A 144,179-nucleotide genomic window follows, 5' to 3' on the forward strand; every position below is an offset into this window, starting at 1 on the left:
TGCTTGGTTGACTTCTTCTCTCAATAGAAGCCTCTGGTTGGTCGTCCAGGTCTGAACGAGCCCCCCAAGGCTTTGAATGTTGACAAAGAACTGTAGGGCCATATCGGATAGCATTGGACTTAAATGAACTGATGAACACATTTGTACTTGAACCATCTGATATCCCATATACTTTTTTATTTCTCCCTTATCTTTCTTTCTCCCCTTTTTTCATCTTTCACACTCCCACTCATTTACCCCATTACCTCAATTCCTTCCCGTTCCACCACCTCTATTTCATTATTACCTCTCTCCCCCTATCGTTGTGGCTGTTTCCATCTGTTGAGCCCATACAGACCATGGTTAGGATTTGCGCCGTACGGTCATCATATCATGTTCCAAGGGGAGGGCCCTAAATAACAAGTATGTAGCTAGTGATCAATGCGCCTCGTTAGTAGGATATTTGCAGTTGGCAATCTGTTTATGTTGAATGTAGCTCTTAAAACACACTGCCTCCCTGCACTCCCCATTTTGGGAAAAGTGACGTAAACATCTTCTCTTAGGACCAGGGGCACCGCTTCATGGGTGATGTGTGGGGGTTACACACTCCTAATAAATGTATTCTCTGATGAATAGCTGGGTACAAGCGCTTTCAGTCGGGTATGGTGATGTGTCTGTTGGATTTCACAAGAGTTGTTTGCATGCACAAACTGACCAATCAACAAACACTTTCATCTTTGTTTTGAAAGTCCTCAAATGTTGGTTTGTTTTACAAAATGTTGTGTTTCTTTTACTTAGCACACCTACCAATCTGCATTCATCTCTCCTTTCCACTTCCCCTTAAGCCCCTCTCATGCTCCCTGTTTGTCATATAACTTATTTTCACATTACATGTCTGCGTGATTGTTGGGAAACCTGAAGTTCACCCCTCCTAAATCTTACTGACCAAGCTACGCCCTTGTTTAGGACATTTTAATGACATTACAGGAGTCAAGAAGGTACGACTAATTGACACCTTTATATAACAATCTGGTTTATTACATTTGAGGGGGGTACAAATCACTGCAACATCCACAGCATTAGTTAGCCACTAACCTGATGTGAAATACCAATTGACATTGATCAGTTGGTTGTCTGTTACAACCTTTTCACCATGACATATACATCCTCGTGTTCAGAGGTGTTCCATTTCCGCCATTATTGAGGACTTTTGATAGTCTGTTTACTATGTCGATGCAAAATATATCTTATAGTTTCATGTGAAACTCTTATACTGACATAACATATTATACAAACACTTCTCTATCAAGATTACCCCCATAATTATCCAAATAATAAGGAACATATTAATTCATTTATCTGATACAAAACAATGTTACCGACTTCCGCACATTAATCTATATTCTATCCCCCACATGCGTACATGTTTAAAATGAAATAACTTTCTTTGTTAATGAATTGCATGTACGTCTTAATTAATAACTGCTACAAAGAATGAGAAATATGAGAAATATGCTGTTGATGTGACACAAAGACATACCCGTTTCGGGTAGTCCACTGAAAATTGTAAGGGTCTGATTTAAAGTATGGCGGGGGGGGTTAAACCGTCACAAATGTGACGGATATCCTGTCCGCCATGTTATAATCCCATTATAGCCTATGGGATTCGTATTACAGCTGATGGGATATCCATCACATCTGTGACGGAGTAACCCCTCTGTCAAACTCTAAATCAGGCCCTAAGTCTGTTGACTATGTATTTATATTTAGTAGTTATAGTTAGGGCTTAGTTTACATAAGAAAGGCATTTTTTAGTTTGTCAATAACTTTGGCGCTGTTTGACAAATCATCATGACATTTTCAAAACTAGTTTGCCACTCACTTCAGCTACTGTCTTGAAAGTTTCAGGGTGATTCATCAAGCCGGGGCTGACAACGAGGGAGGTTCCAAAACACTTTTACCCTTTGCAATTTCCCATAGGGATTTTGAATACGACTACAGTCCAAACAGCTGGAGGGATTTACAGCAAATTTGGCAGAAAGGTAGCTCTTGGTCCAGAAAGTGCCCCTTTTGTTATCTGGTGTAAAATTAGTTTTATAGTTTGAGAGTACTTAACAGAAAATCAAGTTTGTATATCTAGGTTCCCAGAGGCTCCGTTGATCCAAGAGATCTCATGCTGAGATATGATTGGTTATCAACACTTCAACCAGGAAGTGTTGGCAGCTATTTTGGGACTCAGGCTCAGCTGTGTCCCCCAGAAAAAGTGATAAAACAGGAGAAAATAAGCAGGGTAGGAATACCCTGACCTCCTAGCGCTGGTGCCCCCAGGGACACAGCCAGAGCAAAAAAGCAGAGGATCAGCAAATCCGGCAAAAAATAAATAAAAAAGCAATTACAGTCTCCTACGCTTGTTTACAGTTCAGCCCCTGGGTGGGCCACGTCCCAGGAGGATTGCAGAAATAAATAAAAAGGAGGGGACCGTGCAGATCCACCTCTACAGGCTCTTTTGAGCCCTAGGGACAACCACCTCCCGGATCTTTAACTCTATTAAGAAGGGGGTGTTCAGACCCCCCACCTGCAGCTCTTTAGAGCCCTGGGGACCACCACCTTCCTCAGGACTTAATTAAGTGATTTGTAAGGGGCCGCATGGACCCCACAGGCCCTGGGTAGTACCACGTCCCCTGGGCCTACAATAATATAACTCAAAGTGGGAGGCAGGCTGCATGGCCCCCTCCTGGACAATATACGGCCCTGGGGACCACCACCTCCAGTGGGCCAGCCTGTTGAAACTAAAGGAGGAGAGCCGCTTGGTCCCCCCTCCTGGAGATATTAATGCTTCTGGGGACTGCCACCCCCCAAGGCCAGCTCTCTATCTCCTGAGGTGCCCACCCTCGGGAGATATCAGTGTGCTGTTGCTTGGCTGGAGCTTTCACAGTTCCCGCCAAGCAAGAGCAAACTGCAAGTCTGCTCCCAGCGGGCAGGAGCAGGAAAACTGCTCCTGCTAGCTGGGAGTAGACTTTTCATCTGTTTTCCACTGTCAAGCGGGAAGAAAACAGATGAAAGGATTGCTCCTGTAGCAGGGAGCTGTATTTTATGCAGCTCTTTGTGAGAAGGAGCAATGCCAGCTCCCACAGGAGGAGGAGAGCCAGCAGGGGCCACAAGGGCCTTGAGGCTCCCCCAGCAGTCCCTAGACCATGAACTTCAATGGGGAGCACTTACAAATATAAACATGCCATCATTAAAGTTCAGCTTCTGAAAGGACAAATCCTCCCAACTTCTTGAACTCATCCAATGCAAAGCAAAGGTGTTTTCTTGCTCTGTTTGGACGCAATCTCCTCTGTCGTGACTGTGACGAGTAGGATCTTTCTTCCTGATCTTGCCTGGTGAGAGCAGAGTGTAACATCTTCCTTTTCATTACTACCTGCATGCAAATGTGCAAACCCACCTTGAAGGTCCGCCCATTTGGCCCTACCTATATAAGTTAGTGATATGCATCGGTCTTCCCACCTTTTTGCAGCTTGATGGTCAACTTACCAAAAGGCCCTCCTAGCATTTAGGATGCAGCAAAATATAAGCACATCTCCAGCAAAAAAAGAAGCACTTACTTCACATAATTAAAAGGAAGTGCCCTCGATTGGGGAGATTCAACTCTTTGTAGTCCCCCTGTCTTCTCTCAACAAGGATTCATGTTGGCACAGATTTCAGTATGAAGACACAATTATATTGCAAGAATTACACCACGTATGGTTACTGGAGACATTACCTCTTGGTCCTTTATGCAGCAGTAGTATTGAATGTCACTATACAATTACCCAACGAGATAGCACTCACTAATTAGCTAGTAGAATTTACTCCACTTGGGTGGACATTTTAGCCTAATTGGGACTCATTTTGGATAAATAAGCAGTGGAAGATTTATTCTGACACCAGTGATCATTTCACAGAAATTAAACCTCAACGGAAGATCTTGTCATTATAAACATAGCAGGTGCCTCAGTTGAAGATCCGCACTGGTAAAGGACAAATCCTCCTCGCTTCTAGAACTCATCCAAGGCAAAGCAAGGGTGTTTTAACTGCATTCCGAGTTAAATGCCTACAGAGTGTTGGCTGCATGGCCTGCAGCTAACCCCCTTGCTGTGCATGGCCAAAGGCTGTGTGTGGTGTAGGGTTGGATGCCTATAGGGAGCTGGCAGCAGGGCCTGGCAGGAAAACATGCTTGGCATGGGATTGGATGCCTACAGGTGGGTTGGCCTAACTACACCGTCCCTAACTATAATGTTCCCTCACCATCGGTTTATTCAGTGAACATCTGAGGTTTTTAAAATTCTATTTCCTAACTATAACGTACCTGTAACCTTTGATTTTTTCAGTGAATTTCCTAACTAGAGAATCCATTTAACGTTTGGGTTTTTTCAGTGAATTTCAGTTTTTTTAAAGTAAACTCATTTTCATTACTATACATTAATGCAACCACCGCCGCACGCGCGTATTTATGATTCTGGCATTGACTGACTCAGAGTTTGAGTGAGTCTGTGAGTGGCTGTGTGAGGGCCTGAGTGGGTCTGTGAGTGGTTGCATCAGTGTCTGAGTGGGTCTGTGAGTGGGTGCAGGAGGATCTGAAAGGTTCTGTGGGTGCATGAGTGTCCGAAGGGGTCTGTGAGTGGGTGTGTGAGGGTCTGAATGGATCTGTGAGTCGGTGTGTGAGGGTCTGAGTGGCTCTGAGTGGGTGCGTGAGGGGCTGAGTCGGTCTGTGAGTGGATGCATGAGTGTCTGAGTGGGTCGGTGAGTGGATTCATCAATGTCTGCGTTGGTCTGAGTAGATGTGTGAGGGTCTGAGTGGATCTGTGAGTGGGTGCATGACTGCCTTAGTGGCTCTGTAAGTGGGTGCGTGATGGTCGGAGTGGGTATGTGAGTGGGTGCGTCAGTGTCTGAGTGGCTTTGTGAGTATTTGCACAATGGTCTGAGTGGGTCTTTGAGCGGGTCTGTCAGTGTCTGAGTGGCTCTGTGAGTGGCTGCATGAGGGTCTCAGTGGGTTTGTGAGTGGGTGCATCAGTCTCTGTGTGGGTCTGTAAGTGGGTGTGTGAGGGTCTCAGTGGGTCTCTGAATGGGTGCATGACTGTCAGAGTGGGTCTGTTAGTGAGGGTCTGAGTGTACCTGTGAGTGGGTGCGTCAGTGTTTGAGTGGGTCTGTGAGTGGGTGCATGAGGATCTGACTGGGCCTGTAAGTGGGTGCATTAGTGTCTGAGGGGCTCTGTGAGCGGGTGCATGACAGTCTGACTGGGTCTGTGAGTGGGTGCATTAGTGTCTGAGGGGCTCTGTGAGCGGGTGCATGACAGTCTGACTGGGTCTGTGAGTGGGTGCATGAAGGTCTCAGTGGGTCTGTGACTGGGTGCATTAGTGTCTGAATCAGTCTGTGAGTGGGTGCATGAGGGTCTGAGTGGGTCTGTGACCGGGTGCCGTGAGGGTCTGAGTGGATCTGTGAGTGGGTGCAGCGGTGTCTGAGTGTGCCTGTGAGTGGGTGCGTAAGGATCTGAGTGGGTCTGTGAGTGGGTCTGTGAGGGTCTGAGTGGGTCTGTGAGTGGGTGTGTGAGGGTCTGACTGGGTCTGTGAGTGAGTGCCTGAGAGTCTAAGTGGATATGTGAGTGGGTGCATGAGTCTCTGAGTGGGTCTGTGACTGTGTGCGTCAGTGTCTAAGTGGCTATGTGAGTGTAGTGTTGTTGTGACCTGTTAGTATGTTGTATGGGAATGTGTGAGGCTGGACCTGTGCTGTGTTGCCCTGTGTAACTATGTGTTATTGACATGTGGTGTGTGTGTGTGCTGGCTGCAGTATGTGTGCTGTGTATGTGTGGGTGTCTTTGCTGCACTATGTGAGTGTTTTTGTCACTGTACTGTTACATGTGTGTGCAGCCCTTGCCCCCGACCCTATGGTATGTTATGCAACTGTACAGATTTTGACAATTTACAGAGTGAGTGTGTGTACTTACCATTGTTGTCGGTGGTGGCGATGATTCTGTTGTCTTTCTGGAGCAGGAGCAGTGGGATGACATCTAGTTGTGGTTCCATGCCAGCTCCGGACATACATGGCTTCCTGGAGGTGAGTGTTTCCTTTTATACTGTTCGTTTCCACCTAGTGTTCTGTGGTGGTTCGACCGCAGCGGGTATGTTGGCAGTGTGCAATCTCGTAATGAGTCTGGTGGAAGCATAGCCTCCGCCAGACTGCTGGTGCATCCATTGGACCTCAGCGGTCTATTCTGCCTGGAGGTGCCAGTGGTGCTTTGATGGTCTTCTGTATGCACCGACGCCAAAGTCATAATTTGGGGGTCTTGTCTGCCAGCCTGTTGGTGGTCTTACCGCCACCACCAACATGGCGGACACAGGACTGCCAAAGTCGTAATGAGGCCCTTAGTCTAAGGTCCCAGTGCCAAAATTAATGAATTCACTGTGGAAAAAGTTACTAATGTAATTTACCTTTGAAAGACACCATTTTTTTTAAAAATAGTATTCACAATGTTCCATTAGCCATCTTCTTTCTATAAAAAAAAATATTGGAAACAAAAACGGAGCCCCTGATTATGACCTTGGCGGATGGGATACTCTGTCACAAACGTGACGGATGTCCCATCCGCTGTATTACAAGTTCCATTATGTCTTATGGGACTTGTAAAATAGCGGATGGGATACTCCGTCATGTTTGTGATGAAGTATCCAATCCACCAAGGTCGTAAACAAGCCCTAAATCTCTAACAAGTTCCAAAATTCAAACAAGCTCTGAGCTCTTCAAAAATGTATCTTCAGTACTTCTGTTCTCAAAATGGGTTGATGTAAGTAGACACAGGCATATAATTCAAGAGTTCAGTCAATAAATTCCAGGTAGACATGCCATGCAACTATCTTCAGCAGAATACTTAAGGTACAAAATCTTATTCAAAACAGGAATAAACTACTAATAATCTCTAGTTCAAATTATAATCTAAAGGAGCACTGCAGGCATGCATAGGAAAAAAATCCAAAGGTCGAAAAGCAAAAATGCTTGCTTTATCAGTTCAAAACTCCAACTTCATTACTCCATCAGGAATGTGTTCAAGGTAGATCATTGTCATCATTCACAGTTCATGACTATTCTACCAACAGAAACCAATAGTCTCTCAGGTCAATGTCTCTTTCTTTTGGATCAATAGTTGTAGATATATTCATATTCAGGAGCAGTATACTTCCCTTTTGGCACTCTTACTCTCATTAATCTTCCGAATTTTGGCATTTCAGAATCTTCTTAATTCAGATCTGTTACTGTCAGCAGTGCCTTCCTTCTATTTCCACCATCTCCAAATTAATCATCTTGAATCAATCTTTTTTCGTCAGTCAGATTTGTCTCAATTTGATCTTCAAAACTTGCACAACTTGTAACTGGAACACTGTGAACTGCTCTTCAGCTTTTCAGAGATTAATGTTTAGAGGTTTGATTTTCTTGTTGTTGTTCTTTTTGTTGTCCAATCAATATTGTTTATTTTGGATAAAAGCACCCTTCGAAACACCACATAATAAAATACAATCAGGTTAAAAACCAAATCAGAAATCACCTGCAATTAATATCAATCCAAAGTCAGCCTTCATTCATTATTATAAATCATGAATAGTAGCTCTACAATCAATTAATCAAATCTGCATTCAGTTTTTGTGGGACTGCATCACAGAACTTCCTTCTCATTATCCACATGTTGGTCAAAATATTTAGCCACACTATGGACAATTACTGCATCCATATAAGTTCTTGAAATTCTGAGAGCTCCTAAGTGCTGTCTGGTCCCTAACCATATGACTAATGGGTAGGATCCGCCAGACATATATCATTGTTACAAAAAAATGGGGTAACCCAACAAGAGACATGGGTATACTGTGGTACATGCGGCAAAACTGTCTCACGAATCAAACACAGAATATGCACAAGTGAATCTACGCACTTTGACCCATGAAAGTGGTCAATGAGTTCATAAAATGGCAACAAGAGAGAAACAAATAAAAGAGACAATTCACTGCAAAATCACTTTCAAAATGTATTAGGAATCAGACATTTATACATAACATTTGAAAAGCAATGGTTGCTCTTCAGTGCTCCAACAGGATGCTCGTGAAAAGATAGAAAAGAAATTAAGAAAACATCACTGAGTAAACTGCTTCAATAAAATCGCCATTGTTCCAAACACATTACATAAAACCTGTCCATAATCATAATGAAGTAATCAATAGTTCATCCATAAGGGAAGGGTGACCACTTGTGTCGATGAACCCTTCCCGAGGATTATACATTCAGTACAGGCTAGGACAAGACGTTGTCGACGTTTTGACCCCAAGATAGGAAGCCAATTGAAATCTTAAATGCGGCCTTCACCATGACCAAAAACCATGAGTAAAAGGGGCAACCTTTAAGAAAAGAAAGTAATTCTACATAAGAAGAACTAGAGCATAAATCTAAAGATTAAAAAATAAAAAATAATTTGTGTGTTCTCTCCTGCGCACCACCCCTCCCCTGGAGACTGTGCACGAAAACCTCCTTGATCCTGGGCAGAACATTAAATGGAGCGAAGGCAATGCAGCTTTCCAGGATCTAAGTATGCAGATTCACTTGGCCATCTATCATTGTCACAGAAGTTGTTGCTCGATCTTATTCAAAACCTATTAGTAGGTGAGATCTCATTTCTTAATTTGGCATGTAATTGCTTAGCTGTTGAACACACTAAGGCCCAAATTTAAGAAAGACCTAGCGCCAATTATCGCCACATTAGCGTCATTTTTTTTACGTTTAGTGTGGCAAAAACGCTTTGCCATATTTACAAAGTGGTGCAATACACGCATTGCACCACTTTGTAAACCCTTGTGCCACATTATGTCTGCGCCAGGCATAATGTATGCAAGGAGAGGTGTTCCTCTGTGAGGGGGCCAACAGAAATGGCACAGTGGAATCCACTGTGGCATTTTTAGTGCCATTTTTATCGCCTGAACAGAGCAGGTGTTAAAAGGAGGTGCACCATTATCTTTAATGGGCCTCTTTGTACTTTGCAGGATTAGCTCCAAAATGTTTGGCGCTAATCCTGCAAAGTACAACAATAGCGTAAAAAAATGACGCTATTGTCCCTAACCTGCACCATGGCGCACCATATGTTAAATACGGCATACATATGGTGGCATTAGGGGGTGCAATGGGCCACAAGAAAATTGGTGCTTCATGACATGACCCCACTTTTCTTAAATCTGGGCCTAAGTTTCAGGGAAGAGCTAAATGGGTGGTGTGCATTGGTGGTCCAGAAACCTGTCTGAAGTATTTCCGAGCATACACTTATTAACTCTCCCTCACATACAACTAGAAAAATATTTAAAAACTGTCTTTTTGACCCAGTGTGCCTCTGTTGGAGAACCCCACAGAGCCGCTAAGTCTAATTGGTATAGCATATTTTACGTATGCTAACCATGAGATGTTTAAATGGCTTTTTAATTGCAATATTACTTCAAGAGCTATCCTATATTGACCAAGCTCATCGGTATTCCACAGTCTATGCAATACAGCAAAGGTCTTAGTTTTACAGTGTGAGCAATTGGGTGCTCCTCAAAGGCACTTCACAATGGAAGAAGGGGGCACTCTATGGTAAGTTTACTAATTATTTGAACATTTGTTTTCCACAACAGTTAGTTCAGTGTCCTTTACATATGCCCTCAGTTCCACCCCTTATAAGACTTTCCCGAACGTTTTTAAGTTATATATTTTTAAGGTTGGTGAAATAGGTCTTTTTTTAGTATTGGCAAAGGATGGTGTTGCAACTTTAGCGTACTTTTATTGATTTGAGGTAATGAAGACATATTATTGGACAGCCTTGTGCTAAACGATTCAAAGTATGTGACAAACTTAATCATTTTCTTGCCAGCTTTTCCTGAATCCTTGTGCAATTTATAAGGTTTGAATAACATATATTTTGTTCTAGATGTATTTTACTCAAATTCTCAATCATTGCAGAATATCATGAACTAATCAACTCAGATCTGTAGTTCGGAAGTTGTTTTGGAAATTTCGAGCATTTAATCCGCAAATGAATGCACCTATTTTTGGTGCACGGCTGCAGAGAATGTCTAGATATTTTCCCACTTTGTTCATATTTAATGAGAAGCGGTTCAGGGCCGACGCGCATCCCCGCTGGACCACTTTTTCAATTGTATTACAGTTTGCCACTTTGCCATTACTTCCCCATCTTACTTGGGCGCATTCTTATTATGTAGCCTTTTTAAAATTGATAGGTTGTTATTTGGAAACCCATACTTTTCAGCACAAGCCAAAGTTTGTGGCTGGGGGTCAAAAGCTGACGAAGATCAACAAACGACACATAAAGGAGGCTCTTGCCCACCGTACCAGTTTTTCAGTGTATTGAGCAGAACTGAATTGTTTGATCAATAGTACTGGTTCTGTTACAAAGCCTGCTTGTAGGTCCCATAATATTCTGTTTTCCTTGACCCACTCTAGAAGTTTCCTCAGTATCTTATGGCAGGCCATCAATTAAACTTATAGGCCTGTAATTGCGGAGGACATCACTGGTCCCATTTATGTAGATCGGGACAATCTCAGTACCACACCAAGATTTTGGTATCTCGGTGTCATTCAAAATGCTACTGGCAACTTTATTAATTTAAGGTGCACGTACACGGGGTTCTAACACATTTAGGTCACCAAGTATTTTGTCAGGCCCTGGGGCCTTACTACATTTAATCCCATAACATCATAGGTTTCTTCTAGCATTATCACTAGTGAACTTGATATTTCCTGTATCTCATTTGATCTTCCCATATCTATTGTTGAATATGGTAGGCAACCTTAGCTGTCAGAAACGTTTATTATTCCCCGCACTTGCAGCTGCAGTTAACTCCTGTCAAGGTGCGTTCTCCTAGTCTGACCTCACTATCACCTGTGTACATCTATCAATTTTCCTAGATAGTTTTATTTTTTGTTTTTGATAGATGCTATAAGGGCAGGCTTAGCCTCTTTGCACTGTTTAGTGCACCAGGCGGGATAAACTCGCTGGTTAGCTGTGGACTGAGCTTCCCAATTGAACATTTCTCTTAGGGAATTATAGAGTTCCCCTTGAACTGTTAGAGTGCCAATAGGGTCACCAGCTGTTTTAGTACTATTTATCAAATTATCTAATGCCTCTGCAACTTTGGTGTACATTTGGGACATTAGCTGTGGATAGCTCTTGACATGGGGCCATTTTAAAAAGTGTTTATTATTCGAGAGGCATAATTCCTGGTATTGTACAGATGTTGGTCCACTAGGCCCTGGGATTTAAATACCCTTGCATCGTGAGGTGAAGGACGTAGTGGTCACTATCTTCCCTCTTTAGTGTCACCATGTCCTTCATATATGGCTAATGTTGGAGACCTAACATTATATAATCTATTCTGCTGGTCTTTTTAGCCCGGATAAAAGTATGAACACCACTTTAGTCAGAGGGGAGACCTGTCATTACATGCTTAAAGACCTATATTAATGGTCATCTTCAAATAATTTTGCGGATACAACTGACCATTTATTAATATATAGTAGGTCTAATCTTGTAATTCTCCACTTTGCATCTTCATCCTCTCGTGTGGCATACTTTGAATTGTCTAGGAGCTCATTAGTGAGGTTAAAGTACCTTGCAACCTTCAAGGATCCATTTTCTAAGATCTGTGTTCTATGAATGACTCAAGCTGAGATAGTGTTTCGGATTCCGTATTCCTACCAACATTTAAATTATAGAACCCCTCTATTTTAGAATGTTTAAGGGGCAGACTATCATGGCAATTCATAAGCATCAACTTAATTCTGCTGATAAAAGCTGTTCTCACCCATTTCACTAACACACGAGATGGTCTGTCTTAGCCCAGAGAAACAGCAGCCCCACAATAAGTAGTGGGACCTGTTCTATGGACCAGGCTGGTACACCAAGCCTTTTGGAATAGATACATACCAAAACAATTTTAAAAAATCCCCAAACGGGGCCAGTCAGTTTCGATTCTAACCCTGCATTGTTTCATGAGAATATATTCCAGTCACCAATCAATGACCACAAATGTCATGTTTTGCTTAGTCAGTCCACTCTGTCTACCACATGGGAGAGATCCTCTGTCGGTGCTGAATGGCATGCAATCTGGGAAATAGGAATTCGCTCTCTTGGCAGAGGAGCATTATACTTAAGGCGGATTGAAAAAGTTAAGGAAAACGCAGAGCGCATATCCCTGGCCTTAAGGTCATCTGCCAGGTCTTGAGATTTTTATAGAATTTCAGTGTGATCACACGGTTCACCTGGAATTGAATGGGTGTGACCTTCAAAACATCAAAGAGTATCACCGTCCAAAATTTGTGGGTGCTCTTTATGTAGAAGAATGCTTATTAAGTAGGGAATCACCATACTCTTTTTCAACACAGTTAAGTTGATCACGTTGTGCATTCAAACAACTCCCTTTGAAGGATTGAAAGGCCCGTGTTGTACTGGCCTGCCCTCAGCTTACCCAATGCCAGCGTGGGCCTGACCACAGCTTAACCTTGTACAGGTCACCTGGCCAATGTACAAAAGATGACGAGTAGGGATTGCACAAGTTCCAAGTTTGTTGGTGAATCATCCTCCCATTAGGCCAGGTGCCACATTTCCCCAGCTCAATATTCTGTCTCTCCAGGATGTCTGCTCCCCCTCAGCCTGGTTACATCTAAGCACATCACCCTGGGGGATTGGGGAAACATGAATCCGGAGATCCTAACCTCCCAGGAGATGGGGGATGACGACAGGCTATACTGCTAGCAACTGAAACTGTTTCACTTTGTATAGCCACATCTACACACATTTTGGCGCTATTCCTCTTTTGAATAAGAGCAGGAGGCCTTCATCAAAGCTTTAACCTCCATATTCTGAGCTTTAAGATCATTCATGATGTGAACAACATCATTGACCTTAGAGACCTGAGGAGTACTGGGGGTGGAATGTTCGCCTCCTCTATCAACAGTGGGCAAAGAGTTGGGCTTTGCAGATGCCAATATATCAAACCTATGTTACATACCACTGTTGTTATTGATGGTAAAAAAGGGGTGGATTTGGTTGGGATTGTTAATCACTGCCATTTCCATTCATGGTGGCTGTGGAGATGTACCCCATGTGTTTGTTGTTATGCATGGCTTTTTGGCAAATAATTAAGTAATGGTTTATTGGCAGGAAATAGGTGCTGAGCTTACTCTGGGTCACAATTGTCACGACTTCCTCAATTAAAATGCCAATTTCCCTCAGGGTCCAGTTCTTCAAAGAGGGTTTTGCAGGTTTTAAGGCATTGCTGCACCTGCGGTCATTAGCTGCCTTTCTTTTCTTTTCTTTTGCAGTTCTTGACTATAATAGAGAACAGCACAAAGTTTGTTGTTGATCTTCTTGTTCTTCTTATAGTGCGTATTCTCTCTGCTCCACGAGTCCTTACATCTGGCTCCAGGTAACAAACTTGAGCTTGACTCTGCAAATTAGTGGCTTGTGTCGCCACTTCTTCACGTGTAGTTGTCGTGCGAGGTGTGCTGGTCCACTATGACAAACCACCACACTTAAGAGCAGTGTTCTCCTGTCACCAGTTACCTATGTGCCAGATATACACCTTTTTTCTACAATAAGTCTAACATGAGGATTGAACCAATTTGTTTAAAGTCCTGACCACTGCACCAAGCCCAGCATGTGTATGTCGATGTAAACACATTGCCATTCTTAACAACATTGAATCAGGCAACAAAATATCTTATCTGTAGATGTCCAAATCTTATTAGCATTTTTTTAACCACCCGCTTTTCTTCCTTTTCTCCTTTTCATCATCTGGCGCCTCATTCTGCAGTTCCCTCAACACCTCAAGTGACTGAGCCCACACAGACAAGAAATGCCTAATTCACATTCTGATGTGCCATTGATTCCTAGGGTACCAGACACAAGAACACCGTATTTTTCAACTCCATCTGCATAATGTTTTTCTGCTAAAATCACATCATCTCCACTCTTGTGTGCAGCACATTTCACAGCTTCAATTGTCTTCCTGAACTGCAAAGCATGTAGTAGAGCCAACGTGTGTAGTCCATTTGTAATTTGGGTGCCAGTGTATGTATAAAAACACCATTGGACCATAACCGACCAAATCGTAGGCTATCTGTATAAATTATAACACTCAATTTATTGGCCAAAAATTACACTCTAATGATTGCAATTCGTTCTGCCACTTGTGCAGAAGTTACATTATACAAGTATGATGCTTCCACAATACATTTTATTGCTACTCAAAAGGTCTGTCAGACAAGAACCATCAATAAATAAAATTAAATCAGCTAATTTGAGTGCTACATCTTGATCATCCGGTCTTGCTTTGGTGAACTATGTCACTTCAATAAAGCCATGGTTACTTTTCTCAATCTCGCTGTCCACTTCCTCCTCAGGCAACAGCATATGTGTTTCAGGGTTCAGGGTATTGCAGCATTTGATTGAAATGGTTTCTGATGCAAGTATTATCTGCTCATATTTAGTCAATCAACTGTTTATAAGATGCTGAGTTTGTATATAAGTCAGCAATGTCTCAAATGTATGAGAAATCCGCAGAATAAACATGTATTCCTTCACAATCATTTCACAATTTACAATTGCCAGGGAAACAGCTGCAACACTTTCAGGAACACAGGGGACATGCCATTGTGTTTAGTGTAGCCAAAAGTAAGCTTTTGGCCGTTTTGCCTCCATGTGCTTCTGTGTGAGAAGTGACACTTCTCTTTCATGATAGAATAAAATAACATTGTTCTCATAATTTGGCATTCCTAGAGCAGGGGCACTACATACTGTGTCTGAGCTCCAGGAAGGCTTGTAAACATTCATTGTCCACAGGCATTGGATTCTCAGATCGCTGTGAGGCAGCCTTTGTAAAGACTTTGACATTACGGAAAAGTTTGGAGTCTCCCAACATTAGTAGCCAACCATCCCTAAGAACATTCTCACTTATTGCTGTGTTGTAGGGGAGTTCATTTTAAGTCTGCACAGTTCTTTGAATCTTCCTTATTGCTTTCTCAATCTAGTATCCCAAATAAATCACCTTCTCTTGACAGTAATGTAATTTAGCAGGGAACACTAAATGCCCATTTTCAGTCTGAGGTTTACAAGGCAATTATGTCAAGACTAGAGTCCTCTCTCGTTTTACCTGCAGCTAGCAGATCATCTTTGTACTGCACTAGCACCGAGTTGCAAGGCAGGTTTAGAGTTTGCAGATCCTTCTTCATGGCCCTATCTTTCCAAGATGTGGCAAGGGCCATTCCTCGTTTGCATTTTGTTGACATTCTGATTAGACATGCAGTTAACACAACTCCTACCTCTTCCGTGAGAACTGACATTTCTACCTTGCACAGACTGCACACTGTTACATTGTATGATACCTTACATACTATCACCCTCACCAGGACCAAAATCAGGACCAACATCAGGGCCAGACACCTTAAAACCACGTCAACCATGACTACCATTCTTGAAAAACTAGATCTGAGTCATCATCAATTTCTCCTTAGTCGATTTCTTCTTAGCATCACAACCATCACTACAACACTTTGCAAAGACCAAGATCTCATCCAGAGTTTTAGGCTGCCTACACATTACACTTTGTTGAATAAGGAAACTAATTTTCAGAATCATCCCAACCAATGTTCCCTCTAATTTTTTTCCACTGTGTGCGGCAGTGTGCGGTCTCTGTGCGCTGCAGCCAAGGATACGTGCGCCAAGAAATTGACCATTCACGCTCGCGCAGCGCATAACTAGCCAAGATCTTTGGCATTAGCCTCTCCATACCACTAAAGCAAAAAAGGGATATCATTTCTCCATGCAATAGGGCATCAAGGCAGTTTTGTGACCTGGTTGCACACCCCAAGGACATGACCTGTTAAGTGCCACCTACACCCCAGTTAGAGAAAACAGAGGAACATTGCCTGCGGCCTTTAAACGCTGTTTTCATTGACTTCAATCCAGATTCAAATATGAGCATTTTCTGCAATAGGAGAGCACGACTATCGCTCTAAAAGGCTTATTTGAGCTGAGAAAGTGATAATGCATATAAACAACTATGAAGTATGACAATGATGGAAAAGTTGATAACAGCACATTTCCTACTGTTCTGAAGCATTTCCTAGCTCATTAACCATTAATTTTCAACATAAATATCACTTGCTCGCTTGTATGCTAAAGTACGCCAAATGATGTTTAAAACACTCCCCGCGGCCTTTAAACGCTGTTTTCATTGACTTCAATCCAGATTCAAATATGAGCATTTTCTGCAATAGGAGAGCACGACTATCGCTCTAAAAGGCTTATTTGAGCTGAGAAAGTGATAATGCATATAAACAACTATGAAGTATGACAATGATGGAAAAGTTGATAACAGCACATTTCCTACTGTTCTGAAGCATTTCCTAGCTCATTAACCATTAATTTTCAACATAAATATCACTTGCTCGCTTGTATGCTAAAGTACGCCAAATGATGTTTAAAACACTCCCCACGGCCTTTAAACGCTGTTTTCATTGACTTCAATCCAGATTCAAATATGAGCATTTTCTGCAATAGGAGAGCACGACTATCGCTCTAAAAAGCTTATTTGAGCTGAGAAAGTGGTAATGCATATAAACAACTATGAAGTATGACAATGATGGAAAAGTTGATAACAGCACATTTCCTACTGTTCTGAAGCATTTCCTAGCTCAGTGGTTCCCAACCTTTTGACTTCTGTGGACCCCCATTTTATCAATACTGGAGCCCGGGGACCCCCAATGACTCATTAATGGACTCCGTGGACCCCCACTGAGCCATTACTGATAGTTGGAACCTAATATTATTACATTTTCTAAGCAGTCGCAGACCCCCTAAGGAGGCTTCGCGGACCCCCAGGGGTCCCGGGCCCACAGGTTGGGAACCACTGTCCTAGCTCATTAACCATTAATTTTCAACAAAAATATCACTTGCTCACTTGTATGCTAAAGTACGCCAAATGATGTTTAATACACTCCCCGCGGCATTTAAACGTTGTTTTCATTCACTTCAATCCAGATTCAAATATGAGCATTATCTGCCTTAGGGGAGCACATATATCGCTCTAAAAGGCTTATTTATTAACGTGCACGCTTGCCGAAGGGGCCTGCGCGATGGGGGAAGGAAAGGTGCGCACGCGCTCACGAGCGCGCCTTACAGGGAACATTGATCCCAACACAAAATCCAAAATGAATAAAGAAATGCCCTCTTTTGTAGGGTCTTCTACTCCGTTATACAGACTGTATACCAATAATTCACTCATAGTCAACCACATTTTATGTGATTCCTAAATTCTCCTTTGTGCCAATTTCACTTTAATACTTCTGGCCAATTATTGAACCTTTGCAAATGCTTGATGAACATGTTTCCCTGCACCTGTGCCCAAATATGGCAATTTAACTTTATTATATATTGCAATTTTGTCTCTGTTGACTCCCATTTCTGCCATTAATTCCAAATCTCCTTTAAGATCAAAATTATTAATTCCCACCACTCTCATACTTTGTGATCTTGAATCAGGCATTTTTTGCATCTTTCCTTAAGCTCGGATCTCTTTCCCCTGCTTCCTGCACGTGTGTTTGCACATGACCCTCGTTATACGGAGGTGGTCTCGCTTTAGACAGCAATCTCTTTATCAGCTAATCTTCTTCAGAATAAATCCCATTGTGTTCTATCTCTTTCTTGTCCTCCTTTGTCATGTTTGTTTTCTTCATGTCTCATTCATCAGTAATCACTGGGAAAGCACCTATAATTTCCAGCACTTCTTGCCTCCATGCTTTCTTCTGTAAATACAACCTCACAGCAATACAATGGTTGACACCCTTATCAATCTGTCCTTTTATCATTTACTTGTGTACTCTCTCAAAAGCTATATAGTCCGGCTCATTCAAGGCTTCAAACTGGGCAGGTCTAGGCAGCGGCTGCATCACAAACATGGCATACCTCAAGTTACCAATCCTTTTTCATCTCAAATAAACCATACACTGGAAACTATAGTTTTTTCCATCAGCAGCAATTCTATTCCATTCTTTGGCCCATAATAATGTACGTAATCTGAAATTCAGCAGCATTTTGTGAGAGGGGGTATCAGTCAGGGGTGTAACATCTGCTTTATTAGCAGAAATTGCTGGTTTATTCATATGCTCGCCCTTTGCATTCTCAACCTAACCTTACAATACACTAGACTAATTCAGCCAATCACAATTAGGCCAGGGTAAAAACAAAAATCATACTGGATTCATTGGAGTAATTTTGTGTTACTCTTGTGATGCGAAATCACTGAAAATTATGAGATTACATCCGTTTGTGTAATTTGCTTAATGTTGAACCAAAAACCTTTTGGAGGAGCACAGGAACAGCCAATTTAGTGCGTGCAAGCGGCTGCTGGCTGCTGCTGTTCATGTTCTCAGCATTATTTTCTTAGCACAAAATGCATCCTTGGGTATAATTTGGAACAAGGGTGCATTTTGCACTAAGGACATAGCGCTAAATACTGAGTTATGCTCCTCGCTCAATTCTACATAATCTTGTGTAATTTTGCTCTAATTTAAAAAAACATTACACTACACTTCATGATTGTTGGACCTGGCTTTTTGACAGGGACATCCCCAAACTTTTTGCCTCCTTCCTCCTATTTTTTCTGACCTGTTGTTGTTGGCTTTTGACCTCTGAGCACTTTACCACTGCTAACCAGTGCTAAAGTGCATATGCTCTCTGTGTAAATTGTACTATTGATTGGTTTATCCATGATTGACTATTTAATTTACCTGTAAGTCCCTAGTAGAGTGCACTACATGTGCCTAGGGCATGTAGATTAAATGCTACTAGTGGGCCTGCAGCACTGGTTGTGCCACCCACCTCCGTAGCCCCTTAACCTTGTCTCAGGCCTGCCATTGCAAGGCCTGTGTGTGCAGTTTCACTGCCACTTCGACTTGGCATTTAAAAGTACTTGCCAAGCCTAGAACTCCCCTTTTTCTACATATAAGTCATCCCTAATGTGTGCCCTAGGTAACCCCTAGAGCAGGGTGCTGTGTAGGTAAAAGGCAGGACATGTACCTGTGTAGTTATATGTCCTGGTAGTGTAAAACTCCTAAATTCGTTTTTACACTACTGTGAGGCCTGCTCCCTTCATAGGCTAACATTGGGGCTGCCCTCATACACTGTTGAAGTGGCAGCTGCTGATCTGAAAGGAGCAGGAAGGTCATATTTAGTATGGCCAGAATGGTAATACAAAATCCTGCTGACTGGTGAAGTCGGATTTAATATTACTATTCTAGAAATGCCACTTTTAGAAAGTGAGCATTTCTTTGCACTAAAATCTTGTTGTGCCCTTCAATCCACGTCTGGCTAGGTTTAGTTGACAGCTCCTTGTGCATTCACTCAGACACACCCCAAACACAGGGTACTCAGCCTCACTTGCATACATCTGCATTTTGAATGGGTCTTCCTGGGCTGGGAGGGTGGAGGGCCTGCCCTCACACAAAGGACTGCCACACCCCCTACTGGGACTCTGGCAGACAGGATTGAGCTGAAAGGGAACTGGGTGCATTTCTTAGAGACTCTTTGAAGTCACCCCCACTTCAAAGGCACAACTTAGTATAAAACAGGGCCTCTGCCCTACCTCATCAGACACTTGCTGGAGAAGAAACCTGAACCAGAAACTACATCCTGCCAAGAAGAACTGCCTGGTTGCTCAAAGGACTCACCTGTCTGCTTTCTCCAAAGGACTGCTGTCTTGCTGTTGCCCTGCTGCCTTGCTGAACTCTTGTCTGGCTGTGAAAGTGCTCTCCAAGGGCTTGGATAGAGCTTGCCTCCTGTTCCTTGAAGTCTCAGGACCAAAAAGACTTCTTCCTTTCACGTGGACACTCCGTGCGCCGAAAATTTCGACGCACAGCTTGTTTCGCGGCGAGAAAAACGCCGCACACCGACGCTGATCAACGCAACGCCCTCGGGACGATCGAGACTTCGACGCACAACCTCGCAAGGACAAAGCCGCCCGACTTCCAAGGAGAAATCGACGCGACGCCTACCGTGAGTGCGAAACTTTGACGCACGGCCTCGCAAGGACAACGCCGCCCGACTTCCAAGGAGAAATCGACGCGACGCCTGCCGTGAGACCAAAATTTCAACGCACGGCCTCGCAAGGACAACGCCGCCCGACTTCCAAGGAGAAATCGACGCGACGCCTACCGTGAGGTCGAAACTTCGACGCGCAGCCCCGCAGAACGACGCGCAGCCGGAAAATAAGCAGGAGAATCCACGCACAGACCCGGGACATCTGGTAATCCTCGCGATCCACAAAAAGAGACTGTCTGCGCGCCGGAAAACGACGCCCGACTTCCCCGCGTGGAAAAGAACGACGCAAGTCTGTGTGTGCTGAGCGGAAAACGACGCACACACCCCTTTTTCCACGCATCTCTTCTCCTGTGGCCCTCTGAGGAGATTTCCCACCAGAAACCAGGTACTCTGTGCTTGAAAGACACTGTATTGCTTTTTAAAGACTTAAAGACTCTTAATATCACTTTTCAGTGATATCTTTACAAATTCGTATTGCAACTTTGATCGTTTTGACCTACAATTATCCAGATAAATATTCTATATTTTTCTAAACACTGTGTGGTGTATTTTTGTGGTGTTATACTATGGTGTTGTATGATTTATTGCACAAATGCTTTACACATTGCCTTCTAAGTTAAGCCTGACTGCTCGTGCCAAGCTACCGGAGGGTGAGCACAGGCTGATTTTGGATTGTGTGTGACTTACCCTGACTAGAGTGAGGGTTCTTGCTTGGACAGAGGGCAACCTATCTGCCAACCAAAAACCCCATTTCTAACATTGGTGATCAGCGGTGAGGATAGGACTTGTGTTTGTGCAGTGACATACAGTAGCTAAGTATTTCACTACCTACCCACAGTTGAAGGTCAACTTGATTTTTTATCTCTTTTTTGACTTTTGGTCTCTGATGTCCTCCTGGATATACTATTGATATTTTGGACTTTGGATTTTGTTTTTTGCTGGTAAGATCCTATCAGAATGGGATCGCTTACCTACTTATTCTTTTTGCCTACTGACCACCTCACTAAGGCTGACCTAAGGAAGCTTTGCAGAGAATGTGGCCTTCCTGTAGCAAAGAGATCTACTAAAGCAGAGATGCTACATGCCTACATAGTCTGGGAGGAAGACAGATGGGCAGAGAGAGAGGCAGCAAGAAACCAAATGACTAAGTACCCCTCAGAGGAGGAGGAGGACGACTCAGATGAGGAAAGAGACCCAGTGAAAAAAGAATGGCTCATGGCTCAAGCACGGTGGATGGAAGAGCTAGATGAGTTAATTGAAAGGGCTGAGGCAGCAAGTCTCTTAGCCCTGGAAGAAGAAAAGATTGCAGCTCAAGAGCTGAGCTGTAAAGAGCTGAAACTGGAGGCCGGAAGGGCTGAGTCCAGTTCAGATGGTGGCAGCAAAAATCTTGCATCTAGTACTGCTGAAGAAGGGCACAAGCCCAGAGATGTGGTACCCAACTTGAAGAAGAGAGTTGACACACCCCAGGCGGTTCAAGGGTATGAGGTAGTTCCCGTTATGCACAGGGTCCCTGAGAAGGATTGGGGAACTGGCACAGGGAGTCATATTCCTACTGGGGGGAGGGACACTTTACTGACTCTAGCAGAGAGTGACAGAGAAAAGGGTTCCCCCCTGGTGGACGTCCTGGATATAGAGTGTAGAGACATCCCAGAAGAGTTTGGGTTGAGTGTCAGGGACAGACAGATACTGTCTCACCAGTCTCAGGAGGGTGAAGTAGAGTGCTTTTCCAAGGTTGAGTTACTGGGTGGTTGGGTGAAGGGTACTGTGGTTAATACATGTGAAGGGCAGAGTGATGTAATTGCTGGAGAGCATATGTCTGGTCCTTATTTTCCAGAGCTACGCCAACACCAGGTGGAGTGTGAGTTCTCTGACCCCAGGGAACTTACAGTGGAGGCAGACTTTTGGGTGAGTACCAGAGAGTCTGAAGAGGCATTTGGGGGTGCTCCTGAAGGGAGTGGTCTAGGTGGTTCCCGACCAAGTGAGGTGGGAGAGGATTGTAGTGTCCCAGGTAGGTCTCAGAGCCTAACCTGTACCGTAGGGCTACCTTTTGAGGGAAGCCCCGCAGTGTCAGAAGAACTTGGGGGGATGACTGTAGACAGCATCCCAACAGTTCTGGTGTCTGGCAGTACCACTCCTAGTGAGGGGGTGCAGAAGTCCAGACATAGGGTTGAGAGGGGGTGGCCGACCCCAGTGGAGGATCTTGAAAGTCAGGGGGAGCTCTGAGAGCAGAGCCCCCCAGGAATGACCCAGGTGAAACCGTTTCTGGTTTGGGGGAAACCCAGACTCTGCCGGATGGGCAGAGGTCGGGAGACCTGCGCCAACCAGACTCTTGTGTGGGCCTTGGGGACGGCGTGTCCCTTGTGGGGGGTGAGAGTGCCCCCCAGGAAGTCCTGGCATGCCAGGCAAAGATTCAACCTCAGGGTGGTGACTCTGGGTTGGATAACCGGGTTCAGAGGTTAAACTTTGACCTGGTGGGGGGTAGATGTGCCCCCCAGAAAGTCCTGGAATGCCAGGCAATGGTTCAACCTCAGGGTGTTGACTCTGGGTTGGATGGTCAGGTTCAGAGGTTAAACTCTGACCTGGTGGGGGGTAGGTGTGCCCCCCAGAAAGTCCTGGCGTGCCAGGCAGTTGTCCAACCTCAGGGTGTCGACTCCGGGTTGGATGGCCAGGTTCAGAGGTTAAACTCTGACCTGGTGGGAGGTAGGTGTGCCTCCCAGAAAGTCCTGGGGTGCCAGGCAATTGCCCAACCTCAGGGTGGTGACTCTGGGTTGGCTAACCAGGTTCAGAGGTCAAACTCTGACCTGGTGGGGGGTAGGTGTGCCCCCCAGAAAGTCCTGGTATACCAGGCAATGGTTCAACCTCAGGGTGGTGACCCTGGGTTGGAGAACCAGGCTCAGAGGTTAAACTCTGACCTGGTGGGAGGTAGGTGTGCCTCCCTGAAAGTCCTGGCCTGCCAGGCAATGGTTCAACCTCAGGGTGGTGACTCTGGGTTGGATATCCCGGTTCAGAGGTTAACCTCTGACCTGGTGGGGGGTAGGTGTGCCCCCCAGAAAGCCCTGGTGTACCAGGCAGTTGTCCAACCTCAGGATGGTGACCCTAGGTTGGAGAACCAGGTTCAGAGGTTAAACTCTGACCTGGTGGAGGGTCAGTGTGCCCTCCAGGAAGTCCTGGCATGCCAGGCGATTGTTCAACTTCAGGGTGGTGACTCTGAGTTGAATGGCCCAGTTCAGAGGTTAAACTCTGACCTGGTGGAGGGTCAGGGTGCCCTCCAGAAAGTCCTGGCGTGCCAGGCAATTGTTCAACCTCAGAGTGCTGACTCTGGGTTGGATAACCGGGTTCAGAGGTTAAACTCTGACCTGGTGGGGGGTAGGTGTGCCCCCCAGAAAGTCCTGGCGTGCCAGGCAATTGTTCAACCTCAGGGCGGTGACTCTGGGTTGGATACCCAGGTTCAGAGGTTAAACTCTGACCTGGTGGGAGGTAGGTGTGCCTCCCAAGAAGCCCTGCTGTGCCAGGCAATTGTCCAACCTCAGGGTGTTGATTCTGGGTTGGATGACCAGGTTCAGAGGTTAAACTCTGACCTGGTGGGGGGTAGGTGTGCCCCCCAGAAAGTCCTGGCGTGCCAGGCAATTGCCCAACCTCAGGGTGGTGACCCTGGGTTGGGGAACCAGGCTCAGAGGTTAAACTCTGACCTGGTGGGAGGTAGGTGTGCCTCCCAGAAAGTCCTGGTGCGCCAGGCAATTGTTCAACTTCAGGGTGGTGACTCTGAGTTGAATGGTCAGGTGCAGAGGTTAAACTCTGACCTGGTGGAGGGTCAGTGTGCCCTCCAGGAAGTCCTGGTGTGCCAGGCAATTGTTCAACTTCAGGGTGGGGACTCTGAGTTGAATGGTCAGGTGCAGAGGTTAAACTCTGACCTGGTGGAGGGTCAGGGTGCCCTCCAGGAAGTCCTGGCGTGCCAGGCAATTGTTCAACTTCAGGGTGGTGACTCTGAGTTGAATGGGCAGGTGCAGAGGTTAAACTCTGACCTGGTGGGGGGTAGGTGTGCCTCCCAGGAAGTCCTGGTTTGCCAGGCAGTGATCCAGTCTGAGGGTACAGACCCTGGGCTGGAAGACCAGGTTCAGGGTGTCCCCCCGGACCTGGAGGGAGGGGCTACTGATAACAGTGCCCCTACCATGTTGTCTTCTGAGGAGGCCACTCCTAGTTGGAGGGTGCTGGACCCCAGAAGGGAGGGCAGGGGGAGGGAAGCCTCACCCCGGGCCCTAGTCCAACCTGAAGGTACAGGCCCCAGGTTGGAGGGCCAGTGGCAGGTTAACAGCCCTGCACTGGTGGAGGAATGGTACAGGGTGACTTCTGTAAGCACCCTGACCATGTTGGACCCTGGGGGTACCGCTCCAGGAGGGAGGGTACAAAGCCCCAGAGGGGAGGACCAGGTTCAGGCTGTCATCCCTGACCTGGTGGAAGGGAGAGTGGTTAAAGGGTGCCCAGCACCTGGGGCTACCGCCCCCCACTCTCCACAGCCACAGTGGTTGGAGAGCTTTGAGAGGCCTGGGGCCTGGCTCTCATCCCTGGCAGCTGTCAGTAATCACTGTGGCTTGCTGTCCGGGTGGACAGAGTTATCCCTGGGGAGGGGACAAGTGTCACACCCCAGGGGTAGAGTGGGCAACACCACTATGTTGGTCATGGGGGTACTATCCTGCCCCTGGGATACATCTGTGAGCAAAGTAAGGTTAGGTGCTGCACAGATGGGATCCGCAGGAAAGGAGAAAGGTTCCCCATGGATGGGCTTAGTGGGCCCTGAGAGTATGGACAGAGGGATCCAATGGGAGTCAGGAAGGCGAAGAACTGGAGCATGCCCCTGCTGTTGTGGGCCTGGGTCCTTGTTCTGTCGCCTCAAACAGGGAAGTACATCAGGATAGTGATTGTTCTCCCCTGGCTTTAGGCTGGTGGGGGGTCATGTTGGACCTGGCTTTTTGACAGGGACATCCCCAAACTTTTTGCCTCCTTCCTCCTATTTTTTCTGACCTGTTGTTGTTGGCTTTTGACCTCTGAGCACTTTACCACTGCTAACCAGTGCTAAAGTGCATATGCTCTCTGTGTAAATTGTACTATTGATTGGTTTATCCATGATTGACTATTTAATTTACCTGTAAGTCCCTAGTAGAGTGCACTACATGTGCCTAGGGCATGTAGATTAAATGCTACTAGTGGGCCTGCAGCACTGGTTGTGCCACCCACCTCCGTAGCCCCTTAACCTTGTCTCAGGCCTGCCATTGCAAGGCCTGTGTGTGCAGTTTCACTGCCACTTCGACTTGGCATTTAAAAGTACTTGCCAAGCCTAGAACTCCCCTTTTTCTACATATAAGTCATCCCTAATGTGTGCCCTAGGTAACCCCTAGAGCAGGGTGCTGTGTAGGTAAAAGGCAGGACATGTACCTGTGTAGTTATATGTCCTGGTAGTGTAAAACTCCTAAATTCGTTTTTACACTACTGTGACGCCTGCTCCCTTCATAGGCTAACATTGGGGCTGCCCTCATACACTGTTGAAGTGGCAGCTGCTGATCTGAAAGGAGCAGGAAGGTCATATTTAGTATGGCCAGAATGGTAATACAAAATCCTGCTGACTGGTGAAGTCGGATTTAATATTACTATTCTAGAAATGCCACTTTTAGAAAGTGAGCATTTCTTTGCACTAAAATCTTGTTGTGCCCTTCAATCCACGTCTGGCTAGGTTTAGTTGACAGCTCCTTGTGCATTCACTCAGACACACCCCAAACACAGGGTACTCAGCCTCACTTGCATACATCTGCATTTTGAATGGGTCTTCCTGGGCTGGGAGGGTGGAGGGCCTGCCCTCACACAAAGGACTGCCACACCCCCTACTGGGACTCTGGCAGACAGGATTGAGCTGAAAGGGAACTGGGTGCATTTCTTAGAGACTCTTTGAAGTCACCCCCACTTCAAAGGCACAACTTAGTATAAAACAGGGCCTCTGCCCTACCTCATCAGACACTTGCTGGAGAAGAAACCTGAACCAGAAACTACATCCTGCCAAGAAGAACTGCCTGGTTGCTCAAAGGACTCACCTGTCTGCTTTCTCCAAAGGACTGCTGTCTTGCTGTTGCCCTGCTGCCTTGCTGAACTCTTGTCTGGCTGTGAAAGTGCTCTCCAAGGGCTTGGATAGAGCTTGCCTCCTGTTCCTTGAAGCCTCAGGACCAAAAAGACTTCTTCCTTTCACGTGGACACTCCGTGCGCCGAAAATTTCGACGCACAGCTTGTTTCGCGGCGAGAAAAACGCCGCACACCGACGCTGATCAACGCGACGCCCTCGGGACGATCGAGACTTCGACGCACAACCTCGCAAGGACAAAGCCGCCCGACTTCCAAGGAGAAATCGACGCGACGCCTACCGTGAGTGCGAAACTTTGACGCACGGCCTCGCAAGGACAACGCCGCCCGACTTCCAAGGAGAAATCGACGCGACGCCTGCCGTGAGACCAAAATTTCGACGCACGGCCTCGCAAGGACAACGCCGCCCGACTTCCAAGGAGAAATCGACGCGACGCCTACCGTGAGGTCGAAACTTCGACGCGCAGCCCCGCAGAACGACGCGCAGCCGGAAAATAAGCAGGAGAATCCACGCACAGACCCGGGACATCTGGTAATCCTCGCGATCCACAAAAAGAGACTGTCTGCGCGCCGGAAAACGACGCCCGACTTCCCCGCGTGGAAAAGAACGACGCAAGTCTGTGTGTGCTGAGCGGAAAACGACGCACACACCCCTTTTTCCACGCATCTCTTCTCCTGTGGCCCTCTGAGGAGATTTCCCACCAGAAACCAGGTACTCTGTGCTTGAAAGACACTGTATTGCTTTTTAAAGACTTAAAGACTCTTAATATCACTTTTCAGTGATATCTTTACAAATTCGTATTGCAACTTTGATCGTTTTGACCTACAATTATCCAGATAAATATTCTATATTTTTCTAAACACTGTGTGGTGTATTTTTGTGGTGTTATACTATGGTGTTGTATGATTTATTGCACAAATGCTTTACACATTGCCTTCTAAGTTAAGCCTGACTGCTCGTGCCAAGCTACCGGAGGGTGAGCACAGGCTGATTTTGGATTGTGTGTGACTTACCCTGACTAGAGTGAGGGTTCTTGCTTGGACAGAGGGCAACCTATCTGCCAACCAAAAACCCCATTTCTAACAATGATGTGTTATGCCCACCTTTAATCACAATATGATTTCAAAATTGTGACTTCAAATGCAAACTGAAATAAATCAAATACCTTGTCTGTCTGCTGGAATACGGGATGGAAAGTCAAATTCACCAGAGAATAGGGAACATTCAGCACTTAAAATTTCTTCAATCATACCAAGATAGGTGCTCGACCAGCAGAAATCCAACTTCCAGTCTTGTCCAGCGAACAAGAAATGAAGAACAATACCCTGATTAGTTCATGCACAGATAGACTATTAAGCCACTGCATAAGACTTTGACCTAAGGGACTATAGTCCACGCTCCTTTTCAGCAGACAGCCTTAAAATTTTAGTTTAAGATCTTGGGTTTCCATGAATCAGCTAACCTTAGGTGTGAAACCCTACGATTTTTTAATCATAAGCCCAATTTGAAACATGTTTAGCAATGTGTGAAAAATATTACAATCCAGTGCAGATTACGAAGCCTGTTGCACACACTATTGACATAACTCTACCATGCGATTTGCTCCACGCCACAGAAGAATGAACTCAATCAAACCACATGCTGCAAGACAACAAGGGTACACCATCACAATTTGCATAACAATCCACGCAATGCAGGCAAGACAACTCACTTCAGTAAGCCCTATTTCTACTCACATAATGCCACTCCGGACAACTTCAACAGGTCAGGTACAGGTACATCAGCATAAGTCACATGATTCCAGAATTCCCTATCTTTGACAATTTTGGAGTGCAAATTTCAATTGAGATTTGTCCTAAAGTTTGAACCAGATTCCCTCAATATGTTAGAGCCACACTCTGCTACCAAAATCTGTCGGCACTTTTCACTGATAAAATAGCTGATTAGACAGGTCATGGTGTGTGAGGAGGGCCCTAGGCAAATAAAGAAAAAACTTTACAGGAAAACCATAGCAGGGCATGATCAGGGGTGTAGCTTCAGAGGGATGTTTGGGGTGTTACACCCCCTTAATAAATTATTTATTTAGCAAATAGTTGGCTACAGGAGCTTTCAGTTAAGTGTGGTAAGGTGTCTTTCAGCTTTCATCTGGGATTTTTAAATACTCACTCAGACAAAAACACACACACAACTCTTGTCTCTGGTTTTAAGGTCTTGAAATATGGTTATTCATAATCCAAACTCCTTTCTCTGTCCACTGGCCTTTCAGCCCCACTCACGCACTGCTCATGCACTGCTTCTCATACAATGATTAACATGATATGCCAGTGTGATTTTTGGAAAATCTGTCTTAACGAGCAAGCTACGCCCCTAGACATGATCCAAAGTCCAAAACACAAGGTCTAACTTAAATGTAAGAATCATTACAGAAAGTAAAAAGGGAAATTGGTTAGTCAATTTAAACCAGCATCAATATCATAAATCAAGTGAAAAGTCTAAATGTAAATGAATAGGAGGACTGACACAAAGTCTGCCTTTAGAGATTAGATGAAAAAGCTCTTGAAACAAAAATATTTTAAATACGGAATTGAATGGCAAACTGTCATAGAGTCTGCTCTATATGAATGCAAGGAAAGGTCTTGAATATATACTAAAAATAGCACATTGTATACTTTTACAGGAGCAGAGAATATTGCCCTTTGCATGGTGTGAAGGGGCACCATAGTCTGTATTAATAACAATACTTTCACAGAAAATAATCAATATTTAAAATTGTGTTTATGCAAAACAAGCTTATTTTATACCTCCGAGAATTAATAATTTATTAAAACAATTGCCCTACATACAAGGGAAATGACATCAAAAATTGAAAAACACAGAATGTGAGAGAGAGAAATCATGCACGCTGTGCAACTTTTTAAAAGCCATGCTTTTTCGGTTGCCTGTGCAACCAGACCAGGGCCAAGTAAATTAATTTTTGGGGCCTACCTATGCTAACTTAAACACATGAATATAATCATTATTGCATATTACTAAAATGCTCTAACAAAAGCGTAAGTTCATAATGAGAGTGAAGAGGAGATGGAGACATGCAGGTGTGAGGGAGGTGTTGAAGAGTTAGTTGGGGTATATTCTAGTACAATGTGTCAGGGTTTCTTTACCTCACTATACACAGTAAGGGCTGATGTGATGGACTCGTAGGGTCTTAAGCAAAACTGAGGCACCTGGACAAGAAGCCAACCTTTACCTCAGACATTCCTTAACTGGAGGATGCCCCATAGGAATGGAAGAAAAAAATCCCTTGACTTGTCACCCCTCCCTGAGTGAGTTTTTCACAATAATTCAGGGGGCAAAAATGGCCCCTCCTGTTTGCCACAGTAATGTGACTAAGTTGTTCAATTGAGGAACTAGTTAACAGGTTTGGAGGAGTAGAGAATGATAACAAAAGGCCAAAAGGTGAGAAGAGCAGCTAAGGACAGATAAGGAAAGAGACAATTGTTTGCAAGGTCTCAATGTATAAAGCATATTCACAGGACAAATGTGTGTACATCACTTTACCAAGCACTGTCACTGCCTCGACAGGGATGACAGGAACTTTGTCATCTCTTTTGAAAGTCCTAAGTATGTGATTCATGTAATGAGTGAGATGCTGTTAAAGAAGCCAACTCCTTGGACCAACCCGTGCAGTGGCACCTGCTTGGTACATGAGGAAACAAGGAAACAAGGAATGCCAAAGGGCTGAGCAGGGTGGATCCACGTGCAGGAACATATTTGGACACTCCCAGAGGATATTAACAAGGGCTGTGGCTGCAATTGGACTCAAACGGTCTGACATCTCTGGGATCTCACATCAAACACTGCCGGAGGAAGCATCATCCACCGGTGGCTCTGCAAGATACACCTGAGACTCTATCAAGACCCAAAAAGGAATACCTGAGGTGAGGGCTATGGGTGAGAATAAATGCTCAGGGCAAATGTACATGCATGAAAGTTGTAATGCAGTCTCTCCTGCCTGCTCAGTTACTGTACTTTATGTAGGAAATGTTGGGGGGGATCAATCCTAATTTCGGAGAGCAGCTAATACTTTATCCTCCATATACTTGCTTCCCTATGTTGTCTTGGCCTTGTTCTGGATTCTGTTGGGGCTGGAGCACACAGTGGGTTTACTTCTTCTGCTCCTCCAGTTTTTACCCATTATTCCAGAGCTAGGACTACACATTTTGTTGTCCCTCTGCCATATTTATCTTCCTTACCTCACAGCACATGCTCCCTTCTCTGCCTCCTCTACCTTTCCTGGTTCCTCATCTCCACTCTCTACCGGCCACCTGCTCTGATGTGGTCTCACTCTATGCACTCCTCCGGCTTCAGCCTCACCTCAAGATACTGCACCATGCCTTCTTCTTCTCTCCACTTTCTTCAATTTCTTATCCACATTCCCACCCCCAAAAACAACGAGGCCACTGATCTTCGCTTTTGTAACAGCTGTACTTGTAGCACCTGTTAAATTCTGCTGACCATCATGTTGTCAGGTTCCATCCATGTTTCTGTGATCAACCTTCTGTCCTAGTAACCAACCCATGATCTGAGTGGAGATAAGCCTCTACATCAGCCTACGGCCTCCCCACTCTTAAGATGATCGGCTGATCACCATGGGGCCAGCTCCCAAGCATACCTATTCTGTATGGGCATCTTGTGACAACACCTCTGATTCTACTCCCCCACTCTACGTCCTGAAGTCGTGGAGACCTCGCAGGGTCAGTGCAAGGATTTTGTTAAACTTTACAAGTGATATTTTGTGTCCCTTTCAATGGGTCATATTTCCTACTTCTCAGGGAAATATTTGCTCAGACAGTGGTGTCAAACGTAGTTACCTAGCATTCATTGCCTTAGTGCCTTTATGTACCAGCATCCCTGTGACTTTCTTCGGGGTATAACAAACTAAATATTAAGATGTAAAGATTATACTACAAAAATATTGTAGCAAAAATATCAACAACAAAAATATTGGAAGGTAAATATGCTTAATTAAGTACAGATGTAGCATACATAACCCTCTCTCTATATATATATATATATATATATATATATATATATATGTATATATATGGATTCATAAATGTATATATATTTTCAAGGTAAGTAAAAAAGAAAAGTAAGTTCAGAAAAGTACACCTATTTTTGCTTCTGCATATATTTACTTTCACGAAATGTTTTTCAAAAAATTTATGATCAATATTCTGCCATACAATCGCTGTCTGACCCATCGATTCTATTTAGACTACTACCTTCAATTTTGCTTTGCTGTGCCACTACTAGCTTGGAAACAATGTCATCACTGTTTTTTTGACAGGCACTGTCTTTGGGCGTTGCAAAAGACGTTCAGATGCAGAACCGGTCATTTCTATTACTCATGGCAAAAAGTATAGTACAACAGAAGACTACGGGTATTAACTCACAACACATTTCCTTGAAACTCAGCTATGGATGTTCTGAGGCATGTTGAATCTGTGCTTTGGGAAGCATGCCAAATCTGGGTAAAATATTGTTAGTGCCCTAAAAACAGCCAGAGGGAAAAAGCTAAAGACAAAATAGCTATTAGTCTGCAAATTGTGAGTTGGACTCAGGAAGGTTAGTGTGTAGGTTTACGTGTAGAAATATTGTGGTGTTAACACAAACAAGGCGAATTTCAACTATTCATTGTTTTCCAAACACACAAGTGTAACCAGTTCAGGAGAGTTATTTTGTGTTTTTAAAAGACATACCCCTCATCATATGGGCTATGATGGGACCAAACAAGAACAAGCAGAATGGCCCTCTGGACTGGCTGAAAGTAATCTTTGGATGTAGAGAGTGACTACTGGCCTGATTTGAGGCAGAAGGGCAGCAAGTGGTGGTGGCCTACCATTGAACAGACGTACTAAAGATGCCCAACTCTTGATTGAATCATAATGGGTTCCCCATATAGCACATTTACACATTGAGGCGTGGGTGGAATTGTTAGGGACTGGTGCTGGGGCAATATGTGGTGTAAGGTGGGGAGATAAAAGAAAAGATACCATCCGGAGTATTACCTGCTGTCATTAGTTGACTAGTGTGTGGCATTTGCTCCATCTCAAGCAAGGCAGCGGGCAATCTTTTGGGGTTAAGAAAAAGAGGAGGCAGAAATGCGTAAGGGAATGTAAGAGGTCTCGACTAGGACTAGGGAGAGATGGAGTGATGGACTGTGGCCAATAACAGTGGGCATACTGATAAAAGTACAGGGAAGTTGGAAGGACTATGGGGGTCATTCTGACCCTGGCGGTCATTGACCGCCAGGGTCAACGACCGCGGGAGCACCGCCAACAGGCTGGCGGTGCTCCCAAGGGCATTCTGACTGCGGCGGTATGGCCGCGGTCAGAAACGGAAAACCGGCGGTCTCCCACCGGTTTTCCGCTGCCCTGAGGAATCCTCCATGGCGGCGCAGCTTGCTGCACCGCCATGTGGATTCCGACCCCCCTCACCGCCATCCTGTTCCTGGCGGTTGTGACCGCCAGGAACAGGATGGCGGTGAGGGGTGTCGTGGGGCCCCTGGGGGCCCCTGCAGTGCCCATGCCAATGGCATGGGCACTGCAGGGGCCCCCGGAAGAGGGCCCCTAAAAGATTTTCAGTGTCTGCCATGCAGACACTGAAAATAGCGACGGGTGCTACTGCACCCGTCGCACCCTTCCCACTCCGCCGGCTCCATTCGGAGCCGGCTTCCTCGTGGGAAGGGGTTTCCCGCTGGGCTGGCGGGCGGCCTTCTGGCGGTCGCCCGCCAGCCCAGCGGGAAACACAGAATAACCGCAGCGGTCTTCTGACCGCGTAGCGGTATTCTGTTGGGGGAACTTTGGCGGGCGGCCTCCGCCGCCCGCCAAGGTTAGAATCACCCCCTATGTGTTAATGGGTGAAAACAGATTTGTTCAGACTATTATTTGCTGTCTTGTTCTAGGGAGCTTTCAGTGTGTCTTAAATGATGGGAGGGACTGGACTGCTAGGTTTCAAATTGGTGCACACAGATGTTCTATCAGACGGTGTATGTTTGTGCTTTGGGGAGAGAAAAACAGACCAAAAAGGAAAAAGTCCGGAGGTGTGGATGAGAATGTCTGGACACAGAGGAGTGTAGTGAGATGTAAAGAAAGAAGGTTGAAAGAGGGACTGTATTTCGTACACAGGAGACAGGAAGGTTTAAAAGACAGGGCAGGTGGTGCTGTTTAAAGACAATGCTTGGACACCTCTTGGTTACTGCCACAGTGCTTCACCACATAATCATTCTGTGTGAGACAGAGATAGAAGGTATAAGGATTTGCATGGGTGACAGAAAGAAAAGTGATGGAATTGGCGAGGAGGGCAACAACTAGGACCCACTCACACATTTCAGAAAATGGAGGGCAGTGTTAGTGAACAGCACCTTTCCATTTCATTGTTTTCTATTGGTTACTTACTTGGACTTGATTATGAACATGAGCAGAACTGAAAATCAGACGCAAAGTCCTGTTTGCGCAGGGACTGGAATTACAAACTCTGGGATCCTTTGCGTGGGGTAGCTATCTTTATAAACATTGTATCACCGTCATTTTTCCCCAGCGTCTCATGGAAGGTATTTTCCAGGTCCCATAAATATTTCAACCCCAGCTGGAGCATTGATTATCATCTCCTTTGGAGAAAAGAATTGCAGGCTATTTGAGATTTAGGTTTGTGGTCACTCAGCTGTGAGATGGTAATTATGTGAAGGAATATATTTATAGCACACAACCGGGTGCTCCTCCAGTCAACCATCATAAGCTTTGGTAGAGGAACATGAGGTGGCTGAAGTTATTGTTGATGGTGCACACACTAGTTCATTTAAAGATAAGGAAGAATTTGGTGACAATTAATCTTGGGGAAATAATGTAAGACAGGACAATTGACTTAAAGTGATTGCAGTGATTAAAAAATAACTACTAATGATCATAGCGGATTGGAATGGGTGTGTCAGATACGATATGGAAGGCTGTTACTCGTAAGAATTCAGGGAGGAGCTAGGAAACTGACAGCAATAAACTAAGCGAGAAAATAAATGAAACATTTCCAGGTTTCTCAAAAAAGGGCGGCCTATATGGCAATCAGGCCATGCCCAATGTGCTGGTCTGATAGCAGCAGCGGCTCCTCTGTTAGAGTGGAGGAGCATCCCAACCCCCGCCAGCAGCAGCTGATGCAAATCCCTTAACAAAAGAAACGATAATAAACCATGTTTATTATCGTTTCGTTTGTTAGAGGGACAGGGCACTGGGGATGACGAGGATGAGGGGAGTGCACTGTGTCCTCCCCTCAGTGCGCATGCGTTTGACCAGCCGTCTCGGGCCAGCCAAACACACATGTGCAGTAGGCTCTCTCCAGCCCAGCAACACAGTTGCCGGGCTTGAGAGAGCAGGCACAGGCTCCCAGTCTGCCTGTGAGTGCCCTGGCTGGGCACTCTCATCCAATCCTGATGCTGCTCTGAGCAGCGTCAGGATTGGCCGCAGGGCAGGCTGGGAGCCCTTTGCTGCCTGCAGCAGAGGAGATGGCGGAGTGGCGCAGCCGCGTGCATGTACGTTTTTTTAAAATTTATTTTTTTATTGAATTTTACCCCCGCCACCCCCGTATGCCGCACCCGCCCCACCCCGTGTGAGCGACTGATAAATAGGTGTGTGTGCCATTTTTTTTAACAGTTTGTAGGCCTGTTTATGATATCCTTGAACGTTTTTTAGGTTTTGCCTAGACAGCACGTGCGCTGTCTCTGCAAGACGTGTTGTTTACACACAGTGGGCTACCAGTCTGCCCATAGCTTACTTACCATGCTGTCTTCAACGCCCCTCTTGTTTCCTTTGGCCCCATTTTTCCCAGCATGCGAACGTTGTGTCTTCATTTTACTAAGTACTTGTGTCCATCCATTGCTCCCGTTTTTGGAGCTACTTTTTTCTTTGTGTTAAAGAGCGCCATATGAGTGCTTGTGTTTTCAGTCTTTCTCCCATATCCCCATATATGTAGCTTCTTTTCACTACTACCCCCAGCCCTGTGCTCTATGCTACTGCACTCTACTCTGCACCACTCTGCTCTATGCCACTGCGCCCTACTCTGCACCACTGTACTCAATGCCACCGCACTCAACACCACTCTACTCTAAGCCTCTGCACTCTACTCTGCACAACTCTACTCAATGCCACTGCACTCACCACCACTCTACTGTACACCACTGCATTCTACTCTGCGCCCTTGCAATCTACACTGCTGTACTCTACTCGATGCTGGTGCACTATATAACACTCTATTCTATTCTATGCCACTGCACGGTACCTTGCAGCACTCTATGCGAATGCATTCTACACCACTGCACTGTACTTTGTACCATGCCACAGCAGTGCACTTTACGCCACTCTACTCCACACCACTGCACTCTATGCCAGTCTACTCAATGCCACTGCACTCAATGCCATTGCACTCTATTCTGCTCCACTTTATGCCCCTCTACTCTATGCCACTGCTCTCGACACCACTGCACTTTATGCCACTGTACTCTTCTCCATACCACTCAATGCCACTGCACTACACAACACTGCACTCTATGCCACTGCACTCTATCCCATTTCCATCTACTCTGCACCACTCTACGCCACTGCACTTTATGCTGCTCTAACCAATCTACTCTTTGTGACTCTACTTTACTCCACTGCATTCTTTGTCACTCTACTCTACGTCACTGCACTCTATGCCACTAGGCACCACTCTATACCACTGCACTTGATACCACACTGCTCTTCTCTGCACCACTCAATGCCACTGCACTCTATGCCTCTGCACCCCTCTTTGTCTTTGCACCACTCTGCTCTGCACCACTCTACTTCACTCTACTCTGCTCCACTTTACTCTATCACACTCTACTGTATGGCACTGCTATCTATGCCACTGAACTCTATGTCACAGCACTCAACACCACTGCACTATATGCCAATCTACTTTTCTCTGCACCATATTATGCCACTGCACTCCACGCCACTGTTCTCATGCGACTCTTCTCTTCTCTGCACCACTGCATTCTACACTTCTGCACAACTCTATGCCTCTGCACCACTCAACTCTGCTCCACTCTACACCACTCTACTTTACTCCACCACACTCTACGCCACTCCTCTACACCACTGCACTCCACGCCACTCTGCTCTTCGCTGCACCACTCCATGCCACTGCACCCTATGCCTCTGCACCACTCTACTCTGTACCACTTTACACCACTCTGCCCTGCACCACTTTACTGTAGGCTACTCTACTCTATGACATTCTACTTTATGCCACTGCTTTTTACGTCACTGTACTCTAGGCCACTGCACTTGATTCTATGCCACTGCACTCTACTCTGCACCACTCTACGCCATGGCACTCCACTCTACACCACTCTACATTACTGCACTGTACACCACTCTACTTCACACCACTCTACTCTACACCACTCCAATGGGGCCACTCTTCTCTACACCGCTGCACTCTATGCCACTCTGCTCTTCTCTCCACCACTGTACACCACTAAATCCACTCCACTCTGCTCTGTTCTGCACCACTCTATGACACTGCACTCTAAGCCACTGCACTCTAAGCTGCTGCACAATTTTATGCCTCTATACCATTCTACTCTGCACCACTCAACTCTGCACCATTGCATTAAATGCCACTCTACTCTACACCCCTCTACTCTATGCCACTGCACTCTATTCCAGTCCACTCTTCTCTGCACCACTCTATGCCACTGCACTCTACACCACTCTACTCGGCACCACTCTACACCAATGCACTCTACTCTGCATCACTACCCTGTAAACCACTTTACTCTTCTCTAGTCTACTCTGCGCCACTCTACTCTATGCAATTGCAATTGACTCTACTTTACTCTCCACCACTCCACTTTATGCCAATGTACTGTATGCCACTCCACTCTATGCCACACCACTCCTCTCTGCATCACTTTACTCTACAGCACTCTACTCTACTATGCACTTCTCTACTCTATGTCAGTGCACTCAAGGTGACTGCACTCTACTCTGCCTCAGTATGCACCACTGTACTCTACTCTACATCATTGTACTCTATGTATCTGCAGTCTAGGTCATTCTAATCTACTCTGCATCATTCTATTCTATGCCACTCCATTCTCCACCACTCTTCTCTGCTCCACTGCACTCTACACCACTGCTCTCTATGCCAATCTGCTCTTCTCTGCACCACTCTATGCCACTGCACATCACTCTATGCACTCCACACCACTCTGCTCTTCTCTGCACCACTCTAAGCCACTGGCTATGTCACTGCACTCTACACCTCTCTATCACGCTACACCTCTGCACCATTCTACTCTGCACCACTCTACACCTTTCTACTCTGTGCCAATTTACTTTATGACACTCTTTTCTATGCCACTCTACTGTATCCCACAGCTTTGTACACCACTGCACTACATGCCACTGCACTCTACTCTGCACTGGTCTAGTCCACTGCACTCTACGCCACTGTACTCTAAAACCCTCTATGCTTCTGCACTTTATGCCACTTTACTCTATGCCCTCTACTCCATGCCACTCTTCTCTATGCCTCTCCACTCAAGGCCACCCTACTCTATGTTACTGCACTCTATGCCACTTTTCTCTTCTCTGCACCACTCTACGCCACTGAACTCCACACTACTCTGGTCTTTTCTGCACCACTCTACGGCACTGCACTCTATGCCACTGAACTCTATGCTGCTGCACCACTCTATGCCTCTGTACCACTCTTCACCAAACAACTCTGCCACATTGGACTCTATACCACTGTGCTCTGCACCATTCTACTCTACAACACTGCACTCTACACCAATCCACTCTTCTCTGCACCACTCTACCCTATGCCCCTGCACCCTACACAACTGCACTCCACATCCCTCTACACTGCACTTCTCTACGTCTCTGCACTCTACTCTGAACTACTGCACTCAGTGCCATTATTCCACACCAGTCTTGTCCACTGCACTGTATTCTGCACCACTTCACTCTACGCCACTTTTTGCCTCTCTAATCTACTCTCCGCCACTCATCTCTACACCACTGTACTCTACACCACTCCACTCTACACTACACCACTCCACTCTGTACCACTTTACTCTACACCACTATACTCTACTCTGCACTACTCTATGCCACTGAACCCTAGGCCACTACCCTCTACTCCCTACCACTACACACCACAGTACTCTAGGTCACTCTAATCTACTCTGCATCACTCTACTCTGTGCCACTGCACTCTATGCCACTGCACTCTAGGCCAGTCTGCTCTTCTCTGCACTACTATATGCCACTGCAGTCTATATCAATGCACTCTACATCTCTGTACCACTCGATGCCTCTGCACCACTTTACTCTGCACCAATCAACACCACTCTACTCTGTGCCACTTGACTCTATGCCACTCCACTCTATGCCACACTACTCTATACAACTCAACTGTATGACATTGCTTTGTATGCTTCTGCACTCTACACCACTGCACTCTGTTCTACACCACTGCACTACACGCCATTGCACTCTGTGCCACTGCACTTTGCTCTGCACGACTCTATGCTTCTGCACTTTACGCCACTCTACTCTACACCACTCTTCTCTTGGCCACTCTACTCTGTGCCACTGCACTCTATGTTCTCTGCACTACTCTACACCACTGCAATCCATGCCACTCTGTTCTCTCCTGCACCACTCTATGGCACTGCACTCTACTCTGCACCACTATGCGCCACTGTACTGTACTTTACACTATTGTACTCTATGCCTCTGCACTCTAAATCACTCTAATCTATTCTACATCATTCCACTCTATGTCACTGCACTCTGCACCACTCTACTCTGTCCCATTGCACTCCACGCCATTGCACTCCACACCACTTTGCTCTTCTCTGTACCACTCTACGCCACTGCACTCTATGCCAGGCCACTGCATTATACACCTTTGCACCACTCTACACCTCTCCACCTCTCTGCTCCACTCTACACTTCTCTACTCTGTGGCACATTATTCCATGCCACTCTACTCTATGCCACACTACTGTATTTGACTGCTTTGTTTTCCTCTGCACTCTATGCCACTGCACTCTCTTCTACACCACTGCACTTCACACCACTGTACTCTACTCTGAACCTCCCTAGCCCACTGTACTCTACACCACTGCACTCTACTCTGCACCATTCTATACATCTGCACTTTATGCCACTCTACTCAAAGCCACTCTTCTCTATGCCACTCTACTTGAGGCCACCCTACTCTATGCCACAGCATTCTATACCACTTTGCTCTTCTCTGTACTGCTCTATGCCAGTACACTCCATGCCACTCTGTACTTTTCTGTACCACTCTAAGACACTGCACTTTATGCCAGTGCACTCTATGCTACTGCACCACTCTATGTCTCTGCAACTATACTACACTGCCCCATTTAACTCTGTGCCACTGTACTCTGCACCACCCTACTCTATGCCACTGCACTGTAGACCAGTCCAATCTTCTCTGCACCAATCTACTTTATACCACTACACGTTACACCACTGCACTCCACACCACTCTACTGTACTCCGCACCTCTCTCCATCTCTGCACTCTATGCCACTACTCTTCATCATTCTACTTCACTGCACTGCTTTCTGCACCACTGCTCTATATGCAACTTTTCACCTCTCTAATCTACTCAGCACCACTCTATTCTATACAATTGCATTCTGCGCCACTCTACTTTACTCTCCACCACTCCACTCTACACCTCGCCACTCCACTCCACTCTGCACTACTTTATTCTTCACCACTACACTCTACTCTGCACTACTCTATGCCACTGCAGTCCAGGCCACTGCCCTCTTCTCTGCACTACTATATGCCAATATACTCTACTCTACATCATTGTACTTTACGCCTCTGCACTCTAGGTCACTCTAATCTACTCTGCATCATTCTACTCTATGCCACTGCACTCTATGCCAATCTGCTCTTCTCTGTACCACTCTTTGCCACTGCACTCCAAACCATTGCACTCCACACCACTCTGCCCTTCTCTGCACCACTCTAAGCCACTGAACCCTATGCCACTGCACTGTACATCTCTGCACCACTCGACACCTCTGCACTCCATGCCACTCTGTTCTTTTCTGCACCACTCTAAGGCACTGCACTCTTTGCTGCTGCATCACTCCATGCCTCTGAACCACTCTACTTTTCACCACTCTAATCTGCCCCATTGCGCTCTATACCACTATGCTCTGCACCACTCTACTCTACGTCACTACACTCTAAACCAGGCCACTCTTCTCTGCACCACTCTACTCTATGTCACTGCACTCTACGCCACTGCACTCCACACCACTCTATTCTCCACCTCTCTATGTCTCTGCACAATACTCTGCACCAATGCACTCTACTCAACTACTCCACACCAGTCTACTCCGCTGCACTGTATTCTGCACCACTGCACTCTATGTCACTTTTCGCCTCTCTAAGCCACTCTGCACCACTCTATAACAGGGGTCTTCCAGCTGGGAAGCGGGACCCCCTAGTGGTGCTTCAAATGATACCAGGGTAGGTGCCAGGCTTTGGCCAAAAGAAGTATGCTAATAACATGGCTTTGTTTTCAGATGAAGAAAATGAGCAGCAGTAAACTGCTCTATAACGGGCCATCACTTACATGCTTTGTCATTTATATCCAAGCTGGGAGTATGTGTCAAAAGGGGATTGACTTTAAATACTCTTCAAAACCCCGCCCTTACTTCTAATAATCACACTGTTGATACTTTACTACAATCGGAAGGTTTGCCTGACCAGAATAGTATGTTTGGCATCATATATTTGGATGCATTTTAAAATAAGTAATAGAGCTTAACTGCAATGTTTCAATAAGTGTAGATACATTTAAACATTTAAACATTGGCAATTTAATAGAATAATTTTGAACAAGTTGGAGGGGGCCAGATGATTTTTTTCCACTGGAGGGGCGGGTGACATTGAAACCTCTGAAGACCTCTGCTCTACTCTATGCAACTGCACTCTACACCACTCTTCTTTACTCTGCCCCACTCCAATCAATGCCACTGTACTCTACGCCACACCACTTTACTCTGTACCACTCTCCTCTACACCACTCTACTCTACTCTGCTCTACACCACTGCACTCTAGACCACTGTGCTGTACTCTGCACCACTGTGCACCACCTTACACTACTCTACAACATTGTACTTTATACCACTGCAGTCTACGTCACTCTAATATACTCTACATCACTCTACTCTATGCCACTGCACTCTATACTGCTACTGCAGTCTATTCCATTCTACTCTACACCACTCTACTCTATGTCACTGCACTCCACGACACAGGACTTTACACCACTTTACCCTACACCCTTTGTATTCTATGCCACTCTACTCTGAACCACTCTACTCTGCACTACTGTACTCTATGCCACTGCACTGTACCTCACTCTATCCCACTGCACTGTATCCCACTCTACTCTACACCACTCTACTCCACTGCACTCTTCCCCCATGCACAATATGGCCACTACACCACTGCATTCTATGCCACTCTATTCTACGCCACTCCAGTCCACTCTACACCACTGCACTCTACACCACTCTAATCCATGCAGTCCACCCCACTCTGCACTACTCCACTATACGCCACGCCAAGCTACTCCACTCCACTCCACTCCATAGCACTCCACCCCATTCCTCTACTCTACTTCACTGCTGTACAACATGGTGAAATGACAGTGACAAAGTCAAGCTTTGCCAACGCTTGCTACTGTTGATTTCGCTGCTATTACCACAAGCATTGCCTGTGGCAAACACAAATGTATGCAGTCTCCCATACCTTGCAAAATACCATCAGTGCAAGTCTTTACAAGTTCAAAACTGGCCGGATATTCAAATGTGGGCCACTTTTGTTTCCATCTGGTTCGCTATGGTGGGGGGGCACTTTTATTTTGGTGCCCTGGCCTATTTTTGGTGCCAGTTCGACCCTGGTTTTTAGCAAAACAGATTTATTTGGCTAGGGCACGGCATGTTTGTTGTTTGTGGAGACGAAAACTTATTCCATTTTAGTGAGGGAGGAAGCATAAAGTATGAGACAACAAGTGAGTGAGAGAGGGTGCAAATTAACTCTTTCTGGGAAGGGTTCTTTCCGGCTGCAGAAAAGACCAAGATAAAGGGAGCTTGTAAAGATAAGCTAAGGTTATTTAGTCAGGGAAGTTAAATATTATAGAACGAAAGAGAAGGTTTCCGGGAAGGTTGCACTGGGCTGAGGGATGGGCAGGCAGGCAAGAAAATAATTTCTTGTCAGAATATAGTACACAAAACACTGTCTGAGGCATAAATACTGTGTCCTACAACATCGTTTACAAAAATATTATCCAAGTGGGTGTACATTTTCTACTATTAGCTACAGTGGGTTGGTACTTTTGCAAACAATACTTGGGATACGATATTCATGTTAGATAACATTCTAACAATGTATTCTGGTGCTACACCTTGAAAATAATTCTAGTATTAGAAAGCCCTTACCATGCAATAAGTCTTATTCCCCTTGACATGACAGTAAAGGAGTGCGATGGGGTGAAGAATGGATAACTTGAGCACCAACTCAAAAGTAGGGTGAACCACAATCCTAAAAGTAGGAAGTTGAAATACAAAGATATAAAAGACCATTGGAGTTCAATAATTATCAATTATTGTTTTCGGGGTTATTGTGAATCCTGACCCCCTACTCAGTAAGGTAACCCTTTTACAAAAGGCTGCCTGTCTTTGTGTTTTTCACCATACCTCCTAAGAAGTCCCCAGGAGCGAGGAGCAGCTGCCGCGTCCTCAATCTGGGGCTTTTTGGAATAGGCGGATGACACCGCTACGCCTTATGTTGGCGCATAGCCAGATGTGTGACGGACAAAGGGCTGGTGCAGTCTTCACCAGCAGCCTAAGCGAGAAGAAGTATTCACCACCGCTGCTGACAATTGATCCCACCTGCTCCTCCCACCATTTAAGGGGTAAGAAAGATCCAATTTGGACTGGCTCAAAGGAAAAAGTGAAAGAGGCCGATAGGATTGGGGTTGGGTTTAAGGCATATTTTCAGTTTATAACAAGGATAAATTGTAATGCTGTTGTGTTTTATTGTATGTGGTTATATAGAGTTGGTTGTCTTAAAGAGGGAGGGGTGGGGCAGAAAAATGACAGATAAGGCAAACTAATAAAGATAAGTTGAGGCCACTGAGTTAGGGATGTTAAATATTATTGAACAAACAAAAATGCTGCAGTGAAGGCTGCACTGTGATGAAGGATTAGCAGACTGGTTGCATTTGAAAGAAGTTACAATACAATGACTAATTCAGGTTGAAGAGGGACGCATGTGCTGACCAGATAGGTCGAGCTCCTACTCAGAAGCATGGAAGCCGAAGGTTGTCTTCTCAGCAAGGCATGAGAATCGAAGACTATCTCCTTAATGAAGTGTGGGTGTTTCCTCGCTGGGCTTGAGGTTTTAAGAACTTCTGCATAGGGTCTTACGGCCAGCTCTTCATTTGCCATGGAGTAGTGGTGTAGAAAGGACGTCATGGGCCCTAGTGCAAGGAAAATAGACCCCTGACCACTGGTATGGTACTACAATACAGCAATGCTTAGGGTTCACTGAGTCCCTCGGTCTTCTGGGCCCAGTGCCATTGCCCCTTCTGCACCATTGAAAGCTATGCCCCTAGCACTGGGTCCAAAGGTCGTTTCCAGACTGAGGGATAGTTGGGTGGGTCATATCTCTGTTAGCCATTGTGTTACTGACATACTAGTTCATGTATCCATTTATTCAGTGAGGCATATCTGCCTCTAAATGGCTGAAGGTCTTTTACCAGCTCCTCACAAAGGTCTGTAGCCCCCAGAGCATCCTTTCACTGAGACAGGTGGTGAGGTACCACTCTCGTTACTGAAGGATTAGGTACTAAAGTTGTATCCTCAATGAGGTGTGGATTGATGATATTGAGGTATGTGTGGTCCTACTACCACTGACTCCATGAGACATGGTTGGTTCCTCATTGAGGCATGGTTTCCATAAGTTATAGCTTAACAATGCTATATCTTGACTAAAACAGGAGTGTTAAAGACATCTCCAATAAAGTATATGGTCCAAAGGGTATCTTCCTACTCAGATATGGGGTGCTTGCCATTTTATGGGGTTCAAATCCTCTTTCCTGTCTGAGGCACCGGAACGAACGACCCATGCTGACTGGGACATGTAGTGTGAAGGCCAACCCTTGCTAAGGTGGGGTGCAAAGCAAGCCCTTAACTCAGATGTGGGATCCACTAACTGTCATCTTACTGAGTCATGGCATTATAGGGGCATCTCACTGAGGTGTTGATTTTAAGGGCTGTCTCCTCACTGATGTGTGGGACTGTATGGTCTTTACTTTGTGTATCACTATGGCAACTATTCAATGTTGTCTGCTTTGTGGATGTGCTCCATACACTCTCTCTTATTGAGGGAGGGGGTCTAAATGCATTAACCCCCGAGCTCCCTTACTGGTTTTGAATTCTCGGACTTGCATGTTACACACAAAGATCGGAGGTAATTGAATTAACTCTAAACTCTTTTACTGGGATTGGAATCTCCCTCCACCTGCAGGTCACACATGCATCTCAGAATAAGTGAACTGCTCGTTACAACTAGATCTCAGGGGTAGGTGCACTAATCCACTGAGCTGTCACCCTGAAAGTAAGAAGCATGACAAGGCAGTCAGTCCCAACACTCATTGTAATTTGCGACCCGAAGGGCAGGGTTAAATTGTAATTTTGCTAAATTGTTTGGCTTCATTATAGGGTGACCAGCGTCCCAGGTGGCAACAATTATCAGTAAATTAAAAAAATATTCTAAATTTCTGAGTGTGAACTGAACACAAGGGCGGGTAACCTTTTTCATGTGTCCCAGAAAACTATAACTAACTGAAGAATTAAGAACTCAAGAACTAAGTAGCATTGCCCAGCAGAACCCGATTCAACACAGAAAATACATAAAAGTTGAATTTCATTCAAATTATTTCCTTTGCTTTTTATGTTGGTGAGTACAGCCAGTGCCCCACGGTCGATTTAAAATTGTGGTTCTACTTTCCTGTTTGTGGAGTGCCGCTGTTTTGGTTTACAAAACCTGGTCACCCTACCTCACTCACCAGGGCATCGAAATAAAGTCTGTCCCTCAGAAGCCGGATTCAGACAGGCTAGGATAGGAGATATTGGCTTTTAAGTGCAGCGCATGACCTGGGGAGAGTTCTCTTTCCATAAAGGCGTTTGAAGCCTCCCAGCTTCTGCTACCCAGACTCTCCCTCTCTGAGGCTCTAACTTCGCCAGGCACCTTCAGGCGAACTTTCAGAGGATGCAGGGGCGTAGCTTGGTCAGTAAGACTTGTAGGGGGGGGTGAGCTTCATTTTTTCCAACAACCATTCTGGCACATAATGTCAAAATACATTATAGGGGAAGCAGGACACGTGAGAGGCTAAATGGGCAGTGGAAAGTGAGACCAATGCGAATTGGTAGGGGTACTAACTGAGAAAAAAGACAATGTTTTATAAAATAACCAACATATTCAAATACTTTCAAAGCAGAGAGGGAGAGAGTGTGCGTGCGTTTTTGTCTGTGTTTGTGTATAAACGCTTTGTAAAATCCGACGGACACCTCACTATGCCTGGCTGAAAGCACTTGCACCCAACTATTTTCCAGAAAATACATTTATTAGGTGGGTGTAACACCCCAAACACGCCCCTGCCAGTGACACCTCTCAGTATAGCCAAGAGATGGGCACGCAGCAAACTCCGCAGGTGGCACATGCCACACAGGCATCTCTCTCATGCAATTAAAAGTTGCCACTAGGTAATTAAAATTATTCATGTGTTTAACAGGGGTGGCCTGAAGCTTGAAGGCTGGTCTTGGGTCCGTCCTATAACCCAGGACGTTACACAGGATTTGGTGGTGTTAATCCTCATGTCAAGCGACTAAGTAAAGGATGCAAAGGTACCCCAAAGATGCTGCAACGCTACAGGTGTGTGGCCCATGATGACAGTGTCATCAGCATACAATCGGGCTGGTATTGGGTGCTTTCCAATCTGGGTCATGTCCCCACACCTTAATACTAACTCTATCTCCATGTGATTAATATAGAGGGGGAATAAAAAAGTCACGAGGACACACCCTTGCCTAAAACCCCTGTGTTCCCCAAGTGTCTCAAAGCACTCATCCCCCAGCCAGAACCATACTGCAGCACTTTAGTCACAGTAGATTTAACTGATGGTATTGATAACGAGTCTGTCAATGTCCAGGCCTTCCATGATACCCCACAGTTTGGAGTGAGACACACGTTCAAAGGCACTGAACAGATCCATGAAACCAGGTGCAGCGCCCACGCTTTGCAGTTGTATATTTCCTCAAAAAAAGGCAGAGGTTGATGCACTTATCTTCCATCCCCATCCCTCTCCTGAACCAATACTGGATGCTCTCCTCTGCCCAAGTCTCCAGATGGGAGAATAAGACACAACCCAACACCTTTACAGTGGAGTCCAGGAGGGAACTTGGGCGATAACAACTGGGGCCCTCTTGACTGTCTTTCTTGAAGATCAGGACAATAAGTGGGTTGGACCAAGACAGAATCTTGGTGGAGAAACTCACTGCTCTAAGGACATTGGCTACCAAAGGTGCCCACAGGTCTAAATTGCTCTTAAATCAGTCCAGGGGGACCCCATCTAGGCTGAGGGCTTTTCCACTAGGTCTGGCTTTGATAGCAGCTGTCACCTCTTCCAGTGAGTTGCAATACTTCTGGGGGAAACACTCCTTTGCTGTGGTAGAGGAGTCACTGTTGTTGCCTGGTCCATCACTAGCAGAGGAGACCCCCCAAAGAAAGTACCCTATTCATGGCCGGATATGGCAGATTCAATCAGTGTTTCGTTGTTATCTTTAAGAATGGTTGATTTATGATGGTCCAGAAGTCCTTCTGGCCATTCCTAATGCATGCGTCCTAAAGCTCTTCCTGGGCTTTTAGTATGAGGGCATTTTTTCTTGCTGGTAGTAAGTCCCTACTACAGCGGGTGCCATCAGTAGCAGACCTAGGCTGCTTGTGGAGTGATGCCATGAACTTTTTATGGGACTTGGAGCATGCTGCATCAAAACAACCCTTTTTTTCAATCTGGCCACACACAGGCTGCCCTTTCTAGTGCACATGACAATGCTTCTGAGAGGGTAATAAACACGTTGTTATTACTGGCTTCATCAACCACATCATCTAAGCTGACTTTTAACAAGGCATGATTACCCTTGGCCAGTTGGGATGCAAATGTTTCAACAGTGGCAATTTCCCACTTGATGTGAGTGCCCTTTCTCTTATGGGTGGAGACACCAGTAATTCTTCTGTTGAAACCAACCATCTCCTGCCAACTACTATCTATCACAAGACTATGTGGAAGATGGTCGCTCAAAGCAAGATTATAAACTAGCTGTTCCCTCACACTGGCAACTGAATTGGGAGATAGCAGGATAAAATAATTTCCAGAACCTGGTCCCTTGCCTATAAAGGTCACAGGGAAGAAACCATTAAAAGAACTATGTTAATTCACAAAGCACATGTAGAATCTCATCGTCAAATAGTTAATATTGTTGCCAAAAGTGTTGTGGGAAAAATGAAGAAAAGAATTCCCTTCACAGTCAGTTATGCCACAAGGATGAAATCGCCTCCTCAAACCCTGCCCAGCTCACTGCCACCTCTGTAGTTAAGGGAGTCCAAGTCGTGATCTATTTTCAACAAAATACACCAACTACTGGCATATTATTGTAAAAGTTAACTATGCCTAATCATGGACCAGAAGAAAATTACAGGCCCAGAACCTAATAAAACAGTGTATCTTCTGCATAGTTTGACATTGACGACGGTCAAGATCTAAGTCACCAGGCCCCCTTTTGGGCAACCAGTTGAAGGTGGAATGTCTGGTAGATGGAACGTTTTGAATCATTGATATGAGCAGGCGATAGAGCCCATGTTCCATGTAGGCATAAAATTGTAAAGGAGCTCACAAAGTCTGACCACATGTGGCTGTCAATTTTACCTTTGATTCAGGCCACGTTCTAAACCAAAAAAGTGAAACTGGGGATATTTATGATTTCATTGTTGCAAACAAGTAATTGATTGCCTTCATCTGTCGTTATGATTGGGGTGATGTAGGCTATCTGTCTGACAGTTCTAGTGAAAATTTCCTTTTTCCCCTGGATATCATCAAGGCCAGAGTCTTGTTGTGGTGGGGTAGGGGTGCTATGGAAAAACCACATATGGTTTCAAATGCTGGAGTTAGAGATGAGTGCGAGAATGGGCAAGGGCCAAGGACGAGAGATTGTGTTCCTTTGAAATAAGTGAGGGAGCTCTGATTGTATGCCAGGGGAGGACTTTTGCAGTCCCCATTCTGGCTTCACGTGCAAATTAATGGATGTAAGCTTGAGATGTGGTTTATGGCTTGCTGGAATTGGGAAGTGATTTTTCGAAGTTGTGCCACTGTATTCATGCTAATAGCTGTAACTAAAACAGTCTGTTATTGGCCAGAAGTAAGAAGGAACTCTTGTTTCAACGTGTGTTTGTTTTAGTGTGGGTTTATGTAAGACATTTAGAGTTCCTTTAGGAAGATACCTGTATTCAAGGAGTTGTTGATAGATCTGGCTGGATTGGCTTCTGAGCTTTTAAAGAGGACATTGGTCTGCTGGTGATTCTTCTGGTCTACAAGTGTTTGCAGCGCTGATGAAGTCTGCAGATAGGAATGGTGCAAGATTCTCAGCACTAGCGACCAGCTGTACGTACCATTTTTCTTGGTTCTGCGAATGCGGCTGTTTGTGACAATAAAAAAGCATTTTGCTATGTACAGACCCTATTTTGCGATTTGGTAATTGTAGGAAACTGGCTCTGTATATACTATATCAAAATGAGATATAGTGTACACAGATTCCAGGGGTTCCCCAGAGGCTTGACAGAGGCAATAATAGATAATACTAATGCTCTATTTGTGGTAGTGTGGTCGAGCAGTTAGGCTTATCAGAGGGTAGTGTTAAGCATTTGTTGTACAGACACAATCAATAGAAGGAACACACACTCAATGATTGAACTCCAGACCAATAGGTTTTTGAAAGAAAAAAATATTTTGTTAATTTATTTCTAGAGCCACAAGATTCAGTTTGCAGGTAAGTACCTAAAATGAAAGGTACTTTGCATAGGTATACTTAGAACTTTGAATGAAATCAACAATGTATACACTTTTCCTTAAAATAGCAAAAAGTTATTTTAAAAGTGGACACTGCAATTTTCAACAGTTCCTGGGGGAAGAAAAGATTGAATAGTTTTACAGGTAAGTATTCAACTCACATTTCTGATCTCCAGGTTTTAGGAAGTCCGTCGTTGGGGGTTCAAGTTAACCCCAAACAACCACCACCAGCAACACGGGGCCGGTTGGGTGCAGAGGTCAAAGAGGAACCAAATTAAAGTTGGCTCCTATAGAGACTGGGGGTACTCGGAATCCGGTCAGCATGCAGGTAAGTACCTGCGACTAGCAGGGCAGACCAGGGAAGCTTAGAAGAGCACTGGAGGGGCCACAAGTAGGCACCAAACACACACCCTCAGCGGCACAGGGCGGTCAGGTGCAGGGTGCCAACAGGACAGCGGGTTTCCAATGCAGGTCTATGGGGGGAACCCGGGGGTCACTCAGAGGCTGCAGGCGAGGTCCGGGGGGGTGTCTCAGGCACACCACTGGTCGGACAGGGCCGAGGGCCAACTACTGGTCGATGCTGCACCGGGGGTCAGGTTCTCCAAGGCCTGGGGGCTGCGGGTGCAGTGTGTCCTTGAGGCGTTGGATATCTTTGTCCGGAGCTCGCAGTCAGGTGGGTCCTCTGGATTTTCTCTGCAGGCGTCGTCATGGGGCCTTGAAGGGGTCAACCCAGAGTGGGCTCTTGCTACCAATCACCTGGGGACACTTTAATGCTGGGTGGACCACCTGGACACAGGCCGTGGGCTTCAGGTGCACAGGGGTCAGGACTCAAGCATCCGGAGTGAGGTGGAAGTCCTTGACAGAAGGTTTCTTTGGGACAGAGCCGCTGTCCTCTGGAGTTATTGGTCCTTTTTGGGTGCAGGGCAGTCCTCTGAAGTTGGGCTGGATGCGTCGCTGTTCTTTTTTCCAGTTCTTTGATGCAGGAGACAGTCCAGTAGGGCTGTGGCCAAAGCAGTTGTCGTCTTCCTTCTTCTCTGCGGGGGGTTCAGCTTAGCAGTCCTCCTTCTTTGTAGGTCACCAGGAATCTGGGAACTGGTTTCAGGGAGGCCTTTAAATCCTAGATTTAGGGGCGTCTTAGGGTCAGGGGGCAGTAGCCAATAGCTACTGTCCCTGAGGGTGGCTACACCCTCCTTGTGCTCACTCCCTTTGGGGAGGGAGGGCAAATTCCTATCCCTATTGGTCCCTGTCCTCCAAACCAAGTTGGAGGATTCTGCAGGGAGGGGGTCACCTCAGCTCTGGACACCCTAGGGGTGGTCCTGGCTGGGGGGTCACTCCTCCCTGTTTTCCCTAATTTTCCTGCCAACTTGCCACCAAAAGTGGGGCTTTGTCCGGGGGGTGGGCATCTCCACTAGCTGGAGTGCCCTGGGGCACTGTAATCTGAGGCTTGAGCCTTTGAGGCTCACTGCCAGGTGTTACAGTTCCTGCAGCGGGAGGTGTGAAGCAGTTGGACTAACATACAGGAGGCATCTCTAAGATGCCCTCTGTGTGCATTTTTCAATAAATCCCACACTGGCATCCATGTGGGTTTATTGTGCTGAGAAGTTTAATACCAAACTTCCCAGTATTCAGTGAAGCCATTATGGTGCTGTGGCATTCGTAATGACAAACTCCCAGACCATATACTCAATATGGCTACACTGCACTTACAATGTCTAAGAATGGACTTAGACACTGTAGGGACATATTGCTCATGCAGCTATGCCTTCAACTGTGGTATAGTGCACCCTGCCTTAGGGCTCTAAGGTCTGCTAGAGGGGTGACTTATCTATGCCACAGGCAGTGGTTTGTGGGCATGGCACCCTCAGAGGGGTGCCATGTCAACTTCGTCTTTTTCTCACCACTGGCACACACAAGCTTGAAGGCAGGGTGTATGTGCCGAGTGAGGGGTCCCCAGGGTGGCATAATACATGCTGCAGCCCTTAGAGACCTTCCCTGGCCACAGGGCCCTTGGTACTTTTTACAAGGGACTTAACTGTGTGAGGGCTATGCCAATTGTGGAAATAATGTTACATTTTTAGGGAAAGAACACTGGTGCTGGGGCCTGGTTAGAAGGATTCCCAGTACACTCTCAATCAAGTCAGCATCAATATAAGGCAAGAAGTGTTTTTTTTGGGGGGGAGTAACTGCAACAAGTGCCAGTTTCCTACAGTAAGCAATTTTCCGAATCACAAAATAGGTTTGCGAATCGCAATTGGGAAGGGGCGTTTCCTTCCTAATTGCGAGTCGCAGTGCGATGTAGCATTGTTTTGTGACCGTGAATGCAATCACAAAACAATCGCAGTTAGCACCAGTTCTAAAATGGTGCTAACCTATTAGCAAACGGGAAAGGGTCCCCTTGACACCCCTCCCCCTTTGTGAATGGTAGCGAAAAGGTTTTGGACCACTGTCTGCTCTGAAAAAATGAAAAGAAAACTTTTCATTTTTGTTTTTGAAATGCAGGCCGTTTTCCTTTAAGGAAAACAGGCTGCATTGTGTTTTTTAAAAACTACTTTATTTAAAAGCAGTCACAGACATGTTGGTCTGCTGTCCCCAGTAGGCCACCATCCCTGTGAGAGCGGCCATTCCCAATGGGTCACAAATTGCAACCTACCTCATGAATATTTATGAGGTAGGTCATTTGCGACTCCATTGGGAATCGCAAACAGTGTCATTGACATTGTTGTACATCAGGTTTTGCGACTCGCATATTGCGAGTGCTAAGACTCACAATTTGCGAGTCACAAAACCTAATATTCGTACATGTGGCCCTAAATGCATTAAAACACTGAACTGAAAACAGGGTGATTTTAAATAAAACTAATATTGTTATTAAAACCAGTTCACTGATTCTGGATAATCACCAGTATTCCACACCACATGACATAACTCCATGTGTTATTCGTGAAGATATAATGTACTTGTATAGTGCTTTGAATAGTATTTTTGAACACCTTTGTAGTTGTGTTTCAGCACTTCTGAGACTTACATTTTAGATCTGGCTTGACAGTGCAGTTGTCGCCAGAACTTGTATGATCAACAGAAAAACACCTTTGATGGCCACAACTGGGTGAGGACATTGGCTCTGCCCATGTTATTTACTTTGAGTAAAGCACACGATTGAGCAGAAGTTGTGTTCTGCTGCCAAGAAAGAGTGCTTGTTGAATTCCCATTGGATTCTGAGGGGTGTTCTCTTGTCTAACATGAAAGCCTATTAAAACACAATGACATGGCATTGTGCAATGGTTGATCCCTCAATCATGATTTAACAGTATTAGCTATGAGCATTGCTCTGTAAGCCAGCAGCAGTATGACTGGAGAAGTATTGGTGAATAGACCTTGCTGATAAGGGTTCATCCAGGGGAGGATCTTGGCCAGAAAGATTGACCATCAGATATTCCAGCAACCACACTGGCATCCTAGTTAAAATACAATAAGCAGGGCATGTGTGGGAGCTTAAGGGACAGTAGAGATGGAGAGGAATGTAGTTGTTAGGGGTTGTAAGTGGTGGGAAACAATATTTTGTAAAGCAACCAGTAGTGTGTGTTTTCCTCTGTATGTATGTATAAAAATCCATGTGAAATCCAACAGAGAACATACCATACCTGATGGAGAGCACCTGTACTCAATGATTTACTTCAAACTACATTTATTAGGGGGGTGTAACACCCCAAACACCCCCTTGAACCTACGTCCCTGGGTTTGTCCCTCATCCAAAATGGCTGCTGCTTACAGCATGATGACACATTGGTGTCTCAGTCTCTTCATGTTTTTCCCATTTGTGTTTGTGGCATGCAGAAAACATACTCACTCTTTCAGGCACTCCAACTGATATGCTGTTTGCTACAGTCATAGCCTGTGATCCAGTGCCTCAAAAAGCCTCCTACCTAATACCACTGCTAAGTCTCAGTTCATTCATCTCAACTACACCAACTCCTCCACAACCAGCTTCCTTGTCCCATACTAGTCCACGAGTCCAAGCAGCCTCAGGTCACTCTCCCCTCCACCAGCAGCCCTTGCAGTGCACTACCACTGTGCGGGCCAATGGGGCACAGATGTTAGCCTACATTGTGGCTTCAAAAGCAGCAAAAAGAGGTCCGATCACCAGTAACCCCCAATTCCTTCTTTCATAGCAGCCAGTATGAAGTACAAAACGGCTTAAGTGCAGGACCAACAAGTACATCTGCAGCCTGTGGTCACTCAGCCTGCAGTCCCTACTCAATTCTCAGACCAGCCCGTGGCCTCAGGATGCAGTGCTCCACCCTTAGCCTATTATGCTTTCTCCCCCTCCACCAGATCTCACATGCTTTACCCCCCTGTATCACATGCCGACTCCCTCCCAGCACAAAGTGTGAGCGGTTTGAGCCCTGGACGATGCATCTCAAGACGCTCTAAGGATCTCACCATGTCATTGATGGTTAGCAAATGGGGTTTCAGGTGTAATTTAAATTACGGTTATCATGATGCCAATCAGGGACTTAGAGTGGAAAAAATAAATTATTAGCTGATCCTGCAACAAAATGTCAACTGTTTAGACAAATTCACTTTTCTAGAGGTGTGCGAGCCACTAAAGGCCAGAGCTAAATCCAGAGCTCTGACTCAAAAAGATGCAGTTTTAGAACCTCAAGCTAAAAATGAGCCAAGTAATCATGTGGCTTCTGCCACCCACACCCCTTTGTCAATCTCCAAGCCCCCTGTCCCTTCATCTAGTGGCTAAATTGTGCAACATGAAACCAGGATTCTAACATCAAATGGCTTACCTGCTTGTCTAAATCGTGTGATGCTAGACAATTGCCTTACTTCATTGTGCCATCCTTTTCGATTGTCATCTCATTTGAGTGTACCTTTAAAACACCTCAGTTTAGGATGTGTGCTCTCAAAAACCTTCCTTGTATATGTTTGATAGATTTTATTGTTGCTCCGTATGTTATTATAACTCGTCACATGATAATTTACCATGAACTTAGTTCACTAACTGCATCATTATTTGAGGCATTAATATATCTAGGTTTATGTTTATAAACTATGGGGTACATTTACTAAAACCCATGCAACCCAGCACAGGAACCAAAGTTCCTGCACTGCATTGTGTGAGAGGAAAGAGCAAGACACCACCATATCTATTAATTTAGCACTGATGTACAATCGGGCTACCTAGCACAGTAAGGCTGTGTGCATGATGTCTAGCATAGGTTTTGCACTGTAGGGATACCATTCCAGTACAAAATACTATACCTAGGCAAACTTTAAAAAATGTCCCACTTTGGGTGTACACTGTACAGTGCAGCACAGATGCAAAATTGGAAAACATAGAGTAGTAATAGTATTTTCACCTTTTTTAAACACCTACCTCAAAGAGGCGATATTTTTGTCATAAAGCCCTCTGTACTATTGTTGATAGACAGGGTTTAGCATTAAAAACCATGGAAAATTTGAACATTCATGCACTGCCCTTGGAACACCCTCTTTGTAAAGTAAGCAGAACAAAGGCACTCATTATGAGTTTGGCGGGCAGTGGAGGCCGCCTGCAAAACTTATTCGCACGGAAATCCACCACGCCGGTCTTCCGCCTGCCGGCCCTATTATGAGTTCTCCGCTAGGCCAGTGGGTGGAAATGGGGTTTCCACCCGCTGGGCCAGCAGCGAACAGGGCCTTAACATTGACACCGGCTCATAATCGAGCTGACGGCAATGTGGAGGTGCGTCAGGTGCGACAGCACCCGTGGCACTTTTTACCGCCCGTAAATCAGGCAGTGAAAAGCGCAACAGGGCTGTCCATGGGGACCCCCGACACCCCTTTTCTGCCAGCCCTTGCATGGCAGTGGGACCGCCATGCAAAGGCTGGTGGAAAAGAGACTCATAATCCGGAGGGCAGCGCTGCCTGCAGTGCTTCCCTGGAGGATTGAGACTGCCGGCGGTTGGACCGTGGCGGCTCCACCACGGTTATAATAGGGCGGTCAGACCGCCCCTCTCGGCGGCAGACCGAGCGCCACCGCGAGTCTGGCAGTCCATGAACCGCCAGCCTCGTAAGGAGGCCCAAAGTGCTGCTTCGCATTACCTTCAGGCAATTTGCAATGCAAAACAGGTCTTGCGCTCAAACATAAATTCCAAATAAATATTTGCAAACCCATTGCATAATGTTAGTAAATGTGCTACAAGACATCTGATGAACGTTACTTAATGCGGCAGTTCATTCTGGTGTTCTGAAGTAAAACGCTTTCACATTAAAGAAATATACTTTTTGAATTTGGAAGTCTTTAGCACATTTTTACATGACAGCAGGGGGCACAGGATAAAGTGAAAGCAGACAGACAACTCATTAACTGTTAACGTGGTCTTTTGAAGACTTGCAAAATACTTCAAATGGTCTCAGACATCAGCCCCTGCCCAGTCCACAACCACTCAAGAACTCCGTGGGTCCTTGCAGCTGAGGCTACTCAGCCAGGCCTACGGCAGATGACCGGGGAGGGAGGGGGTAGAGGGGGGCTAAAGCCCTTCAGCCCGATGGGCGTTGCAGACCTGGGTCACTGTCTGCCTAGTAAGAATTCTCACTCACGTCTTCCGAGCCACTCACTTCGAGGGATTCTCAGTCGCAAATGCTGAGTTCCAATATATGATCAGGTTTTCAATCTACACCTTCATCCATATCTAATCTCTAAGAGCCACTCACATTGAAGAATTCATATTCACGTGGGGTGAGACTCTCATTGCCATATTTACACTTTTTTAGCGCCGCATTTGCTCCGCTTTTTGACGCAAAAACGGCGCAAACTTGCAAAATCCAATTGTATTTTGCAAGTTTGCGCCGTTTTTGCTTCAAAAAGCAGCGCAAATGCGGCGCTAAAAAAGTATAAATATGGGCTCCAGTGCTTTGTTAGTTCCAAGTACCTGTGAATAGCACTTGTTCTGATGCTACCTGTGCTATAACTGCTCTGTGTGTGAGGGAAGCTTGCAGTGCTATTGTTTCTGCACCCATTGTGTGTGGGAGGGATGTTTGTATTGCTGCAGCCTGGCTACAAAGGCTTTGTGCTTGTCTGTGTGTGCGCACTTGTAAAAGAGAGCTTGTGCTACTATAATCTGTCCTTCACATGTTAGGTATGTAAGGGAACCGGGGCCAACTATTGACTATGCTTCATCTGTTACGTGCGTGAGGAACACAGGTACTGCTGTTGCCTGTAGTTTACCTGTGTGTGTAAGAAAACTTGCACTGCTCTTGCTTACGTTGTAAATCTTCTGTGTATCTGTGGGTGTCTGTACGGAACCATGTACTGTTGCTGTGTTATAACTGTTCTGTACGTGCGTGTGTGTGCATGTGTATGTGTGTGTGTGTGTGGCAACTCGCACCACTACTGATTTATCTGTGCTGTGTGTGAGGGAAGCAGGCACTGCCGTTGCCTGTGCCTGTTTGTGTGTGTGTGTAACCAGCACTTAATTTGAGCCAGTAGTGGCCTGCATGGTGCAAGGGAGGGAAAACACACGAAGGGAAAAGAAACAGGAAGAGAAACATGGAAAAATCTCACAAACGGGAAAAACAGGAACCTGAAATAAATAGGCAGGGAGTGTCTGGTAGAGGATTAAAGAGGGGCAGCGTATGGAGCTTCATAACCAGTGTGTAGACATTTAATAGCACCTGGCTCCCGAGCTGAGCTTAAGGCACTGGCTCTCACTGTTTTACGAATCAAACACTAAAAATGCATTAAAAAGGGTGCCCATGCTGCTATTCATTTTGTTTACCGGTTGCTTGTGGGTGGAAGGGAGCTCGTTCTGCTTTTGCACGTGGTTTACCTGTGCTTTATGTGAAAGAAGCAGGTAATGCTGTTTATCATGATGTAAGTATTCTGTGTGTTTGTATGGTGGTGTATCTGTAGGGAAGTGTGCCCTGCTGTTGCTCGTGCGTGTATGTCTGTGTCAATCGTGATGCTTGTACTACAGCTGCCTAATTTGTAACGGATGCATGTGTGTGTGTGTCTGTGAAGTTGGTACTGATGCTCCCCTTTCTGTGTGGGCCTTGCGTTTGCTCTCTGTTTGCTTGTGTTTGCCAAAGCTATATGCGGCAGCAGCTCTTTAAGGAAGGGAATTGATGATTCCCCTAGCCAGGTGGTGTGGGATAGTCTGAGATTTCATTAAAGAAAAAGGAGTGAATATATGCACTCTACTACCTGCTGTTAATTGAATAGAACTCTTAATGTACACTAATTTCACATAATCATACTCCCCTGGGCAGCAAGTGTACCAGAGAGAAAATACACACTGCAAATAGGGGCAGTCCATTTAGCATTCCTCTTTTCTTAATGATTGAAGTTCATAGTCCATGAAAAAACTAAAACAGTGCAAAAAGTAACAGAAATCTCTGAAGTAACCAAACAATTGCCTTGATAAACTTCTACACGGAACGTGCATTCTGTTTGAAAGGGCTGCCTTCCTTCCAACAATTCAGTACTTGGCAACTTAGAACGTTGTCTGGTTAGTCGCGACTGCCACAAGAAACAAACACAAACAGTATATTACCACAATTGCCAGAGCAGGTATACACATTAGCGGTGGGATAATATTCACCTTATCTGTCTCTCCCCAATCGGCTCTGAGAATCTGCAAATTTATTACAAGACATGAGGCTCATATTATGCCTCTGTAAAGATATCAGCAACTGTCATTGCTGCATGCTGTAATGAAAAGAAAACACATTTACAAAGTGCAGTAAACCCAAAGGTATCAAAGTGCTGAGCCAAAAAGGTAACAATTCCAACAGACCCGGAGAAGCACTTAGGGCAAAGATCACAAGGAGAAGAGCTAAGTTTTAAGAAGTTTCCTAAACAGAGAGAAAGACTCTGCCTACTGAAGTGGCTTACAGTAAAAGGTCTTAAACATTGATACCCGGGTCCAATATGCTGACTTACACAAACCCTCTCAACTAGTTCCTGCCCAAAATGCTTTTGATGCCTTGGTTTCCCAAGCTGGATGAACTCCAAAACACCCTGTGTCTACCTCCTTCAGGGCCACCACCCCTTTAGCTTGTTTACTTAGGGTAGTTGTGGATACTGGAGTGAATAGTTTATATAATCAAATTAATAACTGGGGGCTGAGATTATGAAGGCCTCTGTCATCTTCTCATAATGCTTAAGGTACCCCACCATGCACAACCTAGGGTGTGAGGAGAATGAAGGAAGATCTATAGAGATAGATGCATTCTTTGTATACCTCGTAATGGTATAATGCACACCTACTGGTAAAAAGTGCATGGTAGAAATAGCCAGGTGTCTAATATCTTTTACCCTGGTACATAATACCAAGCACAATAGCATAACTAGGCTATCCTCTTTTTAGTTTTGAACATATAATAACAGATAAAACCCAACAGAGCGAGAAATAGTCCTCATCAGTGTAAACCTATAAACACCGAACAACCACAAACTTGAATGCCAATCAAAGAAAGGAAAGTGAGGGTGAAGGAGTACTTTAATTAGTTTCTAAAACAGCAAACACATTGTAACTTTTGTATACAAATTAGCAGTAAGAAAGTCTAATCTAGCATTATTCTGTTTGGGCTTTGTTGCTTAGGGTTGTTACTAAAATATTGTTTCTCCTTTTTTTGTGTGTTTAGATTAAAAGTGCAGGGTGTAGAAGCACGTTTAGGTCTGGTTTAACTATGTTATATACTGTACAGATTATGGACATATTAAAATAATTTTTGATCTTTTGGTAGTGTTTAATCCTTGTAATGATTTATGAAATGACTAGGTCATAAGAATTTTGGCCAATATGTGCTATCGCATTTACTCACAGACACAAAATGAGCAGACCTTTCTTATACATCAGACCCCTTTTCAAATAAGTCACTTTTGATGGCAGGTCACCTGCCAAACACCCCAGGCTTTACATTTTCAATGCAAAATGTAGTGACAGGTACTTGTGGAAATGTTGTCATTGTGCACACAGTATAGTAGTGAAAACATTACCGTACATTTTTTCCACATACCAACATAATTCATAGCAGCAAGGTGCCCCATTGTTATGTGTGATACCTTCAGCTAATTTTGCTTTTTTACCTAACTGCACTTTACTGTTGTGGTTTTTGAGCAAGTAGTTATAATGTTAACAACACATTTCAAGTCCCAGAATGCAATGTGGTGTCTGTTAAAAGATCAGGACTAATGCAAAGTGAGACATTTGCCATGGGGACACTTGGCAGCTATAAATATACACACAACACCAGCATTAACTTAATGTAGTCAGGCAAATAGTGCAAAAAGCCAGCGGTGAGCATGCTTATAACATGAAGTTCCAGGTGCCTCAGAATGTACGGCTACAAATTAATTTGGTGTAATTCAAACATGTAAAGGTTTTACAATATACTATGCTGTTGTCAGTGTTGACCACACCTGCAATGTCATCATATTCAGTAAAACGTAGGTGAATGATGCCCTACTGTTTCTAGGAATGTGTCTATTAAAACAAAAATCCATTAATAGCCCTGTAAACCAGACAGAGTCCTGACAGACTGAGTGTAAGAGGAAATGACATGTGAGCCAGAGTACTGAGATTTGAGTGTGAGTGATTGTGCAATACACAGACTTTTTATGCTGAAAATAATCTAACATAAGTCCATCATACACACTCTCAATGGAAAGACCCTACATACCCTGCATTACTTTCCCTTTGAATTAAATATGTGCTTTAAAACAATAACTGGAAATGTATATGTTTTGTAAACACAGGAAAGCATTTTTTGTCTATTTTGGGGGCTGGGCAACTGAATAAACACTGTTTTGAAAAACACTGAGGAAACACCACTGAAATCCAACTTGGTGGATAATAACTTAGGAGAAACGTTATCATTATCCACCCGTGGTTGAAGCACTTGTAACACTAAATTTACAACCCTTAGAGTCTCTAGGTTTAGGAAGATTCACATATAATTCCCTGCATCAGCCTGCAAACCAAAGGGTGTTTCCCAACAGATTTCCCATAACTTTTCTGATATCCTTTTGACTTGTACCCAATAATAGCCCTATGGGATTTCAGACCAGTCGCCGAAAAGGCTAAGAAATTTAAAACTCCTGTGACATCTGATGAGATGGGATCTATACCCCTTTCCATATACCAGCATTTCAAACTTTCCAGGCTGTTAAATGCCCTAACTGGGCCCTGCCCCAAAGAGGCTCTGATATACCCTGAAGAAAACTACAAAAGTCCTGGCATGCCTGCAACCAACCAGAGAAGTTTGATGCTACCATGCTCAGGTTGCTGTCCAAAGCAAGTGTGTGACTGTGGCCTTAAGGGCCCCTCAACAACTGTGAGAAGACTGGTAGATGGATTGGACAATACACCAATAGCTCCAAGAATGAGGGATACCAAGGCTGCGCTGTCCAAAGTGGTTCTATCAATATCACTCTCACTGACTGCAGGTGCATTTGCATCATACATTTGAGTATCTTCATAAAAGGTAGAAATGGAAGTGATTTCCATTGGACCAATCCTGATAAAAAGCATCCGTCACTAAAGATTCTGAATCTGGTTTCCAGCTAAAATATCTCTGTAACTGAGCTGTTAATCAGGAGCAAACAGATTTATGTTGAATGGATCTCAAACCATGATCAGTGTCTTCAAAGCCCGACCATCCAGACACCTGTCACTGGCATCATAGAGGTTCCCTGAGTACAGTCCATCACCCAATTGCGTGGTCCCAGACGATATTCTGCTTCAGCGAGAACCCTTGACAGAGACAAAGCACCCACAATGCCCTGGCCAATACTGTTAAGGGTCTCAACTTTGTTACCTCCAATCTCCTTATGTACCTGACTCCTGTCAGATTGACCATGTGTAGGAGTGAACATCTGACTTTGTCTTTATCAGACTCTGAACTGCAAAGGAGCCTGCAAGAACCTCTAAACAATTTAAGCACATTGACAATTCCCTCATGGACCATCATTTTCTCCATGCCTGGCACCCTAACAACAGAGACTTTCCAATAGCAGATCTGAGAAAGTTGGAAAGACAGCCCTTCTGTTTAGTACCGCTACATGGCATAAGCACCAGCTCATTACATTCTTTGCCTCTATGTCTAATGTAACTATCTCTGAGTATTCTAAAGCTCGTTGCCAGTGACTTTTCTTAAACCATTGGAGAGTCCTCTAGCAAAGGAGTCTAAGAAAGATCGCTTGAATTGAGGATGAAAGAAAGCCCACCAGTCAGAGAGAAATCTGTTGCTGAGCCCACGTCACCCCAAACTCTTTCTTGAAAACCTTCAGTTTTGCAAATAGCAATTACAGCATCTATCTGAATCTACCAAACCCCCCAAAAATGTAATTCTTTCTGAGAATTCGAGCTCCATCTTCTCTACATTTATGATGAAGCCCAGTGACAATCAAATATATGGCCATCTGCCTCAGCAAGAGATTCTTCTCTTGATCTTGTAATATCACATAATCCAAGTACATACTTAGTTCCTTGAACCAGAAAGCTGCAGCAAACGGTTTTATTAGCTTGTAAACACCAATAAGTGGTAGATAAGCCAAATGCCAGGGATTTAAACTGTACATCAGCGACTGCCAAAGAAGTGCAGATGCTTCTTGTGACTGTGGCAAATTGGCACAGTCAGATAAGCTTTCTTCAAATCTAGACATATTATCCAGTTGCCTGGGAGAAGAATATCTATGACCGTGACTAGTCTCCATTTTGAGATGTCGAGAACAAACTGGTTGAGATCTTTTAATTTAATCACTGGTGTAACATTCTTGTTCTTGTGTACTAAAATATATTGCTAACAAACCCCTCTGAATGTAACCAATAAGTTTCCATAGTCCCCTTCTGGAGCAACTCCAGCACCTCCAATGAAATTAACTCTATCCCCTCCCAGAAAACCTCCTGGGAAAGCTGGATTGGAGTAGGAAAGACATTGTGCGCTGGAGTGGCATAAAATCCTGAATGAGAACCCAAGGATCACTTCAAAGTATCATCCTTTTTTTGTTCCAAAGGGCCAAACCTGCCTACTACTTTCACAAGGAGAGAGGAGAGAGTTCTTACCTTGAACTCCCAGTCTCCTTTCCTATCGTGCACTGAAGTCAAAACGTTCTTCCCTCTTTTTCTGTGGGACGAACATCTGCCTTTTTTTCTGTATTGCTGGTGATGTAATGGAGTCTGGACTAATAGAAACGGCAAAAGAAATGTGCCTTAAATCCACAGGCCCTGGGAGAGACCCAACGCAACACCCTCATCAATGAGGAGCGTTAGCCTTATCCAGTGAAACAAAGGCCAGCAATTAACGTTCAATTTCCTTATTAAAGTCATCACCAAATTAGAGAGTTTCCCCAGTTTTGGATCAATTCTGAGCAAAAGTCCTTTAAGCCTCCAACAGGATCGTCCAGCATTTGCATTCCCCAAAAAACATACTGGCCTCTGGGCCAATGTAAATATTACTTCCGAGTCCAGCATCTATGCTGTATTTTTAGCTTGCTCAGCCAGGCACAAACTCTTTGTCAATTGACCCAAGATTTCCAACCTTTTATTCTTTCATGAAGACCAGGCTCTATCCCCACAGCTTCTGAGAACCCTAGCAACCCTAATAAAGAAAGTGAAGATTGTAGAGTCCAAAATTGCTGCCTTGTCTGAAATAAATGGCCTCGGGCGTTCTGCCCTATTTTTAGACCCTGTGACCCCGTCATTGGGAGTTCTGGACTTTACCACTCATTTACAAGAGGCAGCGAAAATCATTCAGTAGAATTCGGGTGTTACAACAACCCCGACACAAACATGGGGTTACCTTCTGCATCAAACTACTGCCTCCGCGTTAGTAGCTGCTTCTAATTTTTTTAGGAGAAGTGGTGTATTATCGTTAGCATAATATGCTGTATTATTCGTCATCAATATTTACCTCCAGAAGGCGCAGGTAAGATGTCTGAGGCTGTTGCAGATGATTTATCAATATAATTAGCCACATTTTTGAAAGAGGAGGAGACCACCCTCTGCATTGGTTTGGCTACAGAGGTCTCTAGAAAATCACACACATTCCCTTAAATAATTCACTTTTTATGCTTCTCTGTTAGTGCTTCCATTATTCTTATTCATAATGAAATAGGGAAACGAACCCTGACCAAATATAGTTATGATGATAAGCAGTATTTCTTCCCTTAAACACAAAACAGAGTCAAGATTTCTTTGCAATCAATACAGTTTATGTTTCTAACATTCACTATTATTATATTTTCTCATATTATTTCTGATCAGTTTTTGCCATCAGGCTACAAGGGACCTCTTCTATTTTAACAGAAAAGTAAAACACGCGGCTTGCTGATCCAAAAAGTAGGTTTTACAAGGTAACTGTTTAAGGACTGAAATTGATCAGGCGCCTGAACAGCCACACCTGCTTCCCAGTTATAAAACAAACTCTTGACGCCACGAGGAAAGGTACAAGATCAACAATGTTTCACAGGATAACACGCCCAGTTTCTATGCGCTAAACAAACTCAATTACTCCACCCAAACAGGCCGCCAGCACATTGTAACTGTCATAGCCAGACATTTCAGTTCCCCAAAATGTCGTGCAATATATATTACATAGGTGCAACATGTACTTAATTCAAGCAACAAGAAAAAAAGAGGAGCTGCTGGATGGACTGCCCTCATTATAGCTTGTTTTTGCATATTGTCTGTGTTGTTACTTCCTGCGCAGGAGAGCAGTCTTATGGGAAATCTAGTGTACGTTAAAGGTGCTACTCAACTGACAATAGGAAAAGGGACTGCATAATAGCAGCAGCTTGTCTTGTAATAAAATCTAGAGAGCCAAGACATTAACAAAACACACAGATTTCCAGAGGTGTAAATTATGTTTTCTAAAGATGCAAAGTCGCCTTAAAGTGCATTTTTACTAGCTTTTCTCATTGTTTCCTTGTACTACCCGCAGGCCTAGCATCATGTCGCTGGCTATCCTGTATCTTCTATCCGTGGTCTTCCTATTCAGCGTGGGCTCTGCTTTCAAAATTGGAGCTTTTAACATCCAAATATTTGGTGACACAAAGATGAATAAAGACAGCTGCAGCGATGTCATAGTGCAAGTAAGTACAATCTCAGGTGGTCCTACGAGGATGCAGCTTTCAGCATTTGGAAACCACGCCTACTTCAAAACCGCATTCATGAAAACATTTATGAAATTCTGCTATTGCACTAACATTTATTTTTTGATGAACAGTTATACCCCACTATTCACATATCTACCAGTCGTTAGTAACATGTATCACCGGTATTCAATTTTACAATCTTAGAAAGCTGAGAGGTGAAGCCAGCTTTGCGGGATTTCAATTCAGAATGTTCAGATCACTACATTTCAAAGCGTGAGTGTTCAATGCGCAAAGTCATCAACATCGTCAATCACAAAAAAAACTATTGCTGAGGATATCCATTAGGACTAGAAAGGCTTTAAATATATTTACACTTGCAAGCTGTACATTCTTCCACAACCCATCTGTTCTCTCATCTAAGCTTTCTCTAAAAATGTTTCCAATGACTTTAAAACAGGCCAACTTTTGATCTGACCCTGCTATGGAGAATAGTTTTGGGGGTCTAACTGTTTTTCTCGTTTGCTCTTTGTATAGCTTTGTTATACCATTTGGTACAGTGGTGCAATGGAAACAATATCAATGAAATAAAACAATGCCCATTTTATTGCATGATGCATAGTACTGAGCCTAGTATAGAAAAATGATGGGTTTACAGAGATCACAACATTTGGTGAAGGGGAAGCTGTGATTAAAAAGAGGTTGTCTTCTGGTAGCCGTGTTCTCAATTGTGCCTCTAGGCCGCCACAACTTTTCACCTAGAGGCATGGATTTGATTCTACTAATGTAGGATGAATTCTTCATAGTATGGAACATAAAAGAACAAGGGCCTGATTACGATCTTGGCGGATGGAATTACAGTTTCCATTGGATATGATGGAATCGTAATATGGTGGACGGGATATCCATCATGTTTGTGATGGAGTAACCCTGTATGCCAAGATCGTAGTGAAGCCCCTAGTTGTGTCCATTGACAAAGGGAGGTTTCTTTCTAATAACCAAACTGGAAAATGAAAAGGTGAAATACTTATCCTATAGAAGAATCATTCCTTTACATTGTTCAAACATTTGGGGTGATATTTCAAAGTTCCAGTACTTACATAACAGGATACTATAGCCACTTTTTAAAGTGTGCATGGTGATAGATATCCACAGCTTCTTGGTACCTAAGGTTTTAAAGTCATCATACGAGTAGCTATTACTTTGTCACCACATACATGTGTGAATTCATTAAGTGACATTCAATCACTTTGGTGTTAGAGCGTTGGTATAACCTGGGGGTCATGGGCCCTAGTGCAAGCAAAGAAACAAGGCCCCCTAGCCGGTATTAAGATACTGCTATAAATGAGGGGCAGCGTGCCCAACACAGTTCTGGATCCCATAGTCATTGCTCCTGCTACTCTAATGCAATTTGCTAGTTTCCAATGGCCAGATTTAGCAAAGGTTTTTACCCATTCTGTGTCTATGGGAAAAAGTGTTCGTACATATGGCCCTAAGTTCCTCATTCTACTCATCTTTCCTTCTCCTCCGTATCTCCACCACACACTCCTCTCATCTTCGTCATCCATTTAATGCCGTTTTCTCTGTCTTTTTCATCGGTCTCTCTTTACTCCTGCTTTTGTTTCCCACTCATCCTCAAATTCTTCCTCCCTTCTCTCCTTAAATCTGGTTCTTTTTCCCTTGCCCACTTTGCTCATTCTTATATCCTTTCTTTTTCCTGCTCGACCTTATATCTTACTCCTATTCTGTCACTTTATCCTGCCCTCCTCCCTGATCTTGCATCCTCTCTTTTTCTTTCATCTCTTTCTTCATTCTTTTTTCATTGTTCCATTATCCTTTAGTCTCTCTGAACCCATTCACCCTGAAAAGTAAACACAGCCAACCCCCTTGCATCCACTGTGTCTAAAAAAAAAAGAGAACAGGTAGCCCCTGAAATAACATCAACTGGTGCAGGACAGAATGGCCCCCCTTCCACCTGAGTGCCCTGGTGCATTGCACCCATTGCACCAATGGTAGCTATGCTCCCGGGTTGGAGCATATGTCCGGATGCCCACAAACGTTCCTTCACAACACAAATTACTCCCCAAAGGTGTCTGTCTTTGGATCCGTCCAAATTTGAACTCAGCCTACACAGAATTCTTATTGTCTTATTTATCTTTAGATTTATCTATAACGCAAACCTGTCCCAAGGGGATTACGTTACATCACTTTACAGTACAGTCCTGATTTAGAGTGGGTCAGTCCTGCATCCTATACACTCTATACAGGACGATGGCATATCCAACAGTGTTGGCAGATGTTCCACATTTACAAAATTCTAAATCAGGGCCCAAGTATCAGAGTAAAGCACAAAAGGCCAGTGGTAATCATTTATGATTACAAATGAAAAATACAAAGCAACAGGCAAGACATTTAAAACGGAAAGGCAAGCCAGTGAGGTATAGGAGCAGATCCTTATAGAAGTCACTAGTACAGACGTAAGTTACACCATGGTGCCATTATAAGCAGACAGTGCCAGAGGTAATAATAACAGGCGCAAAGGTATCATGGGTAAGAAGGGCTGGTCCTAAACATGGCGAGAGGGTGATTTCGAATTAGGATACCCTAGGCTCGGTCACTGGAAATATGTGGCAAAGAAGGACACAAATATGCAGCTAGGTTGACTAAATTTTGTGGTTAATGCACCGCATTCTGTGGCAGAATTATTTTGCAATTTTATCAGTTTAAAACTTTTCAATAATGCTTGCTCAAAAATGTCACCGCTTTAGATCCAGTTTCACACCCGAATTCAGCAATCAGCAACCTAAAGGTGACTAATTCATCCTTGTAAAGGGCTTGCCACTATGTGGCACCACGTTTGCACTATACTTTCACTAATGTTTGGTCCATTTGAACTAGAAACAATTGTTGGTTCTTGAGATCTGCAAATTATGCACAACACGATGGTCTAAGTTGCATTTGTGGTAAATCATTAATTATGCAGAAAATACTGTATCTGCAGAATTGCATAAATCCAGTGGTAATGGCCATAGGCAACAAGGTAGTAGTGAAACAGGAGTGAGCAGAAGAATGTAGAGAAAGTAACAGAGGACAGGAAGGCTAAGAAGCAAAGAAAGAAAAAAGCACAGGAGAAGTAGGTCAAAGTGAGAACAACCGCATTAAAATTCAAAGGAGGGACGCACCTGTCGGAGGACAACTAGCAGAATCTTGTTTGGAAATAACATTAAAAAACTCTAAGATCCTTCTTGAACATAAAAGTAGAGAAGGTAGTGCAGAGAGTAAAAGGAAGTGAATTGTACATTTTTGGTGAACAGTCAGAATAGGGTTCACCAAAGTGTGCTGTGTTGTGTTAATGCTGAAGGTTTCAGTAGCAGTGATTCTACTGTTCATAATGACTCTGGCCTCTAGAAACCTTCTGCTTTTCTGAAAGGATGAAGAGTGGTAAGTCTCTAAGAGCCTTGGGTCCTGAAAATCAGAGCCCTAGAATGGGGCCGTGTGTTTACCACATCCAGTAAATGCCATTATCTGGGTGACGAATTTACTGCAGTGGATAACAAATTCCAGCTAATTCGAGTATTCCCCAGAAAACGTGACAAAACTGTGGAGTTCCACACAAAATTAGTGCGGTCTACACCAAATTCTATAAGTATCGAAATTCACCCTGCATTTTATTCCTGGTAAATTTCAGCAGGTTTGATTCAGAACTTCTATATGTGCCATAACATGAGTTACATGCTGAAATTCAGACCCATATTAGAGATCATTGAGTGAGAAAGTTAGTCTTGTAAATTGATTTATGCTTTGGGTTCGAGGGCCTGAAATCATTTCCTATTCTAAGGAACGGCTGAAAGCAGTGTGTGGAAACTCTGGGCTAAGATGTCTCTGTCAGCACATGCAGCAGTGACTCACCTCATGCACATCTGGGAAGCTGGCACCTTGTTGATGCTGTTACTGCTCTACGATACTGAAATGTTTGGACTCTGAGCATCCACCCACGCCACATCTTCTTTTGTGTGCCAGATCTATGTGACCTACTTCTTCCAAGATGTGGATCAATTATACTTAGGATAATGTATTAAAATAATGGACCTTTAACATGTCTGAAGTTCTTACACATCAGTATGCTCCTTTCCATGGCGCCAATCACATGGTATTAATGGCATCTCTCCAGGCATGCATAAACGATGATGTTACAATAAAAGGCTTGGCATTTGATGAATCCTGTAGTTTGAATTACCTAAACCAGAATGCTGCACAACAGAGTGTGCAGAGATGCGGTAGTTTTGCCACTGTGTTCCTGCTTTACACAAAGGCTAGGATATTTAGGTCCACGTTTACAAGCGTTTGAGCAGGAGTTCATGTGACAGTGCACAGGTGGGTCATTACAGCGGTAAGTAATTAGACACCATTGTTTCCGTCTCATTGTGGCACACAATACTGCAGGAAATCTGACCCTTAGAAAACCAAAATGAAAAATAGGTTGGCCATGTCTTTGAGTCCACTTCACCAGTGTCTATATATCAAATCTTGTTTCAGGTTTTCGGCTTTTGAGCATCATTGAGACATGAATAAAGCTCTTTGACTTGTTTTCATTGATGTCTCTGCTTGGCGGAAGCACATCAGTGGGGTCCAAAAGAATCAGCAGCAGAGCTGGAATATGAGGATCCAGCCAAATTTTTGGTCCGGACGCTATTCTTGGGAAAGATCCACAATCCGAGCCTGCCGCAATGCTTCAGCCAGTTTCTGTCCCAGTACAGTATGCAAACACTAGGATACATAATAACTGGGAACTTTAAAACACACATTACAAACCTAATAGTAGTGTTGAGTACTATCCAACAGAAACAACTTGCCAGACTTATAACACCAAAAGATTGAGGTAAAAAATTGGAAGCATCCACTATTATGCCTTGGAGGTTACATGGGGCAGTTTGGAGTGTCTGGGTAATACATTTATTGCAGTGAATAGAAAGACCAGCTAATCTGAGTATTCCCCAGAAAAATGTGATAAAATGTGGTTTGCATGCAAAATTATTGTGATCCACACCAAAGTCTATATGCATCAGAATTTACCCTGCATTTTATTGCTGGTAAATTTCAGCAAGTTTGATTCAGAATTCCTATATGTGCCATAAAAGGAGTTACATGCTGAAATTCAGACCCTTATTATAGATTATTAGTAAGAAAGTCAGTCTTGTAAATTGATCTATGCTTAGGGTTCGAGGGCTTGAAATCATTTCCTATTCTAAGGAACAGCTGAAAGCAGTGTGTGGAAACTCTGGGCTAAGAGTCTCTGTTAGCACATGCAGCAGTGACTCACCTCATGCACATCTGGGACACTGGCACCTTGTTGATGCTGTTACTGCTCTACGATGCTGAAATGTTTGGATTCTGAGCATCCACCCACGCCACATCTTCTTTTGTGTGCCAGATCTATGTGACCTACTTCTTCCAAGATGTGGATCAATTATACTTAGGATAATATATTAAAATGCTGGACCTTCGCGGTGGGAAACAGGGCGCAGATACACCAGGTCAAATCAAACCTAAAATTGGGAACATATTGCGATAGATCTCCGGGGGTCGGTCCGTCCTTCCTTTTTCCTCCTCTCCCCCCCCTCCTCCCCTCGCAGCCTGCGTGCCACCTGTGAGCCCCTCGCGCTCCAAAAACTGTGGGAAACACACAGCACGCTACACCCCCTCCTGGCGAGGGGCACCTATAATAGGAAACGCAGACACCCCCGAGCAGCTCCCCCGAACATGATCTCTTCTCTCCTCTTTCTTCTTTCCCCTATTCTTTCTTCCTTTATATTTTTTTTTGTTAACAATGTTTCTAAATAATTTCAGTCGAATGTACAAGTAGCAATCACACTGCCGTGTGTGCAAAAGATATGTGAGTGTAATCAGATCCAGAGCACAAAAAATAAGTGTGTAACTGTTTATTTATGGGAACACAATTGTATTTTCTTATTGACTGAAACAATAAAATAGATTTAAAAAAAAAAAAAAAAAAAAAAAGGCTGGACCTTTAACATGTCTGCAGTTCTTACACATCACTATGCTTCTTTCAATGGTGCCAACCACATGGTAACCTCTCCAGGCATGCATAAAAGCTGGTGATGTTAAAATGAATGCCTTGGCTTGTCATTTTGCATTACTCGTAGGTTGCAAGGATTCTAACTTGCAACCTAAGGGTAATGCAAAGATCTCTGGATGCTGATCATTAATCCAATGAGCTTTCTTACATAAAACATACATCTGTGGCATATATGTTACACCCTATACTCAGAAACATGCAGTGTAACTTTAAGCGCTTGTACTGTTTTGTGATGCTTTTAAACCTGTAACCAAAGATGGCATTTAAATATCTTCATTTCATTAACCACCAGATTTAACTTACCACTGTTAATCATTGAAATCTGTGGGATATGCTTATATCTCTGCAGCAAGTGCCTTAACTCAGTTCATTATTTGGACAGGTCCTGTTGAAACACAGCACCAGCTTGAGGCTGTACTGGGGTATTTTGTCTGTCCTTCACACCCCATGTGCAGAATAGTCCATTCAACGAAAACAAACATTAGCAAAGTCAATCAGTCTGGCAGTTCAATGGCTACAGTTATCTCAATAACTCACTAAATGTCCTTCTTGAGTCATAAAAAAACAGTATGAAGTCTTTAATAAGACTGGAGCCCTTCAGAACTTCCCTTTCAAGCCAGAAGCAACTGCTTAACAAGTCTGTCACAAAGCTGCAGTAGCTCACATTGGTACTAAATGTACCTCCTGAGTAAGATTCAGCTGCTTAAACTATCCTTCAAAAGTTGAGGGTGTGTGGCTTCAGCACAAAAATCTACATATCCACATTTACTACTCTAGTAAATTGTGCTTGATTTCAAGAGGATAAGTAAATATGCCAATGCTGGTTTATGCTGATGAATCAGTATTGCAACTTTTAACAAATGTCTTGATTACTATTGAACATTTATAAAGACAGCATAGTATATATAGGTGCTAGCAATCACTGATTAAGTCAAGTCGCTTCTATCATATTCTTCGGAAACTGTTTTTCTTAATGCCACTGGGTAGTTATGGTTAGGATTTTGTTTTCATAGGAAATGATTTTTTTGTGTTGCTAATAACTTTGGCCCCATTTGATGAATCTCCATTAAACTTTCCAAAAAAGTGCTACCTTTTGATTAGTTTTCACATGGAAAGTTTTGGGGTGAGCCCTCCAGTGAGGAAGGGTGAGGGGATACAAAAACACGATTTTCCTGTTAATTTTTCCATGTTAGTTTTCGATACTGCTACAACCCAAACACCTGAATGGATCTACACCACTTTTGGCAGAGAGCTAGATCTTGGTCCAGAAAGAGTATGTTTTTTGTATTTTGGTGTGAATCTGTTCAGTAGTTTTGTAGAAATGAAAGTTAAAAATATTGTATATATCACTCCAGGGAGCATCTGTGGAGCTGACAGATGTCAAACTGAAATCCGATAGGCTGCCAACACCTCAACCAGGAAGTGGTGGCAGCCATTTTAGGACTATGGACTTAGTTCTGAGTCCTAAAACACATGAAAAAAACATAAGGGGACAGGTCGGCAATAGCCTGAACCCCTAGGCATGGTTGTGGTGTCTGGGGGTCTTGATCTGGTGCCAAAAACATTATTTTCTGAAAGTGTTGCTGCAAGTATGTGGAGGATCCGCAAATCAGGGTCAACATTTTTTTTAAAACAAAAAGAAGCACAGGCTCCCACACTTCTTTTTTTAAAACCACCTGGGGTGCGCAAGAGCCCAGGGGTATGAAATAATGATTATTTTTATTGGGGAGGGGGTGCGGGCACGCAGCCACCCCCCCCCAAGGCCAATTGTGGCCCCAGAGACCCCACCCGTGGGTCTGCAGATATATTTAAGGGGAGAAGGGACATGCGGTCCTTCTCTCCAGGCTGTTTTTAGAAACCAGTGACCCCCATCTTCTGGGACTCACTGTATTTTTTAAGGGGAGGGGAGCTGCCCACTGGCTTCGGCCGTCCGTGGCCAGGGATTGAGATTTTGCCACACACATACATCATACATACATATATACATCATAGGATTGCCCTTTGTGCCCTGGGAATCCCATACCCTGGGGCTAAATACAATTAATAGGAGAGGGGGAGTGTACAGCCTTTACCCAAGCCATCTTGGTCTGCATGGCCCTTTCCCATTTTGTTCTTATATTTAGACCCAGGGATAGGGACTATGGAGCCCAGGAAGGCTGGAAAGGATGAAGCGCACGCCACCTCCACTGTTTAATTGTATTTGGCCCTGGTGGATGTTGTCTCCAAGGCCCAAAGGCCAATCCTACACCTCATGGCAAAGCCTTAGCACCCTGCCAGGGATGGCCAAAGACTGTGTGTGGTGTGCGGTTGGCTAACAGTGGAGGGCTTTCCCTCTCCATGCACTTCTAATTACCCTATATACTACTATACTACATCACTCAAGGCATCTTCTATGGTGGCATCATTGATGATATCACTGCATCATTTGCAATGAAATTATTGATGAGAAAAGTGTGCACGAGGCACACAAGTTCTAGTTACCTTAGGGCACAAGTATGTATACATATATATATATATGTACATACATATATATACATATACATATATATATATATATATATATATATATATATATATATATATATATATATATATATATATATATATTAATTACCTACTGCTCCGGTAGCCAGTAGGTAGTTGCTGTTAGGACCTAATTCTCATAGACAAAGCGTTTTTTGATTTCTTAATAACTTTTGGTGCTGTGTTTGACAAAACTTTCCAAAAAAGTGCCCTACTTTGCTTAGATCTGTGTGGAAAGTTCTGGGATAATCCATCAAGCAGGGATAAAGATAAGGGGGGAGGCGGTCAAAAGATGTGTTTTCCTCATGCAATTTCCCATAGGGATTTTGAACACAACCACAGCCTGAGCTGCTGGACAGAATTACACCACATTTGGCAGAAATCTAGCTCTTGATTGAGAAAGAGCCCTTTTTATCATTTAGTGTAAATCCATTCAGCAGTTTTGGAGATATTAAAGGAAAAAGAAATATAGATATCTAGGGACACAGACCCTTTGCGGCTCCACTCGCAGAGGATCTGCAGATCTGGGGGAAAAGCAAGGCCCTAATTGGCTGGCTGCAATCTGAGAGGAAAGTTGCGGCCAGCATCTTTCTTTCTTGCATCAGGCTGCAGGGAGGAAAAACACACATAAAACTTATATAAAAGGTCAGGATACAGATATCCTGACCCTACGTGAGAGACGGAATGGTCACTCAGGGACCCCTCATGGGGAATGATTGCCCAATTCTTTTTTTTTTGCTCCAATCCATGGATCCACGCGGTCCCCCTGTAAACTCGCGAATGATCAGAGGAGCCAAAAAACAATGAAAACAAAACCTAATCACACACCTTAAAATCTGAAGCACATGGCCAGAGGCTATGTGCGGCGTGGGGTTGGGTGCATGCGGGCGGTTGGCTGTAGGGCCTGGCGTCAGGTCAGCAACAAAATCTCCCCACGTGGGCCAATCTGTGACATCTCCTCACCATAATAAATGGGCACCGTGAGCAAAGATTGACTTATATTGGATTTATTTCCTGGGAGTGTGTGATTCTCCGGTGGTAGTAGATGATATATATATGTATATATATATATATATATACACTAAAAAAACAGTGTAAAGTGAAATTATAGTTAAGAATTGTAATTATACCTTAAGTTAAATTTAAAAAAACCTTGCAAATTCACTGAAAAACAAAGGTTAAAGGGGTGTTATAGTTAGGTGAAAATTTCAGTTAAAACATACCATTTTAAACTAACACAACCACTGAAATTAACCAGTTGTAGTTACTTGAAGTCATCATAACTGGCACCCTAAAGTAACTTCAACTCTTGACCCGCCATGCACAGTGTTGTCATCAATGACGTCATTTCAGATTCAACAGTGATGTTATCAACGATGTCATAGAACTTTTCATGAGTAATGTAATATGGGAGGCAATTTGCAGTGCATGGCAAGGGCATGAGTTATAATTATTTTGCGGTCAGGCCCTACACCCCATGGGCAGCCAATCAACCACCCCGTGGACAGCAACCTTCCCCCGCCCCAGCCAGGTAAGCTTTTAGGGACAGTGTGGGGCTGGCCACTCTAAGTCACCTCAGACACAGAATCCCCATTTTTATGTTTTTTTTTTATCCTGCACACTTCCCGGGGAACCAGTGAAGTCCCTGCTTGTCCGTGGGATTCACTTCGGGAGTCCAGGAGCCTCGCTGGCTCCCATGAGATATCCACAGGGTTGGGAAGAAACCCACATTTCTTTTTAATTTGGGCCTGGGTGACCCTCCATATGGTCCGGAGGGTGAGGGCACCCTTTACCCTGCCATTTTATACTTTATTGTTTTTTTCAATTTTCTGGGCACGTTGACCTAATCCCTATGTCCTGAAATGGTGGCAGCAACATTACTCTTCATGTTGTGGCCAGACAGTCTCATCACAAGTATCCTCAGGTCTCCCATTCCATCGGAAACAAGACAACCAACAGGAAAAGAAGCACCCTTGGCCAATCAGATTGCTCCATTATCCAATTTCGCATGCAGGAATCACTGATTCTAGTTGAGAATTCCTTCTCTGCACCATGTTATCATGAGTTAATCCAGCTGCATAGGAAATAACATGGGGGACCCAGATATACCAGGTTAAATCCCAGTTTCCCAATTCTGGATACATTTTCATGCACAGATAACTATCAGCAGGAGGAATCTGTCAGGGAATCACCAAGGGAGGAATGAGGTGTAGATCTATACATGGTGCAACCCATAGGTGGGGAGGACAAGATCTACCACCGACTCGTAATCAGGCCCAAAGTCTTGTGCAGCACTTCAGTTCCAGTCAAGGCCCAGAAAGGCCATATTCTTGCAACATATCAATATTTTATGGATGACTACTGGCTATATAAATAAATTCCAAACACCCTAGCTAAAAGAACGTTTATCTTATGTGAAAATTCTGAAAATCTGGATTGGATGTAGTCTTCGTGCACACGTGTTGGACATCTCTTCCTTAAAAAAATCTGCACTCACTAATAGTATAAACTATTATTTTGCAATCTGGACTGTTAATATGAGCCCCTTGAGTCTTACTTGAAAAGCTTTTCTTACTTGGAATACGTTAATCTGCATATTCGTAGTATGATAAATTGAAAAGCATGACTGATTATAATTATAGTCTACATTTCTTGAAATAAATTACCTCAGGTTTTGTTATGGGGTGAGCAGTGGCTACCACTTTATGTGACCATTTTACCCATTTACCAGGCAGACTGTACTCGCTTCCACATGACCCAATGTCTGCTGCGCCTTAGCTCAATCTTTGGGGGTCACCTCCCCAGCACATGATGTTTTACTGCAATATAGGTTTCTATTAAGATTGTTTGCATCCAACATACTCATCCATGACATTATAAATACAAATTGACTGGACCACTATATCAACAAAACTGTTGGCCACCAAAAATAAGAGCATACCTTGTGACTCTGTGGTCTCCTGTCTTGTCTGTTTTTCAGTTTTTTTTGTTTTTGTTAAAGACACATCCTCTGGTTAGCAACAGAGGATGTGTAGTTGGTGGAAGGATGGGAAGGTGATAAGTAGCTAATGGGCATTCAGGTGAGCTGGCAATGATTTTTCATTTATGGCTCCTACAGATTCTGGCGAGGTATGATATTGTGGTCGTGCAAGAGGTCAGAGATGCTGATCTGAGTGCAGTATCACCCCTGATGGAGAAACTCAACAGGTACATTTTTAGACCTTTTTCATTTCTGTTTGTTGTTAGCTGGACTCTTAAAGGTCACCAGAGAGAGAACAATGTCCCAAACAAGTCAGGCCTCCTAACAGAATCCTGCTTCATAAATGATTCCTTTATTAAAATGTGTTTTCCAGAGAACTGGTTTATGGAAGCAAGTTAATAGGGCACCCAGGGTCTCTATAGTTGAGCTCCAGGAAGTGAACCTCACGTCTCCCTCCCTTTGACTCTCACACCCCATCCCCTCTCTCTATAAGGTCTGGCTGACCGTTAACTCATCGATGGAATGATATGCATTAAAGGCTTTGGGACTCTAACCTGTTGATGGGCACCTCCCTGCTGTTGCTCTCACTGCTCCAATCAGCATCTCAAAAGGAAGATATTGTATAGTGTTTCTATAAGTGTGGTTTGTATGACACCTCCTGTACTATAGCCAAGGCCTATTTGTTTTTGTAAAAAGTTAAGCACTGAGGCTCAGATATCTACTTAGAAGGTCGCTGCTGGCAACGCCCACTGGTATCACTACACAGTGCCCCCATCTTTTTGTTCCCTATTCTGACACAAATGCTGTGTCAGCCCTTTTTAGGGTCGAGCGCGCAAGCGCTATGGCCTGTTGTAATCACTCTGTGGGCTTTTAACCACACCCACTCTTGCTATTCATTCTTTGTTGTGCTTGTCTTAATTAAATGCTTCATTTTTATTGGTGCATTTTGTGAAAGGTCCCTCCTTTATGTGTTGATTTCCCTCCCTGCTGATTTCACTAAGTGAACATTTTTGTTGGCCATCACACTACGTCACACTTCCTCCTGTTACAGCATGTGATGGCCCCTCCTCCGGTTTGCCTTCCATCCCAGCCGCAATCCTTTCAAGACATTCACGCAGGGAGCCAATAACTCTTGAGCTCATCGCTCCTGGTGGCCGTGGCTCTGTGAAATGACTTGCTTATGTCAACTGTTTTACTTTTCCTTTTCAATTTCTGTGGCAATAAAAGTTCAGTTAGGAATTTACAATGCTAATAGCTCTAACTCAAACAAACATGAGACCCATTGCATTGCAAATGGGTATTCTATGTGCAGCTCTGCATCGACCATCACCGAGATGTGTGCTGTGCTATAAAATACCAAAACATACAGGCCCATATTTATACTTTTTGACGCTAAACTGCGCTAACGCAGTTTAGCGTCAAAAAATTTAGCGCCGTCTAACGCCATTCCGAAGCGCCATGCGGGCGCCGTATTTATGGAATGGCGTTAGCCGGCGCAAGCAGACCGGCGCTGCCTGGTGTGCGTGGAAAAAAACCACGTAGACCAGGCAGCGCCGGCGTAGGGGGGAAATGGCGCTAGGGCATCTTAAAATGGCGCAAGTCGGGTTGACGCTAAAAAATCGTCTTAACCCGATTTGCGCCATTTTTTTAGTAAAGACAGGAGTCATGCCCCCTTGCCCAATGGCCATGCCCAGGGGACTTATGTCCCCTGGGCATGGTCATTGGGCATAGTGGCATGTAGGGGGGCACAAATAAGGCCCCCCTATGCCACCCAAAAAAATTTGAAAAATATAAAAAATTATACTTACGTGAACTTACCTGAATGTCCCTGGGGTGGGTCCCTCCATCCTTGGGTGTCCTCCTGGGGTGGGCAGGGGTGGCAGGGGGGGTCCCTGGGGGCAGGGGAGGGCACCTGTGGGCTCATTTTGAGCCCACAGGCCCCTTAACGCCTACCCTGACCCAGGCGTTAAAAAGTGGCGCAAATGCGGGGTTTTTTGACCCGCCACCTCCCGGGCGTGATTTTTGCCCGGGAGTATAAATACGACGCATTTGCGTCGCCGTCATTTTTTTAGACGGGAACGCCTTCCTTGCATCTCATTAACGCAAGGAAGGCGTTCACGAAGGATTCGGGACATCGTTCCAGAGGGTAGGTCCACAGTTTGGACCTAACGACATAATCTGTCAATCTGAGTCCTAGGAACGATGTCCCGAAGGGTTCGGGACATCGTTCCAGAGGGTAGGTCCACAGTTTGGACCTAATGACATAATCTGTCAATCTGAGTCCTAGGAACGTGCTTCCCAAGGGGCCGGTTCTCAAATTGGGGGTGGGTGACCTGACGTAACCAGTGTACTTAAATGTAAGTGACCGGTTTCTCTACCCTAATAGAGGTGGTTTTTCTTTTCTTTTTTGTTTGTGAAGAGGTGATTTATTGATTGGTCCTGATGAAGCGTCAATGGATCCGGTTGGACCGATAGACGCGAAACATGTTGACCCGCTCTTAAAGGCCCTATAAAAATTTGGAGTCCTTAGAGATTGTATTTTGTGAAAGTAACATGAGCATTACACTCTACATATGACTTTCAATCTTTGTTTTTAATCTTGGTCTTCATCTTCATTACACTGATTAAATTATGATGTTGACTGTGAGATGAATAACCAATTTTAACTATTTTTTTACCTCTCTTTTTGTACTGGTGCTTGAATGTAAGCATCTTTGACTGCACAGTAGATTTCACCAGTCATGGTTAGATGAATATGGTCTAGAGCCACCCGTTTGGGGTGCCCACCTGGCATTGCAATACCAGCCTGGTGTGGAGCATTTCCCGATGATGATACTAGTCATCCATTGTGATGCTTGAGGGCTCTCGTTCCTGAGACCAGTGGTCCCCTAGGACGATAGTTTAATTTTTGGAACAGTGTACCTTAAATATTTGACTACAGTTTGAGAGATCGTACACTGGACCATATAACCTCCCGGTCCCTCCCCCTGTTTTTTTCTGCGGTCACTGCAGCTTACACCAGCGGATGTGATACAATTGAAGCCCTGCTTCTACCTGGAAGTGGTCTCTGATTGGGCTGCGGTCAGGTCATCCCTTTTCCCCTGCACTCTTTGTAGATGTATCTTAACATAGATAACTTTAGTTTAAGACTTGTGATTATGTGTGCTTCTTATAACAAATTGCACTTCATGGGTGTCTTTTTATGTTTTTGCAGTATTTGCAATCACAATTACGCCTATGTGATCAGTGACCCGCTTGGACGGCAAAGCCACAAAGAGCAGTATCTCTTCATCTACCGGTAAGCACATACAGTACAGTTGGCATCAGCATTTCCATGAGGAATTAGAGACCAATGACCATGGGAACCAAAGTCCTGGGGACATCTCCTGCCACCAAGAAGGGTTTTGGCCTGCTGGGGGATCACATAACAGGCTGTGAGCCTAAAGGACCCTAAACTATGAGCTCCTCCTTGACCACATACACAAAAGCCTCTGTGTGAGCCACAGCTTTGGAAGGTCCAAATTCCTCAGCGCACGGCTGAGTGTGGCATAAAATGAGGGAAGGGTTACGTCTGCCTGGTCCTGGGTTAGTGATGCTTCACTAAGACGTAGTATACAGTGGAGCACCTGTACCATGATTGTGTCTGAATTAGCCAAGGGAATGGTTTCACAAATTGTTGTGGCGCTCATTTCTTTAACTGTCTTTATTGAGTTTCTCTGTTTTGTACAACTGAGGCAATTGCATATATACTTAGTATATATTTCCATTGGTACTTACAGGAAGACTTCAACAAACTAGCAACTGTGTTTACCATTCCTTAAGCTCATAAAAAAGGACATTGGCAAACAGAATCAGTGAGCCGGTTCTTGTGCTACACATAATTCTTGTGTTGCTCATATCGCATTATGTTGCATCCATTGTACTTAATAGTGAATTATTACGTTACTATGTGTTTCTTTTAAAGAATCTTAATAAAGTATGGGACCCATTAAGGCCAGGAACCTTCATCATTTAACTTCAGGATGGAGGCCCGTTTCCCATATTTTAGACTCATGAGCACTCCTGAGAGGTCTAAGGAGTTCTGGGACATGCTTCTATGGGTCTGATTAGGGGATGCTTGTAATATTCTGACCCATGTGTAAACTCTTGGTATTAAACACATCCACTAATTATCAAATGTGTTAAATAACTCAACATTCGTTACTTTTTGTCAGGTCAAACATGCCGAGATTTAACAGGGGAAAACATACAGTATTTACCGTTTCATGCGGATTTTGGTGCATTAAAGACACACTTTGTTTTCCATGAACTCATAATAGGTGTTCTATATCGCACCCGATAAATAATGTAGCCCGTGGATCCGTTATTTATCAGGGACGATAAATAACATCTGACTCGTAATCTGGCCCTTATTCATCCAGAAGTCAGCCTCATTCACCATGAAATCACAACTATCCTTTGTCCCCTTTCCCTAAGTCATTGCTTGCTCACTACACTTTGCCCAGTGTGCCTTCCCAGTATTTGGGCAGAGCAGAGTGCCAGATTTCCTAATCAGGTACAGACCAAAGGTGTGAGCGGGTTGAGGTATACATTGATTTACTGTTGTCCATTGGCACACATGTAGGCTCTGGGTTGCTTGCATTGTAAATACTGTACTGATGGCTGCTGCCAACTTGGAAGTGACTAGTACTAGAAACGGATTAACAATCTCATACTTATATTTGTCAGTCATCACTTATAAACCGTCTCCCATCCTATTTTCACAGGTCAGACACGGTATCTGTGGTTGATTTCTACCACTACCATGATCATTGTATGTACTCCGGGGTCGACGTCTTCAGCCGGGAGCCCTTCGTGATTAAATTTCGCTCAACCTGTACAGGTAATGCAGCACAATCATGAATGCCCTGTCTTCAACAGCCCATTTACCCTATTTGGATAGCCTTCTCCAGCTTACCTCTTCAGCAAAAATCCCATTGCCTTAGCATTTGTAATATATACTTTAGCTTTTTTCTAAAGTAAGAACCAGGCCATAGTGGGCATGAGAGCTAGTGCTCAATTTGTAAAAAAATAAATAAAAAGAAATACAAATACATTTAGGGGTCTATAGTTTTTCTTAGGAGCCGATCATGCACACTGTCGGCTGCTAGGTTTGATGAAAACCAAGGCTGCCCACATTTGATTCCACTTCATACTTTCTACCAACACCTTACTACTGCCTGGCCACTCCCCCCCCCCCTCCTGACCCCAAACCAGCTTGTCTTTCCCACCCCAAATGCTAAGGCTAAAACAGCCAACAGTCCACTGTACTACCAGAGTGCCCACTGCACTCTGATAGTACCCACTGCATGTGGATCCATCTGCAGATGTAAATATTGGAAGATGCTGACCCTCTCAATCAGAATGTAAGCTTTTATGCTTGCAGATTACCAAGGTGTTCATAAAGGATTGTGAATCAACCCTTCAGTGTTTAACCATTGTTCTCTAGGTTGGAACTACTATTAGGACCCTATGTTACATGGAAAGGGAGCTTGATCCATCTTTCTTAATGTTTTGGGAAGGGCTGACTGTGGTGTACTTCTAAGTCATGTTTCAAGTGATTGTACTGTTCAATGGATTTTGCGGCAGTCAGATGACTGAACAGCTGTGGGAGCCATACTTCCTTGTGTTTTAGGGGTTAAGTATTATTGCTTTGTAACTGCGAATTGTCCCTCCCGAGTATACATGGTGATCAGGACTGGGTGGTTAAGCCCTCCTGCCCAGTGGGTTTTTGAGTACTGCATGTTACTGCCAGTGTGGTATCAGAATATTGTTGTCAGAATATCATCTGACATAAACATTGTGCCCGAAATATTGTTCACCAAAACAGCATCCTATTGCAATTCATATAAAAATATACACCCAGTGGGTGAGTATTTTTGTAAATGATATTGAGGACACAATATTTATATTAGATGATATTTCTGTACATGATATTCTGGCATACAGTTACCCATGTAATTGCACCATACTGAGAAACAGTGGTGGATAGACTGAAGAATGGTATGGGACCGCCGTTATCTCTCTCTCTCTCTCTCTCTCTCTCTCTCTCCCTATATATATATATATATATATATATATATATATATATATATATATTTATATGTGTACACACACATATTTATAGAAATATGTATATCTATGTATATGCCTACATATATAAATATATCGAACTATATATAAATATATCTAACAATATATATATCTAACAATATATATATATATATATATACATATATATATATATATATATATATATATACAGTTGTGTTGTGCTGTAACATAAAAACAGCAAATAAATATATATAGTTGTGTTGTGCTGAAAACACAATGTTAATATTCAAAATGAATAGTCAAGAAATGTAGAATTAAGCAGAGGTGGTTCGGGTGCAATGATGGAGGAGCGTTGCCCCCCTGATAATGAGCCAGCAGACGAAAAACAAAACAATAGTTGACTTGTTTTATATTTAATCTGCTGGCTCAGCCAGCTGTGCAGGCAGGGGCGGGGCTGGGCCACTGGGAGGAGGGGAAGGGGAGTGGAGTGCACTAAGTGCGCATGTGTGTTTGGCCAGCCGTCTTAGGCCCCACCCCACCCCCTTGACATTGTGGCAGCCGCCACTGGAAGTAAGTAATATCGACTAATAAACTAATGGAACTAAAATCTCTCTGAAATCGCACAAACTGTTACAGGAAACCCATCAGTTATCTTACCGGTCTAGGAAGCGCTTCGAAATATAAACACAGATTCTTTGTTTACATCCCAACAACCAGCTCTTTTAAGTAAAGCATGAACAGACTAGTCAAGTGTCAGGTCTTGACAACTCTGTGGCACTGGACTCTATTTACATGAAGTTAACAAAAGAATGTCCCTTCTTCAAAAAAGTTCAAAATGCTGGTGTCTTTCTTGTCTCTGGCTTTATTGAATGTGATCATATCTCGGAGACTGCAAAAGCCCTGTGTAGGCTGCTGGCTATCTTCCAGGTAAGGATTTCAGAGCCCTAGACAAAATTATATTTTTCCATCCAGGTGACCTTGTTTCCTAAGCAACAAATCATATTTGAGGCCATTTGTTTGCAATAGGACAACAGCATATAACAATTACATGGGGTGTCATAAGGCAGTTGCCTACAGTGGCCTCATGTGGCACCCGCCCTGCTCCCAGCAGATGCCAAAATTCATTCAATAGTTTATGCTTAGTCATTACATGCAAACAAGGGATTTTTTCTGTATCTTCAGAATAAAAAATCACAAAACATAGTATTAAGCCCAGCAAAATTACCTGTCTCTTAGTTCCTTCATGTGTTGAGAGGCAAAAGGAATATTAAGCCAATCCACCTTACTCCACTCATGTGGTCAGCCAGTTTCTGGTCAAAGCTAGAGATACTGGACTGACCCACGAAGAGGAAAAAGGGGAGCAGAGCAAGAAATAAACACAGTATTTGGTGAAGTGGCCACAGAGACAGAAGTGCAAGGAGGACACTACAGCAGGAAACCACACTTGGAGTAAGGATGTAGACACAGAGAACGTAAGCAAGCTTTACATATAAGAATCCAAAGGTAGGAAAACAGGAGTAAGAGGGAGGTTATCTTCACTGGTGAACATACGCACTGCGAATACCCCAGAGCACACTGGGAAACCTGCCTTATCTCCGAAGTAGTGCCAAGAGCTGTGCGGATGTGTACTGCAGGCCGAAAAGGTAGGTAAGAGGAAGCTAAAGAACATCCAACGGGAGGAATGTGTACAAGGACCCTGCCCAAAGGGAAAACCAAGTGAACGAAACAATATACGTATTGAACACAGTTACGGGTATGAACTAGAGCATGAGAGGAAATGCTTAGTAACAGCTGATATCACCCTAAGAGGGATCTGGCTGAGTTAGCTGACCCGGCGGTACCTGCCCAGGAAGTGCTACATACCCGAAGTGCTGGGACTAGTTCGAATGTGTCCTGTTCCGCAGGAAACAGTCTGGTGCGAATTACGTCTGTCCGACCTCTTCTGCTTATTTGTGCTCATGATCTCCACTGCCCTGTGTGCCATCATCTCAGCCTCTGCTTTAGATGTGATGTATGATTTTGTACATCAGGTGAGTCAGATGCACCCTTGTTCCCAAAAATGAAGAACCACAAACTTGACACTGTCCATTGTTGCAGGCCACAGATTGTGTAATCTGGGGGTGGGAGGTGATGGTAGAACACTCTTCCAGACTGGCTCAGGCTGGAGTAGGCATTTGAAACATTCAAAGATAAACCTAAATCTAACTTGCTTTAACTCTCAAGCTTCTCTCAGATAGTCGTTTGTGACAACCAGCACCTAAAGACACTTGATTGTGCATGAGAGCACTATTATATAAATGGTCATATTATAACCATGAGATTCTCCTGCAGTCACTTAGGGGCTGATTTACAGATATTCCCTCCGCCATATTGCAAGTGCATTATATCAAACGGCATTTGTAATACGGCCAACAGGACATCTTTCACGTTTGTGATGGAGTAGCTGTCTGTCACTAAATCAGGCCCTTGCTCTCTGTTTTGCCCGGATGGGCTTTCACTGGTTGTTTAATGACATGGTTTCCACACTTCCACAGCTATCCAAGAGTTTGTGATGGTTCCCCTGCATGCAGCTCCCAAGGACGCTGTGAAGGAGCTGGACGCCCTCTACGACGTGTACGAGGACATCATCAAAGAATGGCAAACAGATGTAAGTGCTGCACTACACCAATGGCAAGAACCTTGTGCTAAGAGAGTACCTGTATCACCCACTGGATACGTAAAAAGTCATAGTACCCTGATCCGAAGACAGATTTACTTTCATTAACCATTTACAGTCAGGGTTAGACAAACAACCTGAGACCAGATTTGCTAAAAATCAGGCAGCTCAAGTGATATTCAAATTACCCACTGGTTATGCCTGATTTCATTTGGTGCTTGGTTTTTGCAAAAAGTCAGGTTCTAGCACCTGGGACTTGTTTTTCATCATCAGACCCAATGCAAGAGATAAACAGACAGGAAAGAAAAAAGAAAGGGGAGACAAGAAGAAGAAAACAGCAAATAAAAGGCAAAAGCTGAGATTAAATAGACCCTGCAGGAGTGAGCTAGAGAAATAGGAAGTTAAGGAGATGAAAGAAAGACACGTTTATTTATTTATTTATGAATGTGTTTAATGTTATACAAAATAAATAATGACTGAAGGCATTAGAGCCCTTAATATAATGAATGATAAGTTACATCAGAACAGAAAAGTTACATGGGAACAAATGAGCTGACAACGATAAAAATGAGAACAAAAAGTTACATGAGAGAATGAGCAGAAAAATGATAACAATGGGAACAATGATAACAATAATTAACAGAAGAGAATGAGCCAACCAACAATAAAAACGAAAACAATGTGAATAAAAAGTTACATGAGGAAATGAGCTGACCAACAATAATAATGAGATCAATAAGTTACAAGAGAGAATGAGCAGGTCAACGATAACAATGAGAACAGTGATAACAATAGGTTACATAAGAGTATGAGCAAACCAATAATAACAATGAGAAAAATAAGTTACATGAAAGAATGAGCCTAATAATTATAACAATGAGAACAATAAGTTAAGTTACATGAGAGAATGAGCGGCTCAAAGACAACAATGAGAACGATGAGTTACATCAGATAATGAAGTTACTAATGATAACAATGAGAACAATAAGTTACATAAGAGAACGAGCAGGCCAAAGATAAGTTTGAGAACAATGAGTTACATAAGCGAATGAGCCGTCCAGCGATAACAATTAGAACAATAACTTTGGAGACATGAGAGAATGAGCAGACCAACAATAACAATGAGAACAATAACTTACACGAGAGCATTAGCCTCTCAAAGTTAACAATGAAAGCAATGTTACATGACAGAACAAGATAACCAACAATAACAACGATAACAATGAGTGCAATAAGTTACATGAGAGAATGAGATGACCAACAATAACACTGATAACAATAAGTTACAGAAGAGAATGAGCCGACCAGCGATAACAACGATAACAATAAGTTACATAAGAGAATGAGCCGACCAGCGATAACAATGATAACAATAAGTTACATAAGAGAATGAACCCACCAGCGATAACAATGAGAAAAATAAGTTACATGACAGAATGAGCCGACCATCTATAACAATGAGAACACTAAGTTAAGAGACATGAGAGAATAAGCAGACCAAGAATAACAATGAGAACAATAAGTTGCATGAAAGAATGAGACGACCACAACGATGACGAACAACACATGGCAGCAGTGAGTTTAAAATATTGACAGAGAAAAGGTGGAATCTAAACATTAAATAGACATTAAACAGTGCATCACATTATTCAGAAAGGATCTCCAGTAGTCCCTGGAAATGGCAGGACATAAAAGATAGTAACACATGATTAGAGACTGTGGCATGTTAAAACTTTCGTGAAGTTGATAACAGTCGTGCTGTGTAGGTAAGCATAGGTGAAGTAAGGAAGAAGTATGGCAAGAGGCACTTAGAGGACAAGTGGAGAGGAGAAAGAAGTCAGGGGAGAACGCTAGAAAGGAGTTATAAGTGCATTAAAGAAAGAGATCACCAGTTAGACAGACTTAAAGAGAGCAAATATAATTGGCCATGATGCATGAGGTGGAATCAAGGCTAGACAGTCGACAGCCTTGGTATTCTGCAAACCTGACACTCGCTAGTGGAAGGCTCCTAAGAAAATGTTTGGCCCACTGCACTTATTATTACGTTTTTTCAACAAATGAAAATCTGGCAAGTCTCACAATTGTGGCTGGCCCTACTTCAGTCCTGCAGATTCCTGTCTTGTTCACTGACCAAATCCTACAATTTGCGGTTGCATTGTGTCCTGGCTATGGAGAATGACCTGCTGTAGGAAGCAGCGGGGGGAATGGGAGGACACTGGGCACTGCAAGCAGGGGCTATGCAACATTAAGGCCACTCTGGGCACCTGCCACAAAGCACTACCTCAAGAGAGTCTTACATGGCAACAGATGGTCTCAAGAAATCAAATTTATTTCATACAGGCTCTAAAAATCCTTTCTGTCCATGTTGTCTGGGGTGCATTCTTGCCTGGGGTGTATTCTTGTTGATTTTTATGCCATACATTAATCCCTGAAGGGGTGGCTGGGTATGGTATTATGTGAGCACTATAACAGAATTGTGTCAGGGAGACAAATCTGACTTTCTAGGAGACAAGGAAAGCCTCCGGGAGACAAGTCAAACATTCATGGCCTTTGCGCTTGCAGAATTTCCATAGTATATCTGATCCTCGTGAGCCTCCTCTGTAATCTCACCAGATGGCAATAGGACTTACTGTTCTGCTTTCCCTCTTATCTCATAACCGAGCTTACAGAACCTCTCTGGAATGCACTTCTGGGTTTAAAGAAGACATTTATTATTATTAATTCTCCACCACTAGGTTCCTGAGAGACAAAATTAGTAGATTGGAAGCACACGTTCAAAAGTAGTCACAGCAATGAAAGCAAAATATATCAAAGTACTTCTCAGTTGCAATGTACACAGCAAATATAGGTGATTATATTATAGCATAACTTCAAAGCAAAGCATAAAAGTCAAAATTCATCACCGTAGGGCCTATAGCTCAGCTTCATCTTTCTGGGGTCTGCAAGTTGATGACTCCGGTCAACTGCGAGAAAGAGATTCTCTACCCAAACGGGAGACAGGCAACTGACGTCTAGCTCCTGTCTGAAGTCAAAGCAGATTCAATCTACCTCTCTGTAGTCCAGAGTCATCCTTAAAAGCAAACTCAGTGTGAGAACCGAAGAAATTTGGAGAGTGGCCAATTCTCCCGAGCTCCTCGTTCTCAGACTGGATTGCGAGGTAAACACAAAATCTACGTGCTCTTATCAGCTAACGTCTGGTGTGAAGAAAACAGCTTGGTCCATCTTGTGGAAAAACACAGCTTGGAAAAACACAGCTCATCTGCAATGTCTCAACTGCAATGTCTAACCCCACGTTAAAGCCAATAGGCAGCTAACCTAAATATCAAATTTAATGTATAATGTCATGTCAAAGCCAATAGGCAGCTAAACTGAATACAGAATGTAATGACTAATGCCATGTCAAAGCCAATAGGCAGCTAAACTGAATACAGAATGTAATGGCTAATGCCATGTCAAAGCCAATAGGCAGCTAAACTGAATACAGAATGTAATGGCTAACGCCATGTCAAAGCCAAAAGGCAGCTAAACTGAACCAAACATATAATGTGCTACTGGTGAATATTAAGCAACTAATATGCGCAGTGGTGAAACTCAAAGTCATTGGTCAAACACAATTAATAGCATCACACTTACTTAAAAGGTAATATCTCAGCTTCCGGAAAATTTCTAGCTCTGATGCTGGTGAGTATGACTCATCACGATGTCCCCTTGTTTTCTTTCACATGCTCCAGTGTTGTATTTTTGCAAACATCCAATCAAGGTGATGTGTTTACCTTCTGTATTGCATGCTAATAGTTTAACCCATGATGTGGCCAGTGTATATAACTAAAGGCTGTTGCCCATCCCTCAGCACTTGTCAACACATTAAGTAAGCAATGTGGGCCTGATTCACAAAGGTAAACTTACACTTTTGTGTACATTTATGATTGTTTTGTATTCATAAAGGTATTTACAAGTAGTATCTTTATGAGTGTGGAGTCAATTCTTGAATATGGCCAACATCACTTGGCACTCAGGGGCTTTGAACCCATAAATAAAGGGTTACGGCAAAAATATAAGCCCCACAATCCAATATACTGTTGGCTAAAAAGTGAGGAATGGCTGACATGTCATAGGGTGCTTTATTTGAGCCAATGGTTTCCGGTGCTCGCACCAGCACTTTATTGTCAACACCAGCTCTTATAACGGCCTGCCACATGGTGGCACTGTTTGTATACTTTTGTGAGGTACACAACAGCTGTTTGATAATTAAATATACATTAAAATCACTAATACCTGTCCCCTGAAGCTAAAAGGATATCTGAAGCGGCATGCATTAGTAGTTTTTATTGTAATTTTAAAGTCTGAATTGTCACCCTTTTAGGCGTGTGATGGTTAGTTGTAATGGTACTGTCATTGGCAGCAGTGGCAGGGGCAATTGGTGATGCAAGCTGCAGTAGCCTCCTGACAAGGGCCCTGAAACTTATTTTTCTTTTCTTTTTTTACAAATTAATTACTGGGGCTAACAGTAACACTCCTTGGGGAAAAAACGGATGCTAAAAAGACATTGTTTCCCAGAACAATGTGAGCAGCAGAGATACTGTCGAAGGAAAAACAATGTGGTGGCATCTTGTTTCCCCAGCCCTACCGACTCTTCCTTGGAATGGTGCAGCACATGCTGCAGATGCTGCTCAGTGAGGGCTGCCAGTGGCGGGAGTGTTTTCATGTTGTATGCGATGACCACAAGGTGCGGTTTTCTTGTTATGAGGCACATCACCTGGCGCTGTGATGGATGAGGAAATGTGAATGATAGACATGCAAATTGTAACTTCAATAAGGACTAAAACATAATTGCAGCACCACAGCACCAACCGTGAGATCCATATGGCAACATGGACCAGGCAGAGATGGTTCTGAATGGGAAAAGGGATGGAAAAGGACAAGAACTGGAAGTGATGTTGAGTAGTAGCTGTTCATTTTTTTAAAGGCAAGGGTGCTTCCTACTGCTGAACAAATACAACCAATGAGGGTAAAAACAAGTAACATAATAATCAGTTAAATGTTTAATAAGCTACATTTATCATTATCAATATGCAAAAGATTATCATCAATGTGCACATACTGGAACGCAAAAGATTTGAAAATCAGAAATATAAAATCTGATTAAAAAGCAAAGAGAAGAGCCCTGCGGGCCTCCACATACAAAGAAATGTTATATATATATATATATATATATATATATATATATATATATATATATTAGAAACCTGGCTTCATCACACATCACAGCATTCTTATGTTTTTTTAATGTTTTTATATATATCTATATATATATTTTTATATATATATATATATATATATATATATATATATATATATATATATATATATATATATAAAATCCTTCTTGAGCTGTAAGTGGTGTCCAAGACTGTGTTGAGGTGCTTGATTTCTGGGTTGGGTTGCACAGTAGGGCTGGCTGCACGGTAATCAACAGGATTGTTACATTGTAGTGTGATAGAAACCTGTCTTTATAACTGCATTCTTATGTTTTTAATAATACAATGTAACAATCCTGTTGATTACCGTGCAGCCAGCCCTACTGTGCGTCCCAACCTAGAAATCAAGCTCCTCAACACGGTCTTGGACACCACTTACAGTTCAAGAAGGATTTCAGCGCCATCACCATAAACTGACAACATAAGGCATTTATACGATTACTCACGTTTAATAACCTACTAAACGCGCTGCTGCACCCACTCTTTGCAGCATCATCCCGAACCTCTTTGCGACCTCGCCTGCCAGGGGAAGCGAAAGGTACCTGTCACCAGACAGCTCCACAGTAATCTCGGCTCCCAAGGAATCCCATGGGAAATGCTGAGAGGAGCTACTGTTCCCAGGCCCACCTGGAGCCTGGGAGGAAAACGTCTGAGTCACATACATTGCTGTAGATTGTCCAAGAGTAGGCGTGAGCAGTACATCTATTCCTTCTTAATATTTTGCCTTCTGCGTCTTGAAGTCCTGTTTTCACAAATAGAAAAACAGAATTAAAAGTCCAGAAGGAAAAGAAAAACAGAACCAAAAGAGCTCCCTGCGCCTGAGATCGGGGCTGAAACACCTATTTATGACATGATGTACACTACAGCTGTACATTAAAAAGGAGAATGCAAGCCACATTGGAGTTCTCTGATCTTTCAAACGCACTCTGGCCTGCGGTCTACTACCTCTGGTTGGTCATGGAACTATTTGGTGACTTGCAATGGCCTAAAAATGGACGGTGGGTGTACATTATCTCATATATAATACACGGGATTCTGCAGTCCTGGATTAAAAACTCATTTCTTTATAATAGGCGACTAGTGCTACACCCAGACGCCAGTCGTAAGGAAATGACACAGCCGCTCAACTTTAACAACTTCTTACAGTGGAGTTCCTATGGCACAATGCCTGCTGCCAGAGTCAGCCGCAGATGGGAAAGGCAGATCCGGACACGGAGCACAATTAAAGCAGCAGTTTAAAGAACAAAAAGGAAACATGGCTTTTCTTTCTTCTGGTTCGTTTTCCCAGCTGTACAGTGACAAGCTGAAAGGAGCTATTCGTTATTTTTTGCGTTCCGTACGTGATTATAGGAAAGTTAGAATCTTTATGAAGGTTTCTACACATTCCAAAAATACTGCACTTCTTTTTAAAAATAATAGACTTGTATTCAATGGATTCTAGCATATTTTGATGGGCATAGAACTCTCAGTGAGCAAATATCTCTTTGATGTAAGGCAGGGGTGAGTTATCCCATATTTAAAGTTAATTATGACATCTTGCATTTTTATATTATACAGTAGCTAAATGACATCGCAACTTTCCTGTTACATCTTTCAATAGGTTTTTGCGTGAAACAACGTCCATAGGTCCTCTGTGATGTATTTTAACTCCGGTTTGCTACATTTAGTTGGCCTGTTTGCTCCACCTGGTGGCCAGAATTTGAACCACACTTAATCAAGTAACTGCTACATCTTTCAAGCGCATTTTGGAATACGCTGGCATTTACAGCATCCTAATTGCCCTACAGTTGGAGGATTCGGTTGACTTGTAGTTGAGAGTCGGAGCCCCTAAGCTAGTCATTAACTCTAACCATACCTTTAATCTTGAGCTAAATAGTCACCCAAGCCCTCAAAGAGGCCTAGTGTTTTGGTGTCGCGCGGGACTCTCCACCTCCTGAATACATTTCATCGGATCAACCCAGCTGAAACACATAGGGGGAAGAGCCTACTAATTACTGCAACGTGGATTTTGCGCAAAGCATCAGAATCTTTTTGGCTGCTCTCCGTTATATGTGAAAACTCAGAATATGTGCTATTTATCAAACCTGATAAATACATAACTGTTGTATCGTTTTCCAATAAATATCGCAATACCCTCTACAACACGTGTAACAAGGGCCTCGGTTTCTCATAGAGCTCCTCAGCAGAAGATGGTTTCCACGCTGCAAGGTATATTGCTTTGCCCCCCTCCTATATCCCTAAAGGTATATATATTAGTACACAACAAGATCGGTAGAAGGTTATTGAATAAATATGTGGACAAATAACTGTTAACATCAATTTAGTACAGAGACCCCATATATTTAGATAATTCAACAAACACTGAATAAATATATGGACAAATTACTGTTACACCAATTTAGTATAGAGACACCAGATATTTAGATCATGTCAACAAGCACAGGCTTTGATCGTCAAATATATGTCAAGGTCATACTCATCTGTCTAGAACACAATGCATTGAGCACGTAGGCCCATATTTTGCAAGTCAGTAAAAAATAGATCATTACAACAAAACCCTGTAGAACACAGTGGCATCTACAAGGAGTCTGCAGATCTTTATTGCGCAAACACTGAGGTAGAAAACCAACAATGTTTATAAAAATGATGTTGTGGAGTCGATATATTTTAGCTAAAATGTTCCCTGAAACACTACAGGATATATTCTGAGAATAAAGTATCTTGATAGCGCAGTCCTAGGCCTCAATTAAGGATATTTATGGTAAACATGCACAAATGACACATGGACAAGCTAATATGTGCATATTCATAACACGAGACTTACTGGGGCTATAATAGGGCATCTCATTTTGAGTAACCATGCAACCTTTGGAAAAAATGTTACAATTATTAAAAATGCATATCTGGCATTTTGCACTCTATTTTAGTGTGAAGTGCATCCTTCCCTAAATTTTGTATGCAAGAACACACTTTGAGCTAAAAAAATAAATAGCACAAAAAATACATGTACCACAAACAAGAGCTACTCAACTTCTCCCCGTTCATGTTGTTCCGGTGCTCCTACAATAGAATTTTTACTTTCGCAACCCCCCAGTTACGACAAGTGCCATGACAGCATAATTGGTGGGATTTCACGTAAAAGCATTACACAAAATGCTGGAAAGTTTGCAAATTTCACTGGCATAATTCAAATTTTTCAGAGGCCTGGCCTATACACCTTTACATTTCACATAGCAAGACACCTTTCATTTGTAGGGCACGGATTAAGGTGATGAAATATAGCCCACATACATTGGCCTTGTATAGGCTAGCATGCATCCTGTGGAGATCTTTGCAAAAATCAGGGGCAAAGTATGCATATTCCATAGGTACACAGAACATCACACACAATACACTTAACTTTACACTGCACGACATTAAGCTGTAGAGATTTATGTCATTAACACTCGTATGGACAAAAAGACATGGATATTAACAAAGTACAATACAACAAAAATAAGCATCCGGTAGTAGTGCAGAACCTACACTACTTGCACACAATGTCGTAGACATTATATTGCAGAGTCACAGACAAATAAAGCATTTATAGTTCACGGGATACACGACCTACAGCTCTTTCAAGTATATAAAAACAAAACAATTAGACACAATTGTGTGTGTGCTTGTGTGTGCTGGAATGTGTGTGCATGTGTATTTATTTGCGTAATGTTGTTGCGGTGCATAAGGATAATTTCGAATTACTGCAATTAGGGTCGGATTGGGACACAAAATTGGCCCGGACACGAAAATAAAAGTGACCCCCATTAGTGAACTACAAAGCTGAAAAAGGGGGGCGTGTCTGCAAATTGGGGTCGTTTTCAGCTTGCAAAGACAAGATGTACTGGTATTTTGCAAGGTAAGCAAGACTGCATGGGTTTGAGTTTGCAACAAGCAATGTTTGTTTCAATATCAGGGAGATGAAGAGTAAAAAAAGACCCATCAGACCAATAAAAACAGGCCCACAAACAGTCAAGAAAAGCAGCTGATATGGTGACCTTTCAGACCAGCCAATTGGGCACTGTCCGAGAACCTCATAAGCTTGTACGACCCTGACGACAGCCATCAACCATTAGTAAGGTTAGGTGTTCAGCAATGCAAGAGTATACATAGCAGGAGAGAAGGGAGTGGTTTCACCACATTCATGGGGTCAGGCGGTGAAGATGTGAGGAGAACAGGAGCTAAAGGTGCTGCTCCCTCAGCTCTTGCTTAAATATTCATAAAATGGCTGTGGTGAGTTCCAGAAGAAGAGCAGTCCATTGGAGAAGAGTCGGTTGACATAACCTCCTGGTTAGCGTCTGCTGCCCTCCCCAGCTCCTCTGGCTGCTTCTGCCTCTGACTTTTGCTGGAACAAAATGAGAGTCTCCTGACTCTCAGTTCGAGGTCATCCTCCACCCACAGGCTCATCCCTGTGCCTCACCCCTTGTGGTCTAGTGGCCATCACAATTAAGTATTTCTTTCTGTCACTCTTTCTTTTTCTGCCTTTTTTCTCTCTTTTTTCCTTTTCCTTTCTCCCCTCCTTCCTCTGCCCTCTCCCCCCACAAAGCACCTTTCCCACAGTCCTGCCTCCCAGCTAACAACTCCCCCTGCCCCTCCCCTTCTTAATGGCGACCGCAGCACTGTGAGAGGGCAACTGCGCTGACCTCCTGGTCAGTGTCTGCTGCCCTCCCTATCTCCTCTGGCTGCTGCTGCCTCTGCCTTTTCCTGGGACGAACTGAGAGTCTCCTGAATCTCAGTTCGAGGCTCTCCTCTACCCTCAGGCTCGCCCCTGCACCTCATCCCTGGTGGTCTAGTGGCCATCACAAGTAAGTATTTCTCTGTGTCACTCTTTCTTTTTCTGCCTTTTTTCTCTCATTTTTCCTTTTCCTTTCTCCTCTGCCCCCCCCCGCAAAGCACTTTTCCTACCTCCCAGCTGACCGCTCCCCCGCCCATCTCCCCTTCTTAATGGTGGCCGCAGCGCAGCGGCGGATGCGCCTCTGGCGTACCAAAGGCAAGCTCATCTACACTCATCTGCGCCTGGACCGCCCCTGGTGCCAGGAACCCTAGATCTCTATTAAACCGCCCCCTGGGCTCCCTTCGTTACGTCTCCGAGACCCTCCTCTGACCCAACACCGGACGTCTCAACAACTGCTGCACCATCTCCCCCAAGGACACCAATGGACCTTTCACCTGCAGGAACTGCAACTTCAGCACCAGCCTCAATAAGCAGAAGGTACTCTCCACACACAAAGATACCAACAACCCCATTAACTGCCTGCTCCTGAACATCTGCTCCTTCCACAAACATGCCACTGAACTCTGGGAATTGTTCGACACCACCTTCTTTACCAAGACCTGGACCAACCCCAACTCGGGACCAGACATCGCCATCGCCATTCCCGAACGTTACAGCATCCTAAGGAGGGACTGGCTCTCCTGCCCAGAGGGAGGACTCGCCATCGTACACAAGTCCTCACTACGTGTCAAGGCCATCCCAGAAGAACAATGCACCACCATGGAACACCTTACTTCCTGGTCCACTCCAACCACAACTCCTCCATCCGCGGCACCCTGTGGTACAGGCCACCCAGACCCTGCCCAGCTTTCATAGACGATGTTGTAGACATCGCTACCTCGAAGCACCCTGGCGTCAGTCAACTACTTCCTCCTCGGCTACCTGAATTTGCACCTCGAGGACCACGCCGACCCAAACACCACCGCTCTGCTCAACAACCTTGCCACCCTATGCCTCAGACAGCTGGATTTCGCACCCACACACACCTCAGGACACACAATGGACCCCATCTTCACCTCAAGCAACCAGATCACCATTAAGGCCACCTCCTCCCCAGACTGGACTGACCACCGCCACATACAGTTCACAATCACTGCACCCAGCAGCCGCACCTGCATCTGCACCTCCCGGACCCTCCAAAGGAAATGGAACAAAATCACCAACGAACAACTCACCTTATTACTCACCAAATCCCTCCCTCCTCCCTCCGATGATGCTAAGACAGCAGAGTGCAATCTCAATGCATGGATCATCGAATACACCAACACTCTAGCCCCTCTCCGGCTGACATGGGCCAAACACGTACCTAAGAAAGCCAGCTGGTTCTCCACCGAACTCCAAGACTCAAAGTGTACCTGCAGACGTTTAGAGAAAAAAATGGAGAAACAGCCAAACCAGCGAAGACCTCGCCTCATTCGGAGCAGCAACCGCCACACAATGTCAAAAAAATCAAGAGCGCAAGGAAGGACGCAGTCTGGGAACGCATCAACTCCCCCGCACACAACTCTAAGGAACTCTTCGCAGTCATCAACGAGTTCACAGATCCCCCTTCCGAAGCACCAGCATCCCCCCGTCACAGGACCTCTGCGACAAACTCGCCTCCTTTTTCCACCACAAGATCCAGGACATCTACGACAGCTTACTTCGGGAAAATGCTGACACCGGAACCTGTGACTGACCCACCCCCCTAGAAACCACCCAGACCATCCAAAGCTGGTCCACGCTCACCACAGAGGATACAGTCAACATCATGAACAGCACCCACTCTGGAGCCCCAACACACCCATGCCTGCACCACAGATAAATCAGAGCCAGTGCATCCATCGCCTGAGCTCCAGAACACAATCAACTGCTCCATCAACACGGGCACCTTCCCCAGGGACTGGAACCACGCCAAAATACACCCTCTCCTGAAGAAACCTTTGGCCGACCCATCAGAACTAAAGAATTTCTGACCCATCTCGCTGCTACCGCACCCCACCCCACCAAAGTACTGGAGAAAGCAATCAATGCACAACTACAGAATTTCATTGAAGCCAACAACTCCCTGGGCAGCTCCCAATCTGGCTTCCGCAGCACCCACAGCATGGAGACAGCCCTCCTGGCAGCCACCAATGACATCCGATTACTCCTAGACCATGGCCACACCGCAGCACTCATACTCCTCGACCTCTCAGCAGCATTCGACACTGTCTCCCACAGCACTCTGCGCACTAGACTCCACAACATAGGAATCCGCAGAAGAGCCCTGGAATGGATCCACTCCTTCCTTTCTGGAGGAGTCTGGGGGTCAGACTCCCGCCCTACACTTCCAGACCCACAGGAGTCAACTGCGGGTTCCCCTAAGAATCCTCGCTGAGTCCCACACTGTTCAATGTATACATGGCCCCTCTCACTGCCATCGTCAGAAGCCATGGTATGAACATCATGTCATATGCTGATGACACACAGCTCATCATTTCCCTCATTGAAGATCCGGACACGGGCAAAAAGAACTTCCACTCAGGAATGGAAGCTGTCGCCACTTGGATGAGAGAAAGCTGCCTCAAGTTCAACTCCGACAAGACTGAGCTCATCATCTTCGGAAACGCCACCTTAGCTTGGGATGACCCCTGGTGGCCCACATCCCTCAGCACCATCCCTGCACCGACTGATCACGCCCGCAACTTAGGAATCATCTTCGACTCCTCCCTTTCCATGACCGGCCAGATAAACTCTGTTGCATCCTCCTGCTGGCACAGACTCTGCAAACTTTGAAAGATCTTCAGATAGATCCCAGCAGACTGTCGCAGGACAGTCACCCACACCTTAGTCACTAGCAAGCTCGACTACGGCAACACCTGCTGTGCCGGCACCTCAATTAGAAACATCAAAAAACTACAACTCATCTAGAACGCCACCAACAGACTCATTCTGGACTTCCCTCACTGAAAACACATCTTCCAACACCTGAGGACCCTCCACTGGCTACCGGTCATGAAGCGAATCACTTTCAAGCTTCTCTCCCATACGTACAATGGCCATACACAATGCAGGACCAGCCTACCTGAACCATCGTGTCTCCTTTCACACCCCCGCCAGATCCCTCCACTCTGTCCAGACGGCCCTGGCCACCATCTCTCTCATCTGCAAAACCACCACCGGAGGATGATCCTTCACCTCCACTACAGGAAAGAGCTGTAAAAACCTCCCCATGCACCTCCGACAAAGCCTGTCGCTCACCATCTTCAGGAAGAACCTCAATACATGGCTCTTCGGATAAGACCCTTCCCCTCCCCCCAGCGCCTTGAGACCCTCTCGGATGAGTAGCTGTGCTTTACAGAAATTGATTGATTGATTGATTGAATATGATACAGAATTTGAGGCCAGTTGATTTAGTGGCAGTGAGTCAGTGCTGGAACAGCAAGATTGTGGAAGGTGTGATGGGCAACATCATGGACACATATTATATGTGTTTGTAAATGTCAAGGAGTCATATGAATACAAATCCCTTAACCAAAGAAAAAATTCCTTATGTCTGCGTTACCAATAAAATATTCTACTCGAGGGGGACTAGTCAATTTTATTCACAGTACTTAACCTATAGGGCGCCACAGAGGAAGTAATGATTTCTCCTCATGGAGTGAAAGGGAAAGGATGTGGAAAGTGGTCTGCTCAGGAGTTTCCAGCGAGTATTTATGACGGAAGCCGAGACACTGAGTTGTAAGTCCTTGGTTACAGTCATCTATAGAGTCCTTGAGCAACTTGTCTGTATCATGAGAGTGAGATATCGAGTGTCAGAAGTACATTTACAGAGGTGGTGGGCAGTCAGTCAGTGACTCACCAGCATCTGCAGTTCTGACCCTGCGACAATGACTGGGCTATTCACCTAGTCTACGAGCTCCTTACTGTGTACAAAGAAGATGTTCATATACAGAGTTTTTTTGCAATTTGGTTAAAACCTATCAATTAAACACGCAGGAAAATCATCCCTTATGTGGTAAATTGATATCATCTGGGATAGGTGCTTGAAATCGGAAGGGACTGTCAGGTATCGAGGGTCTATCTGCACTTCTATAATGTGAAAATGAGTATCCCAGCACTTTTCAGAAGAGGGACACTACTTTTGATGGAACATTAGTGGCACTTCTTTGTAGCAAACAGGTACTCTGGGGTAGCGTGCTCCTGCATATTCAAATTTCAGTTTGGAGCACTGCCTAGCATTCTTAAGTAACGAGACCAAGTTTCCTCTTTGAGGCCCAAATCATCAGCCATTGACAATACCGGTTTTGCTTTCATAAATACCTATACCAGGGTGTCGACCTTGTATATTGTTGTATGTATGTAACTTTTTCACAAACAGATACCTTTAAACCTATTTTCTCATACTTTGCTTCATCCACTAGAGCAATAGCTTGCAACAGAAGTAGGGTAGATAATTCACATATACTTTATATAAATTTTTATTAGATTCTCAGAGCCTTGCCTAGGAGAAGGAAGAGGGCAAGATGGAGGCGTTGGGACTTCCTCCCCCTTAATGAAATGGTTTTTAAGGGACTGATATTTTTCCCTTTTTCTTTCTCTGTAGAATATTCTGTTTCTTGGAGACTTCAATTCCGACTGTAGCTACGTTAAAAAAAAGGACTGGGACAAGATTCGCCTGCGTACAGATGAAAGCTTCCTGTGGCTGATTCCGGACACTATGGATACCACAGTGTCACATACCCACTGTGCTTATGACAGGTGAGGAAGCAGTCATACCCGCTAATAGAATCACTCTTCTAGATTGTAATAACTGTGAAAAAAATGCCTTCAACGCTCATACTCATGCAATTGAAGTTACCACTTGCACCTGTAATACAATTAATAATGCTGTGATTTCGTCACTGTGCCCCAAAATCACAGTCCAAATAACAGAGAACCTCTTGTTGATGCACCGCTCACCACCATGAGGGAGAACACTTTGCTGAATCTGATCTTCTAAATTAACATCTGTTATCAATCCATAGAATTTTGGTTGAAATATATATGGACAGAAACCATAGAAAGCTTTTTTTAAAACATACTTGAAGGTTTGGGAGGACATGGGGCAGAGTCACAGAACCTGTTAACATCAAGAGCCACACAGTGGAATTCATTTGTTAAAGTGTACTAAGGTGAGATTTCTCCCTTTCAGACTTGGTGGTCCAACCACCATCTAATGCGTCTTTAAGTCTCCCAATCAGGGAGGTTCAGACATCCACAACATGCAATAACAAAGCAGACTTAAGAGGTCAAATAACCCTAGGCAGTCTGGGTCTTTATTTGCGAGGTTAGTTTTTGATCTTCGGTGTTGGTCTCCATATTCATTGTTAGTCACCTTTCATAACTGGTTAACAAGTGGCCTTCACTACTGTCCGTCAGCCGAGACAACCATAGAATCAAATAAGAAACTGTGAAATAAATAGTTCACTCTAACAAAAATGGAAATGAAGCAGCAAAGAAAAGTGGTTTGAGTGCTATTATCACAGATACTAACATGAATTGTGTGAGATTTTTCTAAGAATACATACACCCAACTACATAATGTCAGCAAGGCTTAAATCAATGCGAGAACAGACAATACACGCTGAAACAAAAGTAACTCTCACATATTGTAAAAGAACTATGGAAACCGGTCCTCGTTCAGACTGAGGTCATTGCATTTAATGAATTCTGCAAATCTATTCAGGTCTATTCTATTAAAAAAGGTTCACCTGATCTATGTTTGTAATAAGCAAAAACTATTTTAACAGAGTAAATTGGATTTACTGTATCTGGAAACCCTCTTCCAAACCTCACCTAAACTATTTCAGTGCCTTTCTAAGGAGCAGTTTGCCAGACTGTTAACAGAAGAAAATGCCCATGGTACTACCTGGACCTTTGTCTGGCAGCGATAAACATCCTTTGCTACTGTGCTCCCCATTGCAAGCCATATGGGAAATAGGCCAGTATTTCCCCACCCCTAGAGTCAAAGATATCCGTGGTACCAGTAACTTGAAAGGCTATATTATTCTGTCCAATTGCCATTGGGCCCTGAGGATTCACTCAGAAATGAGGAAGTACCAGGAGAATCAGTAATCCTGGGTCAGGTTCCCAGTAATTCCTCATTTTGCCACAGACTTTTACTTGGAGATATCAGCTGCTTTTAGCAGCCGCTATTTGGATGTGGGATGTTTACACACAGTGAATTCTGAGATCCTAATTGGAAGATTATAACAAATGAGGATTGAGATCAAGCAATGACCTGCTTCCTTTCTTATCTGTTTGGCTGACACAAGGTATAGATTTTCCTCCCTTCTCGTCATTCGCTGTCACAACCACGCCAGGGTTCTCGCAGTAATTGGAATTGTTTATTCATGTGTATGTCTTCCAGATGATAAAAGTAACTGAATATTTTGCAATTCATTTGTAGAACTACGCTGCCAATCTTTTTTTCAAGCTAATGTCTTCTACATCCACCACGAAATGTCCCTGGTCCTTGGTTGTAATAGACAACCTGATGGCCAAGAATAAACTACAACTTAGTGGTACAAAGACAGGTATCTTGATTGTAGGGAGGAGAATAACTCGCCTCCATAGGATCTGGCCAAAAAAATAGGTGGGTACTTGCCCAAAGCATGAATGTCTACTGAAAACACCAGTGCATCTATATCGTCATGAACTGCCCCAGATGCCCCAAATAAGGAACACAAGTTAAAGCCATTTCTAACTAAAATACTCACACAAGATTGTGCCCCTTTCATCTATTCTGCAGTATCAAACACCATGAAGACAAGCTGCCTTCAACGTGAGGCCAAATGAATACTTTTTGAAACCTTATTTTTACCCTTGTTCGCTACAGGATTGTTGCCAGTGGCTATGAAATGCAAGAGGCGATTGTTCCTGGTTCCGCTGGTGTGTTTAATTTCCAAGAAGACCACGGTCTCACTGAAGAGGAGGTACTAAGACTGCATTTGCTGCTATTTTTTTACTTTACCAGGGGCTGGCTTGGTCAATAAATTGGGGGGGGGGTGAGCTTCAGGTTTCTCAATACTTACGCTGGGAGAGAAGTGTGGATTGGTAACAGTACTAAGAGGGGCAAAACATAATATTTTGTAAAATGACTAACATGTGTTAGTACTTTCAAAATAGAGAGGGAGAGAGGGTGTGTGCGTTTTTGTCTGTGTATGTAACCATTCCTGCTGAAATCCAACAGACACCTCACAATACCCAACCGAAAGCCCATGCACCCAACTATTTATCAAAAAATACATTTATTCGGGTGGTGTAACACCCCAAACACCCCTCTGAAGCTATGCCCCTACCCATCCTCACTGCTAAAAGACTGCTTGCAAAGTATTCATCACTGCAGTCAAACATTTTCTGTGGTATCTCCTCTTTTTGGAGCCCATACTAAAATCAGTCCTCTTTATGCTGTATAATCTCTCCCGGCTCATTCATCACAGCGCTCATTTCAGAAAGCATCTGCCTTCCACATCCAGTCACCAAGAAGCCCTGGAGCTCACTCACCAATGCATGTGATGGACGGTATGCGTTCAACCTTAGGAATTCTCTTCCTAGGTGGTAGCCCATGCTCTTTTCTCACAGACCACATTCCACAGTGAAATCTACATTGATGTGATAGGGTTTGCACCATTCTCATAAACCCGGCTAAGGGGACAGAAGAACATAATATTATCCTACACTTGCTTTCTATACTCTTGCTGTATGTTTGGATGTCCTATTACAAATGACCCGATGTGGCTAATTTTGGAATACTTTCTCCATGCTTGTTGTCCACCTGTGGAGCACATTCCTACTTCATGCACCCATCTTTCTCTAGTCCATCATGCCTTGTGCTTCTCACCCATCTGCTGCCTCACATAGAAGTTGATACAAGAAGTCCTATCTTTAGGGAAGACTCTCTTCTTTGTGTTTGTACTTCATGTGGAAAACCATGCCCAAAACGTCTAGGCCAGTAGTGTTGTACAGAGGTCCAGGCGAGCCAGAGCCATGCATGATTTTCTGGATAAGCACTGCCTACGCAAAAGATGTCTATTTAATTTCTTTTCATAGAATTTTAACTCATACAACCCTGCCGAGGTTCCCAGGTCCATGCGTCACGTGCTGCTCTAGTCCAGGTTTTTTCCTTTGAATTCTGGGAATTGTAGTCTTGCATAGTCCATTATAAACCAGAACTACAAGTCCCAGATTTCAAAGGAAAAAATGTGGACTGGAGCAGCACATCACACATGGGCCTGGGAAACTTGGCAGCTATGTTTATGGGGATATCCTGAAAGAGCAGTACCTGCAATGGATACTCACAGACTAGTTTAATGAAGGCACAGTACCATCCATGGGTCTTGGTTCCCTGTCGAAATTTTACACAGTGCTCCCAGGTCCACGCCATTTACTCATGCTGTTCTACCATGGCTTCAAATTCACTTGGAGCCTATACAGAAGGCTGCTTACTTCTTCTTTAAAAGGGCTTCATAGAGTAACTTCATCGACTCTCTGCTCCATCATTGTAGACATCATACACAGATTCCCTTTTCTAGGTTAAAAACGGCACATACCTCAGCTTGGTCGTTTCTGCTTTACTTGAAAGATCTTGCACAACCCAAATCATTTCAAGCAAGAAAAGGCCTTGGTGTTTATACACTTCTAATCCTTGCCTTTAGTCTTGGACTGGAGAGAAACTGAGACATCATGAGATAGGTTTGTGATGCAGTCTGTACCTGAGCCTCCCAGTTTGTACCCCCAAGGAGAGGGTAAACGTAGAACCCACACACTGTGTATATAAACAGGTCAAAATAACCCACAAAAAAGTAGTGAAAGGAGTTACCACAGTACAATCTGGTAAACATTTGTGTACACCTACAGTTAGAGGACAACAAATGCTTATTTTATTATTCATGGTGATTTTGAGTGCAGATACAAGACAATTTCAATGTTTTTAAATGTTTCCACTTCCTCCTTCTAGGCCCTGTCGATCAGTGACCACTTCCCAGTCGAGGTGGACTTGAAACTGGCCTAAAGTCACCAGCTCTGACAATTCCTGCTTAAGACTCTGGCGCCTTTGATTGTCGAGATGGAATGGTTGCAAGTCACTGCTGGAGATCCCACACCAGGACGATTTCATTTAATCAAAGGAGCCGGAGAGTAGCAGTAAAATTTGATAGACATCACAAACATTAACAATAATGTGAAGGATGCTGAATTTGAATCAGTATCCCAAGTGAATGCAAAAAGAACATTTTTTATGTATTTATGACAGGATTGTTGGATCCCACTAATGGGTTACGGTAATACAATGAGAAAATTCTGTATAGTGCAACAAAAGGTAAGGACTAAGCTTTCCTTTCCTCAGTGTCCTCCCAACCCAAGCTAAATGATACAAGAATAATCAAAATTGCAGGGTAAATGCACATTTCTTATGAAACCAAATGTAATTTAAATTTTGAAATTACTTTTTCTGAGGATTAGGGGCCAGATGTATGAATAACTGGTTGCAAAATAATGGTCACAAACTGCGACCAGTATTTTGCGACCATTAAAGATTTTTAAGAACAGATCCATGAACTAATAGTTTGATTCTTAAAAATTAGAATTGTAGTGGGTCAAAATGCAATCCATCTCACGAATATTAATGAGGTAGTTTGCGAATTGCAACTCACTAAGATTGGATGTCATCCCAGAGATGGCAGCCTTCTGGGGTCTGTGATTACATTTCAATAAAGTAAGCTTTTTTTCATAGAGTTTGCAGTGGTCCCATTGACCACTGCCTACTCCAAAACAAACTTTTTTTTTAACCTTCATAAAGGGGAAGGGGCCCCCAGAAGACCACTTCCCTTTTGTGAATGGATTACCACCGCGACTTATGGACTGGCAACTTTTCAATGGTTGAAGGCTGCTATTTTGGTCCTAAACCGTTAGTACATATGGATAAGAATTGCTACTTGGAGAGAATGACTACAACATGCACCTTTTAAATAGCAATTCCTTATTAATTTCAAGTACATTTATAAAGTAGGTGTTTTGGTTGCAAACTCCGAACCAGAGAGTTTGCAACCGAAAAAATGCTATTTAAACCTGGCCATTCATTCATAGCAGCCAAGCCACCGTAGTGGTGACGTTCCTCACCGATACATTTGGTAAATAAAGGCGATGGACCCTCCCTACCTTGTCTATGAAAGGTTGTGGTACAGAAATTGAAGAGAAGTTGGGTAAATAAGAAGTGGATTGTGGGGTCAGTTGGAGTCATCAATGTCGTCTGAAGGAGTGCGATTAGCCCCTTTTAAAGAGCAGTTTGAGGTTTTAGTTTTTTTTTAAATGGAAGCCGCAGACTTCCATAGTCAAGAAAAGGCCGTCTTTTATGTTGAGCTTACACGATATGGCGACAGAAAGCTTTAGATGTCTAGAAGAGCTCAAGTCATCTATGCCTTAAAAAAAAAGTACAATACGGAGTGGTGCAAATATTGGGCTTTTTGTCAGCCTCCCTCAGCCATTGGCTTTCTTGTTTTTCCTTGTTTGCTGCGTTGCTTGGATGGGTTGCCTATCAATGTTATGGCATTTCATGGCTGCCTATATCGTGCTATTTGTGTTCCCATTAGGTTGTAGCGTTTAGTGAAGGTGTTTCGCGTGTTTTAATCAGTGCTTAATTTGTGCTTGTTGTTTCCAGTGCGCAGCACCGGTACTTATGTTTGATGGCCTGTGCTTAATTTTCTGCCTCAAGCATTTAATGCGATCAAAAGATACATTTGGGAAAAGCGGAGGAAGAGAAAAACGAAAACGTGTAACAAAGGGAGAGAGCAGAAAGCTGCTGGAGTGAGTTGCAGGGCCAGAGAAGGAATGTAAATGGATTAAGGAGGCCCGCGAACGCTTCAGGATTACGCCGCCTCAGTATTCCGTGCTCGCACATTTAATTGCAGCAGCCCCGTGTTTAAGAGGAGGGCTTTGGGGACCGGCACGTTTTTATTTACAAATTAAGCACTGGTTCTAATTGCTAGACTGCAGATGATTTATGACATGTAGCTCAGAATTGTATGTTCTTTACTGCCTTTACTTTGCTGAGACGACACCTTCATTGCTTTCTTAGGCCTTTTTTGTTTATGAAATGCTACTGGTTGGATTCCTCAGCCTGTCATTTAGAGACAGTGCTAGTCAGGAACAGGAAGTACATCTGTTTTATTTTACAGCCATGATGTCATGTTGCTGGGTGTATAACTTTGGTTAAGAAAGCCTATGTGTGCAGTCAAAGGCTTTCTTACAGCTGCAACAATACTGCAGCTTTGGCTGAAGATTCTGTATAACAGAATACAAAAGAGATGACTCCTGGTGTATGGCATCTTACAGATCATTTCTTTTAAACAGATTGCACTATTTTGTTAACTGTCATGTCCATTAATGCTAATAATGAAGGAGCAGAGTCAACGCACGTTTTAGTTTCTGTTCAGTGGATTGTTTTGATAGGATAGGCTTACAACATAATATTTGATTAATATCATTATTTATTACTTTTACATGACCTTTTAGCTATTCCACATTATCCTTACATTATACCCACCACATGTAATCTAGCCATCCTACCACATCTCACCTACCATACCATATGTGCCAACCACACTTAACCCACAATATATCCCTACCATACCATTCTGTCCTTCCATGCCTACTTTATTTAGTATACCCACCTACCATACAAAACCACTTTACCCATCTTAGCTGCTACAACGACCTACTCTTCTAATAGAGCCACTTACTTATCATGCTTCCATCACTAACCTACCATGTATAGCACACCTGTCTGTCCACGCCTCACCTACCTCAGCCTCTGCAGTCCATATATTGTATGCCTGCCATGAGGTGGCATTTTTGTGAAAAAGGTGAAAGTTATATTTGCATTGAATTTGACAGCACTGAAGAAGTGATCAAACGTGTCCTTATAGAGCAAAACTTGAGATTAAACTAAAGCGACCACCGTGTACTAATCACATGCTTCTCATGTGAAGACCTTTTGTATTAAAACACCAATTAGCACTCAAGCAACAACGTCCAAACTAAAAAGCACAAGCATAACACTTCGCAAAGATAATTGATGCTACTATGACATAAACCTGCCAACAGTGTCAAAATATCCTTCTACCTCACAACACTAGCACTAACCATATTAAATTACAGCCTATTAACTTCAACTCATCAAAGCTACTAAAAACAGCTAATACATCTACTGGCAGCCTTCCACTATTCTCTTTCTGCTTTACTAACTTAAAATTAATGTTTAGTTACATGATTTGCATTATTAAATTAAACATATGCTTACCGGTATTACTTAATTTACAAAAAACAATTCAATTTGCTTTCTATTCCCTTTATAAGTCATACTTTTCATTAATTCTCTTCAAATGCTGCAAGTGCATGTATGTCTCTATTACAATTCAAATTGTATGTACCACTAAATAAATATATCACATAAGACCGTTCTCTTTCAATTTTTATTGCAACAAAACTAAGTTGTTCTATGTACACCGTGAACAGCCGTGCATTCATTGCTAACACCTTAAAAACAGCTATCAGGCTGGAGGGAGCTCTAGGAAAGAAAGTCACAGTACTCCAAAGGAATTGTGACAGCTGAACAGAACTGCACAGAAAGAATGAAACAGCATTTTTATTGGCATTGGAAGCAAAGTCTGACCTGGAAAGAAACCCATCCCGAAGTGTGCAATATTTAATGTGAGTGTAATATAAAACATCAGACTTTACCTATGTAACGGTTCCAATACGAACTAGTTTCAAGGATGGCCTGTAGCTTTGCTGACCAAATGAAGTATAGGTATTGTGAGGAAATGGCTTTTTGCAGGTTCACCCCCAATTTTGCCCTCACTTTTTGACTATTAGATACTGGTGTATTGAGACTGTAGTGTGCTGGGCCCATCTGACCGGGCCTCAATGCATGTGCCGTTAAATGCTGCTAGTGGGCCTGCAGTGCAGCTTGTACTACCCACAGACGTTGCCTTTCAAACCTGTCTCAGGCCTGCCACTGCAGGGCCCGTGTGCGCAGTTAAGTGCCACATTGACTTGGCGTTTAATGTTACTTCTCCAGCCTGATACTCCCCTTTTTCTACATATGGGTCACCCCTAAGGTAGACCCTAGGTAGGCCTATGGGCAAGGTGCTGTGTAGGTAAAATGCAGGACATTTGCCTTCATTGTGTGGCATGCCCTAGTAGTGATAAACAGCCTACCTGGTTTCTCACTGCTGTGAGGCCCACTCTTCTCATAGGCTAGCATTGGGAATTCCCTTAAAGGTTCTTAAGTGTTAATTTCTAACCTGTTGGGAGTAATGTGGGCATGTTCAGTATATTTGGAATGGTAGTGAGAAATTCTGCTTATTTGTGTAGGTGGATTTTTTTATTCTGTTGTGGAAATCTATCTTTTCAATCTATCTATTCTGGATCTATTGTGGAAATCCCACTCTTAGAAAGTGGTTATCTCGGGTGTGTACCTCCCTTACCCTGACTAGAGTGGTGGGTTCTGCCTGGCTTAGGTGCGTACTCTAGACAACCAGAACCCCACTTCTGAAGCTAACTTACATGTAAGTCCCTAGTATATGGTACCAGGGATCCCTAGGGCCTACAAGGTAAGCGTCCCTCATGGATGCAGCACTGATTGTCCCACCACAAGTGTGCCAAAGTAAAGCTGCCTGAGACGTGAACTACTTGTAATGAGTGATTAGAGCCTGCCCACGGTTCAACACGGATTGGCATCAACGTCACTCTCATTTGCTTGCTACTCAATTTTACAGCATGCAGCTTTCACGTCTTTTTATGTTTGACTCTCCTGTAGCACAGTTAGAGTACTTGCATCCCTCCACTGCTTGTGTTTTCTGAGCTACTTTGTACTTTTTGTTAAAGAACTCTGTGAGAGTCCATGTATCTGGATGTTGGCTCCCTCAGCTCCTTCTTTCTCTTTCCCGTCTGAGTTATTGCTTGCCCCCACCTATGTCTGCGTTGAAGCTCGCCCCACCCACTGTCCGTGTTGTTGCTTGCCACTACATGCTGTCCTTGTTGTTGCTTGCACACTTCCAATGTCTGTGTATTATTTACCCCCCACCGCTATCCATGTTGTTGATTGCCCTAACCCACTGTCTGTGTTCTTGATTGCCCCCTCTTGCCCTCTTTGTGCTCTCTGTGTTGTTGCTTGCCCTTCATCACTACTTTTTGTGTTTAAGCAGTCTGCCAGAGGGTCTGTATTTCATTTGTCTCCCCTATGTACTTCTCTCCCTCTGTGAAGCCTCCTATCTCTCTCTGCCAATCTCCTCACAACACGCCCGCTCTCTCTTGTTGCCTACTTCCACCTCCATAGTAATAACAAGCATTTCCAATACAATGGGTCTCGCATTTGCTTGCTTTAGAGCTATTACCATTCTAAACTCCTAACCGGACTTTTCTTGCCACATAAAGTGAAAATGAAAGGTAAGACAGTTTCACATAAGCGAGCTGATTCAAAGTGCCACGGCATCAGTGTGAAGGAGCACACAAAAGGAAAAAGAAGTTCGCTCGCAGTCAAACCTATTGGCAAAAGTGCAATTAGCCATGTAACAGTGGGGATGTCGAAGGCGGTAACTTAACTGCCACAAGGAGGGACAAACGTAAAGCATTTACCAACGAAAACAAAGGATTTTTGAAGGGCAAGCCCATGAATGGGTGGGCGTGCGGTGGGTGTGGTGAAAAGCCCAGATACATACCAACACGTCCGAAAAGCAGCACCTGCGCACTGCTATGCCCAACCTAAAAAAACGGCTTTTACCTTGACCAGCGCTGGTCACTTATTATTTTACTTTGAGCCATGCTGCACGGAAGCCACCCTGCTTACAACGTTTCTAAAAAATATTGATAAAGCCAATAGCTCTCCTAGGCGAAACTTATTGGCGTTGCCAATGCGCGTTTCTTTTCATTGCAGCTATGGAGCTTCAGGCTCACAGATGTTTTTCTTGCTCTCCCTCTTTCCTCGGTTATGTTTACTTCATTTTGTAAAAGCTGCACCGCTGATACTTCATGCAGACGGCATGCCACAACCTACTTTTTATACAGGTAATAACAAAAGTTGGCAAGCGGAATTGAAAGCATGGCCCTTGAGGAAGGATTAAAGAGTGATTTTTTCACTGCTTCTAGGCTACACAGATGCCCTGCTACAGCATCGCCCGCGCTGCGAGATGGCTGTTCATCAATGTCACTAGCTGCCTGTAATAAATTATTGCAAGTGAGCTTTATTAGGGACGCGTTCTGACACTACCGTGTGTCTGTACTAAGAAAATAAAACACAAGGTGCCTTGTACAGCGACCACTGTAAGGAAAAAAAATATATTTCCGAAGCACAGATTGTCTACCTACAGATTATGATGAAAAATCACTCAGGAACCCAAACTCAGGTAGAAGACTCTTAGCTGCAGAAATCTTGCCTGGAGGGTGCCTTCTGCTAGTCCAAACACCCAAATTGAGGAACTTCTCAGCACACTAGCATCAGGAAAGTACAGGGCCACCATAGGTTCCATAGAGCCACAATACCTGGCTGTTATCTGCCATTTCCTGAATCAGTCAGTGTATATTTAACATTTGAAACAGTTCTGGTCCTGTCACAAAGTGAGGGGATGCTCGGACACCATTCAAAAAATCTCATTAAACTCTCGTGAACACAGTTTTCTCAAGGCCTCTCATCCCATTTTCTCATTCTTCACTCCTGGAATACTGCTTTATAAAAGCTGCCCTAGCAGAAGCACACTGACCTTCTCTTCATCACAGAAACGAGCCATCATCGCATCTCAGAGATCCCCGACCCTAGAACACACAACATAACAAGTGGGATGTGAGAAAATGCGCCTTTTTGTATGGTCACTCCCATTTTTTGTTGAATTTTATTGCTGGTGTTTATGCAGTACCCAATGTATGTGTTCTTACCCCTAAGATCTGGAAAAATTATTTAGTTCCCGATTGGCAAAGGTAACTCTCCTGTAAGGCCACAGTAGATGATGTAGAAAGTATACCGTGCCATGGAAAGTTAAATAGCACCTATGGTCTGCAGCACTTATTGGGTCATGCACTAGTGTAACAGGGAAATGGCATCAGGCCTACCACTGGAGCCTGATTGCTGCAGTTTAAATCTGCAACCCGAGCTGTAAAAATAACCAGCTCAAAGAGAAAAACCTCCCTTTTAAATACAAAACAAATCACCCGTATTTAGGTCTTTTAGGGTGGGTGGTATTTAAAAGTGGGACAAGCAGATATTTAATTTTGCCATGCCCCTACAATGTCAAGGCCCGAAAAGCTATTTTCACTTTGAAGGGTGTTCTATGAGCAAAACTAAAGTTCAGATTAAAATGTTAATTCTGATATCACTGATTTGAAACCAGGTAGACAGAATAGTTCAATCACTATTTAAATATTTATTCATAGTCCAAATCAATGGCAGTTAGAACGGTCAGCTTTAACGTGGTCTTCCCCCAAACATTTTGTCTTCCTCCTCCATTTTTTGCTGAGCTCGTTTTTGCTGGCCTTAGGACTCTGCACACTTTACCACTGCTGACCAGTGCTAAAGCGCATGTGCTCACTCCCTAAAAGCGGTTTATCCCCAATTGGCATATTTAATTTACTTGTAAGTCCCTAATAAAGTGGTAACAAAAGTACCTAGGGCCTCTAAATTAAATGCTACTAGTAGACCTGCAACACTGATTAATGTGGATTAAATGCAGATTAAAATGATGAATGATTAATTAAATGCAGATTTAAATGATGGATTAAACCCAAATCTGTGACTGGGGGTGAGTGTTTGAAAGGTTTCAGCACTCCGTCCATCATCCTTTTGTCTTTCTAAAGTCGCCTTACGTGGGAAGGGTATGCCCAGACATGGGTCCCGTGCTCACTGTGCCACTGGATGCAAGATAGCCTGGTTGATGAAGAGTGATACCCTGAAACCTGTCCCAGGATGATTGTTTCCGGTCTAGGGAGGACCTAGCCTGGCAGTTCAGGCAGGACTGTTCCCAAGGGGAACAGGGTCAAGAGTACTTTGCATATGGCTGTGTCCAAACGAGGGTGGCATGGTGAGCAAAAGAACTACGGATTAAACCCAGATCAGTGACTGGGGTGAGTGAAAAGTTTCAGCACTATGTCCATCATACTTTTGTGTTGCTAAAGTCGCTCTAAGTTGGAAGGGTGTGCCCAGACGTGGGTCCCCTACTCACCGTGATGCTGGATTCAAGCTAGCCTGGCTGATGAAGGGTCATGCCCTGAAACCGGTCCCATGATACTTGTTTCCAGTCCAGGGAGGACCTAGTCTGGCAGTTTGGGCTGGACTGTTCCCATGGGGAGCAGGGTCAAGACTGATTTACATATGGCTGGGTCCAAACTGGAGTGGATTGGTGAGTAAAAGGATGATGGATTAAACCCAGATCTCTGACGGGGCTGGGTGTTTGAAAACTTTCAGCACTCCTTTCATCATCCTTTTGTGTTATTTAAGAAGCAAGACATGTGATTTTAAGTTTTACATGCCCGACATAGAAAACCCTTAAATTAATTTTTCACTTCTGCATAGCCTAACTCTCCCATAGGATAACAACAGAGTTACTTTATTACATTTAATAAGCTGTAATTTCAAAATGGGAACATGTAACCAATTCATGTTTGGTGACTTTGGAATTCTAATGAAAAATCTCCTCTTATGGTAAAGTGAGATTTTAAATTACAATTTTGAAATGCCACTTTTAGAAAGTTAGCATTTTCCCACCTTAACCATTTAATGTCTGTAGCCTGTCCCTGGGTCACATGACTTGGTGCAGATGACATTTGGGCTTTGTGTATTCGTCCTAGACAGTCACACACAATAGAGAGCTTAGGTGTCCCTGGATGGGCCATCACTGGCAGGATAGGAGGGCACAACTGTGTATGGCCCTACTTACATTTGAATAGGCTGTGCCTGCCTCAACACAAAGGCCTGCTTACCCCTTGTAGTTAGTCTGCAGTCAGGACAGGGAAGGTAGGATGCCTGAGGACTTTAAAGGAAAACCTCTAGAAGCTTCACCCACCATCCAGAGGAAGGGCACCAGGTATAAATATTGGACCTCAGACGCCACCTCCTCAGTACACTTCTGAACCTGTGGATACTCTGTCAGGAAGAAGGACTGCTGTACTTCTGAATAGACTGCTTCTCTGCTGGACTGCTGCTCTGAAGGGCAGTTGCCCTGTTGTGCTGACCTGCAGCCCTCTTGCCTAGGTGAGAAGAACTGGACCTGCATTTCTGGAACGCAGCATCCCAAAGTGACTCCAAGGGCTAGTTGACCAGCTTCCTGACTAGAGCCTCAGGACAGAAGGCTCCAGCAACCTTGAACCCAGCACCTGAACTCTGCCATCTGTGAGTGTACCCTGCCAAGTTGTGCCATCCCAATCCTGGACCCTTGGGAGTGGGCCTAAGGTGCTCTGCCAGCCTCTGTGGATCCAGCAAAGCCGACGCACCCCCTCTGCTGAACAGGACAACCCTTAGATGCATTGCTGCTGATGCATGGATCGACTCCATTGCAAAGACCCGCATCACAGCCCATCACCTCATTGGAACTGCCGCTTCACAACACATACTTGGTTCAGTCCCTCGCATCCCTCATTGACAGCAGCCTCATCAATGGTACCAGACTCTGTATCGCAGCCTCACAGGTCCTCTGAATTGACGCAAAGCCCCAACTGTGTGAGGCATCCACCATGCCAGACTTCAGATCACAAGCGCTTTTCAACAGGATCTTCGACAAAGACGCAGGTACTCGCACTGCAACTTCATCACATCTTGGAAACAACACATCGCTCAGGCTGCATAACGCATCTTCAACATGGACCTCACAACGCTCCGCAAACCAGGATTCAAGGTACTTTGTTCAGCGAGCCTCACTAGGTCCCTGTAGTCGGCCCGTGCTCCATCATGGTTGGCCAGAAATTGTGACTTTGTGCCGGGCAGGCAAGAACAGATACACATATTTGAATCTTTGTGACTTTTGGTGCAATTTTCACTAAAATCTGTAAACCTGCAAGTCTCTGGTTCTACTGATTGGATTTTTGTCATTCTGGTCTTGATTTACTTATTAAAATTACTCTATTCTTCTAAACTGGTGTAGGATCCTTTTGTGATACGTTTTCACTGTGTTAATGGTTGAAGTGTTGTAGAATTTCTTTACATATTGCCTCTGACTTAAGCCTAATTGCTATGTGCTTTACACATTGCCTTTGAGTTAAGCCTGGCTGCCCTGTGCCAAGCTTCCCGAGGCATGAGCACAGGTTAATTTAGGGATTGCATGTGACTCTACCCTGAGAAGGTCTGTGGTTCCTGCTTGAGTAGGGTCTTACCTCCCCCCAACCAAAAACCTAAATTTCTTGCAATAGTGAAGTTGGGTTTTAATGAATGTTTAGAAAAAAATCTTTTAGAAATTAACTTTTTTCTTTTCAGAAGCTCCTGGGAGATAATTTGCATTAATTTCCAGAGGCTGCCCAGCTAGTGTATGAACATAATGGGGCATGAAAACTGATCCCAGAGGACAAACAATGGCCTTAGAGGTGTTTTTCTTCCCTTTGCCGAAAATCCAGATAGGACGGACCTAGCAGCTTCATTAAACTTGAAAAGGGGCATTTGCATTCACAAGTAATTATAAAGTGTGACCAAGAGAATGCAACCCTTTGTACTGTACCCACAGCCAGGCTGCCACTAAACTTAGTGGGAAAGGATCCACCCCCAGGACCAGCTTTGAATGAGGAGTGGACTGATCATTTTCCTGGCCGCACCTCTAGGTGGCACCAGGCTCTGCACAAGGGAGGAAGATTCCTCCATTTTGGATTTTGGGAGTAAGGTACACTGTCATTCATGTGCTCTCATTCATGTTAAACTGTCCCAACAAATAGGGGATGTATCAGTTTTCCCATATAGATTTGATCATCTCTGATTACATGAGTTGTATGTGCTCTAAGATATATTTGGTGTGCTCCGCTCTCTCTTGATTCTATGGATTTAGTGTTTTTTCTGTGGAGATTCCAGTATGTACACTTTGGCAACAGTGTACTTTAGTGTATGAGCACTATGATTGTTCACTATATGCATGAAAAATTAGAGGAATGTGCATTCATCTGTTGGTCAGTGTTGCTTTTTTGTTACACTGTGAGATTGTTTTCAATAGGGCAAACAGGAACTGCTTCAAAAGTAGTTAGGGTTGCCTCTGGGAATTTTTATCTCATTGATTAAAGAGGAGCCAATCGCCATCCCTAGCCAGTATATAGTGCCTCCCATAAATGTGGCACCCTAAGGCACCCTCCTGAGAACCTTGTCTGCTATTTGTGACCTCCGAGAAGACTTAAAGGGCTAGACCTATTCTCATTTATACACAGGACAAATAAGTGGAGACTCCAAGTGTTAGATGGCTGACTTGTGTTGCTACAGTCACAGAACAAGCTGTAAGAGGCATCTTTCTTGAAAGGTATAGCCGACCAGTAGCAACTAGACATGGACTGGAACTGGTTGGTGTCCTCTCTCTGCTGAAGTGAGTCATGACTCCTGCTGTTCACAACCTTTGGTTGTGTCTAACTGAACTTCTCCTAACAACTCTGAAAAGGTGTGACTTACAAAGTTGCAATATTCCCCAAGAGGCAAATTGAGGGGCAGCCCTGGGAAAAGCCCTTATATAGCAGCACAACTAGCACTCCTCCCGCCATTGCCACCTGTTACCACTCAGCCGTTACCTGGTGACTCCTCATACAGGATACAAAATGACTCTTCCTCTTTCAACCTGTGATCTTACAGTGACCACCTAAAGCAGCCCCCTTAATGATTATATTACAAAATGCACCAGTTTTGCAGCCAGGCCACAGCGAAGGCATGTTGCAATTAAAAAATAAGGTTACACAATGGCTGTGAACATCAAGGGGCGAATCTTAACAGCAACACTATTTCCAATAGAATCATAACGGTGCGGAGAGTTTCATGGTTTGGCAATAGCACCAAGAGGGAGCAAGGAGACTGTTTTGTTGTCAAAGTTCGGGATCTCCATCGGACTGGCTTTCTATTGCTTAGCTTATCAAGTCTGGCCCACTGCAAATACACTATATAAGCGATGCTCTTGGGTGATTTTTATAGGCCTCATTCTGTTCCCTCATCTATGACTAACCTCCAGACTCCATCTCCCAGGCCTTTATTAACAATGCATATTCATTTTTCAGTGCTACTGGATGTACATTGACTGGAAACAGATGTCTGCATGCTTGATACCAAATCTAGCTTGCAGTATTCCAATTACTCTGAGGTGGGGATTTCAGACTTTGGTGTAAAAAGGAGGCCCATGGGCTGGGATGGTGCCAAGTGTGACAACTGTGGGCCCGCATTGAAAGTCCCCGACCCTAGTTCAACAGTGTCAGTGGATACAAACTGTGTTTGGGGGCAGGAAAAAAGCTCTATGGCTTAAGGATATTGAGATTGCGCCTTACAACTATCCAACCAGCTCTAATTTGATATCAAACACTATTAACACTGAGACAAAACCAGTGAACTCTATTCCTCCGAATGAAATTGGGCAGCTGCCTAACTTAGGGGGTCATTACGACCCCGGCGGTTGGCAATAATGTGGCGGTAAGTACAGCCAACAGGCTGGCGGTACTTACCGCCACATTATGACATTGGCGGGTTGGCTGAAGCCAACCGGCCAATGTACCACTCTGACCACCACGGCAGTAACAGCCGCCAGGCTGGAGATATCCATCTCCAGCCTGGTGGCTGCCATTGTGCCGCCTGCAAGATTATGACCCCACCTACTGCCATTGTTTTCATGACGTTCGTAACGCCATGAAAACCATGGCGGTAGGCCATATCAGTGACAGGGAATTCCTTCCCTGTCGCTGATAGGGATCTCCCCCCTACCTCTCCAGTTATCTCCCACCTCTCCATATCCCTCAACATCCACGCCCCCCTTCACACACACACATACACACACTCATTCACACATACATACATGCATGCATACATCCAATCACAGACACAGTTGCACACACTTCCAAACATACACGCAGACACACATTCACATTTCACAACATACACGCACTCACACGTCGGTACATGCACACACGCATTCAACACTCAACACACACAACGCTTTCACGCACACACATACATTCACACACACACAACACCCCCCACCCCCTCCCCTGTTGGAGACTTACCTGGATCCAGGGGGTCCTCTGGCAGGAGATGGGATGGGGCGCTGCAACCACCAGCAGCGCCCACCAGCAGAACACCTTAGCCCTAAGTTTATCACTGGGACAGACCATGTTACAACACACTTACATTAACCCTCCAACAAGTTACACAAGAAACAAGGACTTTCACTGCAAGTGGGCAGAAAAAGACACAGTGGAATAGTAGGCTGTCTGGTGAGCCACAATATGGAGCACTTCTTGATGTGTCTTGATAGAGACACCAACCCTACAGTTATTCTGGAGGCATATGCTGGTATTTGCCGGTGTGCCTCAGATGTGTTGACAGCCCCCATGACACTCCATGTGGCAAGGCAAAAGAAGTGGTTTGAGTAAAAGTGCTCAATAGCACATAGCCTTTTAAAAATCGCCGTGGAGAAGACACCTAGGGATTCTGAGGAAGTACACCACTGTAGACACCACTACAAAGCAGCAATTAGAGCAAGGAAAAACAATATAAGAAGGGAGGAATGTGAAGAACTGGAGAGGACAAGCATAAGTAACACCTCCCCGTTTTGGAAAGTGGTTAACTCAACCGATTTCCACCAGTGGACACAATAACATCACTAATGTTTCCATTCAGCTCTTCGCATGGGTGGCACATGTCACAAAGGCATTTGAACCCAAATTCCCAAGTGATACTGGCAATAATTCAGTGGATTTCACCACCAATGCAGGGGGTAGAGAACAATTGCAGATTTCCTTGGACGAGGGTATCCTGGCAGTGAGGCGGTGCCCTAGTAATAACGCTTCGGACCAGATGGGGTCCCCATTGATCTCTTCAAAAATAATATGAACCTATGGGTGCCACTTCTAGTTAATGTCTTGAACTGTGCTATCATTTGCAGCCTACCTACGTCTTTTCAAAGTCTGTGATAGCTCCAATCTTTAAAAAGGGAGATAGAGGGAATCCCTGTTGCTATCTCCCAGTATCACTTTTTGAAACTACAGCCATGGTGTTGGGAGGGGTCCTGCTGGACCGCCTTGAGACCTGGGCACATGAGGAGGGAATATTAACACCAGTACAATATGTGTTCAGGTGCAGCCTAGGAAACGTAGACCAGTGCATCAAGCTCCATCTCTTCATCTGCAAGTATGTTCAGATCAATGATGGGTGTCTATATATTGCAATTATGGACTTTAGCTAAGCTTTTGACAATATTGACAGAGGCAGGCTATGGTCCAAAATGCTGGCTGTGAGTGCTGACACTAGGATAGTACACACATTATCTAGATTACATGAGATGTGGTGGGCAGCATCAGATACAGGCCCAAAGGAGAATGTACATACCCCATTAGGATTGGTCAGGGCATACGTCACGGTTGTGTACTTATCCAGTTTCTGCTCAGTCTATTTATAAAGACTTGGAGACCATTGTGCTAGAGCCCCCTGGGGATGGCACAAAAGGCCTGCCAGTCCTCATGTATGCCGATGATTGTGTACTTTTGTCCAAGACCGGAGTCGGTTTACAGAGGCTGTTGGATAGTTTTGTGGATTATATGGACAGCCACAAATAAGTCTAAATCATATACCATGATATGTGGTCCTCTCAAGAGTAAGACGAGGGTGTTTCAGATCAGTGGCATCAAACTACAAACAGTATCGACTTTCATCTATCTTAGGTTCCCTTTTGCTAGCAACTGCACCTGGAAACACCTCATAAAAGAGAGATGTACATATTTGGAACACAAAAAGACATTTGTATAAAATTTGTAAAGAAATTGGATTCGTCCCCTCTTGGGATAATACTTAACATCTATAAAGATAAATGCATTTCAACTGCCTCTTATAGGGCAGGTATCTGGGGATACTCGACCAGACACCTTTACAAACTGACAAAATCAGTTTCTTGAGGAAACAACTGTGTCTACGTCAAAGAGTACCTGCCATTATTTGCCACAATGAATTGTGTCTAAAATATCTGGAGGACACAAGTACGATAGCTTGGACACTATTATGGATCTCCATTTGGTGCCATCCTGAAACCACACTTAAAAAGGCAGTTTAGGCCCGAGACAAGGCACACCATATTCAGTGGTTACAGCATGTTAAGTAGTAGCTGTACTCAATTGGCTGATATGCTTACTTTGACAATCCCTAGTCCCTAACATGGCACTCAAAAGCACTAGTTAAAAAGGAGCGTTAGACTTTAAGGCAACTGTTGAAAATGTCCCTTTCTGCTGGGTCATCCCCAGACTTTTCGCCTTCCTCCTCCTGTTTTTTTTTTACTTCTTTTGCTGTGTTTTAGGTCGAGCGTGCAAGCGCTTTGACCTGTTGTAAGTATTATGGGCTTTTAACCATACCCATGTCACTTTCACTCTTTTTTGGGCTTACCTTTCAAAAATCACTTAATGTAATTGGTAAATGCTTTACGTTTGTCCCACCTTGAGGCTGTTTTTGTCACGCCTTGCAGACTGCCCTGTTACATGGATTATTGCACGATTGCCAATATGCTTCAGCTTCGGCAAACTATTTTTTTTGTCTCGCCCTCCGTGCTGCATGGTGGTCATGGCGCTCACAGCGCAAACAGACAAAACAACGTTAACTCGATCAGTGGTATTGGAACACTGGTCACATTGTTCAGCTACCTAATCTGAGTCATTTTTTGTGGGTCTCCTTAAAACACTTGAAATTGGTGAATGCTTTACATAAACAGAAATCCTCAAAGCGAAAGTGGCTCTCCCGGCACAGTGGGAAAGCCAATACTGCAATATTCACTGCACTCAGTTAACTCGCCCCATAAAGTTTTGCAGGGAATTACTTTTTTATGGTGGTGATTCTAGGACAATGGGGCCATCACAAAACATTCACAACAATGTGCTCTTTCGGTCTATATCATCTTTGGGTACCCACTCTAGGTTAGTGAGGACCACAAAATAATAACCCATCCCACCATTCAGTGTCTGTTTAAGCTTTCTCATAGTGAGAGCTTTTGTTTTATAGCTGGGAATAGCTTGTGTTTTAAGGGCCTTGTTTATAATATCATTGTTACAGTCCTACTACCCCTGAATATATGTAATGCACTATACCCTGTAAGGGCTAAATATATGGTCACATTGCATTATTTATTGCCATTTTCTTTTTATGTGGTTATGCTCTCTAGGGGCTTTTATTTATGGTTACATGACCATGTTTCTTACAAATGCTATTTTCATTGTGGTGGCCTGTAGGGGCTGTTCTATGCATAGCAGTTACATCAACATATTCAAATATTCGTGGCACGAAAACTTGTCCCATAATGCTTTGCAGGGCATTACATTTACAAAACATTTTTGCTCATAACTTAGCCTGTGGTGGTCCTAGGACAATGGAACCACCTTCAAAACATTGGCCACACTGTGTTCTTGCTGTCTACATCATCTCTGGGTCCCTCCACTTTGTTAGTGGGGCCTCCAAAATAACAACCCCTACCAACATTCCTTATCTGTTTAAGCTTTCTCGTGGCTGGAGCTTTTGTTTTATGGCTGGGGGAAGTTATGTTTTATGGTCCTTGATTGTACTATTATTGCAATTGTCCGGCTCACCTTGCAAATGTATAATGCACTATGTTCTGTAGAGGCTAAATATGTGGTTACACTGCATTACTTTCTCCCATTAATTTTCCATGTGGTTATGCTCTCTAAGGGCTGACTGTATGGTTACATGACATTTCTTCCAAATGCTGTTTTTATTGTGATGTCTTCTAGGGGGTGTTCTGAGCACTGAAGTCAAAATACTGTAATATTCACAGCCCAAACACCCGCCCCATAATGCTTTGCAGGGCATTACTTTTACAAAACATTTTGGCTCATAACTCAGCCTGTGGTGGTCCTATATGATTTTTCTGTCCACATCATCTCTGTGTCCCCAAACTAGCTTAGTAGGGACCCCAGAATAATAACCCCTTCCACCATTCAGTGTCTTATAAGCTTTCTCATGGCCACAAATGTTGTTTTACAGCTGAGAGAAGTTTTGTTTTAATAGCCTTGTCTGTAATATCTTTGCAGTAGACCTGCTAGCTCTAAAAACACCCTCTAGAGGCTAAGTATCTGGTGACTAGGTGTACTCAATTGGCTGATATGCTTACTTTGACAATCCCTAGTCCCTAACATGGCACTCAAAAGCACTAGTTAAAAAGGAGCCGTTAGACTTTAAGGCAACTGTTGAAAATGTCCCTTTCTGCTGGGTCATCCCCAGACTTTTCGCCTTCCTCCTCCTGTTTTTTTTAAACTTCTTTTGCTGTGTTTTAGGTCGAGCGTGCAAGCACTTTGACCTGTTGTAAGTATTATGGGCTTTTAACCATACCCATGTCACTTTCACTCTTTTTTGGGCTTACCTTTCAAAAATCACTTAATGTAATTGGTAAATGCTTTACGTTTGTCCCACCTTGAGGCTGTTTTTGTCACGCCTTGCAGACTGCCCTGTTACATGGATTATTGCACGATTGCCAATATGCTTCAGCTTCGGCAAACTATTTCTTTTGTCTCGCCCTCCGTGCTGCATGGTGGTCATGGCGCTCACAGCGCAAACAGACAAAACAACGTTAACTCGATCAGTGGTATTGGAACACTGGTCACATTGTTCAGCTACCTAATCTGAGTCATTTTTTGTGGGTCTCCTTAAAACACTTGAAATTGGTGAATGCTTTACGGCATGGCATTACTGTCTCCTGTTTTTCTTCATGGGGTTAACAATATGGTTACATGCCTATGTTTCTTACCAATTATATTTTTGTTATGGTTCCCTCTAGGGGCTGTTTTGGGCATTACAGTCCAATGTTAAAAGTTTATTTCTGATAAAGGTTTATATGATAATTGTATACGTTTTAATAATCTCTCCTTATTACAATTATGACTATAATTCAGACCAACTTAACATCCTTATTACACTATGACCGTTTGAGCACTCTTGATAAGTCTGGCAGACCGTTCTAGTTTATTTCTCCTCTGTGGCTGTCTTGTGTCTTTTTTGGGGGGAATTGTGTTAGCCAGCCAGAAACCCTGATGGTGGGGTGGTCAAAGTGGTATTTTATTGGTATTAGCATGACTCATTTAGAATGCTAAATGGTAACATTTTCCTTTTTTTGCTGCAGATAGAGGAAGAAGGTAAACTGAAGTTCTTTAGTTATATGCAGGAATTACTTGGCAGGAAAAGATAAAATTATGAGGCAGGATTGACCAATTTATGTGGCAAGAAAAATTCAGTTATGAATTTACAATACCAATAGCTTTAACTCAAGCAATTGTGACCTATTGCATTGCAAATACTTGCTAGGATTCTGGGCACGTTACCACTGCTGACCAGTGCTGAAGTGCACGTGCTCTGTTCTCTAAAACATGGTAACATTGGCTTATCCACAACTTGCATATTTAATTTACTTGTAAGCCCCTAGTAAAGTGACCTATATGCGCCCACGGCCAGTAAATTAAATACTATTTGTGGGCCTGCACCACTGATTGTGCACCCATTACAGTAGCCCTTCATACATGTCTTAGGCCTGCCAATGCAAAGCCTGTTTGTGTAGTTTTAAACTGCCATTTAGATCTGGCCACTTTCCAGGCCCAAACTTTCCTTTTTATTACATGTAAGTCACCCTTAAGGAAGGCCCTAGCTAGCCCCAAAGGCAGGTGCAGTGTATTTAAAAAGTTGGACACACACTTTTGAGTTTAACATGTCCAGATAGAGAAAAACTCGTAAATTTATTTTTCACTTTTGCACAAGCTACCTCTCCCATAGGGTAGCATTGGGATTACCTTAAAACATCTTTTAAGTGTAACTTCCAAATGGAAAAAGATAGAACTATGGAGTTTGGTGTCCCTGGACTCACAAGTTTAAAAACATACCTTATAGTGAAGTTGGACTTTAAATTGTAAGTCTGAAAATTCCACTTTTAGAAAGTTGGCATTTTCTTACTTTAACAATTCTGTGCCCCTGCCTGTCTCTGAAGAAATGTCTAGGGTTGTTGACAGCTGGGCTTTGTGCATTCCCTCTAGACCGTCACACACAAAGGGAGCTTGGGTGTGACATTTGCATCCTGATGGCCACTCACCAGGGGATGGGGCATAAACTGGCTTGCTAGGGGGTGGAGCTTAGCACTGTGTCACTTAATCCTGAATAAGACAGTGCTTCTCCTCACACAAAGGGCTACTTAATCCCCTGTAGAGTGTCTGGAGTCAGGGAGGGCAGGACAGGGACCTTGTGGACTTCAAACAAAAGCCTGGAAGTTTCTCCCACCTTCCAGAACCACGGCACTAAAGTATGAATATTGCACCGCAAACCCCACTAAATCAGAACACTACCGGAACCAAGGCCACTCTGCCAGGAAGAAGAACTTCTATGCTGCCAAGAGAGACTGCCACTCTGCAACTGCATTGCTGTGTTGGCCACTGCTTCTGTCCTGCAGTGAGAGGGACTGGACTTGCTCTCTACATCCTTGAACCGAGAGTCTCCAAGGGCTTGCTTGCCCCTGTTCCTTTGCAGTCTGAGGGACATCACAGACTGCTTGCAATTCTCCTGGTGCTGCTGGACTCTACCATCTGTGGGTCCTACCCTTGCCTGAGGTGCCTCCCTCCAGTCCTGGGCCTCAAACGACTTCAAAAAGCAATGCATCACCCTGACTGCTGCAGAAATATCGCTGCATCATGCCCTCACCGTCGGCGCATTGCTCCAACAAAGGTACTGTTCTACGGACCCTGCATGAGCTCTGTAGTGGGCCTACCCTCCATCGCAGTCAGCCTAGATTTTGGATACGCACCTGTCCCTTGCAACTTCCAGTAATCTTTTTAGCACTATAGACTTCTATGCACTGTTTTCACATTAAGGGGGTCATTACAACATTGGCGGGCGGCGTTACAAGCTGAAACCGCAGTGCGGCCGCACTCCCGCGGTCCCCATTACAACATCCCCGCTGGGCCAGCGGGTGCAAACCTAGTTCACGCCCGCCGGCCCAGCGGGGATGCGGGCGCAACATAGGAGCCGGCGGTGTTGCGGCCGGCGGTGTTGCGGCCGTGCGACGGGTGCAGTAGCACCCGTCGCGCTTTTCACTGTCTGCTGTGCAGACAGTGAAAAGCTGCACGGGGCCCTGTTAGGGGGCCCCTGGACTCCCATTACCGCCAGCCTTTTCCTGGCGGTGTAAACCGCCAGAAACAGGCTGGTGGTAGGGAAGTCATAATCCCCAGGGCAGCGCTGCCCTGGCGGATTATCACCGCCAGGGCTAAAACGGTAGAAATATGGGTCTCCGTACCGCCAGCCTGTTGGCGGTACGGACGCAACTTTAGCCCTGGCGGTCTCAGACCGCCAGGGTCATAATGACCGCCTAAATCTTTATAAATTCATATCTCAGCTTCTACTGAATGGACTTTTATTGTTTTGGTCTTGTTTTACTCAAATAAATATTATCTACTTTTGTAAAGTAGTGTTGAGTCTTTTTTTGCTGCCTTTCACTGTGTTACTGAAAATATGTGTTGCAAAAAATACTTCACATATTGGCTTCTAAGTTGCGCCTGAATGCTCCGTGCCAAGCTACCAGAGGGTGAGCACAGGTTAATTTAGGTTGTGTATCTGACTTACCCTGTCTAGGATTGTGGCCCCTTATTGGACACGGTACATACATATGCCAACTAGATACCCAGTTTCTAACATTGGTGACAGTGGTGGGATAGGATTTGTAGTTGAACAGTGCTTTACAGTAAATTGGTGTACACTACTACTAACACCTAGACCAATTCAACTCAATTGTCTCTGATATACATTGGCATTTTTTACTGCTCTCTTGCATTGGCATTTTTAATTTTCAATTCTCCCCTAACTGAAACATGTGTTTTGCCTTTCACAACTTTTTTAAGGCTATAGTTGTAATGGCAAAAGTGTACACTGTAATAACTGTGTGGCCTGTACCCGAATGGCCAGTAGTAAGAAAGATGTCCAACCAAGAATAAGTGTGGCGAAGATTCAAGCTCCTACTAATACACGGATCTGTAAGGACGTGCTGATAACGAAAATCTGTATGCCAAGACACAGTATCAGAGAAAACGTCATTCAGAGAAAACTGTGGTAAGTTTCTCTAATAAGGGAAAGTCAAAAGCGGACATTTGCATATAAAAAGCACTTGCTTGAACCATAAGGGTTATTTAATTTATTGCACTGTTATCCCACATTTTGCCCAATCGCTCAGCCAAGTGTCACTTTGATTCACTACCTTTGGTATTATATGGCCACCTATTGGAGACAGAAGTATGTGCACTAGGGTTTCCCTACTGACAGGTTTCATCTGACAGTATTTAGGTCTGAGGATTCTATACATATATGTACTGCGGTGGGTACCAGTTCTTATTAGCTTTGATGTACTTTGTCTTAAAAAAAATTCCCTGCCTTTTTTTAGCATAGGTATGTTATGACATGTGAATTTATCATGAATGGTTTTATTTTCTATGTGGCCTATCTGTATTGATATTGTTGAAGTGAACTTGTTATTTCCCTTTATTCAGTATCACACTTGTATGACTTTAATATGTGGCAAGCCTATCAAATGAATTGGCAAAACTTTCTTTTAAATGCTGATTTGATTTTTTGTATTTAAATTGTACTAGTTTAGATAAAATGTTTACATTGTGTGCTTTTATGGAAAAACACATTGAATAAAGATTTTATACTACTATTTGTGACTTGACACTTTTTGGAAACCTTTTGGACACCTAGATCTCCAGGGGACTGGGACTGACCACCCAAGCCAATCCACCCAAGGCACAACATTCTTGAGCTGAAGAAACAGGTTTCTCCTGCTCAAAGTTTCTCCACTACAGCAAATCCATTTTAGTGGGCCCTCGGTGAGAAGGTGCCTAACCTTGTGGAGCTTTTTCTTGGATATGGACTGCAACCCAACCTTTGTTCACCTGGAGGATTCTGATCTCCAAAGAAGAGACTATGGCCCTCATTACAACCTTGGTGGTAAATCCTGCTTACTGCCATGCTGACGGCCATCAAGATACCATGGCGGAAATCCACTACAAGTATTACGACCCACATCTCATAATCCGCCACAATACAGACACCCACACAAGTCTGCCACACCAAAGTTCAGTGATAAACTGGAAATAGCAAAACCTACACTGTCACGCCAACGGGAATACGCCCACACTATCACGACCCACGAATCAATGCAGCGGTCATTCAACCGTGGTAATCCATTGGCGGTACACATTGCCCCGCTCAAAATACACACACATTTACAAAACACAACCACATTGGACAATTCCAAATACACACACCTGATACACATACACACACCACACCCACACACTCACACCACTATAAAACACACACCCACATTACCCACAACCCCTTACAATGACATTTTTTCAAAAAGCAGAGAGAGAGAGAATAGCAAACACAACACCAGCATCCACAGTCACACCACACCATCACTCATACAACATCCACGCACCTCAAAGAACACACACCAACACAATATTTCACACAGCACAACAAACATCACCTCACACATCACCCACACCACATTGTGGCACCTCAAAGACACTCCAGGTTTTCTGAGGAGAAGCTCACGGTCATGGTGGAGGAAATTATCTGGGTAGAGCCACAGCTATTCGGATCACAGGTGCAGCAGACGTCCATTGCAAGGAAGATGGAGCTATAGTGGGGAATTGTCGACAGGGTCAACGCAGTGGGACAGCATCCAAGAACACGGGATCACTTCAGGAAGAGGTGGAACGACCTATGGGGGAAGGTACGTCCGTGGTATCAAGACACCAGGTAGCCATACAGAGGACTGGCAGTGGAACCCCTCCTCCTCCCCAACAACTAACAACATGGGAGGAACAAGTCTTGGCGATCATGCATCCTGAGGGCCTTGCAGGAGTAGCAGGAGGACTGGACTCAGGTAAGGCAAATATTTACTATTATAACCCCCCACCCTACCTGCATGCCATCACAAACTCCTACCCCTACCCTCACACCCATCACCCCAACACCTCACAGATACCCCATTATCATAACCCACACATCCCAAAACCAAGCCCTGAATGTAACACCAATGCATGGTCACCCATCACCAAAGCATGTCCAGTAGAGAGACTCACCCAGGCCCCAAAATCACCAGCCACACAAGGGCCAAGGCAATAATGCAAGCACAGGAGTAGAGGGTAACTCACCCATTGCACAAGATGGCACCCACAGATACAATAACAATGCATTTACACCCCAACAGGACCCCTACCCAACGTCACCGGACAGGAGGTGCCAGCCAGACCCAGTCCCCCCACAGAAGAGGCCCACAGTGACGACAGAGGCTCTGCACGCCTGGATCAAGATGACCAGCCCGGCCCATCAGGGACCTCTGAACAGTTGGTTCCCCTGCCACAGTCCCAAACCACCACTGAACCTCCCCCCTCAGGAAACACCACCACAGCCCCCACCCAGCGGGCCCATCCCTCTGTCCCCAGGACACGTCAATCAGCAGTGTGTCCACCATTACAGGGACCCCAGGCAACCCCACTAACCCAAGACAATCAGAAACCTGGGGTCAGTGGCAGTGGGCACACGGTTCAGGGGACAGAGACACAGGACAACAGGGAAGCTGGGAGGACTGCTGTGCGACAGGGGAAGGACAGGCCCAGGAAACCCACTCTCCATGAGTGCACTCTCCAACATCATGGGAGCATACCAGCATTCCCAGGAGACCATGGGCACGGTACTGGCCAAGTTTCAGGAGACCCAGCGGCTGCAGGAGGAACAGTACCTGGGGATCAGGGAGGACATGAAGTCCATTAACACCCCCTGGTCACCATTGCAGGGGTGCTGGCAGACATAGCCAACACCATGAGGGAGACAGTGGCACACCAATGGGCCCCTGACACTAGCCTGAACGATGAACAGCCCTCCACGTCTGCCGGTGCTAGTGGACAGGAGGTGCTGCCAGAGGACCAACAGGCCATCAGCACCCCACCCCCTGCAGAAGGAGAACTACCCTGTAAACGGTCCCTGAGATCCAGGCACAAGACAGAGAACATTGCCAAGACACCCACCTGAAAATAAGACTCTCCTGATTGTCACCCTTCTGTCCCACTATGTCACCCTGACAACCTTGAACTGCCATTACTCCACTTCCTATACCCCCTTGGACAATGCACCCGTGATAGAAAGAGACTGGACTCCACCATGGACATTCCTTCACCATCACCCCAGCCCATTGCACATACCCCTCCACTGAATAGCACTTAAATAAACACCCTTGAATCACAAAACGATCTGGAGTCATTCTGTACATTCACAAGTGTGTTATTACAACCTCTCTGAAAAATATCAATGTCAATGTTAATTTTCACATACCAATGTTTGACAGTTGTTGGGCAGCAGTAAACATAGCAGAAGGCAGAAAGTGGTACCCAGATCTGTGAAATGGAACGGCAAAGTGAACTGTCAGGTTCCATACACAGAGGTAAAAAGGCAGAATCATTCAATGTCATACAGTAGTATGATATGAGAGGAGCAGTGCCAGTCTCTTACCTGTGTCTCACTGGAAGTATTGCATGATGATGTTGTTTCAGTTGTCTATATCTTCTTCTTCTGCCTCCTCTTCTTCACTGTCCACAGGCTCCACAGTTGCCACAAGACCAACATCAGGCCCATCCTCCTGCAGAAAAGGCACCTGTCATCGCAAAGCCAGGTTGTGCAACATACAGCATGCCACAATGATCTGGCACACCTTCTTCAGTGAGTAGTATAGGGAGCCACCTGTCAGATGGAGGCACCGGAACTTGGCCTTCAGGAGGCCGAAAGTCCGCTCTATTGTCCTCCTAGTTCGCCCATGTGCCTCACTGTAATGTTCCTCTGCCCTTGTCCTGGGATTCCTCACTGGGGTCAGTACCCATGGCAGGTTTAGGTAACCAGAGTCACCTGCAAATATCGAGGGGTAGCTGTTAGACACACACCAACCCTTAGGGACTCTCCCATACTCAGACACCTATTCAAACTGTGGGGGACCTTGGGCTCACCTATTAGCCACACACGGTGGCTCTGGAGTTGGGCCATCACATAAGGGATGCTGCTATTCCTCAAAAGCGTAAGCATCATGCACTGAGCCAGGATACTTGGCATTCACATGGGAGATGTACTGGTCTGCCAAACACACCATCTGCACATTCATGGAATGGTAGCTTTTGCGGTTTCTGTACACCTGTTCATTCCTGTGGGGTGGGACAAATGCCACATGTGTACCATCAATGGCACCAATGATGTTGGGGATATGTCCCAGGGCATAGAAGTCACCTTTCACTGTGGGCAAATCCTCCACTTTTCAGCAGGGCAGATAACACTCTGGACAACACATTAGAGAACATTGGCTGTGACATCACTAATGCCATGGCCACTGTTGTTTGAAAGGAACCACTGGCCAGGAAATGGAGTACTGACAGGACCTGCACTGGAGGGGGGATTCTCGTGGGATGGCGGATAGCTGACACCAGGTCTGGCTCCAACTGGGCACACAGTTCATGGATTGTGGCACAATCAAGTCTGTAGGTGATAATGATGTGTCTGTCTTCCATTGTCGGCACGTCCACCAGGGGTCTGTATACCGGAGGATGACGCCATCTCATCATCTGCCCCAGCGGATGTGCCCTATAGAGGAGAAGGGTGAGCAAAGGGTCATACACCACATAGCTTGCACAAGGGTGTTTTGCACTATTGTGATGTAATCGGTGTGTGGCGCTGTCTATCTGTATTCCTGCCCAAAAGTGCTGTGACGCAGTTAGTTGCCCTGCCATGTGGCCCCCTGAAATGGCAGCTGCCTAACCTGTAAGGAGGGACAAGGGGAAATGAGGTAACTACGCTGGCGTTCTGCAGCGTTGCGGTAAGCGGACTAACACCGCGGTGCAATTCAGCATTGGTTATCATTGGGCCCTATGGGTTCCAGGAGCCAATGACGATGTACACCGGTGGTGACAGTACGCACCGCCGCGGACGTAACCGCCATTTTCTATCTGTTCACTCACTTGATACCTGACCTTCAACAGGAGGGGACCTGCACTGCAAGTGCCGCTGTGACCTGAGTCTGGAAGCGACAATGGCTACAGTATCTGGGGAAAGGGCCCCTGCCTTCACAGCGGAGGAGCTGGACAACCTGGCGGCTGGGGTCCTCTCCCAGTACAGGCTACTCTAAGGTCCTCCAGACAAACAGGTGAGTACACTGTGAGCATGATGGATGGGACATGAATGTATGGAGTGGCGTGGATGGAAGATACATGTGGGGGGGGGGACTGTGGCTAGCATGTGAGGATGGTCAGTGTATGTGTTTCAGGGCATGGTTTGGAAGTTGTGGCCAATGAGTAAGAATAACCGGACGGGGGAGTCAAATCAATTTTTACTTCACTTTTCCTCTAGGTCAGCACCCACGAGAAGAAGGGTATTTAGCGTGCCATCGCCAAGGAAGTGCAGACCCGGGGGGTCTACCATAGACGGAGCACCCACTGCCGCAAAAGATGGGAGGACCTGCGTCCCTGGAGCAAGAAGACGGTGGAGGCCTAGCTGGGGATGGCCTCCCAACGTGGAAGGGGTGCCTGTCGCACCATGACCCCCCTGATGTACCGGATCCTGGCGGTGGCATATCCTGAGTTGGATGGGCGCTTGAAGGCATCACAGCAGCCACAAGGGGGTGAGTACAGTGTCATTCAGCTGACTCTGCGTGCTTTACGAGGTGTCTGGGTGGGGGAAGTGGGCTATGGGTTCCCCTAGGCCAGGGCAAACTTGCTAGGGTAGGTCCCTTGTTAGGCAGGCTCTGTGGCACTCCAACCCCAAAAGTGGTAGTGGCCATCTACACCTAGTCAGGCTCCTGTGAATTCCAGGTGTGCAGCAAATGGGCTTAGGCTCAGTCCCCCATGGGCAGGTGATTTTCCTAAGAACTGTTAGTGCATGGCCTAGTGCATACGGCTGCTCCCTGTGTGTTGTGTCCACCAACGGTGGTGTTGTTGCTGGCACTGACGTTGGTTCTCCTCTGTCTTTCCCCCCTTTTTTTTGTCACACTGTCCTTGTGTGCATTAGCATCATCTGGTGGAGGAGCATTGGCATCGGAGCAGGAGGGAGCTGCAACCCACATGGCCCAAGAGGGTGAATGTACGGAGTCTGAAGGCACCTGTTGGACGGAGGGCGAGGGGAGCTTCAGGACGGGGACAGGAGAAGACACCAGCGACAGCGACTCCTCCTCTGATGTGAGCTCACTTGCGGTGGCGGGCACCTCTGTTCCCACTGCAACAACAGGTACCGGCGCCACCCCCCCACCAGCACCACCCTCCCTGCAGCCCCTCAGCGTGTTTACCGTGCCCCCTCACCCAGGAGGGTGGGCATCTCCTTCGCCCCAGGCACCTCAGGCCCTGCCCCAGTCAGCCCTGCTGCCCTCAGTGAGGAGGCTATTGACCTCCTGAGATCCCTCACTGTTGGGCAGTCAACCATACTGAATGCCATCCAGGATGTCGGGAGGCATTTGCAACAAACAAATGCATACCAAGAGGGCATTCATTCTGGTGTGGCGGCCCAACAGAGAGCATTTCAGGCTCTGGCCTCAGCACTGATTGCAGCCATTGTCCCTGTGTCCAGCCTCCCCCTCCTACTTCCACCACCCAGACCCAATCCCCTCTACCTCAGCCTATCCCAAGCACACCATCAGACCAGCATGCACACTCATCAACACACAAAAGTGGCTCAGGCAAACATAAGCACCACACATCCCACAGGCACTCACACAAGCACCATACCCATGCAGACACACCAACATCCACTGCCTCCACTGTGTCCCCCTCCGACATGTCCTCCACCTCCCTCCCAGTCTCATCTCCGTTCACACCTGCATGCACTACATCCTCAGCCACTATCTCCATCACCAGCACGCCCATCACCACACACCGCTCACGTGCAATCACCACCCCCACTACCATGCACACGTCCCCTGTGTCCTCTCCCAGTGTGTCTGTGAGCCCTCCTCCCAAAGTATACAAATGCAGGTACACACCCACTCAACAGCCATCCACCTCACAACAGCCTCCAGCCCATGCACCCTCACCCAAACTCAGCAGATGTACACCTCCTGCAAGCACTACCTCTTCCTCCACTCCCAAATCCCCTCCATCTTCCCGTCCCAGTGTGTCTAAAAAACGTCCTAGCTAACATTGACCTCTTCCCTACACTTCCGCCCCCTTTCTTCCCCTAGGGCCAGGATGTCCCGACCCCAGCCCAGCACCTCAGCCACAAAATCCTCAAGCACTGTGGTTCCTGCAAGTTCGGGAGCATCGAAGGCGCCACTCATCAGGGCTGCCAGTGTGCCACCTAGTGAGGCCAAGGATCACCCTATTCCGCCACCAGCCAAGGTGAGGAAGGGGCCCACATGCCATAGGTAAAAAGCCGCACCAACCACCCAGAAAGGCCTCTTCCAAGACAAAAGAAGACAGTGCCAAGGTCCATGCAGTGACTTCCAAGGTGGGGAAGGGACACAAGGCCAAAGGGAAGTCAACTCAGGGCACCGAGCCTCCGGGTGAGGGACTTGTGTCACCCCTTCTGCAAGACAGAACAGCAACCTGTATGGTGGTGGCCACCGCCGCAACCACCACCACCTGCACTGCCACCTGCACGTCTGCTGCCTCTACTACAGTCCCCAGCATCATCCCCAGTGGGCAGCCGTCCGAGACTGCAGGAGATGTCCTGGTGTCTCCCTCCACAGGTGCTGACACCTGCACCACCGGCAGCATCTCCGCCGCAGACACCGCTGCAGCCACTGCCACCTGCCCCGCGACGTGCCCAGCCAGTGCCACCACAGCGGACATCAGCAGTATCCCCAGTGGGGAGCCGTTCGAGGCTGCAGGAGACGTCCTGGACCCTGCACACACTACATGAGGCACTACAACCAGCACTGGCAGTACCAGCAGTTGGCAGGCAACTCGCCACAGGGTGGAGTGTGTCTCTGCCTCCATGGAGTATCATGCTACCTGTTCCCAGAAAATCTCTTGGCTCAGACACCCAGGTGAGGGAATGGGAACTGCCACACCCCAGGTGCAGCACTCGGGCACAAAGCCCCCTCCAGAACTAGTGGAGAAAGGCATCCACTACCCCAGTCCTTGGCAGGATGAAGCACTCTGGGCAAAAAGGCCCCTCCAGAACCAGTGGAGAACTGCATCCACTACCCTAGTCCTTGGCAGAATGAAGCACTCTGGGCACAAAGCCCCATCCAGAACCCTTGGAGAACTGCATCCACTCCAGAGACTGTGGCTTTGCACTCCCCAGGACCAAGTAGTGGGCAAACCACCCACTTGAGAGACTGTGGCTTTGCACTCCCCAAGACCAAGCAGTGGGCAAACCACCCACTTGAGAGACTGTGGCTTTGCACTCCCAAGGACCAAGCGGAGGGCAAACCACCCACTTGAGAGTCTGTGGCTTTGCACTCCCCAGGACCTGGCAGTGGGTATGGAGCCCCCTCGAGGAGCAGTGGCGTTGTACCATCATCCGTCTAAGGTGCCCCCCTCCCCTTCCCCCTGAGGGGCCTGTGTTTTTTTCGACCTGATGCCCCTGCAGTGTTATCTCCGTTTTGAGGCAGGTGTCATGTGTGGGCTTCGCCCATGCTTTTTGGGACCACTGGTCCACGGACATGTGATGGAACAGTATACGGACTTGTGTATTTGCTGTAAATATTTGTATATACTGATCTTTTAAAGTTATGTTGGCCTAGTCTGGATTTTCAATGATTACACTTGTTACAATTATTTAATTTGGTCCTTTCGTTCTTCCAGGGGGTTACGGGGTGTAAATGTAATGTTGATGCATGTGTTTGTGTGTCTGTTGTTGTGGGTGAGGGGTGATGGTGTTGCGTGTTGTGTTTGTGGGTCACTCTCTTTTTCCTCCCCCTCCCCTGTGTGCTAGGTGCAGTACTCACCGTGGTCATCGCTGCCGTCTTTGATGTTCCTGGTAGAAGAGGAGGTAAACCAACATTGGTAACACCTGTAACTCAGGCTCCATCGCGTCCTGGTTCCACGTTGGGTGTCGAGAGGTGAGTGTTTTCCATTTCACAGGCTGTTTCTGTCGTGCTTTTGATGGCGTTGGTACCGCCCCGGAAAAGCTGGCGGATTGGTGCCTTGTAATAATGTGGGCGGTACATTGTCTTCCGCCTGTCTGTTGGCAGTGACCGCTGCATGTTTGTTGCTACCGCCGTGGCAGTTGGAGTGTTAAAGTGGCTGTCTGTGTTGGCGGTTTCCACCATGGTCGTGATTCCATTTTTTTTAACTGCCGGCCTGTTGGCGGAATTACCGCCGCTTTATCACTGACCGCCAGGGTTGTAATGAGGGCCTAAGAACCTGATTAAGATCCTGGTGGAGAGAATACTCCTTCACAAACATGACAGATTTCCTGCCCGCTGTGGTACGATCCTCATAGGATATGATGGGATCGTAATACGGTGGGTGGGATATCCGTCACGTTTGTGGCAGAGTATTCCCTCTGACAGGATCTAAATCAGGCAGTAAGTGTGAACGTAGAAATCTTGACCGGGAGGAGACTCCAAAAGTATCTGGCAGATAGGAGGACTTCCCTGGGTGCTAAATTTAAATTTGACCTCTTAGAGCTATATTTGCCAAAACCAAAAACCTTCACAGGGACCTCGTTCAATGGTTAAGCAACTTTGAGAGGACTTCCTCTGGTACAGCTTGCAACCTTGCCCTGCTGCAGGATTGTGACTTTCATTTCAATCTCTGACTGCAATAAAATTGGTTGGTATAACCAACCAGAGCTCCATCAAGTCAGCTTGAAATAGCTCACAAGTCCAGCTCCACCACAACTATAGCTTTTCATTGCTGCTTATTGCTTTTTGCAGCATTATGGGGGTCATTCTGACCCCGGCGGGCGGCGGGAGCCGCCCGCCTGGAGAGAACCGCCAGAATACCGCTGCGCGGTCAAAAGACCGCCGCGGGTATTCTGGGTTTCCCACTGGGCTGGCGGGCGACCGCCAAAAGGCAGCCCGCCAGCCCAGTGGGAAACACCCCTCCATGAGGATGCCGGCGGAGTGGAGGATGTGCGACGGGTGCAGTGGCACCCGTTGCGTATTTCAGTGTCTGCAAAGCAGACACTGAAATACAAAGTGGGGCCCTCTTACGGGGGCCCCTGCAGTGCCCATGCCATTGGCATGGGCAGTGCAGGGGCCCCCAGGGGCCCCACGACACCCCTCACCGCCATCCTGTTCCTGGCGGTCGGAACCGCCAGGAACAGGATGGCGGTGAGGGGGTCGGAATCCCCCATGGCGGTGCAGCAAGCTGCGCCGCCATGGGGGATTCCCAGGGCAGCGGAAAACCGGCGGGACACCGCCGGTTTTCCTGTTCTGACCGCGGCCAAACCGCTGCGGTCAGAATGCCCTGCGGGGCACCGCCAGCCTGTTGGCGGTGCTCCCGCCGACCCCGGCCCCGGCGGTCCTTGACCGCCGGGGTCAGAATGACCCCCTATGTGTTTTAAATCTTCTACAATTGGTAATTCTGGTTCCCCTTACTGTATTTTTTTCGTTTTAGTATCAGTTTTACTGTATTTTTCTAAAATGTACTATGCTGTGTTTTGGTTTATTACCTGTTTTGCTCATTCTAAATGCATTAAACAGTTTATCTAACTTAATAAGCCAATCTGCTCTGTGCCAGAGCTACCAGGTGTTGAGCTCAGGTTTAAATTACTGAAATATATCACTTTCTCACATAGGATGATAAATCAAAATATAGAAAATCAGTTTAAAAACATTTTCACATACCAGTATACCATTACCATAAAGCTTGGAATAAATACTGCATCATCATTGGTAAGAATGGTAGTTGTATACCTACTTCGACGAAGTAGTGATAAGCAAAGCAGTGGCATTATCAACTTTGATAAGCGTCATACAGCGCAATCATAACTTCTTTTTTCTAACTGGTTATATCGCCTCAAACCAAACATCATTCTTCCATCACAGTCTGGCATAATCTGTGGACTGTGAAGTAGGTGATCTGAGGTTTCCTTTCTTACAACTACGACGAAACGCTTTGTCCAAATTGAATGGTCCAGCTTCCCGCCATTGTACTTAACATACAGGCTTCACTAAGGTTCGCGTACATCTCTCTCTCATTATTTAATTTATTTAAAAAAAATGTGGGGAGACTATGCCTGTGTCACAACTTACCAGAGTGTGGATACATGAAGAGCAACAAAAGAAACATGTATTTTCCTAATTTAATACCGACTCTCTTCTGCTTTCCTCAAACTCATCCACACCAAAAGAGAGCTGAGAAACTTAACATGATTATTCGGGCCAATTCTTAATATAACAGTTACCTTAAGAACCGTCTAATTTTTCTGATTTTCTGATTTTCTTCTTGATGTTTTACATCATAAAACAACATGAATAAGTAAAGCCTCTAAAAAAATATAAATGTCCTTTTTTAGCATGTATGTTTTAAAGTACCAGGTCTTCTCAGGGTCATGGACAAGGTCAGAAACACGGAAAGCTCTTAATGAAAACCCCATGTAGAACCCAAGGAGGCTGCTCAGGGCGCTATCCTGGCATCTTCAAGTGGTTTCAGAAGAGGTGGAAGATAACTTTCCCTAAGAAAAATTGGAAAAAATAGGGTTAATCGGTGTCTTTTACTATGCATTTCCCCACAATATTAGCTACACCTTCGTGATTTTTACAGCCATTGATAAACAGGAAGTCATTAAATTTCACTTCTTTTGGGTTTAGTACAGTATCCTGGGGCAATATTTCTCAGCAACAGTAAATAGCAGATCATTCTGGGACTATAGACAATTGGGTGCATCATAGTGACACCTGATTCATTCAGACATTGCATCAGTGCTTTTACCAAGTGCGTCCAAAAATTACATTCTGACTGTGCACAGGAATGTCTCGCCTAAAATTTAAGCCATGTCACACCAGTAGAACAGATTTCAGTCACTGATCTGCACAACCTCTGTCTTTGGTGTCTTGGCTCCAAACATGGCTTGAAGGCCTAAGACTGATGCTCCCTAATACATCCAAAAGCCACTGGGAAGCATGAGGTCAAGCTCTATGTTGCCAATAAGAATCTGAGCTGATCTTGTTAGAAGTCTAAAGACCATTCTCAGTTATGGTTGCCGTCCTCAGGTAAGTCTAAGATGAAGTGGAAAAACAAGTCTCAATGAACATACAAAAGGCTCAAACAGGATTCAACCTCATGTTCTGTTTTTTCTCCATGAAATCGTGTAGCAATACTCAAAGGCTTCATTGACATCACCAGATTCAGAGCAGATTCAGAGATTGTAGCCAATGTGCTTGGAATTTCCCAGGCCATTGTTGACTATATGGAAGACTGAGGCAGGAGCAGGGTGAGAGAAGATGGTGGATTGAAACTGCCATAGACAGCTGCTCCCCCCCCTCGCCGCTCCACTTGATGTCCGTACTGCTATACCACGTCGGCCACTCAGAGCCCGTCTGCTGCCCGACTGCTAATTTATGTGTTTCGGCTGATATACTGAACCTTCCTACAGCTGCTCTGTAGAATCTGGACGCATGCTTCAAATTTTTCACTCAGGTCCCCACAGCTGTCTAACAGCAGCGCTTGCCTGTTAACTCAGGACTCTCTGGACTCACGGGGACGGTGCCAAACTGCGGTTGGGCGCTGAACAGCTGGGGGATTGCGCCATCAGGGTCTAACACTGGTTGTGGCGGGCAGGGGCTTGGAACCCAGGTAAAGCCGGGCAGGATGAGAAGAAGGGTGAATGTACAACCCCTGGCTGCACGACAACTGGCTGAGCGTGAGGAGCTTGCAATGGGGTGTCAAATTCTTAAGCACCTCTGGTCAGGCTCCGTTGCCTCTATCTTGCACCAAGTGGATCCATCGGACTCTGATGGAGGGCTCCTGCTCACTGACAAACTAATGGAGGCTGCCCCTGTCAGCAACACATGCTCATAATCCGTGCCTGAAGGTAAGAAAGTTGCAAGAGGGACTCTGGGTCATGTAAAGAAGACACATTGTTGCAACTCCCTCCTACCCTTGCAGCCTCTGAGAGTGTTAATGCTGGCAGGAGATACTGTTTGAGTGGGCTGCCTCTGGGAATGATTGAGAGGCGGAAATTGATCAAGAAAGGGACAAACTCGCCGCTAGCATCTGCACAAGTGTTGGGAACCAGGGGTCCGGCATCGCTAGCAATCCTCTGCAGCGTATAATCATTACTCCTGCTAAGGGGCCTGGCAGCACTAGCGATCCTCTACTGCGGATAGGCAGCTCCCCGACCATGCATCCCCCTGACTAAAGCCAAGTACTTATAAAATTCAGGAAAATGTGGGAGTGGAGAGGTTGCCAATAGGGTCATGGTACGACAGAGAAGCCAGACCACAAGCAACTCATCTACAGGCAGCCCTCTGCGAGACTAGGTGACATGTAAAGGTGAAGTTAAAGCCTTAATTTCACGTCCCTCTGCCATCTCAGCAGTAAGTACCCTCACCAAAGTAGGGCAACCTTGATCTGGCAGATCATCCTCCCCTGCCTTTAGCAGCCCTCTCTGATTCATCTGCGCCTGGCCCAGTCTTTCCTGGTGCTATCAATCTTCTCTGCTTGCCACCAGCTATTGTGCATAATTCTTCTCCAGTAGTCACTGCGCAGGAACCTTTGCTACATACGATCTTGCAGTATCTACAGACCCAACAGGAGGAAGCCCATCAGTACTATGCTCAAGCTAGGGCAGACAATGCTGCAATTCAGCACTCTCTGGCAGAGGTGACTATTAAGGTGTCCTGTCTATCTACTAATATGGTGGAGCTTCAGAAGCATGTTTCAGTTTTAGAAGATACTGGGATGGCAGAAGGAAAGTCACAACTTGATCCCTTTGCCGCTCAAGGTTGAGGACATGGAGAACTGTCTGAGACAGAATAATCTCCCTATTTTTGGCATACGTGAGGGAGAAGAAGGTGATTACCTCCCCCAGTATACAGTGCAGCTATTTAGGAGGGCTCTCCCAGAACTGTCAGATTGGGATTGGGACTCACAAATCCAGAGGGCTCACCAGCTTCCTATCAACCGTCCTGATAAATCCATTGGCAGCCATTCAGAGTGCCCCATCACATTCTGATTTTTATCGGGAACTCTCTGTTGAGACAAGCCATAGATACTAAAGTCCACCCTACGACACCCTTAATCATCGACTCCATGTCCATCTTAGCTCGTTAAGATTTTTGTAAGTCTAACATTGATCGGCGCAGGAAAATGTGTCAGTTTATTGACCTATTTAAAGCCGCAGGTGCTCAAGTCTACCTGCAAGAACCTGCAGGGTTCAAAGTTATCAAAAACAGCTTAAAGCAATTCTGTTTGACTGAGTAGGACGCTACTTAGATCCTAGCTACCATGAAGGGTTGAAATGGGCTTTGTTAGATGTCTTCACCTGATGCTGCCGCCAGTTGTTAGGGGACAGGGTGACTGACTTTCTTTAGAGTCACAGATGTTCTATAATTCTTAATGATCTGTTTTCACTTTTGTTTCCTTGCTTTTCTTGGCTTATTTCCCTTTTTTTGTTTCTCTCTCTTTCTCTTCACGGCTCCTCAGACTTTGGGTGGTTTGGTCTGGGTTGTGCTGAGAGTTGGTGGATGGCAACTCTTGGCTGTCAGAGACTTTGACAGCTGTGGGATGGGGGTGATTCTTTCAGCCAAGCTCGGTGGCAGGACTTGTAGAAGGTGGGCGTGTTGGAGAGATCGGGGAGGAAGGAGTGGGGGGGTACCTTTGCGGAGGAACTTTCAAAATAGGAAATTCAGATGTATAAGCCACATTTCCTCTTTCTCTGAGAGAATTGTTGGCAATCAATATGGGCACTGTGTCTCCATTTGAGGTTTGGGACACAATGAAGGAGTTTGTGCGGGGTATAACCCAACAGTTTATCTATCATCAGAACGGAGCAAAGTTAGCTAATATGCAGACTCTCCATCAGTCAGTAGTATAGCTGAAGCACCTGCATGCTAAAGAAATCGCAAAAGGGGGTCCTGACCAACAGAGATTGTATTTTTTTTTATTGAACAGCAAGCTAAATTGGGGTGGGACCTGAAGGAAAGGATGTCGGCTAGTTGCTGATCCTTTCAGTACGAATCTCGTGAGCAAATAGGGATAGTTCTGGCCCTCTAAATCACAGATAGGCAATCTAAGTGTCATATTCAGTCTGTTAAAGGTGATGACAGGCTTATAAAACTGTCCCAGATGCAATTGCGGCACAATTCTCTGCCTTTTATGGCCTGCCTGGGGTTCGATGAACTTAGGTGTAAACACTACCTTCAGGGTGCCAATATCTCTCTCCCTAGCGGAATGTCTCTCTCTTCTCTTCAGGAAGATCTAAACAATCATTAAATGAATTCGGCAATAGCTGCCCTACCCTCTGGTAAAGCAGCAGGTGACGGTGCCATTCCATTAGAATTTTACAAAATCTTTATAAAAGTTTTTCTCCCGCTTTTCCTGGAAGTCTTTCGGGCCATAGGGATTAGTGGGAAGGTTCACCCTCATGGAAAATTACATGGATAGTTATCTTCTTGATGAAAGGTAAACCCCAGGAAGACAGTGGTTCATAGCACCCTATATCTCTCATCAATGCAGATGCTAATATATTTGCCAAAGTCTTAGTGAGCCACTTCACCCTCCTCATGGTCAGGTTTGGTATCACACTGTCAGCATGGTTTTATCCCGGGATGTGACACAATAGCTCATCTCAGTACAGCAATTGCCTCTTTCTAAATTTTGAAGAAAACTGTTACTAACATGGGTATGATACGTCTTGACGCAGAGAAGTTATTTGACTGGCTTGTTTGCGACAGCTTCTGGGCTATAATGGATGCTTTCGGGCTCAGCGGGCACTTTTCTCAACGGGTACAGGGTCTGTTAAAGAGTCCTTGTGCCCAGCTGGCCTGTGCTGGGATTTTATCCTCTCCCTTTAGAATTTATCATGGTAGCAGACAGGGGTGCCCATTATCGCTGCTATTATTTGCGCTTTACCTAGAGCCATAACTGTGATCGATATCATGTAATTACTATATCCAGCTGTTTTTTTCTCAGGTACTTGAATTTAAGATTACTGATTATGCTGGTGGTGTTTGATCTACTCTTTGGATCCTGCAGTAGTCCTATACTGTTTTATAGGTGAAGCCAAAAGATTTTGCGCATTTTCTAGCTACAAATTAAATTTGGACAAAACTCAGGTAATTACCCGGGGTAGATTCATCTGCTACCTATCTTGGGGTGCAACTTACAACTTGCATTGATAACATTTTCAGGCTCAGTTACAAGCCTCTTCTACGGACGGTTGCAAAGAAATTAAAATCTTGGAATCACTTATCTATTAGTATTAATGGATGCTGTAATATTATCAAGATGCCTATACTACCTAAGTTTCTATGGGACAGATGTAGCAAAGGGTTTTTCCCATTCTGTATCAATGGGAAAATGTGTTTGTACATATGGCCCTATATCTGTTTCACGCAATTCCTTTGTGCATCCCAAAATCTTTTTTCTCGCAGCTTGACAGTGTAATTTTTAGCTTTATTTCGGGATATAGGCAGGCCAGATGGGCAATTTGTCTTCTTAAACATCCTTGTAATCAAGAGGGGTTTTAGCTTCAGGATTTTAATTTTATTTCTGGGCGGCATTCGCTGGATGCCTGCGCACCCTACTGGTAGCTGATAATCAGGACCCGGTCACCTTCCGCTATTGTCATGCATTGGGCACAGACTGCAAATTGCTTTTATTTAGACTTAGGTAACTATTTCAAGCGGGTTAGATTTAAGTTTGTAAAAGATATAATAGGCATCTGGAGGGATATCTCCATTAAATATTCCATCTCACTTGTTAGCTCAGATATGCCCCTGTGGGATAATCCAATGCTCCCAGCGGTCTTCCAAGATCTGGCTTGTAAAGGCTGGGCTAATCATGGGGTCCTGTTTTTAAGCCAGCTCTATGACTTGGATGGTTTCCGATCGTTTGAAAGTTTGCAAACCTTCTAACAGTTCCCCCATCATTATTGTTTCAAGCACATGCTGATCAGAGATTACTTTCTGAAGAGGTGCCAGCTTGTAATTTGTTGTGGCCTCTTTCCATCTTATGCATTCTCCCCACTACCTTAATGTTCCCTGCTGCTCAGCCAGTGAGTGAGGTCATTGTATGGTTGGAATGCTGACAGTGTTTGTGCTTGGATGAGTGGACAGTTGGAGTGAGAATGGCTGAGCAACAGGATGCTGCTCCTGGTGGGGCTTTATCTGTAACCTACAAAAAAGCTAATAAACTTACATCTTTTATGACCTACGAGCAACCATCATTGATTACAACACTGGTGACGATTTAAGGAAGAACCAATCTGTGAAAAAAGAAAGAAACTGAACCTACAGAAAATCTAAGGAGGAACCAGATTACAGAGGAAAACTAAGAGATTGAAAATCCAAGAGAAAAATATGAAGCTAAAGAAACTGAAAATTGAAGTGAAGAAGAACACCCTGGGAGCTCCTCCAGTGTCTTTTCTACCAGACAGCCTGTACTCAACAGATGTTAGAGGGCGTGTGACCTGTTTAACTTCAAGGCAAGCTGTTAAATCTATTAGGTGCGCAGCAAACAGGAATTGTAGTGGACCGCAGATTAAGAAGGTGGTCTGCACAGCAGTGCAAGGAGCCAGACCTGTTTTACCTGCTTGTATGGACTGGGTGTATTCAGGAAATGGTCTGCTGAACTGCGTGTGTACAGAGTTAAAAATGTGTGGCACTGAACATTTGGCAACCTAGAGGAAAGTCAGCTGGAGGAACAACTTGTATCAGCATTTAAAAACTATCTGCTGCTCAGCCAGTGAGTGAGGTCATTGTATGGTTGGAATGTTGACAGTGTTTGTGCTAGGATGAGTGGACAGTTGGAGTGAGAAGGGTTAAGTGGCAGGATGCTGCTCCTGGTGGAGCTTTTCCTGTAACCTACAACTAAGCTAATAAACTTACATCTTTTATAACCTACGAGCAACCATAATTGATTACAACATAATTCTGCCCTCAGATTCTGAGCTATTCTCCTGTATATGATGTGCACTGAGGAAATCATTAATTAGAACTGTATACTCAAGCCTTTGCCAGATTTAAACTAATGTTAGCTCTTTGCTCGCAGATAAGTGGAGCAAGGTGCTTGGCTGGAAATAGTAATTTCAGACATAATGGCTGCTCTGTGAACTCTAGAATGCTCAGTACACTCTGTTAGTTTGAAGGTACACCTGTTTAAAATGATATCCATGCTCTACTACACACTGTATAGGATATCATGCTGGGCCGGGAACAAGAGTCAGGATAAAGTTAAGGTCCTCATTACGAGTGTGGCGGTCTATAGACTGCCAAACTCGCCGTGGTGGTCTGGACTGCAGCCAATGCGGCGGTCCGACCATCACAGTACAACCCTGGAGATCAGGCCGCCAGGGAACCACCAGCTCTGCCAGGATCTCAAATCACAGCGGTCTGGAAGTTGGTGGCGGTCCTAATATGCCAGGGCAGCGCTGCAAGTAGCGCTGCCCTGGGGATTACGACACATATCTCCGCGAGCGGTTTCATGGTGGTAGCACCGCCATGATAAGGCTGGCGGAGAATGGGTGGAGGGGACACCGGGCGGACTACACTCGGCATGGGCAGTGCAGGGGCCCACTGGCCAGCACACCCGCAATGTTCACTGTCTGCTTTGCGGGTGCACCCTGCTCACTTCGCCGGCTCGATTAAAAGCCGGAGACAATGCTGTAGCCTGTTTCCCGCTAGGCCAACAGGTGGAATATCAGGTCTCCGCCCATCGACCTAGCAGGAAACTCTTAATAACACTGGTGGGGAGGTCTCTGCGTAGGCAGCCACCCTGTCGGGAGTTTGGTGGATGGGCTTTCCCATCTGCCAAACTCATAATAGGCCCC

At 44.7% G+C, this 144,179-nt stretch overlaps 1 protein-coding gene across 1 annotated transcript; it reads left to right on the forward strand.

The window, feature by feature from the left end:
• Positions 1-30,094: 30,094 nt before the first annotated feature.
• On the forward strand, positions 30,095-105,198 carry DNASE1 (deoxyribonuclease 1). The gene is made up of 9 exons (XM_069210439.1): positions 30,095-30,196; positions 64,471-64,621; positions 76,360-76,448; positions 79,436-79,519; positions 80,988-81,103; positions 84,849-84,961; positions 99,606-99,760; positions 101,880-101,976; positions 104,001-105,198. The coding sequence occupies exons 2-9, from the start codon at positions 64,481-64,483 to the stop codon at positions 104,052-104,054; spliced, it is 849 nt and encodes a 282-aa protein (XP_069066540.1). The 5' UTR covers positions 30,095-30,196; positions 64,471-64,480; the 3' UTR covers positions 104,055-105,198.
• Positions 105,199-144,179: the final 38,981 nt, after the last annotated feature.

This window comes from Pleurodeles waltl, chromosome 10 (assembly GCF_031143425.1).
Source record: "Pleurodeles waltl isolate 20211129_DDA chromosome 10, aPleWal1.hap1.20221129, whole genome shotgun sequence".
Lineage (NCBI taxonomy): Eukaryota > Metazoa > Chordata > Amphibia > Caudata > Salamandridae > Pleurodeles > Pleurodeles waltl.

What these genes read in the sequence shown, in the direction of transcription:
- DNASE1 (XM_069210439.1), top strand. Translation starts at nt 64,481, where the DNA reads ATGTCGCTGGCTATCCTGTATCTTCTATCCGTGGTCTTCCTATTCAGC. An exon ending in CTGATGGAGAAACTCAACAG is followed by an intron (nt 76,449 to 79,435) that starts GTACATTTTTAG and finishes ATGTTTTTGCAG; the next exon opens with TATTTGCAATCACAATTACG. An exon ending in ACCCACTGTGCTTATGACAG is followed by an intron (nt 99,761 to 101,879) that starts GTGAGGAAGCAG and finishes TGTTCGCTACAG; the next exon opens with GATTGTTGCCAGTGGCTATG.